The sequence below is a fragment of the Adiantum capillus-veneris genome, chromosome 25 (assembly GCF_014529385.1).
Source record: "Adiantum capillus-veneris isolate H3 chromosome 25, ASM1452938v2, whole genome shotgun sequence".
Classification (NCBI taxonomy): domain Eukaryota; kingdom Viridiplantae; phylum Streptophyta; class Polypodiopsida; order Polypodiales; family Pteridaceae; genus Adiantum; species Adiantum capillus-veneris.
This window is the reverse complement of record NC_140955.1, coordinates 50,793,351-50,937,529: the sequence shown is the minus strand read 5'-3', so window position 1 is coordinate 50,937,529 and position 144,179 is coordinate 50,793,351. Positions and strand designations below refer to the sequence as shown.

The window sequence follows — 144,179 nt, the reverse complement described above, 5'->3', positions numbered from 1 at the left end:
GCAGCCACTCAATGGCTTTAGTACTTCAAAACAAGAAGTAGTTTACAAAGGGATTATACCCTTAATGGAGCTCCCGCCTTGCTTCACTCTCACCACCTCACACTTACCTTGTTGCATCAACTTCACACTATGAAATGTGTGTAGAAATGGCCTCCTTTTATAGGCCAAAAGGGATGCCCTCTCTTATGAGAGACAGCCATGTGTAGCCGCCCTTGTGCGAATAAGTCCAAATCGGACTCTCCAATCCGCCCATGTGTGGCCGCCCTTGAAAAGACAAGTCCGCTTTTGAATTCGGCCACCGGCCATTGACTTCCGACCACCGGCCACCGGCCACCGGCCATTGACTTCCGACCACCGGCCATCGGCCATTGACTACCGGCCACCGGCCAACCAGCCAGTTGTTTTCCGACCACTTTCCGGCCGCCGTCCGGCCATAATATTCCAGTGAAAAGGAATATTCCGGTGAAAAAAATTCTCGGGGGCCTCCGTCCCCGAGGCCTCTAAAGTTGCCCCTGATTCTTGTCCGTGAAAATTTTGGTTTCCGGTGAGTGATTTTCCTTCACGCGCGATGGCTTCTCCTCATAATGGGGGCCTTACAAATGTGCGCTTTTACCATAGAAAATTACAAGGGTAAATCAGGCTCCATACTTAACATTTTCCATGACCTGACCCAAAATAGTTGTGCATTATCTCAATCCTAGTAAGCTGAGAGAACCTTGCAACAAAGAATAAAGGCTGTCGTGCTTTGAATTGTGATGTTGCATCATCAGACCATACCTAGTGTCGCTTTAAACAAAAACCTTGGTCCTTCAACCACTGGTCATGCAAAAGAAAGCAGTGTTGAACAAACAATGTGTGATGCACATTGTCATCGGATTTTAAAAAATGGAGAATTTTTATGATGACACCCATTGTCGAGCGCACATAGCATATGTAGACCAAAATGCTCACCTGACTAAAATACCAATGCATGGATTGGATCTCATTCTGAATTTTAAAACTGTTATTTTTTGCAAAGTCCACAATAGAGACAACGACATCACTTAGAAAACTCTGTAGACACTCTTTGAATTGGTTGGCCTGCCATCTGTAGATGTAGTTATGTTTGATAAACTTGGTCAGCTTGTCTTTCATGAATGAAATGAAAGTGGAGCACCCAATCTACTAAATAACAAGATCTTTCCTTTTGTGGTCCTAGCCATCGTCATCTATAGATTGTGTCTCCACACCAACAAAAACCTTTCCAGTCACTTGAAAGTTGTCGTTATGTGCTTCAAGCTGAGAACAACATCTGATTTGTTTGGCACCGCACTGATTGCATTTTCCCATCAAGCAGATGTGTAAACAAAACATGGAATTTTTTTGGTTTAGGACATGAAAAGGACTCCCATAGTGTTGTGAGGATCTCAAATATTGACTTTGGAGCCACACATATACTGCCACTTACTGCAAGGTCACAAACATCACAAGCACAACGACAAGAGCCTCCTTGTACTCCAAACTTACTTTGACACATTTGGTTGAAAGCATCTTTCAGGTAGAGAACTTGCACATGATATTCGCAGCAGTAGGTATTATGGTCCCGCAATTTTTTGAACGAAAGAGGGCTTCAAATTCTCAAAGCATCTCAGCAAAATGCGCACCATCGAATGCATTTCCTGAAACCACCTGTAAAATTCCACATGCACAGAAAAGCAGGCAATAAAGAGATAATGTGAGAACAAACAACCAAAATGGTTGGTACCATCACCCACGAGTAATAACACCCACTCGTGTTTGTGAAATCACATAAGAAGAACATTTACCACTTAGAATTTGTTTTGCATGTTTGAAAGGGGATTTAAACTTCTTGAAACCACCTAAAGCACTTTAAACTACCTATGGGTGATTGAAAAAGGGCATCAAATTGTGGTTTGTTTACCACTTTCAATCACCTCTAGGTGGTTTGAAATCTTCCAAGTGCTTACATAGGTTCTCACCTAAGCACTTTAAACCACCTATAGGTGATTGAAAGAGGTCATTTAAGCACTTTCAAGTGGTTTGTTTACACTTTCAATTACCTTCAGGTGGATAACACCCACATCTCAGGTTTGTAAAAGCACTCAAGAGGAACATTTACCACTTAGAAGTGGTTTTGCATGTTTGAAAGTGGCTTTGAACTCTTAAAATCACTTGAAGCACTTTAAACCACCTTAGGGTGATTGAAAAAGTTCATCAAACCACTTTCAAATCATTTATTTACCACTTTTAATCACCTTCGGGTGGTTTAAAATCTTCTAACTGCTTACATAGGTTCTCACCTAAGAACTTGGCAGATTTCAAACCACTTGAAGCACTTAAAAACACCTAAAGGTGATTGAAAAGGGTCATCAAAAATCATCTTCAGGTGGTTTGAAATCTTCAAGGTTCTCACCCAAGCACTTGGCAGATTTCAAACCACCTGAAGCACTTAAAACCACCTAAAAAATATTGAAAGTGGTCATTAAACCACTTTCAAGTGGTTTGTTTTTCACTTTCAATCACCTTCATGTGGTTTGAAAACTTCCAAGTGCTTACATAGGTGCTCACCTAGGCAGTTGGCAAATTGCAAGTGGTTATTAGAATAATTTAAAGTGGTGACAAACTATTTTAACACTTTGCAAAGTACAATTAGCTTCCACGTGAAGGGGGTTGAAAGCAGTATTTTAGGTACTTTAAATCACTATGAGTACTTTAACTGCTTTGGAAAGTACTTGAAGGGGGGTTGAACCACTTTTTGATTTTTTTTCTCAGTTCTCAAGATATTTTACAGTTTGACAGTGGTTCTGACAGGTTGAAAGTGATGAACAGTGGTCATTATACTACTTGACATTGGTTTTTTACAGTTTGATTGTGGTTGTGACAGCTTGATAGTGGTGAATATTGGTCAATATACTACTTGGAAGTGGTTTTTTAGAGTTTGATAGTGGTAAACAAGGATCAATATACTACTTCAAAGTAGTTTTTTGTAGTTTGATAGTTGTTATAGTTTGACAAGTGTTAGTGCATAGTTCATAATACATGAGGTTGATCCAGCAAATGCAATGGATGCTTAAGAACAACCTTTCTGCCGATACGCCTTTGGCATATGTCCTTCTTGTTCGAAGACACTCGGGTCTCTGCTATCCAGAAACCAAACACAAGCTCCTTAATGTCCTCTGTGATGTTTCTAGAAAGATGAGCTTGTTGTTGACATGCTAAGACTAGAAAAGGTTCCAATCCTCTAAATAGAGTCAAGCATCTACTTCATCCCTCAAATTAATGCACGCCATTACCCTCTTGAAAAGTATTTTTTTGGCTGAGTGCGGGATATTGACTTCTGACAAGGTGTTGCGAATGTTGGAAAGCACTGCTCTCTGTATAGAATGTGTTGAGTTCTGCAGGTTGCAAAATATTGGTTGCTGGAGTAACTCTTCAAAAATATCTCCTTGGAGTTTGGTTGTCAGTCCTTGCATCTGCTCTTGCCAGCACCTTGACATGGCACGAAGAATCTTCTTTTTCTGCTTCTCATTGAGCTGGACATCCTTCCGCTTTTCAACACAAAGAGTTTGTTGCCTTTGCCTCTCTCTTTGTTCCCTTTTCTTTGCCGCCCAGTAATCGCGTAAGCAGCCTGTGAACTGCTCGAGAAACTCTGCTCGACTGTGTACTGGTGGGCATGGAGCCGGATCAAGAAAACCTGAAGAAAAAGAGCTCAACGCATGAACATACATCATGAAGAGCCCAGGCATCAACAAGACCAAACATGTCAGAGACACTCACACACACCTAACTCGCGAGAAGCCCCCATCCTATTTGTAGAAAGAGAGAGAGAGAGAGAGAGAGAGAGAGAGAGAGAGAGAGAGAGATGGAGAACTAAGCACGCACAGCAGAGAACTGCGCGCAGAGGAAAGAAAGGGAATGCGTAGCAGAAACACCGCACAGAGAAGGAGAGAAAGGCGCTCTGCTCTATGCAGAAACTGCGCACAAAAAATACCCTAAACCTGTAGCTTTGTGCAGAATCGCACATAGAGAAGGAGACAAAGGGGGTGCTCGTACGTCCAACACATCCAAGAACTACGGGGGGTGGTAAAAAATACATACCCCTTGTTTTTAAAAAAATTCCTCCCATCTTCAGTACTCGTCATTGAGTTTCTTTCCCAAAAATCAAATGGAGACTCCAAAGTTCCCAAAAACTGCTTTGAAAAGGAGTGTCCAAAACAGCCCTTTTTGGACCACCTATACATGCTTTCACCCATGTATCTTCTTCTCAGTTTAGAGGCCCCTTAAAGAATTGAGGCGAATTGACATTATTCATGTCCAACACGAACTAGAGAGTGATCCCAGTGTTGTAGCTAGTTTAAAATTTGAGAGCCCCGCCACAAATAAGTAGCATAGAGAGTAGAGAGAAAGCATAGAGAGTGGATTAGTCTACTGTTCACAAAAACCTCTAGTGTGTTTTTATCAAGCTAGCAACTCACCTTGAAGAACACCGGTGCAATAAAACAAATGTTAGTGTAAATACAGGCAAATGCTTCAAAAGTGGGAAAGTTAAAGTGTGCCCTTTTTTCTTGTGGTTAGGAAAAATATTTTTGGGTTAGACTAAAGTTAGAAGAAGAAAAGAATGGATGCGGGTGCAGGTCTTCAAAAGAAAACATGCAGTGCGCTGGTGGCCAGTCGTTGCCCAACAAGCTTCTTCTTCTCCCTCCTTCTCTCTCTCTCTCTCTCTCTTCTCTCTCTCTCTCTCTCTCTCTCTCTCTCTCCGTGTGGGTGTAAAAGGGGAGTAAGAAGCACAGCTCGATAGCAGAAGAGAAGGATCAGAGGAAGAAGGACAGCTCGCGCACGCATCAAAAGAGAGGAGCTCAGAGTTGCAATCATGCCAAACTTCCGAGAAACCGTCTCTCTCTCTCTCTCTCTCTCTCTCTCTCTCTCTCTCTCATACATAACATTCCTGCTCTTGATGTTTTTCTTTGATACTGCACTGTCTCTCACGCTCACATGACATGCACACATATCATCCTTGCTCTTGGTGTTTCTTTTTGGTATACTCTTAGCATGCACTCCTTGCTCTTTTGATGATCTTTTTTTGTGCGTGCAGAGCGACTTCAGAGAGTATATCATTCTTCATGGTTGGCTTATGTATGTTAGCTTCGGGCTTCTCTTTCCTGTGGGAGCCCTATGTGCTCGCTTCATGCAAATCGCGAGACAGAAAAAAGCTAGCGGCAAGACTATCGGCAATTGGTATCAAATACACTTATGGTCTGAGGTATGACATCCATTGTGTGTGTGTGTGTGTGTGTGTGTGTGTGTGTGTGTGTGTGTGTGTGTGTGAGAGAGAGAGAGAGAGGGAGAGAGAGATTTGAGATGGTATGTGTGTTGATGAACAGTCTCTCGGGATGGCAGTCATGGTAGCAGGAGTGGTGAGTGGGTTTGCTCAACTTGGAATTAGCTCTACACATACACACCAACGCCTGGGATATGCTCTATGGATTATGATTTGGTTTCATGTCCTTGCTGCCTTCTTTCTTCGACCACCCATGTAAGCCACATGCACAGAGAGAGAGAGAGAGAGAGAGAGAGAGAGAGAGAGAGAGAGAGATGATTCCCCAACAGGAACTTACTATGAAGTTCCTACATATGATGTAAACTTGTAAGATAATGTAATATAGAATCAAGGAGAATTCCGAGAGAGAGAGAGAGAGAGAGAGAGAGAGTTTTGACACATTTTTGCAGGGGCTCCATGGAGAGAGGAGTGTGGTATGTTGCACATTGGCTAATGGGAACATCGGCAATCATTCTCGGAATCTACAACATGTACTCAGGAATATCCATATGGGAGGGCGTATTCCCTCACGAGAAATTGAGAAGCTTGAACATAGCCTTCTCTGTCCAAATTGGCATAATGGCCTTCGTCTACTTCGCTACCGATCGATTCAACAACTTTCTCCTCCAAATCAAGAATAGTGGCAGCAAACTATTCTTTCCAAAGAGTGATGACATTTTTGAAGTGGATGAAAAAGCTTTCCACCATACCGAGTCATAAAACACTCATTTCATTTGTCTCAACATTTTTGGGTAGCTAATCCTCAGTATGTAGAGCAATTAAAGTTTCCATTTAGTACATTAGCTATGCAAGCCCTTACAAGTTTAAATTTTTTTATTAAAAAAATCAACATAGCATTCACACTATGTGGCCGGTCTTTCCATGAAGGTCTTTCTGAACAAATAGATACTATGTTCTTCTCTTTGTAAAAAAAACAAAGATAAAACCTCTTTATTGCACTGGCATATATTAAATTCTTGTGAGAGAAGTTCGAATTATTCTTCCTTGTTTGCAAATGGTAATGCTACATGATCATCAAACCACGTGTGAGAGTGGATAGCTCTCACAGGTTGCAAAGGGTTTACAACAATGCAGTCAATGAGCTCGCAAGCGGTAGTCATCAAATAATCCATGAGTTAATCAATTGTTAGAACTCCATATTTGTGACAGAGTTGAGCACGGATTGAAAGAGTCAAGAGGCGGAGTAGCTTGCTTGAGTCTCTTCTTGCTCACGTTCTCCCTTGGGTTGCAAGAATGTTGAGTAAACAAGCATTGAACTATAACGACCAAATCCTCTATCCTTCATGTGTTATGCCTACAAGTTAATTTGTGATTCATACTAACTAGCTCATCCCAGCTTCTTTCTTCACAACACTCGCTCTACTAGATGTATATTATTGTGGCATCTGGTACTTTGTTTCGTGGGGTGTATAAGCTCAATTCTTACAGGAAATGTGTAACTGTTTTACATCTTCATAAAAAGAGCATCCCATTTTGGACTTTGGACATATTGACATAACTCTTCTTTTGTATCTCTATTTTGCTAGTTCCAATCATAGTTACCCGAAATATTAGTTTTGCACATGGATTTTGCCAATCCAAAATTATTATCATAGTTACCCGAAACTCCCCAGAACACCAATTTTTTTTCATATTCCCATTTCCAATTCTACTTCCTTGACACCCTATTGTTACAAGAAATTCGTTGAAACTCCAAATTTTTGCTGTTTTTATTTTTGTTTCCCTTAACTATGATTCCAATGCAAGCATCTTGAATTTCTACCTCTACTAGCTCCCTTCAAGGGCATTCACGTCTTGTTCATCTAGCTCCTTCAAGAGCATTCATGTGTTATTCATCGGCATCATTCTCGAAACCAAGTGCATACATCACATAATAATCTACTTGCTCATGTACTTCAATGTGTTCTTTCCTTGTTTGCATCTATACATGGACTCAAGTGTGGTAGATTGGTAATCTTAACTAACAGATCTTGAGTTCAAAACTCATTGGATAGATGTAATTGTTGGGGGGGGGGGGGGGGGTCACTTAATAGTAATATGACTATCACGTGAGTGCAACAAAAGAGGTTATAAATTTTATCTTTTTTCATAGTTTCACATACATAAGGGTGCTGTAAAAAGAAATTTAAAAAAAAAATACATATTGAATAAGAAAAGGGTGTATTTTACTTGTCAAAATTTACACATAAATTTTTTTATAAATAGTTCTTGAACGCACGTGATATGTATAATTTATACAACCCCCTCGAGGATTGTACCATGATCTCTTCTTCTTCTCCTCCTCCCTCCTTCCCCCCGCCCCCCCTCTATTTTATTTTATTCCTATGACGTTAAAAGTACCAGCTTACTAATAATTGCAATGTAAGGTTCTCTTCTTCTTCTTTATAAGAGAAAGCTAGCTATAAATTCAAATGGACTGTCATTTACATTACTAAAAAATAATATATATAGAGAGACAGTTACTATATTAAATAACAAGTTAAAGTTTATATCAAAGAACATATTCTCTCTCTCTCTCTCTCTCTCTCTCTCTCTCTCTCAATTTGTGTGTGTCGCACAAAAAAGGAGCTTAACTCATGTAAAATGAGAGAATGAGCTTCGTTTAAAATTTAATCCTGAACGAAACTAATAAGATATCAAAAGTAAATGCATGTATCTATGCATCTTTAAAAAGTAATCAACTCATGTACACCCATTTCAACTTAATTAAGCCAAAAAAAAACCTAACATGAAATCGTAGCATGCTTCACCAGAGAAACCAGAGAAAGCATTCACCTCATATCATAGTAATCATTATTATGAGTTGAGAAAACAATTCACATTAAAAACTCATTTTGGAGATGCGTAAAACTTTTTACCCTCCACACAGTATATCCTTCCTTCGGAGTGCCTAAAATATCTTCTATTGAGTACACATCATGGCACATACCCCAAGAAAAAGCATACAAAATGTCAATTACATCAAAGGTGATAATTTATGAGCAATTTGATGATAAGTCTAATTCTTGTTTTTCAACCTCTTCCCAACCTACACAATTTGATCTGCTGCAAGAGGAAATCCTTGCAATGATATACCATGTTGGGATAAGGCATGCCTCCCTACCACTACCATCTCCATCTTCTTTTCCTTGCCTCTTTTCTTCAAGCACCTTACTGCATAGAGGTCGTTGGAATTATGGTTGCAGGGATGCACACACAACTTAAGAAGGTGAAGAAGCTCAAAGCACAAAACAGAGAGTATACTTCTTAGTGCACAAATAGAAAGATAAGATAGACCTAGAGTGATGGCCATATATACATTGCATGGGGGGGGGGGGGGGGGGGGGGGGGGGGGGGGGGGACTTCTAGTGAGTGAAAAAGTACCCCAATAGACCTCAATATGTTCACACACATCACTACCACAAATATGGTAACAAATTTCCCCTTGGGAATGATGTCGTTAATGAGAGCTGGCACATAGTGTATATGGAAGTGGCATGCCCTAAGGACATAATCAATTCACAAAGGGAAGTTAGCCCAAAGCTTTGTGAAAAGCTTCAAGCTTCCCACAAGGAAATCCCTGCTTTGTGAATATGTGAGGTCCCCACCCCGTCGTCTCAAACGACGGATCTGATGGTAAACCTGGTGGCCACTAGATCTACAGCGGAAGCAAACAAAGTGGTTTATGGTTCATCTAGGCAGACGATCTCTCATCACAAAGTGAGTCGAGTTCGAGCCTACTAGCATCGAGATCTAGTTCCACCCCGCAGAGGAAGCGTGATTAACTTATCTAGCGATCCTAAGACCCACCTTCCAAGAGGAGAGAAATCCCGAGTGCCGTTTTCCCCATAGCTTTCAAAGGCACGTACACTTGAGACCTCCCCGTTCGTAGGGCAATGAGTAATACTAGTGTTGATTTATAACACTATGGGGACAGAGAGTTCCCGACCAATTGGGACCACCCTTCTCATAGGCATTGGCAACCTGAGCCAAGCCCCCACATTCACACTTCCTTGTGTGTCCTAATTACTACCACGAGGTTGTTCAACATATAAGTTCCTTGATTAGATTCCGATTCACAAGGTTTGTTAAAACAGCCCTTCAATCAGTATTGCAAAGCGGCACCAAGACAGTAACTCTAGTAAAAATTCTACTCAAACTTATTCATTAAAATTCCAATGTTCTGGAGGTACAACATCCCCCCTCCAGCGAGAGTTTACACCTCCCGTTGCCACCTAGCTGCCCATACAACTAGATATATCCACCGCATAGAAAGCACGTCATGGATATTCCCACCGCATAGAAAGCAAGACGTGGGTTCCCACCGCTTAACCAGCAGACGTGGGTATCCACCGCTTAACCAGCAGTCGTGGATTTAAGAGCCCTTAACCAAGAACTTTGCCCCCTGTGATCAGGAGGGGGTTCGGACTAGTATCAACATTGGAAATAGAAATCAACATGTTGAGCTAAATTTTCCCTAGCAGACATTCTTTCCTATTTCAAACAGTATATCCATCAACTTTCCCACTTAGAATTTAATATACACTTCAATTCAAATGCCGAGGTTTCCGTCGAATTTCTCCCACATGTTTAGGGATATGTTCTTTCCCAACTTATCGTATGCAATGTTAAATTAAACAACTTGAATAAAAAATATGACCTACCTCCCCCATTTCCTCGTCATTGGCCCGTGAGATGGCCGGTACTTGGTCGTCCATGGGAGCTTTTCCTTTCCCATTCACGTTGCTTGTTCCCGCCTCGCGGTCGTGGGCACCACCGAAGCGAGTTCTCTTTATTGGGGCCATTTTATACTCACTACTTAATTGACAAACTTGTAGAAAAATAACTAATGCCGAGAGTACCATAACAACCAAGATGACAAATTAGAATCACTGAACAATTCATTCTATACAGGGGTTAGATTTCCTTCAAACATAGTAATTTATGGATAGTAACTTATTTGCTCTATGGGAACTGGCTCTAAAGTTAAGTACTTGGCTTAGGTAATTAGAGTTTTCATATTTTACTTAATCAATTTACTAGAGGGGTGAATTAGACGTACTCAATCACCTTCCTAGTGTAAGTAGATGCAGAATTATCGTATGCATAGGTGAGAGGAATTTCCCTTCCTAGTGGATTAATGACGGATTAATTTTCCTTAATTACTTCCTAATTTATGAACAGATTGAATCTAATTTATCTACTCACACATTGTGTGGTAATAGGATGAAAATGACCAATCCCACATCATTACCGGATTGACAATTATTTACTATGATGACTAGCGGGAGATTTCTTCTTGCTAATCATGCATTAATCTATGATTAGGAGAGGTTAATTGCTTGTATGATTAACAATTGGATGATGATTATGTAATAGACTAATGATATGGAGAATTAGAGAGCAACTATTGAGTAATTTAGCTATGATTAAGCATAATAGATGAGGAATCAAGAGAATGATGAAGAGAATTGCAGAAAAGCATAAATTAAATCAATATTACCGTGATTAGGAGCTAAAATGCACTTGAATTTCTGATGCAATGGAGTTCTCAAGACGAGAATCGGCAGCACTTCCCTCCTTTGCTTCTTCTCCAAAAATTGTGTGTCGGCAGCACCTCCCCAAGGTGTGTCTAAGTGTGTGTGTGTGTGTGTGTGTGTGTGTGTGTGTGTGTGTGTGTGTGTGTGTGTGTATTGAGTGGGTGTGTGAGCATAGGTGTGTGTGTGTGTATGTGTGAGCACACTCTTAAATAGGCCCCTCCATGCTGAAAATCGACCTAAGCCTCTATAAGCATCTGAATGAGCACTCACTTCATGCATGGCACGTCCAGTTACATGCCTACCAAGTGTCCAGTTAGCTAGTATAACTGACTCTCACACTCTCTCTCAAGCAAGGTAAGTCTTTCACCACTCCCAAGAGAAGAGAGGGCGCCCCCTAGCTACTAAAACAAGCTCTGAGTGGCGTGGAACCCGTTCCCACACAGCCTCAAGCCCCGGTGCCTCCCCGCGAGTCAGTGAAAGAAAATAGATGCTAGTCGCCAACCTCGCAATCTTTGAGGCCGGTTTGGATGGAGAGTAATCCGCATCCGAACAACCTCTAGACAAGCACAAAAGAAGTGATTGTCCCACCCAGGCCCAAGCCGAGCGTGCAGCCCGAAGGGCTACATCTCTATCCAAGAATCCTCATACACATATAGATACCAAAGGAGGGCATTGAGTGTCAGCAAACAAGTGCACCACAATGTGCTTGCAACCTGCTGCATCCAAAGGCATCATGCTGAACTTGGCCAAAGGCCAAAGTGTCTGCACCAGATCTATCACCCCTAAGTTCCCTGTGCGGTGTGAGAACTCAATAGCCTGAGTCCAATCAAGGACTATGTGTTGTGTCCACTCTGTGATATCCCTACCACACAGCGAAAAGGAGAAACCCATTGTTGTGTCCAGAGCCTCAATGCCTCTAGCTACAAGAAAGAGGACGTGGACTTGAAAGCTAGCCTCCTCCAGGTCAGGAGAAGAGTCACCCAGAAACCAAGTGAAGCTGTAGTCGAAGAAGTCCAAGCGTCTGCGTATGTCAAAGCTAGTCAAACCTCGAGGGACTGCTGCAAAGGGAGAGGCCTGCACCAAAAACATTCCTGCTCTTGATGTTTTTCTTTGATACTGCACTGTCTCTCACGCTCACATGACATGCACACATATCATCCTTGCTCTTGGTGTTTCTTTTTGGTATACTCTTAGCATGCACTCCTTGCTCTTTTGATGATCTTTTTTTGTGCGCAGAGCGACTTCAAAGAGTATATCATTCTTCATGGTTGGCTTATGTATGTTAGCTTCGGGCTTCTCTTTCCTGTGGGAGCCCTATGTGCTCGCTTCATGCAAATCGCGAGACAGAAAAAAGCTAGCAGCAAGACTATCAGCAATTGGTATCAAATACACTTATGGTCTGAGGTATGACATCCATGTGTGTGTGTGTGTATGTGAGAGAGAGAGAGAGAGAGAGAGAGAGAGAGAGAGAGAGAGATTTGAGATGGTATGTGTGTTGTTGAACAGTCTCTCGGGATGGCAGTCATGGTAGCAGGAGTGGTGAGTGGGTTTTCTCAACTTGGAATTAGGTCTACACATACACACCAACGCCTGGGATATGCTCTATGGATTATGATTTGGTTTCATGTCCTTGCTGCCTTCTTTCTTCGACCACCCATGTAAGCCACATGCACAGAGAGAGAGAGAGAGAGAGAGAGAGAGAGAGAGAGAGAGAGAGAGAGAGAGAGAGAGAGAGAGAGAGAGAGAGAGAGAGAGAGAGAGAGAGAGAGAGAGATGATTCCCCAACAGGAACTTACTATGAAGTTCCTACATATGATGTAAACTTGTAAAATTATGTAATATAGAATCAAGGAGAATTCCGAGACAGAGAGAGAGAGAGAGAGAGAGAGAGAGAGAGAGAGAGAGAGCTTTGACACATTTTTGCAGGGGCTCCATGGAGAGAGGAGTGTGGTATATTGCACATTGGCTAATGGGAACATCGGCAATCATTCTCGGAATCTACAACATGTACTCACGAATATCCATATGGGAGGGCGTATTCCCTCACGAGAAATTGAGAAGCTTGAACATAGCCTTCTCTGTCCAAATTGGCATTATGGCCTTCGTCTACTTTGCTACCGATCGATTCGACAACTTTCTCCTCCAAATCAAGAATAGTGGCAGCAAACTATTCTTTCCAAAGAGTGATGACATTTTTGAAGTGGATGAAAAAGCTTTCCACCATACCAAGTCATAAAACACTCATTTCATTTGTCTCAACATTTTTGGGTAGCTAATCCTCAGTATATAGAGCAATTAAAGTTTCCATTTAGTACATTAGCTATGCAAGCCCTTACAAGTTTAAAATTTTTTATTAAAAAAATCAACATAGTATTCACACTATGTGGCCGGTCTTTCCATGTAGGTCTTTCTGAACAAATAGATACTATGTTCTTCTCTTTGTAAAAAAAAATAAAGATAAAACTTCTTTATTGCACTGGCATATATTGAATTCTTGTGAGAGAAGTTCGAATTATTCTTCCTTGTTTGCAAATGGTAATGCTACAAGATCATCAAACCACGTGTGACAGTGGATAGCCCTCATAGGTTGCAAAGGGTTTACAACAATGCAGTCAATGAGCTCGCAAGCAGTTAATCAATTGTTAGAACTCCATATTTGTTACGGAGTTGACCATGGATTTAAAGAGTCAAGAGGCCAAGTAGCTTGCTTGAGTCTCTTCTTGCTCATGTTCTCCCTTTGGTTGCAAGAGTGTTGAGTAAACAAGCATTGAACTATAATGACCAAATCCTCTCAAGATATCCTTCATGTGTTATGCCTACAATTCGTGATTCGTACTAACTAGCTCATCCTAGCTTCTTTCTTTACAACACTCTCTACTAGATGTATACTATTGTGGCATCTGGTACTTTGTTTCATGGGGTGTATAAGCTCAATGCTTACAAGAAATGTGTAACTGTTTTACATCTTCATAAAAAGAGCACCCCATTTTGGACTTTGGACAATTTGACATAACTCTTCTTTTGTATCTCTATTTTGCTAGTTCCAATCATAGTTACCCGAAACATTACTTTGCATATGGATTTTGCCAATCCAAAATTATTACCATAGTTACCCGAAACTCCCCGCCCAAAACACCATTTTTTTTTCATATTCCCATTTCCAATTCTACTTCCTTGACACCCTATTGTTACAAGAAATTCGTTGAAATTCCAAATTTTTGTTGTTTTTATTTTTGTTTCCCTTAACTATGATTCCAATGCATGCATCTTGATGAACCCAAAGACAGTAATTCTATCATTGGACATTCACGTCTTGTTCATCTAGCTCCCTTCAAGAGCATTCATGTGTTATTCATCGACATCATTGTCGAAACCAAGTGCATACATCACATAATAATCTACTTGCTCATGTACTTCAATGTGTTCTTTCCTTGTTTGCATCTATACATGGACCCAAGTGTGGTAGATTGGTAATCTTAACTAACAGATTTTGAGTTCAAAACTCATTGGATAGATTGGATTGTACGCCGGGGGGGGGGGGGGGGGGGGGGGCACTTAATAGTAATATGACTATCACGTGAGTGCAACAAAAGAAGTTATTAAATTTTATTTTATTTCATAGTTTCGCATGCATAAAGGTGCTATAAAAAGAAATTGAAAAAAAAAACATATTGAATAAGAAAAGGGTGTATTTTATTAGTCAAAATTTACACATAAATTTTTTATAAATAGTTCTTGAACGTACGTGATATATATAATTTATACATAGTGACCCGTTCGAGAATTGTACCATGATCTCTTCTTCTTCTCCTCCTCCCTCCTTCCCTCCCCCCCCCCCCCCCCCCCCCCCCCCCCCCCCCCCCCCCCCCCCCCCCCCCCCCCCCCCCCCCCCCCCCCCCCCCCCCCCCCCCTCCCTCTCTATATATTTATTTATTTATTTATTTATCCTATGACGTTAAAAGTACCAGCCTATTGATAATTGCAATGTAAGGTTCTCTTCTTCTTCTTTATAAGAGAAAGCTAGCTATAAATTCAAATGGGTTGTCCTTTACAAAACTAAAAAATAATCTATATAGAGAGACAATTACTATATTAAATAACAAGTTAAAGTTTATATCAAAGAACATAATCTCTCTCTCTCTCTCTCTCTCAATTTGTGTGTGTCGCACACACACACACCCCTAAAAAAAAAAGAGCTTAACTCATGTAAAATGAGAGAGAATGAGCTTTGTTTAAAATTTAATCCAAAAGAAACTAATAAGATATCAAAAGTGAATGTATTTATGCATCTTTAAAAAGTAATCATATCATGTACACCCATTTAAACTTAATTAAGCCGAAAAAAAACCTAACATGAAATCGTAGCATGCTTCTTTCTAGAGAAACCAAAGAAAGCATTTACCTCATATCAAAGTAATCGTTATTATAAGTTGAGAAAACAATTCACATTAAAAACTCATTTTGGAGATGGGTAAAACTGTACACAGTACATTAAAATATCTTCTATTGAGTACACATCATGGCATACAAAATGTCAATTACATCAAAGGTGATAATTTATAATCGATTTGATGATAAGTCTAATTCTTGTTTTTCAACCTCTTCCCAACCTACACAATTTGATCTTATAAAAGAGGAAATCTTTGCAATGATATACCATGTTGGGATAAGGCATGCCTCCCTACCACTACCGTCTCCATTTTCTTTTCCTTGCCTCTTTTCTTCAAGCACCTTACTGCTTATGGTTGCACGGATGCACACACAACTTAAGAAGGTGAAGAAGCTCAAAGCACAAAACAGAGAGCATACTTCTTAGTGCACAAATAGAAAGATAAGATAAACCTAGAGTGATAGCCATGTATACACTGCATGGGGGGAACCTTCTAGTGAGTGGAAAAGTGCCCCAATAGACCTCAATGTGTTCACACACATCACTACCACAAATATGGTAACAAATCCCCCTTGGGAGTGATGTCTTTAACGAGAGCTGGCACATAGTGTATAAGGAAGTGGCATGCCTTAAGCACATAATCAATTCACCAAGGGAAGTTAGCCCAAAGCTTTGTGAAAAGCTTCAAGCTTCCCACAAGAAAATCCCTTTGTGAATAGATATGCAAGGTTGTCCTATGTCATCATATCAGGCAAGATCCCAAGCAAGATGACCTCTCTTGCTGAGAGTCTTTTCCTAATGTAGTGATAATGCACCTCAATTTTCTTTGTGCGAGGATGAAAAATTGGGTTACTCACAACTATCAATGCGCTTCGACTATTAGTGTAGGTGATGTTGGCAGTGTCTTGTCCAACACCCAAATCGGTCATAAGGTATCTGAGCCATACACATTAAATTGTAGATGTGAAGACTTTCTTGTACTCAGCTTCACAATTGAAAGTGGCCACCATAGCTTACTTCTTGCTCAACAATGATATATACAAACTCTTGAGCATGATAAAAAATCACTTGTAGGCACTCGTGTGTCATAACAACCAGCCCAATTTGAGTCTGAAAAAGCTTGGAAATTTGGTAACAATGATCTTCCTTGAGATGAAACAATCCAAGATATAAAGTGCCACTCAAGTAGTAAAAGTTATGTTTGACAAGTCTAATCATTGACGGTCTGCCGATGATTAGACCCTAGGCTATGCATAAATTCTGTGACGTGTGAGATTGAAATCTAAATATTTTCCCTAGTATTGCATACCTAAATAAGGCATCCAACACATTTTGATAAAGAGTGACATTTGCGAGATCTTCACCATCATGAAGACCCAATTTCAAACACTACAAGAGGTACATCACATTAGCGATGTTCGCAGTGCGAGGCTCAAAAGCTAAAATCCACGGCGTCGCTATGGGCGTCGCTATTTTCTTTGTTACATAACGACGCCTATACCGATGCTCATAGCGACGCCCATAGCCACGTCGACCGGTAAAAATTAAACTAAGAGCGCCAAAAACTCAGATCTCGTATCTGAGTTTCGACGCTCTAGCGAAACAGGTAAACCCGTGCTCTCTCTCTCTCTCTCTCTCTCTCTCTCTTCCCCCCCCCCCCCCCCCCCCACACACACACACACACACGAGGAGAGGAAGGAGAGCCAGGTATGCTCCTTCCCTCTCCTCTCTCTCATGTTCCCTTTCCCTCTTTCTCTCTCTCCCTCACACACACACACACACATACACACACTGTGTCTTTGAGAGAGAGAGAGAGAGAGAGAGAGAGAGAGAGAGAACACACATGCATAAACAAAAAGCACATACACACACACATGCATAAACAAAGAATGCATACACACCCACATTGAGAGAAAGAGAGAGAGAGAGAGAGAGAGAGAGAGATACATATAAAGCAAAGAGAGAGAGAGAGAGAGAGAGAGAGAGAAAAAAACCAAAGAGAGAGAGAGAGAGAGAGGGAGAGAAGACAAAAAGAGAGAGCTAAGGGGAGAAAACAAAGAGAGAGAGATTAAAAAAATAGAGAAAATATGAAATGAAATGTTATATTAAAATTAAGGATTAAATTAGATTTAAAATTAGGTTAAATTAAGATCTAAGATTAAGTTAGATTACATTTAACTTATATTTAAAATTTAGGTTAAACTTAAGATTAGGTTAAGATTTAAATTAGATTTAAGATTAGGTTAGATTACGTTCAGGTATAAGTTTACGTTGAGTTTAAAATTAGATTAGATTTAGATTTACTTTTCGATTTAAAATTAGGGCAAGATTTAAGATTAGCTAGGTTAGATTTAAGATTAGATTGAATTTCGATTTAAGTTAAGTTACATTTAGGTTTAGGATTTAAGATTAGATTAAATTTAGCTTTATGTTGAGTTTAAGATTAAATTGGATTTAGATTTATGTTAGATTTAAGATTAAGGCAAGATTTAAGATTAAGTAAGCTAGATTTAAGATTAGATTAGATTAGATTTAGATTTAAGTTAGATTACATTTAGGTTTAGGTTAGACTTAAGATTAGATTAGGGTTGTTTGGCCGGTTGGTTGGTGGCCCGTAGTCAATGGCCAGTGGTCGGAAGTCAATGGCTGGTGGCCGATTTTGAAGGCGAACTTGTCTTCTCAAGGGTGCAACACATGAGCGGATTTAGGGGTCCAATTTGGACTTGTCTACACAAGGGCGGCTACACACAGCTGTCTCTCATGAGAGAGGGTGGACCTTTTGGCCTATAAAAGGAGACCATTTTTACACACATTTCATAGTGTGAAGTTGATGCAACAAGGTGGGTGTGAGTTGGTGAGAGTGAAGCAAGGCGGGAGCTCTATTAAGGGTATAATCCCTTTGTAACCTATTTCTTGTTTGAAGTACTAAAGACATTAAGTGGCTGATTTCCCGTGGATGTAGCCCACATTGGGTAAACCACGTATATCATGTAGCCCACATTGGGTGAACCACGTTCATCGTGTGTGCTCTCTCTCTCTCTCTTTACTCTACAATCTCTCATGTGTGAAAATTTCTCTCTCACCATTAAGTAAGCTACTCAAATATCTATTTAGCTACATCATATTTCCTATCATATCCTTCGTAGAGTGCCCTCCAAAAACTCCAGTCAACTCTATCGTAGGCCTTCTCAAAATTGAGAAGAAGTATCACAAGATCGTAGGCCTTCTCAAAATTGAGAAGAAGTATCACAAGATCCTCACCACGGAGTCACGCAAGGACAGAAGCCTCCCAAAAAGTAAAGATGTTCTTAAGGATACACGCTCCTTGACAAAACCTGTCTGTGTCCATGTATGATGCTCTCTAGAAGTGGCTAAATCCTCAAACTCAGAGCCTTTGCAAGAATTTTGTAGGCTGAGTTAAGGATGATGATGGGCCGCCTAGCATTGAATCTCATCCAAGGAGCCACCCTCCTTGGGAATGAGGTAAATCAGGCCCTCACTCATGTTGTCAGGCATCTCTCCTGTGTGCAGGATGTACTGAAAGGCATCTGAGCCACGCAAGTCCCAGTACTCCAAGAAGAAGCTCGGAGTCAAACCACCATTAGGAAGAGGATGGGGTGCAAGAGGGCCTCTTTATTTGCCATGAGCTTATGGAGGTGATTAACATTTTGACAAATAGGTGTATGCCATGTGTGCAAGAATGGTGGGTATGTAAAAGATGTGTAAGAGTGGTCAAAGGATGCACTTTCCCCCCTAAAAGGAGGTTGGGGGGGGGGGGAAATCGATCTTCAACCTTCCATAAAACTCCCACATATGATCTTCGATTTGAGCGGAGATCATAGATCTGCAATCTACGCATCGAGCTCTTTCCATAAATATGCTACATGATATTGTTTTACCCACTAGATTTGAAATTCCATTTTGGGGGGAAACTTTTAAATTCAAATAAACTAGTCGTTTTGCCCATTTGAATTCAAAAGTTGTCCTTTGATTACTTTCTTAATACTAAAGGTATGACTTTCTTAAACTGGCAAATAAAGAGGCCCTCCTAGATCCCATTCTCTTCCTAATGCTCACCTGGACAGCTACCACGGGGAAGTGCTCCAAGGACTGCGTGTAGCTCCTCTAGCTAAAGAGGCAACTCAAGCCTCTGGAGCATCTCCTCAGTCACAAGATAAGGCATCTATGCCCACACCTACTCTCTGTATGCATCCTGACCCTTTGACTGAGGCTCTGGAGACAGTAGATCATGGTAAAAGTCAGTAGCAACTGCACGCATGTCCTCTGGATCTGAAGCAACTGACCCATCGAGCCTCCTCAGCTGACTGACCTTGGCATGCATATGATGGGATCCCACTGCCTCAAATAAAGCGCATGTCACTCTGTCACCCACCTAGGTCCACTGAGATGCATGTCGATGGAAAGCAAACTCATGGCACCTCTCCTTTGTGCTAGCAAGCTCTTGGCGAGCCTACTGCAGCTGCTCCTCCAACCAAGGACTGACTGGATGCTACTCCTGCATCCTCTGCAAGGAAGAAGCACCCCATCGGAGATGCTGCTCCTCCTCTCTTGCTGCAGCCAGGCGAGCCGAAGACTCTTGGAGAAAAAGCCGACCAAGCTGAGCAAGTCTAGAGGCCACTCTGTCAGCAGAAGAGTCCTGCAAGTCTAAGCCCTCTGTGCAAAGAGTCACCACTTGCTCTCTCAGCACAGAGTCCAACAAGACCCTCTCTGGGATGTGTAGCATTGTACTCCCCCTCCTCTATCTCTTTGTCACTATGACGATCACTGGTGCATGGTCCAAAAAAGAGGTCCCAGGCAGGATGCAAGCTGACCCACCCGAGTCACAGAAGTGGTCACTAGTGTAGAAGCAATCAATCTGAGATAGATTCACTCCTCCCACTCTACGGTCCGAATGATAGAAGACCAGGCTATCAAGTGGCCTCAGAAAGCTATGATGCCACACATCTGAAACCCGCAGTGTCATACATAACCTCTCCCAAGCTGCCAACTCAACTTCATGCACAATAGTATGGCTACCTCCAATCATGTCACACGGATCCTCCAACATGTTGAAGTCACCCCCAATGCACCATTACTCTGCCTGCGGCAGAGCCTCAACAATCTGAGACCAAAACTCTACACGTGCATTTGCCACATTGGATGCGTAGATGTTCAAGAAGCCCATGAGGCAACCCTGAACATGCATAGTGATCCACTCAACCCTGCCTGGCACAAGAATCCCTCTGCCCACAATGGCATGCTGCAAAGAGTCCACAATAGTCATACATACCCCACCCTGGATGCCTCTAGGTCCAAAAGCAGCTGACCAAAATGTCTCATATCGTCCACGCAAAATTTGACCACGCCGTAAAGTGCAGCTCTCACAAAGATGGTGCTCATGTAGCATAAGAATGTCAATCTCACCACCCACAAGGCATCTTTGAAGCTCCTGACGCAGTCTACCCCTCTGACGCTGAAACTGGGGCCCTCCTAATCCTTGCACATTCCATGAGATGATTCTCATGGAGTCAGTGAGAGAAAACAGATGCTGCCGCAGTAGCCAACCTCGCAATCTTTGAGGCCGGTTTGGATGGGGAGTAATCCGCATACGGATGACCTCTAGACAAGCACAAAAGAAGTGATTGTCCCGCCCAGGCCCAAGCCGAGCGTGCAGCCCAAAGGGCTACATCTCTGTCCAAGAATCTTCATGCACATATACATACCAAGGAGGGCACTGAGTGTCAGCAAACAAGTGCACCACAATGTGCTTGCAACCTACTGCATCCAGAGGTGTCACGCTGACCTTGGCCAAAGGCCAAAGTGTCTGCACCAGATCTGTCACCCCTAAGTCCCCTGTGTGTTGTGAGAACTCAATAGCCTGAGTCCAATCAAGGACTGTGTGCTATGTCCACTCTATGATATCCCTACCACACAGCGAAAAGCAAAAACCCATTGTTGTGTCCAGAGCCTCAATGTCTCTAGCTGCAAGAAAGAGGACGTGGACTCGAAAGCTAGCCTCCTCCAGGTCAAGAGAAGAGTCACCCAAAAACCAAGTGAAGCTGTAATCGAAGAAGTCCTAGCGTCTGCGTATGTCAAAGCTAGTCAAACCTCAAGGGACTGCTACAAAGGGAGAGGCTTGCACCAAAAAAGGCGGTCTCAGGTGGGGCTGTCATAAGAACGCCTGGTGGCAGAAGCATGTCCAGAACCCTGCATCTGAGGAGGAGTGAAGGAGGGCTCGGGAGATGAGGCTGTGGGCCCCATAAGGAAGAGAGGAGAGGCAGGAGGCGAGGGTGGAGGTGGGAGAGGGGAGAGGGGAAGGAAGCAAGGGAGGCGGAGTGGCAGCGTCTGAGGAATGAGGAGGTGGTGGTGGAGGAGCTGAAGTGGGCGGGGCCACGAGGCGGGTTTGGGGTTGGGGGGGTTTGCTGCAGGCAGCCCAAGGGGGCGGGGGGCGGGGAGAAGGGGGATGCTGCAGGTGTGGGCCGAGGGGCAGCACGTTGGGAAACAGGTAGGGGGTTGTGCGCAGCAGGACAAAGCTCGCAGGGGCGTCCTGAGAGGCTGCGCACAGGAGGTGAGGGGGAATGAGGCTACGTGGCGGCAGGGAGGGCAGCAATGGCAAGGGGGGATGCGAGCAGTAGCAATGAGCGTTTTCAATGAACTTGCTTGAGTTTTAAAATTGGAGCTTTTTACTTAGAGATTTTTTTTAAATATATAAAGCTTTTTTATTTTTATAGAGGGAAAACCACTTGATTCTAGCCAATTGTTTGGAGTAAAACCCACCCACACATACAAGGCACATTAAAAGATCTTAACATTCTAGAGAGAGAACACAAGAAATCATGAGAGAGAGAGAGATGTACTTAGTATGATGGTCAAGATAAATTAATGTGAGAGAAAAATTTCTATTAACAACCTCAAAATAGTCCTATAAAAAGATGATCCAAAAACACATTCTCTAAAAGGTGTGTGTATAACTCGAAAAAATCCCAAATGTCATTTGAGAGGCTTCCAAAATGCAAAGCCTGCTTTGAAAAGAAAGGTAAAGTTAAAAGAATGTTCTCTACTAATAGAGTGCACATTTTATTGTGAAATCTCCTCTGCATTGCATCCATTCATAGACTACATTAAGAGTGTCTTATTTAAAATAAAATGCAGATCTCAAACTTGTATTGTCGATTGATGCATAAAATGCAGATCTCAAACTTGTATTGTCGATTGTTGACGTTGATAAAGACCAAGCACCCAAAGGTATATGAAATAGATATGCTTGCAAGCCAAGAAAGGCCAGGCATGAGCAAGATATGAACATAATAGTGCTTCTATTAGTATATGAAAATGCATGTACTCATCTCTTTTCACACAAGTTTCCTCTATTTATATTTCATGTAATTCTACAGCCTTCGCGACCTTTTTCTCCGGCTCTTTTGATATACCACGTCTCCATCTCTTGGTTATCTTGCTAGAGGAAGTCTTAATTTCCCTTATATCACAAATGTTGACCTCTCCTACATTTTGAAGATTTGTAGGTCAACCAAAAATCCAAAACCTGTTGTGTCCAATTTTTTTGATTCAAAGATGGTTATATTTGTGCCTTCTAAAATAGGCCAACATTCGGGTAATTTAAGAATATTTTTTACCTATTTATTCACATTCTATGTATGTTGAACATCATTGTTGAACCACATCCATTGATATATTTTTTTCATTCAAATCTCGTAGTACTGACCAAAAACAAGGTGCCACATCACCTAGAGATTTGCTATCTATGGATACTTCTAATTGTTCACCAATCTCAAACATTGTTGTTTACAATGAAGTGGCATTCTTTTAAAGGACCACATGGTTTTATGAATTCTTTTCTCCAAAACATTATGTGCACCAAGCTATCCTCCAACTCCATATGTAGCATTTGGGTGTTGATGCTCCTCAAGAGCAGTGGTAGGATTTGTTTTATCTACAAATGGAAAATCTTCTTTATCAGCATCATGTTCTGACACAAAGCTGATTTTTCTTGGTCTATCTCTTTGTTTTCTCTGTCTAGACTCCATTACAAAAACCAAGCTTGTGGGATCTAGTTGCATTACTCCCTTTCTTTTTCCTTTTAACAATTTCTCTATCATCGTGAGTAGTTGGTTGCTCAAAAAAGGGGGTGCTAACCACAACAACTTGCACAACATTCCCCACAAAAGTGGGTGTTTGTGTGTTTCCCCTAGAGATTTTATAAGTATATTTTCTATATCTGGTCCATTACCATGTATTGTCCAACGTGAAAGCCAAGATACTTTGCACATTGGATGCAAGCATTGAAAACATATGTAACACTGGCATCAATGAGATAAGTTTTTTGGGCTCCACCTTCTCCTACTAACCAGCTTGCATGAACACTTTCTAATAAATTGGTATGTATAAGGTACATGATTTCTTTCCCATGGGGTATAAGAACCTTAAAAAGTTTTTTATTTGAAATACCATCTTGAACTAAGATGAAAATTATAACTTAACAAGCACAAATTAGGAGTGCATATGCATACCTTGTATAGACTTCCCTAGTGTAATATATAATCTTCCAACCATGTACAATATGTCTTTTATGCTGAACTAGGACCCCACTTTTGTCCACCGGTCCTTTATTAAGTTAGTTTGTGCTTCTACATTTTCTTTACTTTTTGAGAGGGTCCATGCCTCACATAACTATGTGTGATCTTGTCTGAGTTTTGGCAATTCCTCCCATTGAAATAGACAAGAACACTTGCGTCATTCTAAAACATTTCCACGAACTCCATTATACATTGTTCTTATGGAAATCCAATTTGCACAAGCCTCATCAGCCGTAAACACTCCAAAGTTTGCTTTTGACTATCCTTCTGCTTGTTGCATTATTGCATTGAGACTTGTCCAAAATTGGATCTATCCATCAAGATCTTCCTCTTTGCTCTTGCATATTGCAATCACCATAAGACTTCTCAATCTGCATGAATCTTTTTTCACACAACTACTTAGGAGAGTGCATGTTGCTCTTTTAGTGAGAAGAATATTTTATAAAAATCAACTTTTTTTACACATTTACTTAGGAAAGTACACATTAGTGTTTTAATATGAAAAAATATTCTATAATATGAAACTTTTTAATTATATTTTAGCGAGAAAAATATTTTGTAAACCAATCTTTTAAAGCATTTTCTTAGGAGATTTCACAGTCAAACTTTATATATCAAACATATATATAAACATGTCTTTTAAAATGAATTTTGTTTTCACATTATGATTTGCATATGTAGAAAAAAAAATGTTCTTTTGTCTTCATTTACTTTCTTTACATAGACATGGGAAGTCCTTTATCAAGCTCAAGAACGTTAAAGAGGGGCAAGCAACATAGAGGTATGTCTCTCAGAGTTGATTTTCATCTATATACTAACCTCCAAAGGCATTTTTGTAATTTTCTCTTGGACCATCGAGGGGCTAATAGTTTGTTGTGCACCTCTAACTCTTTCCACTTGCGAACTTGAGAGGAGAGCTTTGCCTTGTCAATCATATCCTTTGTCATAATGACCCATACCTGGTCTTGCTTTGTGATTGAGACCACAAATTTGGCACACTAGACCTCTGGATGAATAGCAAGGTTGAGGATCCCAATACCGTCTTCTTGGTCCACTGGTCTAGCGATAGACTCCCACTTGGGTGTGACGGCGAGGGCATTGAGTCTTTGGTGTTATTTTTCCACAAGAACCTTTCCATCATTTTCATGAATTCTTTCTAGTTGCATTTGGCTATCTTGAGGAGTAGACTCAGTAAAGGCTATGTATGGGAGCATAAACAAATAAATCAATTTCACCCTACTCTCGAATGGAAGCAACACATACTTCGACCTTCACATCTTTCACCTTACCTTATCTAAGACCCACTCGAATCTTTGCTTGTGCATTATGGCAACAGTTGGTGGGGCTCCAAGGTGCCTAAAAATCTTTCCTTTCCTTTCCACACACATAGCTCAAGGACAATGTGAAGCCGAGAGAGAGAGAGAGAGAGGTTGCATCCATCATGGCTGCAAGCATTTGTAGCCACATGGATGCAATGTCTGTCTCTTTTATATAGTATATACATTCAAAAGCATAAATTCTCTACCTAATCCTTCAAAAAAGTTCTTGCGTGTGAATTTTATTAGTGATAGCCTTTCATAGGTTGATCGTACCACTAATTTCCTTTCGATGGCATCTACTTATGTGAAACTATTCAATTGCTCAAGTAGGTGAGTATGCGTTGTTAGGAATTTTCTAGATGAGTATAAAGTCACTAAGTCATGCCAAAAAGCTTGCCCACCAGCCTCATGTATATATGTGTACATAGCCCTGCAAGTCGTGGAAGTGACCATGTAAAAATCCTTGTATAAAGGTGTGATTTTGCCAAGCTTGAATGCTGATGTTCAGGGTTGTTTGAGACTCCAAAATATGGTTTTTGATAAATATTTTCAGCCGTGCTTTATAGCTCGTGAATCGGACTTGTACATCATGAGTTATGAGCATCCGAACCGGGCGGTCTCAACTTAGAAGGTGACTACGGGTGCATGCGACAAGGGAAAATGGGTCAACTTGGGGGTCTAAGAATAGAAATGTTGAAGTTTTACATTTTTGGATATAGCCGAGGTGATGGGCTTTGAGCCGTATGTTACGATGTGTCATTCGGTGATAGAAGCAGCAAGTTATGCCTCGGGGGAAATTGTCAGAGAAGTCCTCTTATGCTTTGGAAAAAAGCTGGAATGTTTTGGGCTTGGGAGGGATGAGGAGGAGGTTGCCATGTGGCAGGGAGATTATCCCACATGAAAAGAGGAAAAGGGAAGGTGGGGGGTATATAGGGCACATTAGGTGGACACTATAGGTTATCAAGTGAGAGGAGCTCACAAGGCTTAGCAATGGAGGGGGCTCATGGGGAGGGAGGTAGGCATTTTTCAGTCCAGACCTAGGTGGACAGGCGCCTAGACATTCCTTTTGGTCCACCGACCACTTGCTCCCACCCCATTCCTTAGTCAAAGGGTCACCCACAACTCATTTTTCACCCAAAAAAAGGCCAAAATTAAACCAATTAAAAGGTGCCTTGAGAGAGAGCCTTGTCGGCTAAGAAGAGAGAGAAACATCTTGGGGATAAAAGATAAGAAATCCCCCATTTTAATAGCTGCAACACCTGCACAACTTCCAGAGGGCTCATTTTTTAGCAAGAAAGAGTGTACCCCCGACTTCAAGCGGCCATAACTCTTTCATCCTTCATCTGTTTTTTGTCTATGGATACTTTACGGATATCTCCACGAGACAAGCTTTGTCATGATATCCTTTGTTTCTCCTAATTTTGAGTGTGTTCCATGCTTGAAGGGTTTTTCATAAATCTCTATAGGTGCTAACCACAGGTGTTTTTGGTCGTGCAATAGTTCTTCCTTCCGACGGTGTGGCTCGTGCAAGGCTATACAGGCATTCATTTTCCTTCTCTTTTTTTGCATGCTAACAATGCTTCATTTTCATGCAAATGTAAAGAGATTTCTTTAAGGGAGAAAGGAGAAGGTGAAATGAAATGGGTTCAAAAGGAAAATGTAGGCCTTGCTGAATTTGAAAGGCATATAATGGTTGGGATAAAGGAAGATTACAAGTAAAAATGAAAAGGTTGCACATGGAAGGAGCACTAACCAGATGGTCATAGGGGGTCTCATATGCGGTGCATGAGGAGAAGGGTCGTGGATATGTCAGACACATGGTGCATCTAGGGCATCCATGTGTGAGGGCAAAGAGTATGGATTGGGCCAGGATACTACGTACCTTTTTTTAATATTGTCGAGGTGGATGAGGTCTCAACAAAGAAATCACAAAGAAGTGGCTTAGTGCAGTATGCACAAATCCTTAGGTGATGCACATGGGTTTGATTCTAAGCATGCATGTGAATTTTACTCCTTGAAGTGAGCAAGTAGAACCAATTCAAAGGATCTAGTGAAGATTCCACTTAATGGAAGTAGAGTGTAGCAAGTAGGTAGAAAGGTAGGCTTCTTTGAATTGAGAAGTACCTTTTATAATGTTTGACCATTAAACATCATTTCTCACTCCAAACCTAGACAAAGAAGCATGATTGCCCACGCATAAAGGAGTCTCACAATTGTATTCTCCATCACAAATTTAACGTTGTTAGCATGCAAACGACAAGGAAAATGAGTACCTCTATAGCCTTGCACAAGTTACACCGTCGAAAGGAAGAAATATTAGACCGCCAAAACCACCTATGATAAGCACCTATAAAGATTTATGTAGAACCCTTCTAGCATGAAGCACACTTGGAATTAGGAGAAACCAAGGACATAATGACATATCAGGTCTTGATTAGATGTCCGTAGAGTATCCATAGGCTAAAAACAAATGAAAGATGAGAGACATATGGCCATCCGAAGTTGGGGGTGTACTCTCTCTTGCTCAAAAATGAGCTCGCTGGAGAGTTTAGAGGTGTTGCAGCCATAAAATGGGGCCTCTTTTTATCTCTTATCCCCAAAGATTTTCTCTCTCTTCTCAGCCAACAAGACTCTTCTTGTAGGCTCCTTTCAATTGGTCCATTTTTTGCCTTATTTGGGTAGGAAATGAGGTGTCGGTGACTTTTGACCCAAAGGAGGGGGTTGTGGCTAGTGTCCAAGGGACCAAAAAATGAGCCACGCACTTGGGTACGTAGTGGGAACACAGAATGGTGCCTCCTTCTCCCCCAAGTGTCCACGAGTCCCCATAGCCAAATCTTGAGAGAGCTCCTCTCTCCTTTGATACACCCCTAATGGACACCCCATCCTCCCCTTATACCCCCCATTTTGTCCTTCCCCCTTCCCATGTGGGATAATACAAGTGCCACATGGCATCCTCCTCTTGCACTTCTCCACACGGTGCACTATGCTCCTGAGAAGTTGGTCATGAGAATGGGTTAAGCTAGAAATTTTATATGGGGGGAGGAAGGAGTTGGAGAAGTGCAAGAGGAGGATGCCATGTGGCACTTGTATTATCCCACATGGCATCCTCCTCTTGCACTTCTCCAACTCCTTCCTCCCCCCATAGAAAATTTCTAGCTTAACCCATTCTCATGACCAACTTCTCAGGAGCATAGTGCACCGCTCCGGCCACCAAATGCGATGCCGTAAAGCAGGGCTCGGAACCCATTACTTTGGCTATCTCCAAAAATTTAAAATTTTAGCATTTCTAATTTTAGATCATCAAGTTGGCCCAGTTTCCTTTGTCGCATGCATCTGCAACCACTTTCTACGTCAGGACCACCCACTTCGGACGCACATAACTCATGATGTACAAGTCCAATTCACAAGCTATAAAGCACGGCTGAAAATACTTATTAAAAACCATGTTTTGGGGACTTTAACAACCCAAAACACTAGTACACAAGCCCAGCAAGGTCAAACCTTTGTACATAAATGTTACATGGTCACTCCCAATAGTCAAAGCACTATGTACACATATATACATGAGGCTAGTTAGCAAGCTTTTTGGCATGATCTAATTACTTTGTGCTCATCCAAAAAATGCTTGACATAGCTTACCAACCCCCCCTAGCCTGCTTGATCATTCATGACAAGCAGAGGTTTCTAGAATGAACAATTGCTGTAGCTCATTCCCAGAAACCTCATTCACATTCTTAGATATCTTCACACTATCTTCCTGCATTGATAGCATCGCATCTGTCACAATTGTTATCAAACGTGCCAGATATTTCTTCAATCTGTAACCATTAACACAGTATTTATGATGTGCACCACCCAAATCTGCCAAGTGATATGTGCCATTGTCAAACTTGTTCACAATAGTAAAAGAACCTTTCCACTTGATTTAAAACTTTTTTTGGAAATTATTGTCCAACTTACTATTGTATCGCAGCACAAGATCACCCTTTTCAATTCCCTTGTCCTTCACACATTCATTAGCCTTTATCTAATCTTTCTTTGACACTTCCTCATAGTAGCTTAAAGCCAAAACTCTGTCCAATTGCAAGCATTGTAAATCCAATAACCTTTTTTTCCGAGAATCTCTTTGCTCTTCATCTCCCAATGACAACAATTTAAGTGCAGGAATCTCAATTTCAATTGGCAATAATGCTTCCTTGCCATAGACCATGTGCTTGTTTTGATAGCAATTCTATAGGCCCATAATGCACAAGGCAACTTTGTATCCACGCCGGCCTACCATGTTGCATGTGCCATCTTCACATGCAGCCCGACTTGGTCATTGAGAGAGAGAGAGAGAGAGAGAGAGAGAGAGAGAGAGAGAGAGAGAGAGTCCCTACTTGGTTATGTGTGTATGAGAGCAAGAAAGTCCATACTTGTGTACAAGATGGTACGACTGCCAACCAATATGTGTTGAAGCAGATTGGAGGAGAGAAGCCTCTTTCTCTTAACTGTAATGAATAAGGTGTGTGTGAGTGTGTGTGTGTGTGTGTGTGTGTGTGTGTGTGTGTGTGTGTGTGTGAGAGAGAGAGAGAGAGAAGTGGGGGATTGAAAAAGAGTACTAGGAACAATAACAAAGAGTCTCAAGGTATATGCTACAAGTCTTTGACGATTTAAGTGCGCATACAAAGTGGCTTTGAAGGGACAATCACAAGTGCTCTCAAATTTGTATCCATAGTCTTGAACTCAGGTGCACATTGTGTGTGTGTGTGTGTGCACGTGCGCACGCGTGTGCACGCACGTGTGTGTGCATGTGCATGTGTGCGTACGTGTGTGTGTGTGTGTGTGTGTGTGTGTGTGTGTGTGTGTGTGTGTGTGTGTGTGTGTGTGTGTGTGAGAGAGAGAGAGAGAGAGAGAGAGAGAGAGAGAGAGAGAGAGAGAAGGAGAAGGAGAGAAGGAGGAGGGGAAAAAGAAATTATATTCCAACATAGTTGGAATAATCCCAAATGATTTCAAAGATCCACTTGATAAAACTTGAACTCAAGTTTTGGACACACACACACAACAAAACACAACACAACACACAGAAGTTGTGTTCAAAAGATAGAGAGAGAGAGAGAGAGAGAGAGAGAGAGAGAGAGGACATATGGGATTGACACAAGGGATGATGTACACACATTGAACACAACTTTTGGTGTTGTGTTGTGTTGTGTGTGTGTGTGTGTGTGTGTGTGTGTGTGTGTGTGTGTGTGTGTGTGTGTGTGTGTGTGTGTGTGTGTGTGTGTGTGTGTGTGTGAGAGAGAGAGAGAGAGAGAGAGAGCTCCATTAGAAAATCCCTAATAGATGTATTATCTGATGAGTATTGAAAGTAAGAGTTGTTACTAGTGACCTCAAAGATCTAGCCAATAAGTCTTTTTTAACTCAAGATGTGTGGGGAGAGAGAGAGAGAGAGATGGATAAATAGTTCTATTATCGTCCTCGGAGGTCAAATATGACCTATGAGACCAAATGAACATGTCACGTGGTGTGAGTGGAGGTCATAAGTGACTCTCAATGCTCAAAAATGGTTGAAATGAGCGTCGCAATAGAGAGTCCACATCATGGTTGGGAGAGGAAGGTATGTAGGGAGAGCTCATGGCTGAATATATGGGGAAAAGAGGACCTAATGTGGTCAAAAGCTGAGCACTCAAGTAATGTGTCGTACTCACTCTCTTGCACTTGACGAGGGCATAGGGTGCAAAGTCGATGAGAGTCCTCGCCAGTGTCCCAACGTCTTGTCTCGCAACATAGAGAATGGGAGCTAAGACGAATGGAGGCAATGGTGCGGATCGCATTCAATGGGGATGGGCTCAAGGATGTAGGGATGGGTTCGGTGGGCCTCGTTCAAAGAAGAAGAGAGATCTGTAGTTTGGGGCAACATGAAAGGGCAAGGGGACTGGAACATGCTAATCTCCACCCGGCCATGCCCTATATAGGCCCTTGGCCTGCTAAATATATGGACCCCCTTGACTGCATGTCCATCCTGGCCCTTGGCCGTGATTGGTCCTACCCTTGTCCTGACATTACTCCCCCCTTCAAGAATCGTTTTCGTCCGCTAAAACACAAGTGATGGTATCTTCATAAGAACACTAATGTTTTCTACCGTAACATCCCTCATGGATCCAACGGTTCATTTGAGGGGAACTCGGTTCAGTAGGAGGTTCAATGAAACCAAGAGTAACATCTTAATTTTCTACATTGTTGTCCATTTGTAACCATCTGATGGTATCGGTTCCTATCCAAACATAGTGTGTAGACTCCATTTAGAATGCTCATGAGCATGGTAAACGAGTTTATCACAACACAGGTGTACCAAAAAGAGTACCTCTTGTCACTTTCCATGAAAGTAACTTGCTGACATAACTCATCAGCCAAGTTTAAGTCCTTGACTTGTTCCCAATTTTCATCATTAGTAAACAACCCCACCCTAACAAGTGTTCAAGGTTGAGAATCTGAGTTATACATGAAGGGACTACACCTAGTCGCAAACATGTTTTAACTTATAGTAAGAAAACTCTAAGTAGAGCAATAAATGCTTACTAATTGTACACTTGGTGCTAATGTACACACTTTGCATATCCTTCAGCACCAGATTACACTTTGTAATCTGCCTATCCCCTTGGATAACTGACAGTACTGAGGTGTGTTCCCTCACGGTTTATAGACAGTCGTCCCAAGTAAATGGGAATCACAATATCGTGTAATATTGTTGAGGAATCAACAATGTCTGGAATAACCATCGTGGTTTACTTGAGAAATCCACAAACACCCAAACCGAGCCATGACCTCTATTGGGGATTAGTAGACCCAAAAGTAATCTCATAGAGCTATTGCACATAGAGTGCAAAAATGCTTCATAAGCAACAACTTGAGGAATATGCATGCCGTTCCAAATCAGCCTTTGCTAAACACTAGGGCCCATAACACCTAATGTGCACGCATTTAGCAAGAAACAGATCTGAACCTATATATCCATAGTGATCATTGCCAATATTTATGGCAAATGTGATGCGCCTAGCACACATTAAAAAGGAATGTAAATAGTTCTGAAAAGAAACTAAATACTTTCAGTTGCAATCTTTTGCAAGCCTTGCTGAAACGTCTGAATCACAATAGAAGGTGAAACATTGATCACTTCTAGGTACAGACAATGAAACTTTTTCATTAAGAACTTATAGCCTTGCTTTATGTATAAACAAACATCTGTAATGTTGTTTAGCAGTACTTGTAGCTGAACAAGTCATTCTAAGTATCCGACAATTTTTTGCCACTGAAATTGCTCCCGATACGTCGTGCTGAAAATGGTCTAGAAAACAGATGTGATAAGCACCTAGGGACTTTGTCGTGACACATATTTGAAATAGGAGGCGCCAGTGTCAGTCCCAGAGACTCATATTCTCCACATGTGGAATATGTCTCAACTAAGGATGTCTAAAAAAGAACATCCTTCAAGTACAAGATGAACTTGTGTGTGGAGGTAACTCTAAACACTCTGCGACAAGAGTGAGAGGGACCCTCATTCATTGCTCCACACTGGCTAAACCGAACTCCTTGAGCTCCTAGACCATGTTGTATCCCATGTGACAACATGTGCCAAATCGAATCCTACAAGTGGATTCATAACAGCATAATGTACTTTGGACACTACGGCCCAAAATACTTGTTTCGACATGCCCTTGGCATGACCTTGGGGATTGAACGGAAAGTTCAGTTACCCGTATTCAAATGCACAGGAGTACGTCTCCCACCTGTGAAAAACCAAGCAACATTGCATGGGAAACCCTGGGTGTTGACTTCGCAATCCAAACCCGTTGGGTAGAATCTACGTAGTCAACCCCTTGGTAAGACCCTTTGTAGAAACTGCTCAACTAACAGGTAATGGTAACCAACATAGTCAACCATATATAAAAATGATGGGAATCAACTTGAAAGTTGAATTTTTCCACGATCCCATAGTAGATTGCGTACTTCTGTCCTTGAAAGTACAACTGGGATGGATCAAATTGTGATCCTCAATGCCTATGGGGTGATTTAGTAAACACCCGCTGGGTCTTACCCCGAAACTGTAGTACCATAGACACTCGTAGTGCTATAGAGAGAGCAAGAGATCCCCACAAGTGAGATGCCTAGCTCGTATGAACAGCCATGCTGGTTGTTGCCTCTAGACTCCGTGGTATAGATCAGCTGATGTGAGTTTAAGATTATCAAAAACTCACTTGAGCATCACACTAAAAACATGGAGTGCAAAAATGACACCCTAAATATCCGTAATGACAAGACGCTTGCTTGTCCATTAACGTCGAGGTGTTCATGGTGTATCCCACTAGGCAGATCTGTTGGATCAGAAGAACAATCACCCAAGGAATGTCAACCGTTGGGTCGTACCCGAGATCCGAGAATGACTCGTAGTCACGTGTGTGACTTATAGCCCTGATGGCAATTAGTGTTCAATGAATGAACCGATGAAGACTAATTTAGATGGCGGCTTGCCCTATATCTAGCTGAGAGTTAGAGCACCTTGGCCCTGGCTGACTTTCAAACAAACATGTTCAAAAGCGTCGTAGAAAGTTTTCATTATTCTATGAGAGAAATAAGAAAGAGAGAGAAAGAGAGCATGCTGGACTGAGGAACTTTCCTTAAGCACTGCCTTGTATGTACTGCACCCCTACTTGTGTGCATCTTATGCGTAGCGTGCAGCTTATCCTATAAGCATGCAATAATCTAGCTGTATAACGCTTGCATCGAGAGATGTAGCAGAAAACACAAGTTGCATCTTGTTGCAGTTATCGTGTAGGGGATCGTGACTGTACGAAAATGACTTAAATATGGCACTTTGCCTGTGAAATAAGTCCTAGTTTTAGGTTCCTTTGAGTGTTGTGGTGTGCTTACAGCAATGAAAAACCATACTAAACAATCCATCACTTATTGTGTCCTTGAGAGAGTTGCGAGTGTGATAGCAGAAGCGTAATTCATGAGGCAGTAGAGTTAAATTCACCCAACCAGCATGCCTTGCATGCAGAATTGTAAGCCCTCGTCAAGAGCGATGGCCGCAAACGTGAGAGCCAAAAAGTGCCTTGCTGACTTCACGTAAAAATGTCAAAGCACTTTGCTTTGCACAACGTACAATATTGTCCAGAATAATTGTGAAAACATGAAAAACAAGTAAAACTTAAAATTGTCTAGCGTGGTTATCCCGTTGGAACCAGTTGTCTTGAAATTCTGAAGGAAAAAACTCGTTGAAAGATGGTTGATAGCCATAGCTAGTGCGCAAGAGATAGTTGTCGTGTATATCATATACACCCTCTTGGCATGTAATAAAAGAACACGCTAACAAACTGACAAATTCCTCCATGGCTTTATGCTCATAGCGTAAGCTAGATGAGAAAATGTCAATGCAAGATGTCGAATTGGAAGCCTTGCTTCCCTTAACAACGTATGGAGTTTAGGTTTCTGGTAGTTTGTTTGATTCCAGTGCATAGCCAGATGAACTATGCACGGGAGTTAGCATATGTATCATATACACATGCATGGAATGTAAAATTATGGCAATTGTTTCCCAGTTCGTATGCTAAAAGCATATTCCATACTGTGGAAAACACGATGCAAAATTCCAAAAGGAAGCCTTGCTTCACATAAGTTCTCATGTATTTCTGATGCGGATAGCAACCAGATACGCTTGCCAGGTTACGCTTGCCAGTTGACAAGGGCATTCACAGCTTACTCGACCATGTCGAATTGTATTATGTAGTGAAAAACAAAAGAAAAAATTCATGCAAAGTATGTACCTTGTACCTGATTGGCTATATTATTGTAATTCTAAGGATTTGTAAATGGAGCTCTGCTCCCAGGATGTCGTAGAGAACTCATCTAAGCACGCTTGTTGAGAATGGGTAGATCCTGTTGTTGCCTGATTTCAACAATGACAAACAACTAGCCGAGGAGCCATGTCCAATCAAACTTGGTTTACCACTTCGTGAAAGCGTAATCAGTGGTTGGCCTTGCCAAATATTGGCACCTTAAATGCCACAGGCCTTGCCTGTACCAGTATGGCATAAGCCTTGCCTAACCCGGAGGAGCAAACATTGCCGAGGATCAAAAATTTCCAAACCAAAACTGGGAATTTGACAGCTATAACTGTGGACCTAAACATGCTCAAATTGCTCCATTATTTGCTTGTTGTGCGTATAATGCAGATAGATCTGCGAGATTCAATGAAGTTATCATTGAAAATATTAAAGTCGACTTGCTTACCAACTCTTAGAAGTCCAGGTCGAACGACAGAAACCGTAGGGGAAACATGTCCATCCGTGCTAGAATATTTCCCAAAGGTCGTGCATGCGATGCCCTTACTGTGACAACATTGTGCATGTAATGGTTGTTGATCTCTTGAAATGATATTGGATGCACCATGAGGCATCTCCCATATACCAAACGACTTTGCCGTGCTCGATGAAGATTGTGATTGACCAGCAGCAACTATGAAGCCTTGCGATGCATGTAGTCCTGGTTCATCTTGCATGATTGCGCAAGACTCAAGCTCTGCATATTTGTGAATGTGTTTTGCTTTTGTTGAGGTTGCAAAAATTCTGCAATATTGTGCCTTGACAGTCGCGGCAAAGCACGGAAGGAGAGGATGGGGGCCGACCGTGGGCACCCCTCCTTAATCTTGGTAGTCCAAGGCTCTGCCACCGTGGGCAGCCAAGGTGAGAACACCAAATTAAAAAAACTCAAAAATATACCTACTTGCCTCCTGCGCAGCGATGGCGGCTTCACGCCCATTAGCAAAACCAGGCCTGGGACGATTTGGGTTACTCAACATGGAGCCCCATAGTGATGGGAATTGCTCCTGCCAGCCCTGCGATGCCATAGACACCCGCCTCTGCGTATTTGGTGCAGGTCCGTCGGCGGCCCTCCTTCTCGCAATCTCGATTTCCCACCAACAAACCCTTGCTCCCTTCGAGTCTGCAGGGGCTACATCCCGCGAGCATCTCAATTCAGAGAGAGAGAGAGAGAGAGAGAGAGAGAGAGAGAGAGAGAGAGAGAGAGAGAGAGAGAGAGAGAGAGAGAGAGAGAGAGAGAGAGAGAGAGAGAGAGAGAAGATACTTCGATTCTGAGAGAAAACAAGAATGCCAAGCTTTCTTCCAAAGCTTGCTGCTCGTTCCCTTCCTGTCGGAGCTTCCATGAAAAGAGAGAGAGAGAGGGATTGTCTTCTTCTTCGATTGAGAGAGAGAGAGTCCTTTCCCCTCCTCCATGGCTCTCCCCTCCCCCTGAGCTCTAATACCAGTGAAAGGGCAAGGGGACTGGAACATGCTAATCTCCACCCAGCCATGCCCTATATAGGCTCTTGGCCTGCTAAATAGGGACCCCCTTGACTGCATATCCATCCTGGCCCTTGGCAGTGACTGGTCCTACCCTTGTCCGGACACAACGTGTGTGGTGTAATGGATGAAGTGAGAACCTTTGGATTTCTCCCAAGCTATGATACATTGGCGTTGTAAGAAGACCTAATTAACTTGGGAGTCAATCATCCTTGACCAAGTGACATACATCCCATCTTCCAAACCATTTCTTGATGTCAAGCATCCACCCCAAACTTAGATTTTGCTCTTGCATGTCTTTTGGACGTTTTGACTTGCTTCATATGCAATTCTAGGAAGTCAATACAAACGGCTACGTTGTGTCTTAAGCATGTATTCCACAACCCTTTGCATGCCCAAGACCTCAATGGGAAGCGATCCGGACTCAAGAAGTAAGAGCATGTGGGTGTTTGTGACTTGACTTGGAGAAAGTTGTGAGAAAACGCTTTTGGACATTCTCAAACCCTTTTCCAAGTAGACTTCCCGATGCTACCACCCCACACCTCAACTCCGTAAAGAAGCACCGGTGTCACCAATGTGTCAAAGAGGTACTTTTTGAGAGCCCAACACTTGATCTCTCCAGCATTGCACATGTTCTCAAATGCATAATAAGCCCTCTTTCCGGCTTCCAAACGACACATTGCTTAATCCTTCCATTTATCATTGGATGGAACCTCAAGGACAAGGTACTTGAAGCTATCTACCACTTCAAGTTGCTCATTGTTGTATACAATGCATGGATTTTTGTCATTGCCTTTACAAGCATAACCTTGGTTTTGGATCCATTCATGATCAGCCTGCTATGTAGGCAAAATTGTTCCAAAACACTCATAAGCTTTTGTGCATCTTCTAAGGTATGTGCCAAGAGCATTGTATCATCAGCATAAAGCAAAAGCATGATCACCACATTTCCGATCTTACCTCTTCTATGCCTTCTTGTTGCATAAAATCAAGAACCATGCATTCCAATTCATCAATGAGTAGCCCAAAGAGGGTTGGGGAAAGTGGGCATCCTTGTTTGACATCAATTGTGCTTGCAAAAAATTTTGAAATTCCATCTCCCATACGTAGTCAACATATCACTTTTTGGTAGTTGCGAAAGACTGCATGCATAAATTCTCTCGGCACTTAAAGGCTTTGCATACGTCAAGATTTCCTCTCAGTAGCATGTCAAAAGCTCTCTGGGTATGTGTGTGTGTGTGTGTGTGTGTGTGTGTGTGTGTGTGTGTGTGTGTGTGTTGGGGGGGGGGGGGGGGGGGGGGGAGAGAGAGATTCTTCAATAAATTTCATCAAAGGTGACCCTATAAACTTGAGTGCATGCAATGGTGCATAAGTCCACCTTGAATCTTTTGTCATGTTGGTGTTATTGTCATTAAGTAGATTAAAAAATATATTATTGTAGAGACTCTTCTTCTTCCATCAAGAGGAAAGGAGAGAGAGAGAAAGATTGGATGGTGAAGGTGTATATGATTGAGAGAGATGAAGTGAGGCATGACACTACGATGTGGTCCCAATCACCCTCTTACCGGGCCCCCTACTCCATTACGAGAGCAGTATTTTCTCTATTGATTTTTCATATGGTAGTACAATGTTGATGTACATAATGCTCATGCATCACACCTTCAATGGGATGTCAAAGGTGGGATATGAGAGATGGTGGATCATTTACAAGTTTTTAACATGCTCAAAACATGGATCTGATGGTTGATCCTTTAGGGCTGAAGAAGATGGATATCGGAATGTTGACCTAAGGGTGCCAGAAACACAAGCCAAAGACTGGACCAAATGGTTCTCATGTAGGTGATGGTTTGATGTGATGTGGATGGTTGCGAATGGGGATGGTAGGTTGCCTCAGGCTTGCAAAATTGGAAGCTCAAGAGGTGGATTTATGTTGGCGATCACCCAAGATATGAGAGAGAGAGAGAGAGAGAGAGAGAGAGAGAGAGAGAGAGAGAGATGTTTACCTGTTGAAACCTATTCAAGGATCTGTTGCATGCACTATTTGTGGGATATGCCCCACTTGACTAGGGCCAATAAGCTCTAGGCTATTTTTGGTGGATGCAAAGTGACTCAGGGTGTCTCTCCAGATGCAGTCACATACACTTGGATCTGCCTTGGTTGACATGTATGTCAAATGTGGTGCCCTTCATAAAGCACAAAAAGTTCTTGAGGAGCTTCTTGTCCGAGACTGTTAACTGAGTCAACATCAGTTAACAGAAGCTGCTAAAGATCGAAAACGTACGAATGCACATCGAGGATGAATGCAAAGAAGCAACAAGGTCATCATTGCCTCGTTTAGGAGGTAGTTCACAAGGAATTTTGTCAATAAAAAATCCCTTTAGAAAATTGGATAACTCTAATTCCTTGTGATTGTTTATATTTTCTTTTGCTAAAACATTAGGTTCGTTTTGAGAATCTGTAACAAAAATCATGTACATGGAAATAGAGCTCTTTATTGACTTATTGAAAGCTTGCATATGTACAATGGGTATGGTGTTACCCAACTTATATTTTTTTTTTCCTGAACCTAAAGTAGATTTTTCTTTCAAAGAATTTAACACTGGCAGCCATGCGATCAAACCATGGTGCCCCTAGGATTACATCCTCATGCTTGAGAGGAGAGATAAAGAAATCCTCCTTGTCCACATAGCTTTGGACATGGAGCCTCAATTTCCCAATTAAGGGAGTGACTGAGGCTTCTTGCCCCTTGAAAGCACCATCGACAAGTAGGAGATCTCCCATCTCATTGTAGGTCATGGGGGCAACAACTTCCCGGGAGGTCACCCATCCCAGTACTGTTCCCGCGCATATGCGCTTAACTGTGACGTTCCACAAATTGGTCTAGCCATCCAGACCCCAAAACCTTAAGGTGTTAGGGACCTCCGGTCTAACCAATTTATGCAAGCCTCATAGATAGACACCACTTTGTCACCACAAGTTGGGCTTACCCCAACAATCGCCCCCTTAAGCCAAACTTGGGACTTTCCTGTCCCCTTGAGTACCAACGTGTTCCGCTTTTTTCTAGGCTCAGAGGTTGAGAGCTTCAACGTGGCCGGGAGCTAGCTCAGAGGTTGAAGTCAACATCAACATGTCCTGTTCCACGGACTTAGAGGTTGGACTTTGAACCATGGCTCTGATACCAGTTGAAGGTCATGAGGCAACAACTTCCCGGGAGGTCACCCATCCCAGTACTGTTTCCGCGCATATGCGCTTAACTATGACGTTCCACAAATTGGTCTAGCCATCCAGAGCCCAAAACCTTAAGGTGTTAGGGACCTCCGGTCTAACCAATTTATGCAAGCCTCATAGATAGACACCACTTTGTCACCACAAGTTGGGCTTACCCCAACAATTACTGTTGAAGGTCATGAGGCAACAACTTCCCGGGAGGTCACCCATCCCAGTACTGTTTCCGCGCATATGCGCTTAACTATGACGTTCCACAAATTGGTCTAGCCATCCTGACCCCAAAACCTTAAGGTGTTAGGGACCTCCGGTCTAACCAATTTATGCAAGCCTCATAGATAGACACCACTTTGTCACCACAAGTTGGGCTTACCCCAACAATCGCCCCCTTAAGCCAAACTTGGGACTTTCCCGTCCTCTTGAGTACCAACGTGTTCCGCCTTTTTCTAGGCTCAGAGGTTGAGAGCTTCAACATGGCCGGGAGCTAGCTCAGAGGTTGAAGTCAACATCAACATGTCCTGTTCCACGGACTCAGAGGTTGGACTTTGAACCATGGCTCTGATACCAGTTGTAGGTCATGGGGGCAACAACTTCCCGGGAGGTCACCCATCCCAGTACTGTTCCCGCGCATATGCGCTTAACTGTGACGTTCCACAAATTGGTCTAGCCATCCAGACCCCAAAACCTTAAGGTGTTAGGGACCTCCGGTCTAACCAATTTATGCAAGCCTCATAGATAGACACCACTTTGTCACCACAAGTTGGGCTTACCCCAACACTCATAGGCTTGGATGCCTAGCTTGGTGGCCAACTCTGTGGATATGAAATTGTGAGTAGAACCAGGGTCAAAGAGAATAAAAGCATCATGTTCTCTTACCTTTCCCCAAGCATGGCATAGAGGAGATCCTTTGTGGTGAGCATCCTCCTCTTGGATTTCGACCAAGGTAGCTCTAGGAGGCTCATTTTGTGTATTCTTGTGGGGACAAGCATGATAAGCATGGCCTTGCTCCCCGCACTTGAAACAGCGGTTATCTTTACGATAACGCTCTAGCTCTTCAGAAGAGAGTTTATTTTTGTCTTTATAAACTCCCTTCTCCTTAGCTTTGTTGTTGTTGGGCGTTGCCTTTGGGAGACTTTTGGACATGGTCCTTCCCCTTACGCTCGTTATTACGGTCCTTGTTCTCCGTGGGCTTAAGATTTCTCTTAGCCCCTTGTTGGAAATTGATTCATGAAGCCACCATGGTATGGTGTATGATTGCAGATATGGTGCGTGGCCTTTGGGAGTTGACATACGCCGCCATTAAACCCGCACAAAATTGTTGTTTTTGCTCTCCAAAATCCATCTTTTTGAAGACAATGGCTTTGAGATGTAAGTCCCAAAACTTGTCTACATATTTTTGAATAGATTCGTAGGGAGAGAGCTTCAAGCTTCGCCATTCGGTGAGTACTTTGTCTTTGGCATTGGTAGCCAAAAACTGCTTCATGATGTAAGCTCTTAAAACTTTCCATGTTTGTGGAGCTTCACCATTTGTCCGTAGGCTAGACCATCATTGCGTGGTGGACTTTTGAAAATGCATAGCTACATGACGTAGCTTAGAGGACTCCGTGAAGCCCTCATCTCCAAATGCCGCATCGTATTGTTGAATGAAGGCCATGTCTTTGTCCGTAGCACCAAAGGTGCCATTGTAGGTAAGGAAAGAGATGTTCTTTTCTCCCTCTTTGAATTTTCTAAGCTTTGATGACCTCTTCCACACGGCATAGGATTTCCTATGGCCTCTTCTTTTTGGTGGTTCAAGAGCTGCACCATCACTTTCTTCACAAGAGGGAGAGTATGAGGAGGATGGAGAAGAGGGTGACCTCTTTCTCACCTTTTTCTTCCCTTGTTCCTCCTTGTCTACACCATCACTTTCTGCAGAAGAGGAAGAGGATGAAGAAGATGGAGAAGAGGGTGACCTCTTTCTCGCCTTTTTCTTCTCTAGTTTTCTCTCGTCCCTCTTTGAATTATGGTGTAGAGAAGTGTGCGATGGTCTTCTTCGTTTAGGGGGTGTTGGAGAGCGTTTTGCCCGTCGTCTTTGTGGAGCCATCTCCGTCGAGGTGGCAGGAGACTCACTTCTTTCTCGTTCTTTTGGTGGGGGCTCTACCATTGAAACTTGAGTTCTCCTTTGGGAAGGAGATGCGTCGTCAAGTAGTATATTTTTGAGCCCTTCGTATGGATCCTCTTCTTCTTCCCTTATCAGAGAGAGGCCTCTTTTGGAAGCCTCACAAGGAGGCTTCCTAGGTACTCTCTTCTTGGTGGGGATTTTGGAGAATCCCATGAGTACGTAGTTGCCGTCGCACTTCACCTTGGAGGGATGGATTGCCCATGGCTTGTTGAAGCCTGGTAACAAGGTAATTAACAAGCATAGGGGCATCATTATAAGCCTTTTCATTAGCAAAATCAAAGCATTAATTTCACTCTCTTTACTATTGTTAGTCATTCTAACAAATTTTAGGTGTAATATTTTTAAGAGTACTTTGGCACTTCAAGCCCTAGTTGCAACTTGTCTTTAACCATTTAGAAAAGCACTCAAGCTCTTGTACCCATGGCTCGAATATCATTAATTGCAAGGAATAGAAGAGAGGGTCTTTCACCACCAAAATAACATCGGCTCCTATCGAGATTCTAATAGCTCAATAGTGGTTAAGTCGTAGGCAAGCCCCGTAGGACCCACTATTAAGACCATAGCTCTCGAGAGTGATGCCCTTTATCTGCACGAAGCAGGCGCACTGCAAGGCTAAAAATTCCCTATTCTACTTACTCTATTGCAATTAATAATACCAACCGTTTGTAGCAAACTTGAGGACCTCTCTTTTTGAGCAAGAAAAGAGAAACCTTGTGCTCTGATTCCAATGTAACATTTAATGGTCTAGTAACTTGTGTGTAGCGGAAAATAACATACACATAGTGAGCATTTCATTAAGAATAGATTCCTAATGAGCATAGCAAGAGTGCTTGGATGGAAAAGCAACAAAAGCATAACACCTAGTTAGAAAGGCATGAACAATACCTCAAAAAGAGAGACAAATTAAGCTATTGACAACAATTGAGGACTCGATTTACATGGAGCCGGTCCCCGCTCCAAAAGGCTTTGTATTATAGGTTTCCCCCCATCAAGGGAGACATTTTACAATACAATACTTTGTGTTCCTTCAATAACTTGTTGGTGCAATGAAGATGGAAGCTTCAAGCACCAAGCTTACACTTGTAAAACACACCATCAATTCCCTCACGGTCTTAGACCCAAGAACACACACACCTTCCAAGATGGTGAGAGCTAGGGGGGTATGAGAGTAGATCTAGAGGAAGAAGAAGTATTCTTACGAGAAAGAAGTATTTCTCCTCACATAATCACTCTTAATAGCTTAGCATAGCTTAGCAATTAGCATGATAGAGGAGATGAGCATGCATTGGAGCTTGGCTCTTGGTTGGATTTGCAGATGTAAGCCTCCCTTCTCACAAGCTTGGAGTAGATGATGAGCTTTCCATTAAAGCTTGAGAAGAAGATAGTCTTCTTTACTTCACACATGAACTTGTGTGAGTGAGTGTGTGTGTGTGTGTGTGTGTGTGTGTGTGTGTGTGTGTGTGTGTGTGTGTGTGTGATAATGCCTTGCAAAAATCAGCCCCCTCTCTCTCTTGGTCGACCCCTCTTGCTATTTCCTCTTGTTGGCCCTTCATTGGCTCATGCCAAGCTTAGCCAATAGGAAATTAGAAGCATAATTGTTAGCCTTGTGACATGTGTCCCCCTTTCCCCTTTTGTGAGAGCTTTAGGTATTTAAATAATTCAATTAAACTCTCATTGGACCTCTTAGTCTTCTGGCCAATAGGAATCAGGCAAGCCATTGGCCTACTGAATGCTCATTGGACCCCTTGGTAGACTGACCAATAGTCTTCTAGAGAGCTTAATTTCTATTGGTTCTTTTATCAAGTGTTTTTAAAATGAATTAAACTAAATTTGCTCTAGATTAATTCTCATTGGTCCACCTCTATGGCCATCCAATAGGATTTGAATGCATTTTGGGGGCAACTGGGCTACGAATCGGACATGTGTCCACTATGTCCTTTGTTAAAGGGAAGCCTTGAGTGTGTGAGTGTGTGAGTGTGTGTGTATTTTCTCCCCTCCCCTCTCTCTTCCCCTACCTTTAGGGATTGCCCCTTCCCATCTAAGGATATGTGAAGACTTTTTGGTCTTCACAAAAGCATCCAATTCTATTTAGCTTGACCATTTGGACTTTACCTTTGAATTTGGAACCTTAGCATTTTGGAAGTCTTAATGGGCTAAACCCTAAGGTCTTTGAAGCACCATTCATGTACATTGCTCTTTTGCATATGGCCTCCCTTTGGATCCCTATTTTCCTTCCTTTGGATCCCTACTGTGACCAGTCTGCTAGCCTTACCAATATTCTAGCTTTTTTTCCCCTTGTGCTTCCCCATATTAAATGATCAGTTTAACATGAAAAAATCATTTAAGAGAATTAGGTATTAGTTATTAGTTATTATGACAGTGCTCATTCTCTCTCTCTCTCTCTCTCTCTCTCTCTTTATATATATATATATATATATATAGGGGAATGTGTATGGGCAAGCCTTGTGATTTTATCACTTTTTTAACTTCAAAGGTTGAAAGTTGAAGGTTGAAAAGATTTATAGGTTCCAAGCTTCACAGAAATGAAATGAGACATGTGGAGGGCTTCTTTGGCCTTGAAAGTTTTAAGCAAAATTATATATAGTATAGATGTTGAGCTTCAAAAGATAGAATTTGGGACTTCTTCAGGGTTGTGTGAAGCCTACTCGAGCTTCAATAGGAATGCTTTGGGAAGCTTTCGCAATAGGGCACATGCCCATGGGTGAGGCTTGCTATTGGGTGAGGTATGGAGCTAGATTTTGCTTGAGGTGCAAGGGTTTGCCCCAAGAGGGGGCACCCGACTACTCCGTTCCCTTGCATCTCTCTAGTTTTGTTGAAGGGAGTGGACCTACCCTCTTCTCGTTGGAGAGGGATCCTGGTGGTCCAACTTTGAAGATTCGAGCTCCAGGAGGTGGTCACCCGATGGTAGTTCAACTGGATCTTATCGCTTTAATGGGAGTCTACTGTAGGGGTTTGGCTCCTTGCTCAACCTACTTCATCCTTGTGGGTCTTGGTATTGCGCTTGGAGGTGCTCCTTCAGGTGACCATGCTCTTCTTGGGGGGTCCTCTCCTCATTTCTTATGTTTGGATATGTTTCCTTTTTTGGCCTATGTGGGCACGAGTTGCTCAATGTGAGGGGTTTCCCTATGGTGGCAACCATGCGTGATATGGGATTTTTGTTGTTTACGATCGTATTGGGTTATGGCTTCCCTATAAAAAGTCCAATCTTGTGAATCGAATTGTTGTTGGTTGTTTAGGTGGTTGCATGTGGTGTTTTGTGCAATTTTTTTATTTTAGCTTAACAAAATCTATCCCCTCCAAGATTTGCCAAAAAAGAAAAAAGATGCGTTTAAAGCCTTTTGAAGAGCATGGCTAATTGTTACCCTACTTCATTGTTAGAAATGGTTGTGAGGAAAACCCCCAAATGCTTGTAAGAAGCCAACAAATGGACATTGAAGATGAGGTTGTGCGCATGCAATGTGTAGACACACTTTTTCAAAACCTATTCTAGTTGATTTCATCACCCTCAAATGCTTGTCAAAATCCAACAAATGGACTGTAGATAGCTACTACATATACCTATAATAGACCACATACATAGTACATATACAAATAGCTAGGCCTTGGGGGCTTGAACATTGCATAAAAGCCTAGGAAACAATTGTAAAGCTTCTCCATGCTTATATGCCTTTGCTAATGAAAGCAAATGATCACTTATTTCTCTTTTTGTCCTATGAATTTATTGATGTTTATGTGTTTAGGTGGTGGTTAAGTTTGATCTCAAGCTGATTAGCAAGCTAATTACTCCAAAGTCTCTTCTAATCACTCTTTTTTCATAAGCATTTTTCTCGTAATATTGAGTTCAATGTACATTGAGTTGCAGAGCTAGTCTAATGTGTGTGACATTGGTTGTGTGACACTAATGCATGCGTGTCTCATTAAATACGCGAGTGTGTGCTTATTACTAAAATTTGTAGGATAGAGACTATATCTGGAGTTGTGCACTGTTACCGTCACGCTATGTTTGTAAGATTGAGTCGATTAGAGCAAAAAGATGTGGCTTGGAGACATGCCAATCAATGGCTTTTCTTTTCTATTGCCATGAAGCCCCTTCTATAGTCTCCTCTTCTTTTGTCTATGCCTTTTCTTCTTTATTTCCATTAAGCCCCTCGTATAGTTTCCTCTTCTTTGTCGTCTATGGATATAGTCACTGATATAAACGAGAGCTTCCATGTACTATCTGTGAATCAAACACTTATGTTGTATTGCTATGTGTGTAGTTAGCCATAAAGTATGAGGCTTTTGGTGCTATTGCTAGGATTTGATGGTGCTAAGCAAGTGAAACGTACCAAATTACAATAGTTTCACTACTTTAATCTATCAAAATTAGGAAATGGCATTTGTCGACATAAAAAAGGAAAATTTTGAATGTTGTGAAATGTGCATTGACATCAACTCCCCTAACATCACCTAATTATCCCCTAATTTTGAATGTATGTGGAATGTGCAAAAACATCAATCTCCTGTAATTTCACATGATTCTCATGGGGGTAACTATTAAGAGAGCCCAAAGGAGCGAGTAGATCTCTCCTTTGAAACATGACTCAACACATTCGCGGCGAGTAGCCATGAGATTGAAGGCTATACACTCTCGTACTATGTTACTTTGAGCAACCACAAAACTAGTTTGTTAAGCAACAATTTGGGGGGAGAAAGAGAGAGAGAGGGAGAGAGGGAAATTTCCAAAATACCCCTCTAACTTTGAAAATTCCCAAAATACCCTTGTCCTTGCTTCCATTTTCACACAATTGATAGCTTGAATACTAAGAATACATTCATAAACTTGTTTTAGAACAATAATTATAGCCATTGGACCAAAAATTAGGACCATTGGACCAAGACTTATGGCATTTTCATGTGTAAATCATGATTTATTTCATCTCTTGTGTCAAAAGGACCCTTAAAAATCCTCATTCTAACATGCCAAATCACTAGAGCACTATTGTCTCTATGAAAAGCTATAAGATGTATTGTATTGCAAGATATTTTTCAATAATTTGAGGGGTATTTTGGGAGTTTTTGTAAAATTCAAGGGCATATTGGGAAGATTTGTCCAAATTTGAGGGGCAATTAGGGATATTTTTTAATTACAAAGGATTATTTCCAAATCAATAAAGAGCGAGGCCCTTATGCCCTTAGCTTCTGATGTTGTTGGCTTTATCTCATGACCCCATTTCTTAAACAGATAGCATCCATGCTTTTGTATCTAGCCTTATAAGAGCTATAAATGAATATTGGCATAGAAACATATCAATGTTGGTAGTTATTTGAGCCATATGTATATATATAATATAACTGTGAGGGGAGTGGGAGGACATGTGGTGGACAATAATTATCTATAGGCAAAGCTCCAAGGGATGTAACTTTTGTGCTCACTTCTCAACCATATGCTCCTTTGGCTACTTCTCTCACTCATTTGAGCCAAGCCACCAATCCCCTAGGTGCTTACATTCTATGACCCCCCTCCCCCCCCCCCCCCCTCTCTCTCTCTCTCTCTCTCTCTCTCTCTCTCTCTCTCTCTCTCTCTCTCTCTCTCTCTCTCTCTCTCTCTCCCCTTCCTCGCACATGATTTGCCTTCTCTCTCTCAATTTTATAAAAGCATCATTGGTTTTGTTTTCATTGAGCATATTGTAGCCCACAATCTCTTTCAATTCTTTTGTTTCATAAAGCAACTCTAGATTCCCTCATATAGTTTTGCATTGTAGGGCAGTTCCAAATCCTCACATGAAGAACAAGATGCTTGAGTCCATCAACATCGTATCGTTTGTTGCTTTGGAAATTGGTGTTGATGTTGCAATGAGGACTCAAGAGTTCCTTTTTAATACTCCTTTTCTATAAGCAAGTGATCTTGACGGCCTAACATCACCTCAAGGTGGATGCCGACTGTGGTAAAGTGAGAAACGACAAGGGGGGTCTAGCGTTTCCAACGGCACCATAATACCTTTCGCCAATTTTTGGCCTTAACTTTATTTCAATTTTGAAACACTTCTCCTATTAATGATGCTCCATGAGTGCGGAGATAAAGAAAACGTCGCAGATGTGGCGCATGCAGCACATATTTTTGACCTCTCCCCTTCATGCCATGGTGGGTGTAGCACCTCCTCTCCCCTTTTATTCTCTATCTTTGCTATCCCTTATTAGCACCAAGCTAACAAAGTGGCCTTATTTTGAGCTCAATATTGTAACTTCATTCATTTTTTATAAAGTCTGAAAGTTGACATTCATTGTTACCATATACATGTGGTAGTGATGTGTGTGGACACACTAGGACCGCCGGGGCATATTTTCCCTCTTTAGGAGGTTTTTTCCACCGAGCATTGTATATACGCCCATCACTGTAGACCTATTTATCTTTCCATTGCACACTAAGTAATACACTCTCTATTGTGTGCCTTGAGCTTCCTTCGTCTTCTCCAAGGTGTGTGCGTTTCTCTGCAACCCTAATTCCAACAATTGGTATCAGAGCAGGTTGCATCCTCCCGGGCTTAGTCGCCAGCTACCCCAGTACATGCCTGCTGACTTTCTCCAATTTTAGTGAGCTTTGGTGAGCGTTCGCAGGTCGACAAATATTTCGGGCAAGCTCGTAGAGATCGATCTGCTCAGATTTCTGATTCGGGCTCATTTCGGCCTCCGTTTCCACTACAGGCAGGTCTGCACAGGCAATTTCGTCATTTTGTGCAGAATTTCTGTCAGTCCCGTTTTCTGCATTGCCTTATAGTCTTCCATGGTTTGTGCTATATAGCACGTGTTGTTCCCGCTCCGTTTCTCCTATTTTCGGGCAGTTTTCACATCAGGTGCAACATTTACCATGGCTGACAACAACAACACAGATGTGTTCAAGATGTTTGCTGCTGAGGACAGGTTGGATGGGGATAATTACCCTATGTGGGCTTATATGTTGCAACATGTTCTTGTGTCAAAGGGCGTCTGGAATATTGTGCAGGGCATTGATGTATGTCCTCGTTCTGAGGATGTAGGCGATGTTGAGGATGTTGCAGGTCTTGCTGCAAGGATTGCTGCTGTTAGAGTTGTTTTGTCGACGGTAGAACAAGCTCGTTGGGATGTAAAGGATGCGCATGCTCATGTGTTGATTGCATTGTCTATGAAGCACACCATTGTTCCTCACATCCGTTCAACAAAATCTGCAAAACAGGCTTGGGATATTCTAGCTGGTCTTTATGCAAGTCGCAATGAGGCTAAAATTGCTTTGCTGCATAAAGAGCTGGAGTCGAAGATTATGCATGAGGAAGATGATATGGACACTTTCCTTGCTAGTGTCAAGGATATCAATGAGCAACTTATTTCTGCAGGAGAAGTCATTTCAGACAGTTCCCTTGTGCAGACTGTTCTTGATGCCTTACCAGATTCTTACCAGACTGTTGCTAGTACTTGGAGACTTATGACCCAATGAAATCCAGAAGTTGTCAAGTTTGATGCATTATGCACATTGCTGTTACAAAAGTCACTTTCCAGAAAAACCAGGACTAGACAACGTGCAGTTGAACAGGCTTTTATTGCTTCTCAAAGAAAGGGTGGTAACAACAATGCAGCCACTTCTTATGGTTCAGCTGCGAGTGGAAAAACTTATGTTCCTAATGCTTTTGCTGGCAACACTTCGTCGGGCAATTCTGGTGACAAGGGCAAAAAGAAGATGCGTTGCCATTATTGTAAATCTAATGATCACTTGATCAAGTCGTGTCCTAAGTTGAAGGCAAAAGAGGCTAAGAAGAAAGAGGGTGGTTCCACTGCAAATGCTGGTTCCATTACAAATGCAGCCATTGTTGAGTCTTCTGTAAAAGGAGACTGTAATGCTGATGTTGATGCAGAATGGGCTTTTAGTATAGAGTGCACTTACAATCCTGTTGTCCATGATGCATGCTTGTCATTTGTTGCAGATTCACATGTGTGGTATTTCGACAGTAGTGCTACAAAGCACATTACCTCACATCGTGAATTGTTTACCTCTCTCAAGTCTGTCCCTCATGGGAATTCAGTCACTTGTGCCAACAGTGCCTCTTATCTAGTTCAGGGAGTTGGAAAGATTGTGCTTACTGCTGCTAATGGCAGTTCCTTCACACTTGTTGATGCACTTTATGTACCTGGGATCAAGAAGAATCTCTTGTCTATATCCGCACTTGCTAGACTTGGACTTGTAGTCAAATTTGTGGATGACAGATGTACAGTTCATGATCTCAGTTTTGGTGATGAAATTGTTGCATCTGGCCTCTTGTGCCGTGGGCTATATAATCTCACTTTGTATGACAAGTGTGGACAAAATTTTGCAAATGCTGTTGCAGATTCAAGGGCTATTTCAGATGCAAAACTTTGGCATGCACGTTTTGGTCATCTGAATTTTGCCAGTTTGCTGCGTTTGCAGAAATCTGATTTGGTTGCTTCTTTGCCGCCTCTTGAAACACCTGTCAAACATGTTTGTGAAGGCTGTATTTTGGGTAAGATGTAGCGTTCTAAGTTTCCAAAGGATGGTTCAGTTCGGGCCACATGCAGGTTGCAGCTTGTGCATAGTGATGTTTGTGGGCCCATGCAAACTCCGTCCTTGGGCAATTACCTATACTTCGTGACTTTCATTGATGATTACTCCAGGCATGCATGGGTATTTCCGCTTAAAGCGAAGTCCGAAGTTTTTTTGTGCTTCAAGCAATTTCTGGCTATGGTTGAAAATGTCTCGAAATGTACTATGGGCACCCTCCATTCCGATCGAGGGGGGGAGTATATGTCTCATGAATTTAATGCATTTCTGGCTAGTCGTGGGATAAAACACCAATGTACAATGCCTTATACACCTCAGCAAAATGGGGTTGCTGAGAGGAAAAACAGGTCACTGACAGAAATGGCATGATGTATGGTCAAAAGTCAAGCTTTATCGCATTCTTTTTTGGTTGAGGCCATCATGTGTGCCACTTATGTACTTAACAGGTGTCCTATGAATTAACTAACTACTGTTGGCTGCCTCATTTATGTATGCAACACGAGGCCGGATATTCAGTTTGCAGTCTCACAAGTCAACAGATTTATGCATAGCCCAAGGTCTAAGCATTGACACGCTGTCAAGAGGATTTTCCGCTACCTTAGTGGCACTTTACATCGTGTCTTGTTTTATCCAAAGGGGGGATCATTGCCGCCAAACTTACATGCTTTTTCGGACTCAGATTGGGCTAGTTGTTTTGACACGCGAGTGTCCACAAGTGGTTTTTGTTTCATGCTTGGTAGTTCATGTATATCATGGTTGAGCAAGAAGCAACCTACTGTGGCCACTTCAAGTTGTGAGGCTAAGTACATGGCAGTCTTCACAGCTACGGTTAAGTGTGTATGGCTCAGACGCCTTATCGCTGATTTGGGTGTTGGACAGGACACTACCAACACTATCTACACTGACAGTCAGAGCGCATTGGCAGTTGCGAGGAACCCAGTTTTTCATGCTCGCACAAAGCAGATTGAGGTGCATTACCACTATGTCAGGGAAAGGCTCTCAACAAGAGATATCAGCTTGGCTTATGTGCCAACACAAGACAATCTTGCAGATCTTTTCACAAAGGCATTGTCTCGTGAGAAGCTTGAAGCTTTCCGCAAAGCTTTGGGCTTACTCCCCTTTGTGGACTAATCATGTCCTCAGGGTTCCCTTTACTCATGTGCCAGCTCTCGTTCATCGCATCACTCCAGGGGGATTTGTTACCATATACATGTGGTAGTGATGTGTGTGAACACACTAGGACCACCGGGGCATTTTTTCCCTCTTTAGGAGGTTTTTCCCCCGAGCATTGTATATACGCCTATCACTCTAGGGCTATCTATCTTTCCATTGCACACTAAGTAATACACTCTCTATTGTGTGCCTTGAGCTTCCTTCATCTTCTCCAAGCTGTGTGCGTTTCTCTGCAACCCTAATTCCAACATTCATTTCATAAGAAAAACGAGAAAAAGCTGTTTGTGGACACTTTCCACTAGCTTTGTGTTGATTTGAGTAGGAGTAGACTAAGTAGATACCAAGGTGGATTTGCAACCTATCTCACCCTTTGCATTGTCATCAGTGAGTTGCTTCATGAAATTTTAGAGTTTTCAGGTGCTCAAATGGATTCTCTAGCTACAACCAACTAGCCATTGACCCAAAGAACCAACACAAAAATGCTTTTGCCATGAAATGAGGTATACTTGTACATAGAGTCATGCTAACTAATGCTCCAGAAATATTCCAAAGGCTAATGAGCCATGTTTTTAAGGAATATTTGTGAAACTTTGAGGTTTATATGGATGAGATGTGCAAGCACTCATGCCAACGAGTATACCATTTTGAGCACCTCAAGAGTGTCTTTGAAAAAAGTCATCTATTTAAGGTTTGTTTGGATCCTGAAAAATGGGTATTCATGGTTAGAGAAGGCAAAATTCTTAGGTACATTATTGCCAAAAATGGGACTGGTACTAATATGGAGAAAGTAACAGTGATTGCAAAAATTTCTAGACCGACCAATGTCAGGGAAGCTCAAGCATTCATGGAACATTGTGAATATTACCAAAGTATATAATGTATGTTGTAATTGTCAAGCTCATGTATGGACTGATCATTCAATTTCTATGGGCTGATCGTTCAATTTGTTTGGACTGAAGAGTGTGAAGAGTCATTTCAAAAGCTCAAGCAAGATTTGTCTTTAACACCTATCTTGAAGACTTCAGATTAGAATATAATTGTCCATGTGCATGTTGATGCTTCAAATTTTGCCGTTGGTAGCATATTGGCACAATTAAGAGAGGGAGCCATTGATTTTCCCATCTCATACGCTAGCAGGCAATTGAACACATAGAAAAGAATTATACTGCAACAAACAGAGGAGGACTTGGAATGGTTTATGTTGTCAAAAAGTTCAAGCATTACTTATTGTCATATAAGTTTTTCTTCTTTCTAGACCACCAAGCACTAATTTATCTTATCAACAAACCATGTAATACAAGAGAAATTGTAAGATGGTTCATCATCTTACTGGAGTTTGACTTTACGATGGTTCTCAAGAAGGGCACTACACATTGGAGAGTTGATCACTTATCGAGGATCACCTTAGGGAAACCTTCCAAGGGAGTTGATGATGAGTTGTCAAATGCATATTTGTTCTCAGTTGAGATGATACCAAGATGGCCAAAGGATCTAGTCACTTTGATAACAGTAGCACAAGTAGATTCACCAATTCCACTTCCTATAACACCACGACTGATTGAGAATCAACTATGTATCACTTGCTATTAAGAAGACTATACCGAAACAAAGATGGAATTCTACTTTTGTGCATAACATATATTATCTGACCAAGTGGGTTGAAGCAAGAGCCACTAGGAAAAGTGCCCGTAATTCTTCACCTTGTTTGTTTATAGTCTCCTTGTAATGATACTAGGTATGTCATGATCATGAATTTCAATGTCGTTGGGTGAGTGATTGTATTACTACCCCCACAATTAGGATACTTTGGATCATTTTTTACAATCTTTGTGGACCTTGTTGAAGAAGAACCACCCTTGCAAGTGCCATAAGACACTGTATGTAAAATAAGAGATGAGAGTCAACTTCCCTTGACCTGTTGACTTAAAAATTGCTGCTCCCAAAAAAGCCTTCCATAACTCTAAAAATTTTTGTTTTTACATCAATGTGTAGAGGGTGTTGTTCTCTTTGATTGAGGATACAAATCACCCAAATCGGAGTTCGGACGAAGAAGTTATGAATAAAAGAGTGAACTGCTATCTACCAGGTCAAAAAATGTTGCACTAGAGAGAGGGAGAGGTGGGGATGGGGGATTGAAAAAGAGTACTAGGAACAATAGCACAAAGTCTTATTGATGTCTATGCTACAAATCTTTGAAGATTTGAGTCCACACACAAAATGACATTGGAAGAACAACCGCAAGTGCTCTTAAATTTGTATCCATAGTCTTGAACTCAAGGGGGGGGGGGGGGGGGGGGGGGAGAGAGAGAGAGAGAGAGAAAGAGAGAGAAAGATCTTCATTGGAAAATCCCTAATAGAACTTATGTATTATTTGACAAGTGATGACCTTAAGAGTTGTTACAAGTGACCTCAAAGATCTAGCCAATAAGTCTTCTTTAATTCAAGATGTGTGTGTGTGTGTGTGTGGGGGGGGGGGGGGGGGGAGAGAGAGAGAGAGAGAGAGAGAGAGAGAGAGTTCTATGCTCTTCATTGAGCACATGCAATGGTGCATAAGTCCACCTTAAATCCTTTGTCATGTCGGTGTTATTGTTGTTAAGTAGATTAAAAATGTATTAACGTATATGATAAAAAATTATACATTAATGTAACATCCATTGTATAATCGATATTACATGAGAGGATCATAAATCCAACATTGATATTTTTGTTCTTTGATATGTTCCTATTTTATATTTAACTAGCTCGTGCGACCCGCCTACAGTGGATCTCACTCGCTCTTACCAATGGTACACCGGTAAGGCCTCCGGTGGTGCTCAAACATGCCAACACTATCTACACAAGCCCATTCCTCAATAGAAGTATCCTCTCCCTCTCTGTGTATTTGATTTGTAGCCCATTTCAATGCATTCCAAGAGACAAACTCCCAGACACGAAGCTCCTCAAGAACCTTTTGTGCTTTATGAAGTGCACCACATCTAGCATACATGTTGACCAAGGCACTAGCAAGCACAACATTTTCTTGCAACAACCCCTAACTAACAATATCATCGTGATTTTTTTTCTTCAAAATGCAAGCGTATGGTATGCCGAAAATAGCCCTGAGCTTCTTGGCCCTGCCCAAGTTGGACATATCCCACAATCAATGCATTCCAAGAGACGACATCCTAGACATGAAGCTCCTCTAGCACTTTTTGTGCTTCATGGAGTGCACCACAATTGGCATACATGTCGACCAAGGCAATGCCAAGCATATGTGCTTGCAGCTGGAGAGACACCCTTGTTGTCCAAAGATTCATGGCCCTGCCCAAGTTGGGCACATCCTGCAATCAATGCATTCAGAGAGACAACATCCCCGACAGGAAGCTCCTCAAGCACTGTTTGTTCTTTATGAAGTGCACCACATTTAGCATACATGTCAACCAAGGTAGTTCCAAGCAGGAAGTTTTCTTTCAACAACATCACCGTGATTCTTTTGGTAGCATCTTGGGCATATCCCACAATTAGTGCATTCCAACAGCTCACAGCTTCCTCACCCTAACCCTTGCCTTCAAGATGCAAGCGTATGTGATTCACATCCGAAGAAAACAACCCATAGCTTAGAACAACCCATATCTTTTTTGCCCTGCCCAAGTTAGGCATATCTCAAACAATGCATTCCAAGAGACGACATCTCGGCTAGGAAGCTCCTTGAGCACTTTTTGTGCTTGATGAAGTGCACCAAATTTGGCATACATGTCTAACAAGGCAATGCCAAGCACGACATTATCTGACAACCCCTAACTAACCATATCATCGTGAATTCTTTTGCCCATATCAGCATCTTGTGTAATGCCACATGCCTTCAAGGTGCGATTGTATGTGATTGCATTAGGAGAGATGCCCTCTTTGTGCATTTGCTGAAAACAACCTAGAGATTCTTGACCATGACCCTTGCTTCAAGATGCAAGAGTATGATATGCCAAAAATATCCCTGAGCTTCTAAAGAGCTTCTTGGCCCTACCCAAGTCGGACATATCCCACAACCAATGCATTCCAAGAGACGACATCCCAGACAGGAAGCTCCACTAGCACTTTTTGTGCTTCATGAGGTGCACCACAATTGACATACATGTCGACCAAGGCAATTCCAAGCATATGTGATTGCATCTCAAGAGACACCCTTGCTTTGCATCCATCAAAAATAGGGCCAGAGATCCATGGCCCTTGGGCACATCCCGCAATCAATGCATTCAGAGAGACGACATCCCAGACATGAAGCTCCTCAAGCACTATTTGTGCTTTATGAAGTGCACCACATTTGGCATAGATGTCGACCAAGGTAGTTCCAAGAACGAGGTTTCTTTCGACACATCACCGTGATTCTTTTGGCCATATAGCGTCTTGGGCATATCCAACAATCATTAGTGCATTCCAACAGCTCATAGCTTCCTCACCCTAACCCTTGCCTTCAAGTTGCAAGCGTATGTGATTGCATTTGGAGAGACATCCTTGATTCACATCCGAAGAAAACTGCCCATAGCTTAGAACAACCCATATCTTCTTGGCCCTACCCATGTTAGGCATATCCCACAAACAATGCATTCCAAGAGACGACATCTCCATTAGGAAGCTCCTTGAGCACTTTTTGTGCTTGATGAAGTGCACCAAATATGGCATACATGGCCAGCAAGGCAATGCCAAGCACGAAATTATCCTTTTGAAAACCCCTAACTAACCATATCATCGTGAATTAATTTTCCCATATCAACATCTTGTGTAATTCCACATGCCTTCAAGGTGCGATTGTATGTGATTGCATTAGGAGAGATGCCCTCTCTTTGCATCTACTAAAAACAACCTAGATCTTCTTGACCATGACCCTTGCCTTCAAGATGCAAGCATATGTGATTGCATCTTAAGTGAAAACCCTCACTTCAAGATCCAGAGAGATGCCCTCTCCTTGCATATGCTAAAAACAGCCCAAAGCTTCCTAACCATGATCCTTGCATTAAAGATGCAAGCGTATGTGATTGTGTCTGGAGTGAAAATCCTTGCTTGGAATCCACAGAAAACAACCTTGAGCTTCTTGGCCCTGCCCAAGTTGGGCATGTTCCGCAATCAGTGCATTCCAAGAGACGACATCCCAATTGAGAAGCTCCTCAAGCACTTTTTGTGCTTTATGAAGTGCACCATATTTGGCATACATGTCGACCAAGGTAGTGCCACACATATGTAATCTCATCTTGAGATACACCCTCCCTTTGCACCTGCCAAAAACATCTATGAGCTTCTTGGACCTACCCAAGTTGGGCATATCCCACAATCTATGTATTCCAAGAGACGACATCAGACAAGAAGCTCCTCGAGTACTTTTTGTGATTTTTGAATTGCACCACATTTGGCATACATGTTGACCTAAGTAGTGCCAAGCACGAAAGTTTCTTTCAACAACCACGAGCTTCCTAACCATGACCCTTGTCTTCAAGATGCAAGCATATGTGGTTGCATTTGGAGTGAAAACCCTACTTGGAATCTATTGAAAACATCCCAGAGCTACTTGGCCTTGCCCAAAATGGGCATATCCAAAAATTAGTGCATTCTAAGAGCTCTTCAAGCACCTTTTGTGCTTTGTGAAGTGCACCACATTTCATGCATGTTGACCAAGGTAGTGCCAAGCATATGTGATCTCATATGGAGAGACAGCCTTGCTTTGCACTTGTAGAAAACAGCCTAGAGCTTCTTGGCCTTGCCCACATTGGGCATATCCCACAATCAGTGCATTCTAGGAGACGACATCCCGAACAAGAAACTCCTTGAGCACTTTTTTTGCTTTTTAAAGTGCACCACATCTGGTATACATGTACAACTAGGAAAAGGCAAGCACTAAATTTTCTTTCAATTGTACCACTGACTAACAATATCATCATGAATTCTTTTGGCCATTTCAACATCTTGGGACCACCCACAATTAGTGCATTCCAACAGATGACATCTCAAACATGACTGCAATGTACGTGATTGCGTTTGGAGAGATGAGCTCACTCTGCATTTGTTGAAAACAGCCCGGACCTTCCTCACCCTGACCCTTGCCTTCAAGATGCAAGCATATGTGATTGCATTTGGAGAGACACCCTTGCTTTGCATCCACCAAAAATAGCCCAAATCTTCTTGGCTCGGCCCACGTTGGGCATATCCCATAATTAGTGCATTCCAAGAGGACATCTCGGACAAGAAGCTCCTCAAGAACTTTTTGTGCTTAATGAAGTGCACCACATTTGGCATACATGTCCAACAAAGGCAGAGCCAAGCACAATGTTTTCTTTCAACAACCCCTGACTAATCATATAATCGTAAATTCTTTTGTCCATATCAAGCATCTTGTGTAATGCCACATGCCTTCAAGGTGCGAGTGTATGTGATCGCATTTGGAGAGATTCCCTCTCTTTGCATCTGCTAAAAACAGCCTAGAGCTTCCTGACCATGACCCTTGCCTTCAAGATGCAAGCATGTGTGATTGCATTTGGAGTGAAAATCCTTGCTTTGCATCCATCGAAAGAAGCCCATAGCTTCCTCGCTCTGCCCAAGTTGGACATATCCCGAAATCGATGCATTCCAAGATATGACATCCTGAAGAGGAAGCTCCACAAGCACTTTTTTCTTGTTCTTTACAACTTGGAATCTCCCATTGAGCCCATAACACTTTAAAATATTACAATGGCTTGAAATAATACTGGAATTTACAATACGTGACCATTTTGGAAAAAAGGGGTTTGTACAAGGTCATGACCTTGCTGATGTTCGTTACCATGTGCATCTTGATATGCATTAGTGAGCTTGGTCACATGTAACTGTTTGAACACTATTGGATTTGTCGGCTTTTGACTCTGACTTGTGGAGATCAACTGAAACTTTTGTCCCTGATAATCTTCATACAAGCATTTGTTTGTAGATTCTGACGAAATCTTGGTCACTTGGAAACTTCCAACAACCATATGATCTTTTCATGGTTTCTACTTTGAAGGGATCTGTTGGTTAGAAGCTCTAGGGCTTCTAATTGGTGTAGCATTTCCTGGTACATAAGCTGAGCTTGATGGATTTATAGCTCCCCCCTTCCTAGGGTGATCACTATAACCTGCTTCATTGTAAGAGTTCAAAATTGTTTGGCTATGGTTTAGTCTCACCTTTTGGGACTGTGAAGGTACACTTTGGGTAGCACTGTTGATGGTTGGCATTTGTGAACCTTCTGCATAGCTTCCTATATATCTTCATGAAACATGACAAATCATTCCCCAAGTCAAGCTGTAGATAGCATTATCTTTGCCCTGATATTGTCTATCCCATGGGTCTCCTATAATTCGAGCTTCTGTGATTTCAGGACCCAAGGCATCATAGATGCTAGAATCTCGTTTTATATCTACGACTGTTTTGGTCAAAGTATATGCTCGTTTTGTCACAACATCGAAGCTTGATTTTTCGATGGAGGAGAGTTTGGCTCTGAACACATTTCTGATTTTACTCGGATAATATCCTTCAGCTCTAGAGAGGATGGGCTATAATAGATTCTTTCCTCTAAATCGTCCTTTGTGATCTATCACTGGACGCACTTCTATGAGTTGGTATGTGGGTCGTTCAAACACTGGTTGATCCTTTTTGTACAGTTTCCCTTTTTGGTCTACATAGTGTGCATATGAATTATGTGTACCGTACAAAGCTATCATCATTCTGTTTGATGTGTCCCTTAGACTCGTGAATGATTGTACACTTGTGGCAGTGGATGCAGAATCATTTGCAAACCTAACAGTCTTTTCACCCTTTGGTGATATCTCGACACCTTTACTAAATTCATGCAAGAATTTGTTGTTCAAAGAATCAATTTTAAGCTTTTTAGGTGCCTGCGCATCTTTATGCTGATTTTGAACTTGCAGTGTTTTCAATTGTGCTTATAATGGTAATGCAGAATCATCTGACTGCATTAAAAGTGACGAGTTAAATGCACTTACATCGAGATTCGTATTTCCAATTTGCTCTGTACCTTGCTTGGGGGTTGATGTGTCATTTGTATATGGGTTTCTTGGACAATCTTCAGAAAAATGTCCACCTTTTCGTTCACAATTTGAGCAATACGCCATGACTGGTGGTATTTCATTTGGTTCTATCATGTCAAGGTCTACCTGAGAAGTTTCTGCTTCTATGCTTGCCAAGTTGTCGGCATCTTCTTTCAGAACACTGAGCATCAAGCTGTAGATTGCTCCTTCTTGACCTTTGTACCGTCTTTGGCTTGGTTCTCCAATTAGATTTGCTTCTATTGGTTGATTTGTTGGACCTTCCATCTCTGGCTCTCGATTATAGATCTGACCACTATAATCCATGTACAATGACCCTGATTGCATATGCACTAACTGAATGGTTTGCTGGCTTGTGCAGATTTCTAGATAAATACTTGGGTTGAGTTTTTGAACTTCTATCTGCACTTCATATTTGAGCTTGCAATACCTGGCTCCAGTGAAGTCTGTGAACATCTGGGAGTTCTTTAAATCTGGCTTTACTCTGATCAATAGGATCTTGGCTCCTGTGTTGCTTTTGCTGCTCATCAAGTATCTATGGCCTTCTGAATCTGCATATAAGACTTTATCTCCATTGTAGCCATATAGCTGTAAAATCTGGTCGATTGCAGTTGCACTTGTGCTGCCACTGCTATTGGCTTGCTCTGTTGTACTTGAACTATCGGCTCAATTTGAGTCCATGTTGGCTCAATCTGAAAAAACCGTCCCCTAGTAGATTTTAGTGCTGATTAGCAGAATTTCTCCTGCCTGGCTTGATAAAACTACTTGTGTCGAAGAACTTTTGCAGTTGACAGCTCTTCAGATTCACAAGAGTTGATTAACTCTAGCTCGACAGTGTCAGAATTGATTTCAACCTTTTGAAATAATGAAAAATTGGGCCTTTAATAGATTAATTTGCAATCCACCGCCGTGATTTGTGCATGTTCGTGGGAGCTCAATTGTAGCGTAATTGCTTGCACTTGCCAATTTCTAACATGCAAAATTTTTGAATTTTGACTGCCGCTCAATCGGCCTTGAGTTGGTCTATTTCTCGCTTTTTTCGACTGTTTGCTCGATTTTTTCTAGCTGTTGTTCTCAATTTGTGCTTGCTTTACGGTGCACTTCTCTAGCTTTGCTTTTGCTATTCTCGGTCATTTTTCGGGCTCGTTTTGGCTTTGTCTGGCTCTTTCTGACTATTTTTGGCACTTTCTGACTATTTTTGCGCTAACGACCACTCTCTTTTTATTTTTTCTAATTATTTGAGAAATTTTGAAATTTCTAAAATTTTTAGTCTTTTTATGATTTTTTAATGCTTTTTTTAAAGAAAGTTTTGAATTTTACGGATTTTTTTGGCAATTTTCTAATTTTTTGTGATTTTTCCAAAAACATTCGTGAATTTTAGATTTTTTTGTGATTTATTTGTAGGTTTTATGAATTTTGTGATTTATATTGTTTTTTTCGAACACTTTTGAACATTTTTGTGAATTTTCTGTGACCTCTTTGAGTTTTTAATGTTTTTCTATGATTTATCCATGAGTGTTTTTTATTTTTTATGATTTTTTGTGTTTTTAATGAAATTTTTGATTTTTTTGATCAATTTTTGATTTTTAATGAATTTTTTGAGTTTTCTATTAATTTTGTGAATTATCTGTGGGATTTTTGAAATTTTAATGAATTTTTAAACTCTTTTTTGTTTTTTTATGAATTTTTTTAAACTCTTTTTTATTTTTATTTTTATTTTTAATGAGTTTTTTTCTTTCTTATTCTTTTTGTGGCTTTTTTAATGTTTTTTGGGTAAATTTTTAATGATTTTTTAATCCTTTTTTTAGTTTTTTATTGGATGTTTTTATTTTTAAATTCTTTTTATGTTCTTTTAATGTTTTTTTTGTTTGTATATGTTTTTTATTAAAGCCCTTTATAAAAAAAATCTTTTTTTGAAATTTTAAAGTAATTTTATTTATTTTTAAATATTTTTTTAAACTAACCCTAACTAACCTAGGCTAGCTAAACCTAACTAGCTAACCTACTAACCAAAGCTAACTTAAGCTAACTTAAGCTACTGCTTACCTGACCATCCGTTGACACCACGTGACAGCACACGTGCAGGACAACGAGAAGCCGGAAACGCGGAGCTGAGTTTGCGTTGATTGTGGGGCCAGCGGGTCAGGCTCGCGCATGTGTGGGCAACGGGGCAAGGCGCAATCAACGGGGGAAAAAGCTCAAGGGCGCGTGCAGGCGGAGAGAGAGAGAGAAGAGAGAGAGGGAGAGTAAGACACAAGGGAGCTAGAGAGGGGTTCCCGCGTGGGCAGGGCAGCGCGCAAGAGAAAGGGAAAGAGAGAGAGAGAGAGAGAGAGAGAGAGAGAGAGAGAGAGAGAGAGAGAGAGATAGATAGATAGATAGATAGATAGATTTTATTATCGTCCTCGGAGGTCAAATATGACCTATGGGACCAAAGTTACATGTGATGTAGTATGTGTATGGCTGATGAGTGACTCTCGATGCTCCAAAATTGTAGTGATGAGAGTCGCAATGGAGAGCCCACACTTTGGCTGGGAGAGGAAAGTGTGTAGGTCTAAGTTATGGCTGAAAATGTGAGAGAAGCAAGTTCGGATGTGATCAAAAGCTGAGCACTCTAGTAGTGTGTGGTACTCAGACTCTCGAACTTGCAATGAGCATAATGTGCACAATCGACTTGACTCTTCTCCATTGCCCCAACGCCCTATCTCGCATCGAAGGAAATGGGAGCTAAGCCGAATTGCTGCGATAGTGCGTATCGCGGACAAGGGAATAGGCTCAATCATGTAAGTGTGAGTACGGTTTCCTCTCTTAGCGAAGAACATGGTTTTGTAGTTGGGGGCAATATAGGTGGTGTAATGTATGAAGCCTATTCCCGAACACTGGTACACGCTCCCGGACAGAGGCGAGAGAGAGAGAGAGAGAGAGAGAGAGAGAGAGAGAGAGTATGTCGTGGGCGCACGCTGCAGGCGGAAGACTGCGGGAGGGAGGGCCCGGAAGGGGTACACGTTAAAGGAGTGGGAGGGGGACTTGGTAGTCGGAAGGTGTGTGTGTTGTGTGTGGAAACGACAAGAGAAGAGAGAGAGCGTGACAAGAGAGAGAGAAAGAGCGTGTTCTCACCGAGAGAGAGAGAGAGAGAGAGAGAGAGAGAGAGAGAGAGAGAGAGAGTAAGTGTGTGTGAGTGAGAGTATGGGAGTGTATGGGTTAGAGGGAGGAGAGAGAGTTAGAGTGTTTGGGAAAAATCATTTTTCCAACCATACAAAATTCCTTTCCTTGAATTTGCCAAGAGGAAATTTTAGAAAATTAAGTTATCATTTTTTTTGGGATTTTTACACTATTTTCTCTCCTTTGGGACGGAATTTCTCCTTTTCCCTTTGCCCTCAACCGGCTTTTTGAAATTGAAAACGGCACGATATTAAGTTGAGACACATTCTTCCCGAACACTGGTACACGCTCCCGGACAGAGGCGAGAGAGAGAGAGAGAGAGAGAGAGAGAGAGAGAGAGAGAGAGAGAGAGAGAGAGAGAGAGAGCGGACACACTAGAGAGAGAAGGAGAGAAGGTGGGTTCGCGCGGAACGGGAAGAAGAAGAAGAGAATTTTAAAGTCGACAAAAATTATCGCAAGCGATCGTAAAGATCTTGTCGACGAAGATTTTTTTATGCGCCCCAAGGCACAGTACAGAAGCCCGAAACCCGTTTTTTAATAATTTTCTATTTTCAAATATCCACAAATGCCAAAATTAAGCCGAAAACTCCAAAAATCGCCAGAAAATTCCAAAATTTGCCAAAAAAATCCCGAAAAATTCCAATAATCTTAGAAAATAATTGTAATTCACAATCAAGCACTTTCAACATGCAAAAGCACACCAAAAATAGTAGATTTTTACCAAAAATTTCAATTTCGACAAAATTGTCCACCCGGCCCTCGGAAATAGTAGTAAAGATCGCAAAATATCAATTTTTATGGAATTAATTAAAAAATAATGCAAAAATTAGTAAAACATTACCAAAAAATTGCAAAAATTATCCAAAAAATTTCTACAAATTCTCCACACATTGGAGAATAGTGCGGCCAAATAAAATTCCCAAAATCACATCAATTCAATTGCCAACAATTTTATCAATAAAATCAAGACTAAGCAATTAAACCGGCAAAATTACCGATAAAATATGATAAAAAATTGACGCAATTAGAGTGTGTAAATCACTGTTTTGAGCAAAATAACACATAAATAATCATCACATACATAATTTATGCAATCAAAACATTGAATTAATCATGCAAATTAAACACTTTTTTAGACACACACACACTAAAAAATTGGCAGTTTTTACCAATCTTTAGGTGCGCACACAAAAGGGTTAAATTTGTCGGATTTGCAATGTGACTTCATAAATCATTAATTGGGCATGAGCACAACACAAATCAATCATCACAATTGAAAAATCATAACGCACACATTGATTTTTAGGTGCACAAACATGGGCAAAATAGTGCACACACACCTAAAATTAGCATACACATACTCAATTAGAATACACACACACTCGATTTTAGTACACATACACTTGAAATTGACCATCCAAGCATGAAATTAACTCAATTAGGCACCCAATTAGCAATCCAAAATCATCAATTAGCAATTGAAACTTGTCAAATTCATGCGCCACCAAATCTTAAAAATTTCGGCATTACGACGGTGTGAAAATGAAAAATCACAAAATTTTCAATCCACATTGCATCAACATAGCATTGCGTCAACATTACATTGCATCAACATTACATCGCATCATCATGGTTGGATCTCTACACAATTCTATACATCTCTAGATTGCAAGACGTACACAACACTAATCCTATCATGCAACACACTAATCGCAAGCACACACACATAGATCTATAGAGCACCACACTCCAATCAAACCTACATGCATACACAAGCAAGAGAGGGAAATCACACAAGATTGGAGAGGGATTAACCACTAATTAGTTAAGATCTAGCTAATTTAAGCATCATAGGCAATCATAAGAAGCATGAGAGAGGCATAGTGAAAGAGAATGAATCATTGATTAATGTTAATCAAGTCTCATGAGCAACGAGAAGCTCAAGGACCCATAGCCACACACCTCAAAAGCTCTCACCAGAGAGTGCTCTCAACAAAGGACTTGAGAACCCTAATTTCATTTACACACTACCTTATGTACCTAGGGTAAAAATGTGCAATGGTCGGGCGCCCAAGGCCTTTAGGGCTCCACCACTTACTGTATCTGCAACCTAGGCACAATAATTGACATGTTCTTTGCAACTTGGAACTCCCATTGAGCCTGTAACACATTAAAATATTACAATGGCTTGAAATAATACGAGAATTTACAATACGTGACCATTTTGGAAAAACGTGAAAAATGTTAACTCCATGCAATTGAACTTCTTCCAAGAAGTTCACCGCCTAATAAACCTCCGTATAGAATTTCTCAAGCTCAACAAGAGAAGATTATGAGGCAATTGCGTGAGTTAGTTGAGAAGGGCATGGCTAGGCCTAGCTCATCTCCATTTTGTTCACCAGTGTTATTAGTGCAAAAGAAAGACGACACATATTGTATGTGTGTTGACTATAGAGCACTAAGTAGGATCGCTATCAAAAATAGGTTTCCCATTCCACGGGTAGAAGGCCTATTTGATAAGCTACAAGGGTCAACCTACTTCAGTAGGATTGACCTAAAAAGTGGCTACCATCAAATAAGGATAGTTGATCAAGACATTGTAAAGACCGCATTTTGCATTACATTTGGTCTTTACGAGTACATTGTCATGCCTTTTGGTTTGACCAATGCACTAGCCACATTTAACCGCTTGATGGAGAAGCTATTCAAGCCTCACCAAACCTTTACTGAGTGTTCTTTGATGATATAATCATCTACTCTAACTCACTAGACGAACACAAGCAACACCTCCAGGTAATATTTCAAGCTTTATGAGAGAATAAACTTTTTATTAGTCAAAAGAAAAGTGAGTTTTTCTTACAAGAGATTCAGTATTTAGGTCACATTATCTCTCAAGATGGCATCCAAATGGATCAATCAAAGCTAGAGGTAATAAAAGGATGGCCTAATCCAAGAAATCTGCATGAAGTAAGAAGCTTAAAAGGTATCTGTGCATACTATAGACGCTTCATAGTAGAAAAATTCTCACAAATCGCTTGACCATTACATGACCTAACAAAGAAAAATGTTAGGTATATTGTCCACCAAGGAGAACAATGCATTCAAAAAGCCTATCTCTCAACCTGTGCTTACACTACCGGATCTCTCAAAGCCATTTGAGGTCCAATGCGACGCTTGTGGTGACTGCCTTGGAGCTGTGGGGACTCCTTTCATTCTGCGGACGGATCACCAAATTCTTAAGTACTTCATAATGCAGATCAAGCTCTCCGACAAACAAATGAGGTGGGCAAATTTCCTTTCACAATTTCATTTTCATATTGCTCACATTGCTGGCGAGCATAATCAAGTAGCCGATGCACTCTCAAGATGACTGAGAGTGAATGCGGTTTCCATAGCAACTCACAATGATCTATCTTCCATGATAGATGAGTAAGCTATTGATCCCAATTTTAGAGATGTGATTTCAGCCCTTGCACTAGGGAAGAAAGAAGAACCATTTACCTTACAAGATGGTTATCTTCTCTATGGCAATAGACTATGAGTTACTAACTCACTACGTGAGAAAGTAATGTATGAATCTCATGCTCCTCCTTATGTAGGGCATAGAGGGATTCAATCTACCCTAAAAGGGATAGAAACATATTGGCCTGCCATGAAAGCAAACATACAAGAGTATGTTTCAAAATGTGTGGTATGCCAAAAGACGAAGTTTGATAGATGGAAGCCATCTGGATTACTTTAACCTTTTCCAATCCCTAATTCACCATGGGAGAGCATATCCATGGATTTTTATCTTTGAATTGCCTAAGTCTATCCATGGGAATACGGGAATATGGACGATAGTAGACAGGTTCAGCAAACAAGCTCATTTTATACCTATCAAAAAGACTATCAAAGCTTATCAAATGATGGGAACCCTCTTCATATCACAAATTTTCAAGTACCATGGCTTGCCAATCTTCCATAGTGTTGGATAGAGATCCTAGAATGACCAGTAATTTCTAGAAGGGTCTCTTTGAGAATTTAGGGACAAGGCTAAACTTCTCTTTGGCCTATCACCCGCAAACGAATGGCCAAAGTGAAATAGCTAACCTAACAATTCTTGATCTACTAAAAGCTTATGTAACGGAAGTAGATCAAAGGTCCCAATGGGAGAAGTACTTACCATTGGTGGAGTATGCCTACAATAACACTGTACATACCTCCACAAGAAAAGCCCTTTTTGAGGTAATTGAGGGAAGATCCAAAAGTCCCCTGCTACTACTTAAGGTACACGGGAAGATCTTCGCTACAGATGAGTATAGCCGAGACCTACAAGAATCTTTCCAAAAGATTAAGGATGCTATCTCTATCTCAAAGCAAAGGCAAAAGCCTGCTACTAATAAGCACAGAAGAGCTCAAGCCTTTAAACAAAATGATTGGGTCTTGCTTAAGTTTCCCAAGGCTCGATTAAGGCACACAATGGGCAAGAATCCTATGGTACACCAAAAGTACTATGCTAAGTTAGCAAAAAGGTACTATGGTCCCTTCCAGATTCTTAGACCAATCAATGAGATGGCCTATCAACTCAAGTTGCCTAGTCATTGGCTCATACACAATGCTTTCCATGTGAGCCTACTAAAGCCTTACAAAGGAGAGCCACCTCAAGAACCAACTATTGAAGACCCACCGGAGATCAAGGACCAAGAAGAGGTGTTGCAGCCCTAGTCCATTCTCCGACATGAAGACAAGGTATTGAGAGGTAGTAAGATTATCCGACGATACCTTATTAAGTTTAAGAACTATCCTTTTGATGATGTTAGATGGATGCAAGGCATACAATTAAAGGATAACCTAAACCTTGTCAATGCCTACATTGCTTCCCTAGAGTAAGCAAATGTAAAATTGTTTAAATGAACAAAGTTTTTGTCTTATAAGACTCTTTTTTTTTTCTTTATTGTGCACAAATGTTAAGAAGTATGCATGCTTAGGATCAAGTTTGCGGAGACGACGTCTCCCAAACACCAAGTAGAGATTGTCACTCTACTATGGAAGATTGATAGGACTGACGCGCAGACATGCTTGCGGCAACTTAGGCTTTGAAGCGCCAAATGGATTAGTCATCCATTCTGGAACGGTGTCGTAGGGTAAAATAGGGATTCTCTACCCGCTAGCAAAAGGACTAATGACTAGGCTTTGTTGTCTCTACCTCATAGTCGAGGACGGCTATGCTTTCAAGAGAGAGGTAATGTCATAATAACTAATATCTAATTCTCCTAAATGATTTTCTCATGTTAAACTGATCATTTAATATGGGGAAGTACCAGGGGAGAAAAAGCTAGAATATTGGTAAGGCTAGCAAATTGGTCACAGTAGGGATCCAAAGGGGGGCCATCTGCAAAAGAGCAATGTGCATGAATGGTGCTTCAAAGACCTTAGGGTTTAGCCATTAAGACTTCCAAAATGCTAAGGTTCCAAAATTCAAAGGTAAAGTCCAAATGGTCAAGCTAAACAGAATTGGATGCTTTTGTGAAGACCATAAAGTCTCCACATATCCCTAGATGGGAGGGGCGAGCCCTAAAGGTAGGGGAAGAGAGAGAGGAGGTGAGAGAGAACACACACACACACACACACACACACACACACACACACACACACACACTCAAGGCTTCCCTTTACACAAAGGACATAGTGGACACATGTCCGATTCCTAGCCCAGTTGCCCCCAAAATGCATTCAAATCCTATTGGATGGCCATAGAGGTGGACCAATGAGAATTAATCTAGAATAAATTTAGTTTAATTCATTTTAAAAACACTTGATAAAAGAACCAATAGAAATTAAGCTCTCTAGAAGACTATTGGATAGTCTACCAAGGGGTCCAATGAACATTCAGCAGCCCAATGGCTCGCCAGATGCCTATTGGCCAGAAGACTAAGAGATCCAATGAGAGTTTAATTGTAATTATTTAAATACTCAAAGCTCTCACAAAAGGGGAAAGGGGGACACATGTCACAAGGCTAGCAATTATGCTTCTAATTTCGTATTGGCTAAGCTTGGCATGAGCCAATGAGGGGCCAGCAAGAGGAAATAGCTTTAATGAAGTAAAGAAGACTATCTCCTTTTCAAGCTTTAATGGAAAACTCATCATCTACTCCAAGCTTGTGAGAAGGGAGACCTACACCAACAACTCTTGGCTTTGTGATGCAAATCCAACCAAGAGCCAAGCTCCAATGCATGCTCATCTCCTCTACCATGCTAATTACTAAGCTATGCTAAGCTATTAAGAGTGATCATGTGAGGAGAAATACTTCTTTCTCGTAAGAATACTTCTTCTTCCTCTAGATCTACTCTCATACCCCCCTAGCTCCCACCATCTTCGAAGGTGTGTGAGTTCTTGGGTCTAAGACCGTGAGGGAATTGATGGTGTGTTTTACAAGGGTAAGCTTGGTGCTTGAAGCTTCCATCTTCATTGCACCAGCAAGTTATTGAAGGAACACAAAGTATTGTATTGTAAAATGTCTCCCTTGATGGGGGAAACCTATAATACAAAGCCTTTTGGAGCAAGAACCGGCTCCATGTAAATTCGGCCCTCAACTACTGTCAATAGCTTAATTTCTATCTCTTTTTGAAGTATTGTTCATGCCTATCTAACTAGGTGTTATGCTTTTGTTGCTCTCTCCATCCAAGCACTCTTGCTATGCTCATTAGGAATCTATTCTTAATGAAATGCTCACTATGTCTATGTTATTTTCTTCTACACACAAGTTACTAGACCATTAAATGTTACAAGCATTGATTCTTGAGCACTAAGAGACAAAGAAACAGTGGTCGTTAGCCTACAAGCCATCATCCATCAAAATCTAAAGTCTGGAGAGAGAGAGAGAGAGAGAGAGAGAGAGAGAGAGAGAGAGAGAGAGAGAGAGAGAGAGAGAGAGAGAGAGAGGAGTCCCTTAGGTAGTGGCAGTTGGGGCCTGAGCTTTGAAGCATTTTTATTCTTGAATGTCTTGGAGAAGCCTACAATGCAGGTTGGCTTTTGCGCCATTCGCAGCTTGAGTTGAGACACTGGGGAGGGCTGAGAGAGAGAGAAAGAGAAATGAGCAGTAAGCAGCTTTAAATCTCTTGTTTTCATAGTAGGAAGGGCATGCGAGGCTTAGTTATCTGTAAAGCCTTGAAATTTTTTATGCAAGGTAGTACGGCAGATCAGAGAGGCACAGGGAGCAGCAAGTTGGGGGGGCGGTTAATCGGCAAGTAACCGGCATTGTTTTCAAACTATGCCTAAAAAGGCATAATCACAAAACTAAGCCAGTGAAAAGTTGTGGCTGTCAACAATGGTCGGCTTAGGTCAGGGAAAACTAAGCATCATGTGAGCACTGCTAAATTAAGAATAAAAAATCTCGTTATGTCTTCAACAGAAGCTCTTGCATGCTTTTGTATATAGAGGACAAGGTATGTGCAAAGTCTGCTCAAACAACTTCAACTGCGAGTAGCATGTTTTCCTTCTTCAGCCTCTCTGTTTCATCTAGAAGGGGAGGGTCCACACTCTTGTCAGATGATGAGCCCATTGAAGCGGCTTGCTCATCTGCTGAACTAGATGGAGAGATGGGCCGCTTGGAGGATAGCAAAGCCATTGAAACCAACTGCACCAGCTGGCCTTGCACTGGCTCTCCAAATATTCTCTCATTCTGCACTTTTCTCGGAGGTCTTGTTGATATGATGTTTCTATGGCTTATGAGAGCTTTTCTATTTATCTTCTTGGAGCTTAGAGTTGTGTAATTGCATCAGAGGTTCTAGCTCTACCCTCTAGTTCTCAATTTCTCAACTGTGCTTCTATCTCTTGTCGCATAGCCTTTATCCTAGCCCTTTTAATTATGGCTCATTGATTCATGGCCCTATATTCTGCTATATTGCACTCACCCTCAACAAGTGTTTTCTTGGCCTCTTGCAACGTAGGTTGGTCGTGCTCGTGCTCGACATCTTTTTGTCTTCTTGCTAGCTTACAGATTACTCTTGATCTTGAGGGACTCCTTGTGTAACACTTGCTTGGCTAATCGTGCTCCTCGTGGCTCTTTGCTCAGGGAGGTATTCTCCTTGATCCTCGTTGCCTCTTAGCCAGTGGTGGGGGGAGCTCATCTCGGGCAGGTGCCGTGTGTGCGATTCTTGTCAATGGTAGGACTCTTCCCAGGTAGGCTAGCATCTTCTTAGTTGCCTCGCTCTGCCCTTGCTTGATTTTGCATTTTCCACGTTCTACAACATACAATGTGCCTACCATGTCGATTTCCCATAGCCTTGGCTATAGCTTCTGCCTTGTGTACATTTCATTGGCTATATACACAGAGGCACAGATGACTCATGAGTCATGAATCTCTGATCTATGATTTGGTAGGGATGCAAAATATTTGCTTGTCTTTGTAATGAGTGTCTCTTGTTTGCACCCACCTATCCAAAAAATTAAAAAAATAACCTTTCCCTTTTTCATTAACCTTCAAGCCAAAATCCATGTGGTAAAGCTTGACTTTTGACCATACATCGTGCCATTTTTGTAAGAGACCCGTTTTTCCTCACAGCAACACCATTTTGATGAGGTGTATATGGCACTATACATTGGTGTTTTACCTCACGACTTGCTAGAAATGCATTAAATTCATGTGACATATACCCCCCCCCTCGATCGGAACAGAGGGTGCCCATAGTACATTTCGAGACATTTTCACCCATAGCCAGAAATTTTATGAAGCACAGTGGACTTCACCTTAAGTGGATACACCCATGCATGCCTAGAGTAATCATCAATGAAGTCACGAAGTAAAGGTAATTGCCCAAGGACGGAGTTTGCAAGGGTACACAAACATCACTATGCACAAGTTGCAACCTGCAAGTAACCCTAATCGAGTCATCCTTTGGAAACTTCAAATGTTGCATCTTACCCAAAATACAGCCTTCATAAACATGTTTGACAAGTGCTTTAAGAGGCAGGAAAGAAGAAACCATATCAGATTTTTGCAAACACAGTAAATTGGCAAAATTCAGATGCCCAAAATGTGCATGCCAAAGTTTTGCATATGAAATAGCCTTATAATCCACAATAGCATTTGCAAAATTCTGCCCACACTTGTCATACAAAGTGAGCTTATACAACCCATGACATAAAATGCCAGATGCAACAATTCATCACCAAAACTGAGATCATATATTGTGCATCTGTCATCCACAAATTTGACTATAAGACCAAGTCTAACAAGTGCAAATACAAACAAAAGATTCTTCTTGATCCGAGATACATACAATGCATCAACAAGTGTGAAATAATTGTCATTTGTAGTAGTAAGCACAATCTTTCCAACTCCCTGAACCGGATAAGAGGCATTGTTGGCACAAATGACTGAATTCCCAGGGTCAGACTCAAGAGAGGTAAACAAATCACGATGTGAGGTAATGTGCTTTGTAGCACCACTATCAAAATATCACACATGTGAATTTGTAGCAGCTGACATGCATGCATCATGGACATCGGGATCATAAGTACACTCTACACTAAAAGCCCACTCTGCATCTACATCAACATCACAATCTCCTTTCACAGAAGACTCTACAATAATTACACTTGTATTGGACCCTGTAGTTGATCCAGCCACTTTTGCCTTCAATTTTGGAATTGCTTGATCAAGTGATCATTAGCTTTACAATAATGGCAGTGCATCTTCTTTTTGCCCTTATCACCAGAATTCCCAAACGAATTGTTGTGAGCAGAAGCATTAGGAACATGTGATTTACCCCTCGCAAAAGAACCATGAGAAGTGGCTACATCGCTGTTACCACCTTTTCTTTGAGAAACAATAAAGGCCTGTTCAACTGCACGCTGTTTTAGCCCTATTTTTTTTTGAAAGTGACTCTTGTAGCAACAATGTGCATAATTCATCAAACTTGACAACTTCTGGATTTCCTTGGGTCATAAGTCTCCAAGTACCAGCAAAAGTATGGTAAGAATCTAACAGAGCATCAAGAAGAATCTACACAAGGGAACTGTCAGCAATGACTTCGCTCGTAGAAATAAGTTGCTCATTTATATCCTTGACACCAGCAAGGAAAGTGTCCATTTCATCTTCCTCATGCATAATCTTTGACTCCCGCAGCAATGCAAGTTTGCCTCGTTGCGACTTGCATAAAGATTAGCCAGAATATCCCAAGCTTGTTTTGCAGATTTTGCTAAACAAATATGAGGAGTAATGTGTGCACTTCACATACAATGCAATCAAAGCTGAGCGTGCACATCTTTCACATCCCAATGAGCTTGCTCAGTCGTAGGCAAAGCAGCTATAGCAGTAGAAATCCTGCCATCAAAACCGGCAATATCCTCAACATTGCCTACATCCTTAGAACCAGGATGTACATCAATACCCTGCAATATTCCAAACCCCCTTTGACACAAGGACATATTGCATCATATAAGACCACATATGGTAATTGTCCCCGTCTCAGCAGCAATACAAGCTTTCCCAAAGTATTTGTCGACCTGTTGACGCTCGTTGCCAAAGCTCACAAAAATCGAAGAAAGTGAGCAAGCGTGTGCTAGAGCTGACGGCGACTAAGCGCGGGAGGACGCAACCTGCTCTGATACCAATCGTTGGAATTAGGGTTGCAGGGAAACACACACAACTTGGAGAAGATGAAGGAAGCTCAAGGCACACAACAGAGAGTGTATTACTTAGTGTGTAATGGAAAGATAAGATAGCCCTAGAGTGATGGGCGTATATACAATGCACGGGGGAAAAAAAAACTCCTAGTGAGGGAAAAAATTCCCCAATAGTCCTAAGTGTGTTCATAAACATCACTACCACATGTATATGGTAACGTTAAATTTTCATTTGCAATTTAATTTTCACATTGTTCACATTCCTGGTAAGCACAATCAAGTAGCCGATGCACTCTCACGTAGTCCTCTATGCAATGCTATGTCAATATCCTCTCACAATGATCCAACATTTATGGTAGATGGCTATGCTTTTGAACCATATTTTCAAGATGTTATGTCTGCCATAGCACTAGGGAAGATGGAAGAATCGTATATTATGGTTTAAAATGTCTATTTTCTCTATGGCTCTCGGCTATATGTTACTAAAAGTTTAAAAGAGATAAAGTCATGTATGAATAGCATGCTCCACCATACTTTGGCCATAGAGGGATTCATGACAATGAATGTGATTGAAATGCATTCCTTTTGACCTTTACTGGAAAAGGACATACAAGAATATGTGACTCAATGCAATGCTTGCCAAAAGATCAAATATGGCTGTGGGAAGCAACTTGGTTTGCTCTAACCACTCCCCATTCTTGATTCTCCATGGGAGAGTATGCTATGGATTTTGTCTTTGGCTTACCAAAGTCTATCCGTATGGAAATACAAGGATATGGACAATAAGTAGACATGTTTAGCAAGCAAGATCATGTTATACTTGTCAAAAGGACTATTAAGGCTCCACATATGGCATAACTATTCATCTCTCAAATATTTATGTATTATGGTTTTCCAACAAGTATTGTTTTTTATAAAGATCCCAGAATGACCAGTAATTTATGGAAGGGACTCTTTGAGAATCTTGGAACAAAGTTTGAATTTTTCTTAGCCTATTATCCTCAAATGGATAGGCAAAGTGAAATTGTAAGCTCCATTGTGCTATTCACTCAAAGCCTATGTAATGGAAGTAGACCAACGCAACCGATGGGAGGAGTATCGACCTTTAGTAGAATATGCATACAACAATACGGTGCATTCTTCTACAATTAGTAAAGCACCTTTTGAGGTAATCAAAGGAAGGTCCAAAGTTCCCCCCATTTAAAAAATGCACGAGAGGATCTTCGCTGCTAATGAGTATAGTCGTGACTTACACGATGCTTTCACTAAGGTCAAATAAGCTATCTCTATCGCACAACAGCAGCACAAGGCTAGTGCTGACAAGCATTTCAGAAATATTTAGTTCAAAGAGAATGACTGGGTGCTTTTAAAGTTTCCCAAAGCCCGCTTAAGGCACACTTTGAGCAAAAGTTGGCATGGAGAACTCACAGGTCATCAAAAGTACTATGCAAAATTAGCACACAAGTATTATGGACCATTCTATATTCTACGGACAATCAATGAAACAACTTATCAAATTAAGCTACGCTCTCATTGGCCAATCCATAATGCATTCCATGTATGTCTACGAAAGGGCTACAAGGGTGATCCACCACAAGAGCCAGTAGTAGAAGATCCTCTGGGCATTTGAAGGGGATGGAGAGATATCATCTGCCACAAACACAAGGTGCTATGCAATGGTAAGGTACTACACAAATATATCATAAAATTAAAAACTACCTTTTCGAAGATTCTAAATGGATGCAAGAGCCATAATTGAAGGATAGTATGTCACTTGTAGCCACCTAAAATGAATTGCTTGCAAAACCCTAATGTTTTTACATGATGTATTCAATGAAAATGCAATGAAGAAGAACACGAACTCTCTTTTGAACTCTACAGTTCTTCATTAATGTTTAAACGTAGTGTGTATGCATACCAAATGTTGCACACTTGCAGTAGTTTCTGTCGAGTACTGAGTAGACTTGCAATCTACTGCGGAAAGGTGCTAGTGTTAATAGGGTAGATATACTTGCGACATATTTTCTCCCAAGTGCCAAGTAGATTGGTCATCTACTTTGGAACGATGTCCAATGTACTAAAAGTGGATCTTGAGAAAAAAGCCAATGGACCAAAGATACCTCTCTTGAATAGAAGCATAGTTGAGGATGACTATGATTTCCAGGGTGGTTAATGTCCCCAAATTTCATTTTTGGTCTACTTAAATGAATTTTCCCTCGTTAGGATTGGCTATTCTAGTGAGAGAAAATAAAATAGTAGAAGAGACAACTATGTACAATGGGTAGAGGAATGTGTGTGATCTACAGAGTTCCAAAATTTGAACGTATTCTTCATAAGAGCCAACATAATTCGATAAGGATTCAATTGGGATCTTATGGGGCGACGAGGAGATATTAATGAGTCCAAAACGAATCTCCAAATCTTCCAAAAGTAAGATGGATAACCAAAAGGTGGGAATTGGAGCCAAAGTGTGATTATCCACACATGCTAACCTAAAGCTATGTGGAGATAAGGGATATGGTCCACCATGCAAAAGAGGAGATGAGAGGAGTAGCTCTAAAAATGGAAAATTGTTTTTATAGGACCTAGGGTGAGTATGTTTGGAATAACTCAAAAAAGAAGGCGTTTTCGCAAGGGCCTACGGAGCTGATCGAAAACCGCGAGATGAATAACTTTGTAGTTTAGAGTTTTTTCATTTGAGGACTGCAAGAGGGAGTTTTCTTCATTTTTCTGCAGAGCTACACTGGAGAGAGTAGGAAAACTTCTGTCTTCTTGGCTCTTGAAGCCCTAGGCAATCCTTAATCGAAAGGAAGCTCTCCATGCTCTTCTCAAGGCTCATCATCTTCTCTCTCTCTCTCTCTCTCTCTCTCTCTCTCTCTCTCTCTCTCTCTCTCTCTCACACACACACACACACACACACACACACACACACATACACACACACACACAAGTCTCTATAGATATGGCTGCTCAAGCTTTTACATAATTACCTATGCACGTTACTACTTATTAATATATAATTACTACTTTTCCAACCTGATTCTTGCTTAATCCCCATAGATCCTATCACCCACGAGGTGTCTAGGGCCTTGGGGGTTTGAGTTCAACAAGGTGTTTTAAGGGAAAAGTCTAATCGCAATATCTGTCGGATATCAAAGCTTTCATCTCTTCAATTTGTGCCATTAAAAGTGCAATCAGCCAGTTGTATTGATCAAAGTTCTTCTTCTGAAGAAGAAATTAGCTAGTTGTATTGATCAAAAGTTCTTCTTCTGAATAAGAAATTATTAATACAAAGTCCTTTTGAAGGGGGGGTCGGCTCCAAAAAGTCCGGCCCTCAACTGGTATCGAATTCTTCTCTCTCTCTCTCTCTCTCTCAGTTTCAATACATGTATGTGATGTGTGATTGAATTGAAGTTAATGCATGCTTTGCAATTGTCATGCTCGATTATGCTCAATGTTACACAATGATTGATTGCTCTAGTTAATTTATAAATTCCGCTGCACTATAATCCCAATTCTCTGACAGTTGGAGATGTGCCACTAGTTACTGAGAGGAATTCTCAAAAGATGAAGTCTTGGTAGAGTTGCACCGCTTGGGACCTTCATATGTCTTGGAAAGATTTGTACAACACCGTGATCAAGCTTTTCAGCTTCTTATTCTCCTTGTCTGCACACAGTTTGATACCTATATAACCCCCCCCCTCCCCCCTCCCTTCCCCCTTTTTACGTTACATAGGGATTTACAACATTGTGATGTGACTTTAAATTGCATTTAGAATGAGCAAATTTTGCCACTTTTTGTGATATATAAAGTATAAAAGGTCTATTTTTGTGTGTGTGTGTGTGTGTGTGTGAGTGAGTGTGTGTGTTTGTGTGTGTGTGTGTGAGAGAGAGAGAGAGAGAGAGAGAGAGAGAGAGAGAGAGAGAACACATCATGGACAATAGCTTCAACAAGTTTATAAAAACTTGAAAATTTGCTTTTATATGATATTTTCTTATTGTGGAGGGGAGAGAAATGTGACAAACCCCAAATGTTGCTAAGGAGTGGTTAGAGGGATGCCCATGTTGCGTAGCGTGATCATTTAAGATATGGCCCATGGGCAAGTAGAGGTAGACAAAAGTTTTGACTGCCAACAAATAACTGAAAATCATACTCAAAACGATAACGATCTAATTTTTCTCTTTGGCATGCTCAAAAGGTCTTAGAGAACAAGAGATTACGGAGTGCATTGATAAGAGTTTGATCCCATAATGTGAATTATTGATTTGATGAAATTTTCTTTAAGAATTTATTTTGTGAAAGAGCTTTCATGTAAGGACCTCATAAAGATCCATTTCATTGAGTTGTTTTATTATTTTCTATGCCTATTAGGCTTACGTTTTCTTATGAAAGTATTAAAATTATTTTTTGTTGCGGTTTATCAATGGGTCCCTTTATTTTATTATTTTAATTTATTGCTTTCTTATATTATTTCGTTCTAAAATGTCAATCTACGTCTTTCACCTTGTTGTTTAAGTGGGGCCTTTCGTGACATATATGACATTTGTGATCACATGTGTGTATGGGCAATACAATTTCATATTAAAACACAACAAAAGTACATGTGACTGCAAGCACTCAATTAAATCTATGCATTTAGGAAGGCCTTAGGTGACTCCTCAGCGTGTTTGTAATTGGATCAAATCTTCTTTGCTCAAGGGAGGAGAACATGATGGAGTGCACAAGTCAAAGAGAGATGGGCCAAATGATGTCATTGTACAAGGTTAGGTAGGCACAAAGTGTCAAGAGTGGGTGCAACTTTTGCAAAAGGCAGCAATTTGGTGGTTGTGGAGGTTCCATTGAAAGGGGTTAAGTGTACAATAATCTAATCAACTTTTGAACTAACCAAACTCAAAAAACATGTCTTTCTGCCTCGTGGCCCTGTAGCCCCCCAGCTTTGATTTTCCTGCTGCCAAGGCGGAGGAGGAGGAGGAGCGCGCGAGCTTCACACACTATAGCCGCGCTCCTTCCTTTCCCCCGCTTCTTTGGTCGGGACCTCGCTAAACCCTTGCCTCTCTCGCTGATCCACTTCTATGCAGCCCATCTGCTCCAGCTTGCATTCCCTCACGAGAGCCTTATGACGAGAAATTTTCACCGTTGGGAGGTAGATCCTTTCTTCTCTGCAGCAGAAGAAGTGCAAGACTCTGCAGACAGGTTCATTGGGCACAATCTTGCATTTATTCCAAAATGCTTGCCCCATGCCTTTTCCCTATGATTGATTCTCTGTCCTTTTATACTCCAGGTTGGAATCGGTTTATCGAACATGGATGCATGCGAAATCTGTTGCAGATGACATTGCCCTTATTGAATTTCACAGACGGGAACTCAGCACAGCGCTTGGCACCGCAAAGTGGCAGGTAAGCTTCATGAGTATACACATTGCTTCTCTGGTTTGTTGGGTTCTCCATCTCTGATCTTGTAAGTATCTTTCTCCCTTGCTCCAAAGCTAGAGGAGTTTGAAAGAGCTGTTTCTTGCATCACGGTGGATGACTGCGATCAGGCAGGTGATGATGCTCCTTCCAGGCACAAACAATTTGTTGATGCGTTGCAAAATCAGATCAGCACAATTGAGATAGCTCTGTCAATCTCAGAGGCTTGCAAGGATTTGAAGCCACATCAAGGTTTGCGGCTGGAAGAAAAGGAAAAGGATGATCTTGAGCTATTTTTATGTGGAACAAGGTCAAGTAAGGAAGTCAGTTCCACAGCCTTTAAGCTAGGGAGAGCTGATGAAGTAGCTCGCTGTTCAGGCTTACCCTTGGAACACAAGAATGGGGTGCTCTCTCGCATTTCTACTTCAGCAGTTGATTCAGATGTGGATTCAGGAGTCCCGAATTCAGATGTATGTCCCTGGACACAAGATACAGGCAGCTCTGACAAGCCATTGCCAGATCTCCACGAAGCTGGAAGCGTTTCTGGGAGGAGAATTGATGAGATCAGTAAACCTGTTTCTGATCCTACTCCTGAATATTTTTACAATGATAGGGGTGAGCATTATGGAGAAAGAGTCAATGGGCATCATAGAAGTGTAAGTGTGGGTAGCGGTTTGAATGCGTGGAAGAGTGGTTCAATGACTGATGGCAGAGGTAATCGACGGAGACTCATATCTGTTCAGATCCCCTCCAACAGGTTAAATTTCTGGGCCATTTTTTCCAAAGTACGCCATGCAAGGAAATTCAAAAGTGGCCTGAAAAGATGGAAAGATGGAGATACCAATCCAAGGGACAGTGAGATGCTTTCATTATTGCAGGGAATACAAGACATTGAGCAGGTGGGTTCAGTGAGCTTTTGACTAGATTGTTTGTCCTCTAGCTATATTCATCTGAAGTTCAATTTCTTTGAACTTCAGGGAAATCAAACTTCTTGTTTTGGAGCAAAACCAGATTGCTTAAGCAGAAGTGCCTTTGGCGATCTTCCCAACGGAGACAAGAAGCACCACAGAACATTGGGTGAGGGGCTGCAGATTTGGCCGCGCACACAGTATTCTCTACCATCTAGTCGGCTTGTACAAATAGCCTCTGCCATTCTTGTGGCTTTAGGGCTTGTAGGTTAGTATCTTGTGTTCATTGTCGTTTCTTACAGTTATTTTGCTCAAACAAAGTAACCTTTTTGATTCCTACAAAAAGATTGTGTTTCCTTTTCTGTTTTGTTTGAACAGCTAGTTACTACTATTCATGGCTACTCTTTTGCACCATCCTTTAAGTTTTTCTTCCAATGGGGATTGTGCTAGATGAAATTAAGAATGTTTCAGAAAGGGTTGCGCAGGGTTACATAAACAACATGGCTGGTATGGTTTTTAGTGAAGTTTTCAACTATTCTATGTGCAAGAGAGAACTAGATTAGACTTGGGCTATCTATTAGCCTTTGGGTGAGGTCCCAAGAATTTTCAACTTTTCCAAAGCTGTAGTAGATTTCTCAAAACTGTGAGAATTTCTCGTGTTGCTAGGAGAGATGCCACTTTTCTGCTAAACTTTATAATTGATATTAATGAAAATACTTCACATGAGTGCTGCTTGGCTAACAATGTTATTCTACAGGTTTTGAAGACCATTATCCTTTTCACTTTGTTTCAGCAATTTTCAGAGAGGGGCATCTGAATGATCCTTGGATATTGCCTTTGTAACTCCGGATGTTCATTATCAATTCAATTGATTCTATTGGTTCACTATTGAGCTTTGTTGGACCTGTCTTGGTGTTTTGTATTTTGTGAGTCCTTGTTCTCTCAAGTGTGTGTGGAGTTGTGGAATTCGAGCATGGTAATGACTATAATGCCTCTTGTGCATGGGTCTAACAGGAGGGCACCACGTGCCAATGGAAAAGAACGAACTGAACAGACTTTTAGGCACTTCAAATAACAAGTGAACTGAGGGAGAGAGAGAGTGTACAACACACGAGAGGGGGAGTGGTGGAGTTCAGAAAGTATACTCCTAAGTAAAGTGGCTGAAATCATCCACCAAAAACATGAAATAGAGGGCCTTGCTGAGGGAAGAAGTCTGCATAGGCCCACAAAGGTCGGTGTGAACCAACTTCAAAACGGCAATGGCTTGGCGTGTAGCAAGCCTCTGAATAGATTCTCGATGTTACTTTCCACGAATGCAAGTAATGCATTTGCCATGCTTAGTCCTAACATCTGGTAAGCTTGTAAGCATCTACTCATGAAAAGCAAGCCGAAGAGCATCATTGTTCAAATGACCAAATCTGTAATGCCAAAGATCACCTGTAGGTATCCGTGTTGCTGGAGAGAGAGTGTAACCGGCCTGTTCAATCCAAAAAGGGCGGTAGACTTTACTTTAAACCTTGATTTAGCTTTCACCCATTATTAGTCGTCTATTTTACCTGTACTTTCAAGACACAACAAAGGGGAGAGGGATACAGGCTGCTAGATTGCACCTGTATGAGTAGACAGACACCAGATTGGCCCCTAACTTAGGCGCCCCTTTCGGTATTTCTTTATTGTTCAAAAGAGGGAATAAACGCTGTGGTTCCTACAAGCTGCCCCGCACAAACTCGGCTGAATTTCCACTGTTCCAGCCCGATTTCGGCAGCATAACTGTACTAGAACCTTTCACGGTCAGTATTCCCACGCATTGACTAACTTTCCCGACGCATACGAGCACTTTCCAAAACCTGGCGAGAATCTGCAGCACGCTGAATTCTCTGTTTTCAGCCCTGAAAATGCGCCAGATCGCCTGTACAGCGGTCCCCTTGCGTCCCCGAACCTCCTGGGGGTATTAGGGTCCGTTTAGGGCCAAAACCCTAAACCTGCAAAAATACACAGCAGGCTGTAATTCACTGTTTCGGGCTCCGTTTCGCGTGCCGGTCGCATCCCTAGCAAGTCCTCGAGCTCCCGCACCTGTAGGGCTACTTGCCCTTTGAAACGGACGAGATTTCTGGCGTGAAACCTCTCCGAATTCACCTGTACCTGCGGGGGGATTAGCCGCTAGCTAATCCAGTACCTGTGCAAGAGGCTCTTGCCTCGGCAATCGCGCATGAACCCACACAACTGTACATTGGTCAAATGAAGAGCCCACTAGAGGGGCATAACATACTGCCAAAGGGGAGAGAGAGGGCAGTGCGTAGCGTGCAGGGCATCACTCCTGGCACCGCACTGTGCATAAGAGGGAAAGCAAGCACTCCATAGCTCTTAACCTGTGACAGAGACTTGCAAAATGAGCCTCCCAACTATAAATCACGTTTTTGCCTTCTCTATAAGTAGTAAACTGGCCTCAAAGTGCCAAGTGTCACTCATTTGTGCATTTTCCCGCTTTAGACCCTCGGGTCTAAAAATATCTCACCTGCAGCCTCTGTTGACTTGGCCACAGAGTAACAAAATGATCCCCATGTCAAACTGCACGTAATGACGCGAAGACATTTTCAGGTCCCAAAATAGCAGTTCCCTAAATTTTAGGAGATGCTGCCATTATATCTTTCTAGGTCATCCGACCCTCTTTGTACACTGTGGCCACATCCAAAACTGAAATGTAGCCTCTGTAGCAAAGGATTCCACTTTGGCTAGTCAATGACCCCACTTGGCTAACCATAGTCCTTGTCCAACCTTAGTGCTCTCTTGCCCTCAGGCCTGGACTCCCTCTGGACAGTTCCACACTAGCTATGCAATGCAGGGCAGTTAGATTTCCCGAGGGGTGTTTCCAAAAAGTGAAAGTAAATAGATAATAAGAAAGAAATCAACAAAAAGGATAGATAGTAGTCACACGCTGGTGACATACCCCCCTCCTGAAATCTCAAACGTCCTCGTTTGCATCTATGTCGTACATGCTTACTGTCAACACTGATGTATTCAACACCTGTCGACACATATACGACACATACATGCTCATTGTCAACCCTGGTGTATTCAACACCTCGTCGACTCATGTATTGCCTGCGTGTGAACCCTGTCCCAATGACATAGTGGTAGCTTCACACTCTGCCATTGCTTTGAGTCACTAACTTTCCAATGACAAAATGGTAGCTGCACATTTTGCCACTGTCTTATAGTACACGTTGGATCCCGTAACACTTTCGAGCATACCCAAACCGACAGTTTAAGAATGCAGTTACACATGTACTCTTCAATAGAAGCAATCACTGTATCCTTGACAAACTGACAAGAAATACTCACTTCTATAGCACTAACCAAACTTTTGGACATTCCATAAGAGCAATTGCCAAACTGACAATCTGTACAGCTCTAACATTCATGTAACAGGTATTTGATTTGAGCTCACTTTAAATACCATGTACATCATTTGTTTCAAAAGCCATTGTCACACTGACAATCCATTTAGCTTTGAAACTCAAGGGGTCAAGGTAGGTTGCAAATCGAAGGCTTCCAGGTAAAGTGATAACACAGTTGGTGACTCTGCAAGTTCACCTTCTTCCATCCACTTAGCATCCATTGGTGGATAGTTTCTGAACTTTACCAAGTAACGCCTAGCAACCTTGCCTTTCACTTTCCTTTCTTTGTGTGCCAAAATCTGTTCAGGGACCAAGATCTCGTCAAGTTCCTCGACTTCCGGCTGATCTTCAGCTGGAATAGCTTCTGGCACATCACCCACATAGGGTCTGAGAAGACTCACATGAAACGCATTGTGAATCTTCCAACTGTCAGGCAATTTCAGCCTATATGCAACATCACTGATTATGTCGCACACTTGAAAAGGCCCATAGTAACGCATGCTGAGCTTTGGAAACAGTCTTTCCTTGCCCTTCATCTTCTTTAACCTTGCCTTTTCAAACCGTAGAAGCACCCAATCACCAAGTGAATATACCACTTCACGACGGTGACGATCAGCTGCTTTCTTTTGCTTTGCCTGAGTCCTTTCTAAGGCCACTTTGACCTTCTTGTACATTTCATCCATGTCCTGAACATACTTATCTGCTTCAAATATCTTGTCCTTTGTATGCAGTATGGGAGGAACTTTCTTGCCACCTTCAACTATCTCAAAGGGTGCCTTGCCAGTTGATGAATGCACTGTATTATTGTATGCATACTCCACCAATGGCAAATACTGCTCCCATTTTCCTTTATGCTCTGACACATAGCACTTCAGCAGATCTAGGACAGTAGAATTTGCCTCTTCTGACTGTCCATCTGTTTGAGGATGAAATGACGAAGAGAATTTGAGCGTGGTACCCATATTCTCAAACAAGCCTCTCCAGAACAAACTAGTCATGCGTGGATCACGGTCGCTAATAATCGACTGTGGCATGCCATGATACTTGAAAATATTGCTCATAAACAAGCGTGCCATCTGATCTGGCTTTATCTTCTTCCTGACAGGAATAAAATGAGCCTGTTTGCTGAATCTGCAAATAATGGTCCAAATACCATCATTTCCTGTCTGCGTTCTTGGAAGATCAAAGATAAAATCCATAGCAATACTTTCCCATGGTTTATCTGGAATAGGTAGTGGTTGCAATAACCCTGGTGCCTTTTGCCTGTCAAACTTGACCTTTTGGCATATTAGGCATTCTCGCACAAAGGCATCCACATCCCTTCTCAATGTAGGCCAATAGAAGAATGTCTCTACCGCTTTAACTGTAGCATCGATACCACGATGCCCTGCATACGGTGGGACATGACTCTCTTCCATAACTTTGCGTCGCAATGGCTTTGTGACACACAATCTGCCATGCGTCATCATGAACCCGTCTTTAAGAAGATAGTGTTCATGACGTTGTCCATCCATTAGTTGCTCGAAGACCCTTGCAAAATCTTCATCATTTGCATACTGTTCTCTCATATCATCAAGTTCATGATGATAAGGAATCGACACAGCTGAAATTTGTGGCTTTCTTGACAAGGCATCAGGCACAACGTTCTTCTTGCCTTCCACATGCACAATCTGAAAATGGAACATGGACAAGATATTTGCCCATCGCATATGCTTCTCAGATAACTTTGTTTGTGTCAAGAAGTATCGCAAGGTCTGATGGTCCGTTTGGACAACGAAATCTGCACCTAGCAGGTAGTGTTTCCAACTTAAGAGCGCATGAATCACAGCCAGTAACTCTTTCTCATAGACCTGCATGGTCATCTCTGGCCCTTGCAAAATTCTGCTCTCATAGGCTACTACCCTGCCATCTTGCATTAGCACAGCACCAATGCTACTACCACAGGCATCACACTGGACCACAAATGACTTCCTAAGATCCGGCAACACAATGACTGGATCTGAAGTCATCTTTTCCTTTAAGAGATTAAAAGCTGAAATCTCTTTCTGTGTCCATCTGAAGGTGACTGCCTTCTTTTGAAGAGCATGTAAAGGTGAAGCAATCTCAGCGAAATTTCGAATAAACCTTCTGTAATAGGAGCATAGTCCCAAAAAGCTTCGGACATCATGCACCGTCTTCAAATTTGGCCATGACTTGATCGCTTCAACTTTTGCAGGATCCATTCTGACACCGTCCTTTGAGACAATGTGTCCCAGAAAGTGAATCTCTTCCAGAAAAAACTCACTTTTCTTTGCATTGATGAGCAACCTATGACTGCGTAGCTCTTTGAACACAATGGCCAAGTGATGCCTATGCTCCTCTTCATTCTTTGAGTAGACTATCATGTCATCAAAGAATGTACCAACAAACTGCTGGTGTGGACGGAAAATTCTGTCCATCATCCTATTGAACGTAGCAGGAGCATTTGTGAGACCAAAGGGCATCACTAAAAATTCGTAAAGGCCAAACGTTGTTCTAAAAGCAGTCTTGTGCACATCCTCTGATCTAATGCGGATCTGATGATACCCACTCTTTAGATCTATCCTGCTAAACATAGCTGCTCCTTCTAATTTGTCCATAATATCATCAATTCTAGGTATAGGGAACCTATTCTTGATGGTATTCTTGTTCAGTGCACGGTAGTCGATGCACATACGCCATGAGCCATCCTTTTTCTGCACCAACAACACTGGAGAACAGAATGGAGATGAACTGGGCTGAATCAGCCCTTTTTCTAACAGCTCCTGTACTTGGCCCATTATCTCTTTCTGCTGAGCCGCACTAACCCTGTACGGAGGCTTATTTGGTGGGCTACTGCCTGGCACCAAATCTATCGCATGGTCCTCGGGTCTCTCTGGCGGTAATTGAGACGGTAATGAATCGGAAAAACAGTCACTATACTGTTGTAAAAACATTGACCTTTCTTTATCTAGCACAGATAAATTTGATTCATCACAATCTGACACTTCACGTGCAAAAACCAAGTACGCAGAAAGATGCTTTTTCATTACAGAAGTAATAGCAGAAGCTGATACAGTAGGAATAGACTCCCCTTTAAGCTTTACATCCAGAATGTGAGTCTTTCCCCTGCTCTGTACAGTGATCTTTTTGTTGTAGGCATCCATGATTCCCTGTACACGAAATAACCAAGGAATACCTAACAACACATCACATCCGTCCAGTGGCATGATGTAAAATTCTTCAGCATCTACATAGGACTGGATATGTAGACGCAACTTTCCAATGATGGGTGTCACAGCCTCTGTATGGCCAGGACATGCCAAACCTGCCTCTGCTGTATACCCCATCTCTTCAGGTCTGATTCCCAACTTTGAAGCCAATTCTGGGGAAATAAAGTTGGCTTTGGCACCTGGATCAAAGAAGATAAGCACTGTTTGATCCCTAACCTTTCCCCATGCTCTGCAAAGCTCACTTGCATCTGAATTTGGCTTGTCGCCCACCATATCTGGCACTAGACCAGCCATGGGCTTCTTTCCCTTCCTGTCCTCCTTGTCTTCAGAATCAGCTGGCCTTTTCTTTGTAGGACAGTTGTAAGCAATGTGGCCAGGCTGCTCACATATAAAGCATTTGTTCTCTGTCCTCAGGATCTTCTTTTGCTCTTCTGACTTGCGAGGAAAACGTCTTTTCCATTTCTTTGCTGGTCCTTTTTCTGATTCAGCCGTAGCTTTGTCTTTCCCTGCGTTGGCTGACTCCTGAGTCCCTTTAGGAGCCTCATTGGGAACGTGCTTCTTGGCTGAATTTTTCTTGCCTGATCCTGCCTTGACGCCAGTGTTAAATTCACAATCTTCTCCCTTGAGCAAACCATTGCCAGTGTTTGCTACCTCGATGAGCTGCGTCAAAGTAGTGACTTTGGTCTTTGTGCAGTATTTTCTCAATCCTTTGGGTAGGCCACAACAGTATTTTTCTATCTGTTCTGTCAATGGCACAAACCTATAGGAAGTTACTGGAAGTAGAGCTTTCCAAAACTTCCGATTGTAATCATCCAGATTTCTGCAAGTGGCAGCATTTAGCTGGTGCCATTCTGTCATGACATCTGCTTCGAAATCATCAGATAACCATGCTGCTGCAAAAATCTGCTTGAAGTAAATCCATGTGGACGGAGCTTGCCCTTGAAGCAATAAAGTTGTCCACCATTGTCCCGCATTCCCTGTCAAGAAAGTGGCTGCCTTGCGGACCTTTGAAGCCTCTGTAAAGTTTCCCCCTGCATAGGCCTTGTCAAACTGCTGGAGGAATGAAAGAGCCTTCTTCCTGTCATCAAACCCTGTAAAGGTCGTGAATGACACACCTTTGCCACCTTCTTTGTACGGAGTTGGCCTCTCCAGCGGCGTTAAATTGTCATATGGAAGTGACTGAAACATGGGAACACTAATAGGGTTCATCTGTGTTCCTTGGCCGCTATTAACTTGACCTGGAAATGCCATATTTGGCTGCTGATTTGTAATTCCAGCCATACCAAAATTTGCTTGTGGCATCCCAAATTGTCCCTGAGTGCTTTGAAACCCTGGTTGCATACCCATGACACTGTACATGGGGTTAGGCATCATCGTTTGAGCACCCGCAAACACTGTTCCTGGCGTATAAAACTGATTTCCAGGTGCATGACCAGCCATGCTCTGAAATACCGATCCACCTCCAAAATAGCCAGGGTGTACTGAAGGTGGTGGGAAGACCTGTTGCATAGCCTGTAAGTTGCTTCCCTGCCCATTAGAACCAGCTATAGGCTGCTGAAAGGTGGCGGGCTGAATTGGTACAGCTTGAAAAACTGGCATCTCAGCCACCTGTTCTTGCACCTTAGACATACGTTGTGGAGACTGCATGTTCTCCGTCAAGTGTACAGGTGTTTCCATTGACTGTGCGGTATGAATCACCTGTGTTCGAGCCTTAACAGGCTTTTGAATATGATCCAGTGACCCAACTTGCTGAGACGGAACAGGAGGTTGCAGAAAGGCTAAAAACCTCGGATTCTGCATTACTTGTGTGAACATAGCCACAGCAGTAACCAACTGGGTCCTGAATATATCGTCATCTGTCTGTGGTGGTCTTGACGACTCACCCACTTCATGTGTCTGTTGACCCTGTGAAGAGGAAACCTCTTCAGTCACATCATCTGGTCTGTCAGCCATAATTGCAATTCCCTGTGTCTGGTCTATGATCCCCTGTGTGTTCAAGTCCAAAACTGACCAAGGCTCACTTCTATAGGAAAAAGTGATTTAATCCCGTCGATGGAACCATGAAACCGGCCTGTTCAATCCAAAAAGGGCGGTAGACTTTACTTTAAACCTTGATTTAGCTTTCACCCATTATTAGTCGTCTATTTTACCTGTACTTTCAAGACACAACAAAGGGGAGAGGGATACAGGCTGCTAGATTGCACCTGTATGAGTAGACAGACACCAGATTGGCCCCTAACTTAGGCGCCCCTTTCGGTATTTCTTTATTGTTCAAAAGAGGGAATAAACGCTGTGGTTCCTACAAGCTGCCCCGCACAAACTCGGCTGAATTTCCACTGTTCCAGCCCGATTTCGGCAGCATAACTGTACTAGAACCTTTCACGGTCAGTATTCCCACGCATTGACTAACTTTCCCGACGCATACGAGCACTTTCCAAAACCTGGCGAGAATCTGCAGCACGCTGAATTCTCTGTTTTCAGCCCTGAAAATGCGCCAGATCGCCTGTACAGCGGTCCCCTTGCGTCCCCGAACCTCCTGGGGGTATTAGGGTCCGTTTAGGGCCAAAACCCTAAACCTGCAAAAATACACAGCAGGCTGTAATTCACTGTTTCGGGCTCCGTTTCGCGTGCCGGTCGCATCCCTAGCAAGTCCTCGAGCTCCCGCACCTGTAGGGCTACTTGCCCTTTGAAACGGACGAGATTTCTGGCGTGAAACCTCTCCGAATTCACCTGTACCTGCGGGGGGATTAGCCGCTAGCTAATCCAGTACCTGTGCAAGAGGCTCTTGCCTCGGCAATCGCGCATGAACCCACACAACTGTACATTGGTCAAATGAAGAGCCCACTAGAGGGGCATAACATACTGCCAAAGGGGAGAGAGAGGGCAGTGCGTAGCGTGCAGGGCATCACTCCTGGCACCGCACTGTGCATAAGAGGGAAAGCAAGCACTCCATAGCTCTTAACCTGTGACAGAGACTTGCAAAATGAGCCTCCCAACTATAAATCACGTTTTTGCCTTCTCTATAAGTAGTAAACTGGCCTCAAAGTGCCAAGTGTCACTCATTTGTGCATTTTCCCGCTTTAGACCCTCGGGTCTAAAAATATCTCACCTGCAGCCTCTGTTGACTTGGCCACAGAGTAACAAAATGATCCCCATGTCAAACTGCACGTAATGACGCGAAGACATTTTCAGGTCCCAAAATAGCAGTTCCCTAAATTTTAGGAGATGCTGCCATTATATCTTTCTAGGTCATCCGACCCTCTTTGTACACTGTGGCCACATCCAAAACTGAAATGTAGCCTCTGTAGCAAAGGATTCCACTTTGGCTAGTCAATGACCCCACTTGGCTAACCATAGTCCTTGTCCAACCTTAGTGCTCTCTTGCCCTCAGGCCTGGACTCCCTCTGGACAGTTCCACACTAGCTATGCAATGCAGGGCAGTTAGATTTCCCGAGGGGTGTTTCCAAAAAGTGAAAGTAAATAGATAATAAGAAAGAAATCAACAAAAAGGATAGATAGTAGTCACACGCTGGTGACAGAGAGCACGGAGCCTGTAGAGTTTGTTCTCTAGTGAGCCCCCTCTGACCTCGTTACTGGATTCATGATCCCGAATATATATTGCATCCTCTGTAAAAATCACCTGCCAAGCTTGCACACCTCGTGCACATACATAAGATGAAATGCCAGCTTCGGAGCATAAAGTACCTTGGAGGTATGCATACCTCCTCTACTGTTGGGAATCAACTCCATAGATCCGTTGCTGTGAATAGGACCCATGTTGGATAATAGGTCCTTTGAAGGTGTCATGTGCCGTGAGGCATCACTATCCAAAATCCAATCACGATCATCTCGAACCGCAAGAGTCGATGCAACCTCCGATGTCCCTGGAGAGTCCTCTGAGGGTAGACTCTCTAAATGAACAAAGGCTGGTGATTGCACCACTACCGCGGAAGAAGTCGAAGCATCTTTGGACACTTCCTTCAATAATGGCCCTTCTCACCACAATTGTTGCAATGCCGTTCTGTCCACAAGGCTTCCCTCCGCAAGGCTTCCCTTTGAGCATCACTCTTCTTGTCTTTGGTGGTGTTGCTTTTCTTTTTACCCTTCTGCTTCTTGTTGTTGTTGAAAGAATTTCTCAAGGCTCGAAGCCTAACTTCTTCCTCGTATTGAACCACTCATACTAGTCCAACACCATTGGAACAATCTCGTCCCAAGAAATAGTATTCAATCGGCCACTCGTAATCAACGAAGAACAGAAGTTGGTATACTAAGGAGGTAATTGGGCCAAAAGCTGTTTGGCCATATCCTAATAAGCTTTCCCATATGAAGCTCCTGCATCTTGTTGATATGATCCCGCATGGAAGAGTTCTTCGTGTCCAGGATCCTCAATTGCACCTCAAGGGCTATCCGCTCTATTGGAGAAACTTGACCATAAAGTGAAGAAGCCGATCCCAAATCAACTTCGCGTCTTTCATCAATCGACTAATGGTGTACTGTTGAGGATAATGAAAAACTGGATTCGAGCACTGACATGCTCCCATAGCTTCCCTCTGGTTCTTTGGCTTTTGAAAGTTGCTTGAAACAAAAGCCTCCAAGCTTGTAAGAGTCGAAGACCGCCATCATGGTTGCCATCCATATGGCATAGTTCTCTCCATTCAATTGCCGATCTGAGGAAAAGGTATAGAGGGTAGGTATCTTGTAACAGACTTGGGACACTCCAAGTCAAGAATCAATCGCGACAGCACCAAATAACCACTTCAACACAAGTCACAGATCACAATAGATTTACACTGGCCCGGCGGAGTTCCGTGCCTGATATTGGCCCCAAAGACTGGCGCCCCTTTCGGTATTTCTTTATGTATTAAAATCAATGTCTGAGTACAAAGAGCGGTTAGGGTTCACTCTCAGACTCTGCGTCCAAATGCGCATATTTAAATGTTACAAGGGATGCCCAAAAGCAGAGCCCCAAAAGCTTGAAAGCAAAAGCAGATTCTCTCTCTCTCTCAATGAGAGTAAAAATAAAGGATATTCTCTCTTTATCTCTCTTCCAATTTCCTTGCAAAGCCAAAAAGCAGGGATTTGCGTCGCAATTTTTTTTTTCCACTTCCGCGATTTTCGGAAATTAGGGTTTCTGGCAGAAATCAGGGTTTGCAAGAATTTTAGGGTTTCTGGCAGAAATTAGGGTTTCTGTTGTCGGTAGCCACGTCATCACTTTGTAACATACCCCCCTCTTGAAAGCATTGTAATCGACCGCGATTACGCCTGCAAAACCAACAAAAGCCATAAACCGTCTTAGCAGACACTAACTGTTAGTACCTACGTACTAGGGACACACATCTAGCACATGTACCAAATCGACAGTCACATCACACGACATCACTAGACATCACAGGACATCACATGACATTCAACATTCATTTGGATCTGAGACTATGATTTGTCGGCAATGTAGCTAGCAATCACATCTAGGTCCAATCGGGACCTCATCGATGTCCGATTGACTAACCTCTATTGCAACCATGTCTATTCGAGATCAATCAGACCAAAATGCTGCAGTCATTTCGTCTATCAGTTCTTGCACTCAAAAGAAGTGAAGAAACAAATCAGTATCATTATCAGGAATTCCATTTCATAAAGTCATACAACAGAATACTGTCAGCTCTCACTATCCCTGAAGCTCAAAGAGACATCAGTGACTCTAGTATCTACATCAAGGCATCTGTTGACAAAGGAGCGGAGTGACTTCCCTCTTGTGCATCCCACTGCACAAGATCTGCGGCCAAGCTGAATTCTGGGTTCCATTTGGAGTAGACTATGCTAAACCAAAAGCATCGAGGTAAAGTTTCACAATCTGAGGAGTATCTGCTAGGTCCTCCTCCTCCATCCACTTTGCATCTAGTACAGGATAATTCTTGAACTTAACCAAGAACCGCCTTCGGACTTTACCTTTAGTCTTCGTATCTTTATGTGCCAAAATCTGTTCAGGAAGAAGAATCTCCTCGTTTTCTTCCACTTCGGGTTGCTCATCAGGCTCCCAATCATCAGGCACATCACCTTTAAAAGGTTTCAAGAGACTCACATGGAATGCATTGTGAATCCTCCAAGTATCTGGCAGTTTCAACATCATTTATCTTTTCAGTGATTTGGAAGATCCGTAGTATCGCATACTAAGCTTTGGAAAAAGCCTCTCCTTTCCCTTTTTCTTTCGTAGGCGTGTCTTCTCAAAAGGTAAGAGCACCCAATCATCCGCCTTCAATTTCATGTCGCGATGATGGCGATCCGCTGCCTTTTTCTGTCGTTCGAGACTTCTGCAAAGTCTCGCGAACCTTGGCGAAAGCCGTATCCAAATCTCGCGAATATTCATCCGCTTCAAATATCTAATCTTTTGTGCTCAGGAAGGATGGAACCTTCGCAACACTTTCAACAATCTCAAATGGCGTCTTCCCCGTCGAAGAGTGTATCTTGTTATTGTAGGCAAATTCCACCAAAGGTAAGTTCTTTTCCCATTGAGTCTTCTGATCCGACATACAAGACTTCAATAAATCTAAAACCATTGAATTAGCAATCTCAGATTGCCTGTCAGTCTGCAAGTGGAACGATGACGAGAACTGCAACCCCGTGCCAATGTTCTCCCAAATTGCCTTCCAAAACAAACTCGTAAATCTGGGGTCTCTGTCGGAGACAATCGTCTCAGGCATGCCATGTAATCTGAAGATCTAGGCCACAAACAGTCTTGCTAAGTGATCCGGCTTGACTGTTTTCTTTACTGGAATTAAATGAGCTTGTTTGCTAAATCTGTCAATAACAGTCTAGATACCATCGTGACCACTCTGTGTTCTCGGGAGATCAAAAATGAAATCCGTTGCAATACTTTCCCAGGGGTGGGTGGGTATGGGTAAAGGCTATAACAATCCCTGTGCCTTATGCCTGTCAAACTTGACCTTCTGGCATATTGTGCACAAACTCTTCCACATCCTTTTTGAGTCTCGGCCAAAAGAAGTCTCTCTACCCCTTTCATGGTGGTAGCAATGCCGCGGTGACCCGTAAAAAGGTGGACAGTGGCATTCAGTCATAACCTTTTCCCTCAACGGCTGTGTAACGCACAACATGGTTTTTCTCATCAAGTAGCCTTTCCGAAGGGAGTATCCTTGTAACAAACTGCTGACGTGTCAAAGCCTAAAGAATGGAGCTAACTTATAGATGGTGTGGCTACCCGAGAGCCGAAACCCTAACTGTTGAAACCCTAATTTTGGAAACCCTAACCCTAAAACCTGCAAACCCTAATTTTGGAAACCCTAACCCTAAAACTTGCAAACCCTAATTCTAGAAACCCTAAGAAGAACAAGCAACAGAAGAAGAAGTCCTACCAACTTATGGGGACCCCATCTGATGGGGCCCCAAGTGACATAAAGGCATTAAAAATAAAGCAGAACACACTCAAAAGACTTTGCACATCAAAATATGATGATGTGGCACCTGTACGGACGTCCCAGAATTCGCGGCAGATTTTTAGGGAAATCCCGAAATTTTTGGAAAGTGATTTTTTGGGGTCAGCTTTTTATATTTGATGCTTTTAGGCTTTGGGCCTTTAAATATGAGCCTTGGGGGCACTCTCTGACACTTTTTAGCGCGCAGATTGCAGAGCAGGTGCTCCTCGGCTATTGTACTTTGTGAATCGGCAGTAATATAAAGAAATACCGAAAGGGGCGCCAAGGTTTGGGGCCAATACTCTCTGGGGTGGAATTCCGCCACTCCGTGTCGCGTGTCGTCTCTCTCTCTTTCAGTTCAGTTGTTATTGAAGTGCTAAAAGTTTGTTCAATCTGTTCTTTTTTATTGGCACATGGTGCCCCTCTTGTGACAGTGGTATCAGAGCATCAGGCGTGTGCTTTTCTGAAAGCATACTCGTCCTACAAAAGAGCAGACAGAGCTATTGGAATGCAATCATGTGTAAAAACCCAGGCTGCCCCTTCGGGTGCCCAGGAGAGGGCGCCCCTGGGTGGGCTAATTTGCACTGCAAGGAAGTAAAAACCCCCTGGCTGCCTATATAGGTCTGACAACAGCGTGCCCGACCCACTCCTCCAGCCCCACGACCATGGAAAATAGGGGATAGGTGGAAGAATAAATAGGAGAGACAGAGGGAAAAATAGGGTGCCTGGGATAAAATATCCTAATCTGCTCCTGAGAGATATCGGAGCTTCCACCGGACAGGAGTATGAACTCTAACACCCCCTCTCAGATCCTGGATGAGAAACGGGTCCAAGGAGCTGGAGTGAGCAATCTACAACTGTAAAAAGAGGGTTTTGTGGATGAGGATATCTGCTACAGAACTCTGGGGTCAAATCAATACACAGCCGTTGTATCATCCAATCACTACCCCCGAAAGACTTCCGGGAAGTATAATGCTGTCCGCTGAAAGTAAATCAAGCTCTATCAAGAATCTCCTCAAGCCAACCGACTCACTAGCCGCACAACCAGCATCTGCAGAAGGTATTGCTGATGACTACTCCAAGAGTATGTATCCGAACTGTGGGTAAAAAGCATAAAAGACTGGTATCCGGATCATTTCCCAACTCTAAAGTACTCCACCCTCGAGGAAAGAGTCGGAAATTTGCACCTCCGATCATATACCACCCATGCCAGAAACTCCAAGCTGCTATAGAATTCCAAGGAAGGGAACAACCGAGGCTATCATGGAACTATATGTCTGATGATGAGGAACTAAAGAACTGCACCAACCACCATATAGAATGATGATCTGCAAACTATATATAGAGGAACTTCATTGGAAGTGAGGGTGAAACTGTAACTGATTTGTCTGGAACACCATCCGAGAGAATATCACCCCACTTTCAGAGTGAATCGGGAACAAACATCCAGCAGAATGGAAACACACATCAATACTGAGACTGTAGCTAACACGGCAAGATCAAAGGAAGATCCAGCTCCCAAGCTTTGTAAGAGAAGAACAAGGTGCTGTAGAAAGCAACCAAATAGACTGTCAATCCTGTCTGTTGCACATGGAACCACAAGAATTAAAAAGGTAGTCCGCAGAAACCGACTTCCAAGCTGCCCTCTGAAGGGAGAACTCCCAAATCATGGATTGGAACCAAATCTTGGAGAAGCAAGAAGATTGTCTCCCCTCTTTGAAGAATGCCATGGCAAATGGTAACTGGTTCCTAGTCCGAGAAGGACCACTATCCACAGATACAAAAGAGAACATGCCGGCCTAAGGATAAGGGAAGTAGGTGTTTCCTGTATGGTACAGTCTCCAAGGATCAATCTGGAAGACGAGGCATGGGAACTACTGCTCGGGTGCAATGTGAAGAGCAACCGTCACACCACAAATTCGAAAGACGGGGCAACCACCGAAATGGCTAAAAGAAAACATCCGCCAAGATAACAATTGCACTGTGGGTTCAAGCACACCATCCAAAACCGCAAGAAATGGGCAAGGGAAACCTAGGACTGAAAGACACCATGCGTGGTACTCCGTTGAATGGAGCACCGGTAGTTGATTGAAGATAATAACTTGGAAGCCCCCTCTGAAAGAGAAGTATCCTCAAAAGTGCGCTCTGAGGTAGCAAGTGACTCAACCCACGTCGGAATAGAGCAAATACTGACACTGAAAGCTCAAGAGCTAAAGTTGAGAACTTCCCCAAAGATAGGAAGTCCCCCTCTCGCTCAATCCTGGGAAAAGAGAATAAGTACCACCAGAAAGAAATCTGAGACAACGTGGAGTAAAACGTGAAAATGAATAGCAAAGCGTGAATCTCATGAAACTCGAGACTCAAAGAGAATCACACCACCGATAAACTCGGATCGCGAAGAATAGGAAGACCTGAAAGGTCGTCACATGAGGATCATGTTTGTCAAAGAAGCCGCGGGGTCGAAAAAGACCTAGCTACTCAAGCAAACTCCCTGAGATCAAACCAAATGTCCTCCATATCTTGGCATCTGCCAAGGTCAAACCGGTCGGTACAATCCAATACAATATGCCAAACTGCATACAGACTTGGAATAGCACATATACTCCCACTTGTTGTAACTTGCTTCCTTCAATTCTTCATTAGAAAACTGTCCTTTGTACTTGTGTTGAAAAGAACATACCCACAACTAAACTTGTGCAATCAATGTCCAATACACAACATAACTCCAATACTCAAACGGAGAGTAAAGGAACCGGCTTGGGGAACTAGCCCGTGAAGAACGCTTGGGTTGATTTGTAACATGCCAAAGAAGCTGGACAAAAAATTGCAAGGGAAGAACCTGCTATACTAGCCAGCCGTGGCCAAATCTGCTCACCTGAAGAAGTGCTGCCCCCAAGATTGGAGCTCTCCAAAGAGATGTATTGGAAGAGGCATCCAAATGTTGCTGATTGGGGGAGTAGGAACTAGATGTCCCCACTAACTGCCGAGACTATGTGCAAACATGTCATCCAAAGGATCTCAACAAATCTGCTGTCGATCATCTAGAAAAACTGCCCACAAAGGGTTGTAAACGTGTCCCAAAACTGGTGTAGACTAACTGACAAGGATCTAAAACTGTCCCACAACTGTCACTGACAAGCTCACAAGAGGGCAAGGAAGTGACCAAATCTGTAGGGCCACACTACCACTGGGGAAAGGAGAAAACATGAAGAAAGGAAGGGTCCATACTCCAACATAACTCCTCGTACTGTTGTCATTGTTGGCTAACGGTTTGGCACCACATGCTCCACCTCTAAACCTCATCCAAAGAAGTTAGATGATCAAACAAGAAGTGGTTCTAGAGGTAGAAGTATCCCCCTCTACCTGTCAAAGCCAACTCCAACACATGCACTGGAACATGCATCTAAATTGCTGCATACCGAATAAACAGGAGTCTACTAAAGCCGGAACTGGAACTTCCATTCCTAGATGGAAAATGAAAAATCATGGACATCCCCTGCTTCAAGTCGGGAAGAAATTCCCCTCTGTCTGTTACAAACTGCTGACGTGTCAAAGTCCCGAAGAATGGAGCCAACTTGCAGATGTCGGCCGAGGGGCCTAAACCCTAAGAAGAATAAGTTCAGAAGAAGTCCTACCAACTTATGGGGACCCCGTTTGATGGGGCCCCAAGTGACAAAGGAAAAAAAGCAGGACCCACACACACACACACACAAGAAATTGCGTAGCTGCTGATAACGTGGCAGATTTACGATACATTGGTTGATGACGTGGCAGGCTGTACGGATTTTCGTAAATAACGCTGGCAGCTTTTTGGCATTGCTTTTGGACAAGAAGCTTTTGAGTTTGAAGGCTTTTCATAGGCCAAGGGCCTTCAAATATGTGCTGAGGGCTCATTCTTTGGCATGCTTCCTAGAGAAGGTGCAGAGTTTGGAGTACCGGCTTGTACTGTGTTGATGCAATATAAAGAAATACCAAAAGGGCCGCCAAGGTTTGGGGCCAATACTCTTTGGGGTGGAATTCCGCCACTCCGTGTCGCGTGTCGTCTCTCTCTTTCAGTTCAATTGTTATTGAAGTGTTAAAAGTCTGTTCAGTTTGTTCTTTTCTATTGGCACGTGGTGCTCGTCTCGTGAAAATGGTATCAGAGCATCAAGCGTGTGCTTTTCTGATAGCATACCGGTCCTACAAAAGAGCAGACAGAGCTATTGGAATTTTATTTGAGGTATCTTCGGCCTCCGACCCTTACTTCATCGCGCATCGTGCGCGTTCCCGTCTTCATCACTGTGTCTTACAGGGCATAAGCCATAAAGAACCCAAGACTTGGAATTCATGGATTCAACATAATATTTGCAGTTTCTGCTCAACGAGCTTCACGACATTCTTTCGTGGCATCCTCAACAGAATCTTCCGATGCTGCAAAGTTTTCAACAATTTTTGAGCTACATGTTACCCCCTCCGATGCTTTAGGTGGTACCTCCTCCTCTGGGACCAGAAAGTATGAGAGCTTCCAACCGGCAACCTTCTCAGCCGTCTGTTCCGATCGGGGGAGTCTTCAGGAATATGGTGCAGCCATCTGACCCTGATCCAGTGCAACGCCTTTGCCATCGCCATTGCCCCCACCTCCACCACCACCACCGCCACCAGGCTACAATGGTTGGAGCCCATATGGATACCCTTTGAAACCGGCCTGTTCAATCCAAAAAGGGCGGTAGACTTTACTTTAAACCTTGATTTAGCTTTCACCCATTATTAGTCGTCTATTTTACCTGTACTTTCAAGACACAACAAAGGGGAGAGGGATACAGGCTGCTAGATTGCACCTGTATGAGTAGACAGACACCAGATTGGCCCCTAACTTAGGCGCCCCTTTCGGTATTTCTTTATTGTTCAAAAGAGGGAATAAACGCTGTGGTTCCTACAAGCTGCCCCGCACAAACTCGGCTGAATTTCCACTGTTCCAGCCCGATTTCGGCAGCATAACTGTACTAGAACCCTTCACGGTCAGTATTCCCACGCATTGACCGACTTTCCCGACGCATACGGGCACTTTGCAAAACCTGGCGAGAATCTGCAGCACGCTGAATTCTCTGTTTTCAGCCCTGAAAATGCTCCAGATCGCCTGTACAGCGGTCCCCTTGCGTCCCCGAACCTCCTGGGGGTATTAGGGTCCGTTTAGGGCCAAAACCCTAAACCTGCAAAAATACACAGCAGGCTGTAATTCACTGTTTCGGGCTCCGTTTCGCGTGCCGGTCGCATCCCTAGCAAGTCCTCGAGCTCCCGCACCTGTAGGGCTACTTGCCCTTTGAATCGGACGAGATTTCTGGCGTGAAACCTCTCCGAATTCACCTGTACCTGCGGGGGGATTAGCCGCTAGCTAATCCAGTACCTGTGCAAGAGGCTCTTGCCTCGGCAATCGCGCATGAACCCACACAACTGTACATTGGTCAAATGAAGAGCCCACTAGAGGGGCATAACATACTGCCAAAGGGGAGAGAGAGGGCAGTGCGTAGCGTGCAGGGCATCACTCCTGGCACCGCACTGTGCATAAGAGGGAAAGCAAGCACTCCATAGCTCTTAACCTGTGACAGAGACTTGCAAAATGAGCCTCCCAACTATAAATCACGTTTTTGCCTTCTCTATAAGTAGTAAACTGGCCTCAGAGTGCCAAGTGTCACTCATTTGTGCATTTTCCCGCTTTAGACCCTCGGGTCTAAAAATATCTCACCTGCAGCCTCTGTTGACTTGGCCACAGAGTAACAAAATGATCCCCATGTCAAACTGCACGTAATGACGCGAAGACATTTTCAGGTCCCAAAATAGCAGTTCCCTAAATTTTAGGAGATGCTGCCATTGTATCTTTCTAGGTCATCCGACCCTCTTTGTACACTGCGGCCACATCCAGAACTGAAATGTAGCCTCTGTAGCAAAGGATTCCACTTTGGCTAGTCAATGACCCCACTTGGCTAACCATAGTCCTTGTCCAACCTTAGTGCTCTCTTGCCCTCAGGCCTGGACTCCCTCTGGACAGTTCCACACTAGCTATGCAATGCAGGGCAGTTAGATTTCCCGAGGGGTGTTTCCAAAAAGTGAAAGTAAATAGATAATAAGAAAGAAATCAACAAAAAGGATAGATAGTAGTCACACGCTGGTGACATACCCCCCTCCTGAAATCTCAAACGTCCTCGTTTGCATCTATGTCGTACATGCTTACTGTCAACACTGATGTATTCAACACCTGTCGACACATATACGACACATACATGCTCATTGTCAACCCTGGTGTATTCAACACCTCGTCGACTCATGTATTGCCTGCGTGTGAACCCTGTCCCAATGACATAGTGGTAGCTTCGCACTCTGCCATTGCTTTGAGTCACTAACTTTCCAATGACAAAATGGTAGCTGCACATTTTGCCACTGTCTTATAGTACACGTTGGATCCCGTAACACTTGCGAGCATACCCAAACCGACAGTTTAAGAATGCAGTTACACATGTACTCTTTAATAGAAGCAATCACTGTATCCTTGACAGACTGACAAGAAATACTCACTTCTATAGCACTAACCAAACTTTTGGACATTCCATAAGAGCAATTGCCAAACTGACAATCTGTACAGCTCTAACATTCATGTAACAGGTATTTGATTTGAGCTCACTTTAAATACCATGTACATCATTTGTTTCAGAAGCCATTGTCACACTGACAATCCATGTAGCTTTGAAACTCAAGGGGTCAAGGTAGGTTGCAAATCGAAGGCTTCCAGGTAGAGTGATAACACAGTTGGTGACTCTGCAAGTTCACCTTCTTCCATCCACTTAGCATCCATTGGTGGATAGTTTCTGAACTTTACCAAGTAACGCCTAGCAACCTTGCCTTTCACTTTCCTTTCTTTGTGTGCCAAAATCTGTTCAGGGACCAAGATTTCGTCAAGTTCCTCGACTTCCGGCTGATCTTCAGCTGGTATATCTTCTGGCACATCACGCACATAGGGTCTGAGAAGACTCACATGAAACGCATTGTGAATCTTCCAACTGTAAGGCAATTTCAGCCTATATGCAACATCACTGATTATGTCGCATACTTGAAAAGGCCCATAGTAACGCATGCTGAGCTTTGGAAAGAGTCTTTCCTTGCCCTTCATCTTCTTTAACCTTGCCTTTTCAAACCGTAGAAGCACCCAATCACCAAGTGAATATACCACTTCACGACGGTGACGATCAGCTGCTTTCTTTTGCTTTGCCTGAGTCCTTTCTAAGGCCACTTTGACCTTCTTGTACATTTCATCCATGTCTTGAACATACTTATCTGCTTCAAATATCTTATCCTTTGTATGCAGTATGGGAGGAATTTTCTTGCCACCTTCAACTATCTCAAAAGGTGCCTTGCCAGTTGATGAATGCACTGTATTATTGTATGCATACTCCACCAATGGCAAATACTGCTCCCACTTTCCTTTATGCTCTGACACATAGCACTTCAGCAGATCTAGGACAGTAGAATTTGCCTCTTCTGACTGCCCATCTGTTTGAGGATGAAATGACGAAGAGAATTTGAGCGTGGTACCCATATTCTCAAACAAGCCTTTCCAGAACAAACTAGTCATGCGTGGATCACGGTCGCTAATAATCGACTGTGGCATGCCATGATACTTGAAAATATTGCTCATAAACAAGCGTGCCATCTGATCTGGCTTTATCTTCTTCCTGACAGGAATAAAATGAGCCTGTTTGCTGAATCTGCAAATAATGGTCCAAATACCATCGTTTCCTGTCTGCGTTCTCGGAAGATCAAAGATAAAATCCATAGCAATACTTTCCCATGGTTTATCTGGAATAGGTAGGGGTTGCAATAACCCTGGTGCCTTTTGCCTGTCAAACTTGACCTTTTGGCATATTAGGCATTCTCGCACAAAGGCATCCACATCCCTTCTCAATGTAGGCCAATAGAAGAATGTCTCTACCGCTTTAACTGTAGCATCGATACCACGATGCCCTGCATACGGTGGGACATGACTCTCTTCCATAACTTTGCGTCGCAATGGCTTTGTGACACACAATCTGCCATGCATCATCATGAACCCGTCTTTAAGAAGATAGTGTTCATGACGTTGTCCATCCATTAGTTGCTCGAAGACCCTTGCAAAATCTTCATCATTTGCATACTGTTCTCTCATATCATCAAGTTCATGATGATAAGGAATCGACACAGCTGAAATTTGTGGCTTTCTTGACAAGGCATCAGCCACAACGTTCTTCTTGCCTTCCACATGCACAATCTGAAAATGGAACATGGACAAGATATTTGCCCATCGCATATGCTTCTCAGATAACTTTGTCTGTGTCAAGAAGTATCGCAAGGTCTGATGGTCCGTTTGGACAACAAAGTCTGCACCTAGCAGGTAGTGTTTCCAACTTAAGAGCGCATGAATCACAGCCAGTAACTCTTTCTCATAGACCTGCATGGTCATCTCTGGCCCTTGCAAAATTCTGCTCTCATAGGCTACTACCCTGCCATCTTGCATTAGCACTGCACCAATGCTACTACCGCAGGCATCACACTGGACCACAAATGACTTCCTAAGATCTGGCAACACAATGACTGGATCCGAAGTCATCTTTTCCTTTAAGAGATTAAAAGCTGAAATCTCTTTTTGTGTCCATCTAAAGGTGACTGCCTTCTTTTGAAGAGCATGTAAAGGTGAAGCAATCTCAGCGAAATTTCGGATAAACCTTCTGTAATAGGAGCATAGTCCCAAGAAGCTTCGGACATCATGCACCGTCTTCAAATTTGGCCATGACTTGATCGCTTCAACTTTTGCAGGATCCATTCTGACACCATCCTTTGAGACAATGTGTCCCAGAAAGTGAATCTCTTCCAGAAAAAACTCACTTTTCTTTGCATTGATGAGCAACCTATGACTGCGTAGCTCTTTGAACACAATGGCCAAGTGATGCCTATGCTCCTCTTCATTCTTTGAATAGACTATCATGTCATCAAAGAACGTACCAACAAACTGCTGGTGTGGACGGAAAATTCTGTCCATCATCCTATTAAACGTAGCAGGAGCATTTGTGAGACCAAAGGGCATCACTAAAAATTCGTAAAGGCCAAACGTTGTTCTAAAAGCAGTCTTGTGCACATCCTCTGATCTAATGCGGATCTGATGATACCCACTCTTTAGATCTATCCTGCTAAACATAGCTGCTCCTTCTAATTTGTCCATAATATCATCAATTCTAGGTATAGGGAACCTATTCTTGATGGTATTCTTGTTCAGTGCACGGTAGTCGATGCACATACGCCATGAGCCATCCTTTTTCTGCACCAACAACACTGGAGAACAGAATGGAGATGAACTGGGCTGAATCAGCCCCTTTTCTAACAACTCCTGTACTTGGCCCATTATCTCTTTCTGCTGAGCCGCACTAACCCTGTACGGAGGCTTATTTGGTGGGCTACTGCCTGGCACCAAATCTATCGCATGGTCCTCGGGTCTCTCTGGCGGTAATTGAGACGGTAATGAATCGGAAAAACAGTCACTATACTGTTGTAAAAACATTGACCTTTCTTTATCTAGCACAGATAAATTTGATTCATCACAATCTGACACTTCACGTGCAAAAACCAAGTACGCAGAAAGATGCTTTTTCATTACAGAAGTAATAGCAGAAGCTGATACAGTAGGAATAGACTCCCCTTTAAGCTTTACATCCAGAATGTGAGTCTTTCCCCTGCTCTGTACAGTGATCTTTTTGTTGTAGGCATCCATGATTCCCTGTGTCTTCAAGCCCAAAACTGACCAAGGCTCACTTCTATGGGAAAAAGTGATTTAATCCCGTCGATGGAACCATGAAACCGGCCTGTTCAATCCAAAAAGGGCGGTAGACTTTACTTTAAACCTTGATTTAGCTTTCACCCATTATTAGTCGTCTATTTTACCTGTACTTTCAAGACACAACAAAGGGGAGAGGGATACAGGCTGCTAGATTGCACCTGTATGAGTAGACAGACACCAGATTGGCCCCTAACTTAGGCGCCCCTTTCGGTATTTCTTTATTGTTCAAAAGAGGGAATAAACGCTGTGGTTCCTACAAGCTGCCCCGCACAAACTCGGCTGAATTTCCACTGTTCCAGCCCGATTTCGGCAGCATAACTGTACTAGAACCCTTCACGGTCAGTATTCCCACGCATTGACCGACTTTCCCGACGCATACGGGCACTTTGCAAAACCTGGCGAGAATCTGCAGCACGCTGAATTCTCTGTTTTCAGCCCTGAAAATGCTCCAGATCGCCTGTACAGCGGTCCCCTTGCGTCCCCGAACCTCCTGGGGGTATTAGGGTCCGTTTAGGGCCAAAACCCTAAACCTGCAAAAATACACAGCAGGCTGTAATTCACTGTTTCGGGCTCCGTTTCGCGTGCCGGTCGCATCCCTAGCAAGTCCTCGAGCTCCCGCACCTGTAGGGCTACTTGCCCTTTGAATCGGACGAGATTTCTGGCGTGAAACCTCTCCGAATTCACCTGTACCTGCGGGGGGATTAGCCGCTAGCTAATCCAGTACCTGTGCAAGAGGCTCTTGCCTCGGCAATCGCGCATGAACCCACACAACTGTACATTGGTCAAATGAAGAGCCCACTAGAGGGGCATAACATACTGCCAAAGGGGAGAGAGAGGGCAGTGCGTAGCGTGCAGGGCATCACTCCTGGCACCGCACTGTGCATAAGAGGGAAAGCAAGCACTCCATAGCTCTTAACCTGTGACAGAGACTTGCAAAATGAGCCTCCCAACTATAAATCACGTTTTTGCCTTCTCTATAAGTAGTAAACTGGCCTCAGAGTGCCAAGTGTCACTCATTTGTGCATTTTCCCGCTTTAGACCCTCGGGTCTAAAAATATCTCACCTGCAGCCTCTGTTGACTTGGCCACAGAGTAACAAAATGATCCCCATGTCAAACTGCACGTAATGACGCGAAGACATTTTCAGGTCCCAAAATAGCAGTTCCCTAAATTTTAGGAGATGCTGCCATTGTATCTTTCTAGGTCATCCGACCCTCTTTGTACACTGCGGCCACATCCAGAACTGAAATGTAGCCTCTGTAGCAAAGGATTCCACTTTGGCTAGTCAATGACCCCACTTGGCTAACCATAGTCCTTGTCCAACCTTAGTGCTCTCTTGCCCTCAGGCCTGGACTCCCTCTGGACAGTTCCACACTAGCTATGCAATGCAGGGCAGTTAGATTTCCCGAGGGGTGTTTCCAAAAAGTGAAAGTAAATAGATAATAAGAAAGAAATCAACAAAAAGGATAGATAGTAGTCACACGCTGGTGACACCCTTATTATCCATACCTGGGATATGCGCCTAACCAACCCAAAGATTTCAAAGATAGTGACATGACAGTCAAATTTTTCACTTTTTCTGGGGTGAGATCACAAGAAAGCATTGCAGATCCTACAACAATTCGACAACATCTATGCTTTGGAGAATTGCCACAAATTTCGGGATCAGTCGTACGGTGCCACGTCATCATGTCTGCGCATTTTTCGGGATCTTCCCTTGCTGCCTTTAGGGTTAGGGTTAGGGTTTTTGGCAAAAATTAGGGTTTCTGCAATCGGGCAGCCACGTCATCACTTTGTGACATACTCCCCTCTTGAAAGCATTGTAATCGCCCTCGATTATGCCTGCAAAATAGACAGAGGCCATAAACCGTCTTAGCAGACACTGACTGTTAGTACCTACGCACTAGGAACACACATCTAGCACATGTACATTCGACAGTCACATCACCAGGACATCACTCGACATCACAGGACATCACATGACATTCAACATTCATTCGGATCTTAGATCATGATTTATCGGCAATGTAGCTAGCAATCGCATCTAGATCTAGTCAGGACCTAATCGTTGCCCGATTGACTAACCCCTATTGCAACCATGTCTATTAGAGATCAATTAGACCAAAATGCTGCAGTCATTTTGTCTATCAGTTCATGCACTTACAAACAAACAACCGAATTGAAAAAGATGCACGACACGAGATGGGTAGTGGCGAAGTTCCACCCCAAGAGAGCACTGGTCCTTAATACTGGTGCCCCTTTCGGTATTTCTTTATTATTGCTGATTTGCAAAGCACTAAAGCTGGGGAGCACCTCCTCTGCAATGTGCGTGCTGAAGAGTGCCAGAGAGGGCCCCCAAGGCTCATATTTAAAGGCCCAAAGCCTAAAAGCATCAAATATGAAAAGCTGACCCAAAAAACACTTTCCTAAAATTTTGGGATTTTTCTAAAAATCCCCCGTGAATTGTGGAACGTCCGTATAGGTGTCACGTCATCATATTTTGTTGTGCAAAGTCTTTTGAGTGTGTTTTGCTTCAATTTTAATGCCTTTATGTCACTTGGGCCCCATCGGACGGGGTCACGTAAGTTCGTGGGAACTCTTCTTTAAAAATAGACCACTTGTCAAGACTTTGTAAGTCTGTAAAACTTCTTCTTCTCCTTCTATTGCTTCTTCTTAGGGTTTTGGCCCCTTGGCCGGGATCTGAAGGTTGGCTCCGTTTTTCAGTGGCTTGACACGTCAGCAGTTTGTGACATAATCAAGGGAAAAGGCGGGGAAGTCGTAGACGAAGATCCAAGGCCTCCACACACCCAAAGCTGCCCCAAACTTGGAGAAAACCAGAAAAAAACCCAGCAAGCTTTTGATGAGCACGGAGCGGTGTGTGCAAGTGATAGAGCACGCGAAGAAGTGCAGGGTGTGTACCTTGGAGAGGGGCGAGTGCAAGCAGAGAGGTGGGCGCTAGCAGAACGAAGAGGGAGAGAGAGAGGTAGAATTAAGTGAGTAAAATGACTCACTTTCCCTTTATTAAAAGTATAGGACCAATTTTAAAGTTAGTGGCCAAGTTCAATGTGAACTTGGCCAAAGGTTAATAACCTTTAAACTATACACAAAAGGGGGCCATTTGGGCCTTTAACCCAACAACCTCCCACTTAAAGGCATAAATGGTGCCTTTAAGCTACGTGACTCCCACCATCTCTATGCATAGATTATGTTGTGCTTTGGATAAGCACTTAGTGAGAGCATCTGCTGGATTTTGTGATGTATGGACCTTAACCAATGTAATAAGGCCATCCTCAAGCACTTCTCGTATTAAGTGATACCGCACATCAATATGCTTTGTGCGTGCATGAAACATGACATTCTTTGCCAGGCATATGGCACTGTGGCTATCACAACCAAGCATAGGTGCCTTGTCAGGCAAACCAAACTCGCTGCATAGACGTGCTAACCAAATGGCTTCTTTGGAAGCCTCAGTGGCTGAAATATATTCAGCCTCTGTCGTAGACAATGCAACAATCTTTTGCAATCTAGAACACCATGAAACAGCACCTCCCGCAAGAGTAAACACATAGCCACATGTGGATTTCCGTGTATCCACATCACCAGCCATGTCAGAGTCACAAAATCCCTTCAACTCCAATGGTCCTTTACCATAGCAGAGGCATCTGTTTTTAGTCCCTTTCAAGTACCTCATAATGGACTTCACTGCATCTCAATGCAACCTGCCTGGATTAGCCATAAACCGGCTCACAACTCCCACTGCATGGGCTATATCAGGCCTAGTAGCAACCATAGCATACATAAGTGAACCACAAGCTGAAGCGTAAGGCACACTTTGCATGTCCTTGGCTTCTTCCTTTGACTTGGGACAATCATCCTTGGAGATTTTGACATATGGCTGTAATGGCACACCAAGAGGCTTTGCTTCAGCCATGTTAAATCTGTCCAGCACCTTTTCAATGTACTTTTCTTGCAACAAATACAATAGGCGCTTGTCTCTTTGCCTTGTAACACGCACTCCAAGTATATGTTCAGCTGCCCCAAGGTCTTTCATTGAAAATGTAGATTTCAGCTGCCCTTTAAGAGCATCAACAGTGCTTCTTTTCTTTGTAGCTATCAACATATCATCCACGTAGAGCACAAGAATGATAGGGTTGCCATCCTCATCACGTTTGGTATACAAACATTGGTCTACATGGCTTCTTTTGTAACCATGTTTAAGCATGAAGCGATCAAACTTCTTGTACCATTGTCTACATGATTGTTTCAGCCCATACAAGCTTCTATTGAGCATACATACCAAATGTTCCTTGCCAGGAATAACAAAACCCTCGGGTTGCTTCATGTAAAGCTCTTCTTCCACATCACCATGCAAGAAAGCGGTATGTACATCCATTTGGTCCATTTCCAAATCAAGAGCAATCACTATGGAAAACAATACATGCAAAGTGGTCATCTTCACAACAAGAGAGAACACTTCTTGAAAGTCTATGCCCTTGGTTTGAACATATCCCTTTGCAACTAGCCTTGCCTTATACTTGGGTTTTGCATCAACTGTCTTGATTTTATACACCCATTTGTTAGGAATAGCCTTCCTTCCTTTGGGCAATTCGAGCAAATCCCAAGTATGATTAGCATGCAAAGCTTTAATCTCTTCCTGCATAGCAAGCTCCCACTTGTCGCTGTGCTCACATGTCTTTGCCTCTTTATACGTAAGAGGCTCTCCCTCATCTGTCAACATAATGTAATGCAAAGAGGGATCATATCTGCTCACAGGCCGTCTTTGACGAGTAGACCGCCTCACCCAATGATCCACATTATCCGGCAATGGGTTTACATCAGGTGGCATGATAAAAATCATCAACAATGGGCTGTTGTACATCATTTTCAGCACCATTTTCAGCATTGTTTCGTGGCTGCAAATGCCCTTCAGGAGCCTCGATTTGCTACCCAATATCATCTGGCTCAAACACCACTGGATCATCTACATTTTCAGCCATATGTGGTGCATCCTGAGGGTCAAAAATAGGCCTAACAGGTGGCTGGTGATTCTGAAATTTGACCCTTTTATGGTCATGCTTTGAGGCACAATTGTTTTGAAGCAGCCTTGCCTCATTAAAAAAAACATCCCGGTTGCGTACAACCCTTTTGAGCTGAGGTAACCAAATCCGCCTTCTTCACCATATCCCATGAAAAGGCCTTTGATGGACTTGGCATCTAGTTTACTCCTCAACTCAGGTCTAACATGCACAAAAGCCTCGCAACCAAAAATGGGTAAATGATCATATGAAGCAGGCTTGTCAGACCAAACCTCTTCAGGGATGTCACCTTTCAAAGACATGTGAGGGGATCGATTGCATATATGCACTGCAGTTTTCAAAGCTTCTCCCCAAAATCCATGAGAGAGATTAGCTGTGGACAACATGCATCTCACCCTCTCACAAAGTGTCCTATTGAATCTTTCAGCCACACCATTAGAAGAGGGGCTATATGGCACAATAAGCTCTCTCTTAATGCCCAAATTTTCACAAAATTTGTTAAATTCAGCACTTGTGAACTCCCCCCCATTGTTCGTACGCAAGCATTTTAGCTTTCTACCTGTTTGGGTGGTCACAAATGCATGAAATCTCTTAAATGCAGCAAAGGCTTCATCCTTAGATTTAAGCAAATAAACCCAAATTTTCCTAGAATGATCGTCAACAAAGGAGACAAAATAGCATGCGCCTCCCATAGACTTAGTAGGCATGCTACATACATCAGAATGTACAAGATCAAGCACACAAGATTTACGAGAGAAACCAGAGTAATAAGAACGCTTTACTTGCTTGCCATATTGACATTCATTACAAAAGTCAAGCTTTGTGCCTTTAGCATCAAGCTTGTTCAAAGTACAAAGCTTAGAAAGGCCCTTTTGGCTCATATGGCCAAGCCTCTTGTGCCACAACTCCATGTGAGAGTTAATTTCAGCCAATGCAATAAACTTGCCCAACACGGCCTTAATGAAGTAAAGTGTTCCTTTCTTTGTGTCCTTTACAATCAGCCTTGAGCCTTTAGTCATTTTCCATGATCCTCTCTCAAACAAGATGCTGTAACCATGCATATCCATATGACCAATAGAAAGCAGACTCTTCTTGATTCCCGGCACATATCTAACATCGTGCAAGACAAGCTCGTTTGTGCCATCTATGGAGAGATGCACAATGCCAATATCCTCAATGGAACATGCATGATTGTTTCCAAGGTATACATGGCCACGCTTGCTTGCATCAAAAGTAGAGAAACACTCCTTAATAGGAGTCACATGAAACGAAGCACCGGAATCAACAATCCAAGTCTGGGATAATGCATCATTGACAGTCAACAAAGCATCAATAAGATCACTCTTGGTGATCTGCATGTCCTGTGAATGAACATTAAGAGAGGCATCAATGTCATAAGCATCATCATCTAACAAAGTGGCACACAAAATGTCCTCTACATCTGACAGCTCCTCAGTCACAACACTAGAAGCCACATTGGCCTTCTCTTTGTCCTTTGAGCTATCCTGTGCATCTGTCTTGACTTCCTTCTTCTCTTTCTTTTTGTCTCCGCCATTCTTTTTCCGTTCTAACTCGGCTTTGTAGTACCTGCAATCGGGTTTCTTGTGACCTTTCCTGCCTGTTATGTCCCGTTCATAGGAGAGGGGATCTAGCCCAGATGCCGTCGGGATGGGCGTCCAGTGTCCGGGCGGACGTAGTGTGAACCCGGCTAGTGTGGCCGGCCATTATTACAAAAGGGAGGCCAAGGCCTCATTTACAGTTCTCGACTCCCACTTGCAGAGTGCCAGTGGTTAGCCTGCGAGGCTAGGAGTGCGCGAGGTTACCTCGAGGGGGTGAGGCCGGGTGGTATGCTCGGCCTTATAGGTGCACGCCTACGTCCTCAGACGCTGGCCCCAGCACGGGGGAGCTGTCGGATGGTGGCTATGGTCGGGTGGTTCGTCCGATGCGTATCTGTAGGCGGTCTCTGTAGCCGGGAGATCCATCTCCGTATTCGTTTCATGGTATCAGAGCCGGCTTGGCTACACGAAGGACTGTGTGCACACCTACAGACTGATTTAAGTTGGATAATTACCATTTCATGCAATTTTTGATGAATTAACTGTTTACTCGATTGTTTTCTTCTCGAGCATGTTTGCAGGTGAAATTTAATAGACTGCTCACTGATTTTAGAAAAAATTCAGCGATTTAAAAGGGGGAAAGTGCTGAAAATCAGAAGATTTTTTATTGAATTTATTGGTTTTCGATGAAAATCAGTGTATTTATCCTTAATTTACTGGTTTTATATTAAAATTCAGCATATTGTAACTTTTTCAATCTCTCTGTAACCTCATTCTCTGTGTGAAGCGCAGAGAGAGAGAGAGAGAGAGAGAGAGAGAGAGAGAGAGAGAGAGAGAGCTCTCTTGTAGGGCCTGCAGGGAAGCGTGAGGAAAAGGCTGGGAGAGGGAGTAGCGCAAAATTGTATGCTGGGCTTTTTTTCCAACGTGGAGAGTCCCTTGCGTTGGCTCCTACCTGGCATCTTCTTCGCCTGCTGGGCACACGGAGGCACGTGTAGGCCTGCTGCCCCTTTCTTTCCACGCGTCACCCCAAGGTTACGGCTGAATTTCTCAACGCTAGATTTTTTTTACGCACCCCTTTTCTCTCTTCGTTACATTTTATTAAGTGACTTTTATTTTAAGTGGGCCTTTTAATTTAAAAAGGGCCAAGGACATTTGGGGTTTTTTTAAGCATGGTCTGAAACCTGCAAATTATAAAAAACCACTTACAGAGAATGAGTTTTTGCAGAAGAACTCAGTTTTCAGCTCTCTGACTCTCTTCCACGGCTCCTCTCGTTCACCTGCTCACGCTCCCGCGCCCCCGCCATCACCTGCTCGCCTTCAGACGCTCACGCCGACGCGTGGAGCTCCTCAAACTTCACCTTTTTGCGATCGAAAAGTGCAGAAAAGGACCGGTTTCGCGTGAAAATTCCAGTTTTTCACGCACTTCGCCATGGACTCCTCTAGCTCAGATGTGCAGCGTGACGACGCGCCAGGTAACATCCAAATTCCATTCATGCATGCTCTCTGCACATGGATTATAAGTACTTTCCAGAGTTTCGACCAGCGTGTTACTGCTCTGGAAAACGCGAACATTCAGACGAACATTCGCTTGGCCCCTCTCGAAGGGGTCGTGCAGGGGCTCAGTTCCTGACTCTCTACTCTCGAAAATATGGCTCAGTCGACGATTGTGCGTATTTTCGAGGGCGAAACCCATCTCCAGCAATTGCGGATGCAGATTGCTGCTTTTGGGCGTTCACAAGGTGGTCCGGCTGCCACGATTCCGTACAAAACTACAAATTTCTCAGGGGAAGAAGAGGAGTGTACGGAACTAGCCGTAAATAACTGGCTGCACCAGTGGACCACATACTTTGATCTCCATGGGGAGCATGATGAACGGAGGATTCAGACGATTCCTCTCTATCTGCGCAGTAAGGCGCTTACCTGGTGGCGTGACATGACAGAGAAGCCTACGACGTCGGCTGACTTTTGTGTGAAATTCAAGAGGGATTTCGCCAAAATGGACCCTTTGAAAGCTTATGCCAAACTGCAGAGTCTTTCGATGAAAACTCTGTCTTTTGATAAATATACGACAGCTTTCAAAGAGGCGCTCACTGTAGACGGCTGAGACAGCTTCACTAAGTGGGAACGTTCTCTTATGAGATGGGCAGCGAATTAGTTAGTAATTACTACGGTAATTACTACGGTAAACCCAAGGTGTATAAATAGGGCTCATTACATTGTAAGCGGGTTGGCATTTGGGTTAGCATTTCGGCGGCATTTGTACTTGAGTTGTCAATCATTGGCAGTTGTTGTCAGCTGTATTCTCTCTGTAAATCATATCATACTTACTGTAATCTTTTATTTGTAATTCCAATCATGGCAGATATTCCAGTCACACTTACTCTATGTCCAGTACTCTGAATCTGAATCTGAATATTATTCTCAGTACATAGTCTGATTCTCATTCCAGTAGATAAATTCCAGTTCAGTTTCTGATTCTCTGTCCAGTCGACTGTCTAAATTAACACATCATCAGTAGCCGAAATCTTATAACACTGGAATTAGCTATCTCAGGAGATCAGCTCCAATTCCATTTTGGCGATCACGGTGGCACGAGCTGAAGCTCGTTGACTGACAGACTCTTCTCCCAGTTGGAAGTTTTCAGCAATGGCACCTAAATCCAGTCGTGGCCGGGAATCCACCATCCGTGTTGATTCTATTCCTGAGGAGTCGGGAAGAGAGTCTGACCCTAAGCAAGAGAAGGTGACTGACACTGAGGCTTAGGAGGAGCATAGTCAGGCTGATGAGACGCAGGACTCACAGCAGTCCAGTCATTCTCGATGTAGACGGGCAGAAAGGGAAGCACGGAAAGCCAAGAGTTCTCGATCCTGGCAGGGGGATGAGGGTACCAAGGGAAGTAAAGGCAGTCACTGGACTTCTAGCCGACAGGCCAAAGGGAACATTGACACAGAGACAGAGACCGAGATTGAGTGGGATGTTGACACTGACAATTGCAAGAAGACTTCCAAGCGCCGTTCTGAATCCAAGAAGAGAAGCGGCAGAATCAGTGGTAATCGGAATGATTACACAGCTTCCCTGAAAATTTCTTTTCCAATATTCAAGGGAGGTAAGAAGGATGAACCAGACGTTCACACACAGGCTTTTGAGCAGTATGCTGAACTGAAAAATATTGATGAAGATGATTGGGGGGAATACTTTCCGCAAACCTTGAAAGAGGCAGCGAGAAAGTGGTATTACCATTACCCCGCCTGTCAGCTCATATCTTACAACAAATTGCTTAAAGCCTTCAGACTGGAGTATTCCGACAACAGAGGTGATGAAGATATCCTCTGTGAACTGGATAAGATTAAGCAACGGAATCTATCAGTCCGAAGTTATGTGGAAAAGATCAAGGAGCTAACCAGACAGTTACAGGAACCGCCATCCGAGAAGAGGTTGCGTGCATGGTTTCTGGTTTCTAAATGGTTTCAGAAGCAAAAAGCTTAGGGAGCAAGAGGTACCAGCTCCAACCAAGAAATTCAATGATCTGGTACAATGGGCACTGAAGCTGGAACAGTAGGTCAAGAAGGAAAAGAGCCACAAAAAGAGAAGGTCCAGTAGCAGTAGCTCTGCTACTGAGAGTTCTGATTCCAGTGAGGTGTCCAGCAGCTCTGAAAGCAGCTCTAATGAACGGTCCAAGGAGAAGTCAAAGAAGGGATCTTGGACCAAGAAGATTGAAGAAATGGCTAGACAGATTGCCGAGATTAGCCACACCAGACAGCCAGTTCGGAAGATGGAGACTTGGTGTTTGAAATGCAAATCCAAGGACCATATCTCTAACGAGTGCCCACAATGTACTTACTGTAAGGCTTTTGGTCATTTATGGAACAATTGTGGTATCAGGATACATCACTTTAAGAAGGGCAAAGACCTGTTAGTGGTAGCCTATACTGAACCAGTGAAGGTAGAACCTGCCAAAGTATCTCAAGAGGAAAGACCAGGTATCAGTGGCACTGGTCAAGGACGTGGCCGATTCCAAACGGGTATGGGCCGAGACAGAGGGCGTGGCAACTTCCAGAGTCGGAGTATGAATTGCTACACTTGTGGGAAGTATGGCCATTTTGCAGTCCAATGCCCAGACGCACGTGCAACAACTGCTACTGAGGCTAAGGTACCAGAGCCAGTCCCAGTACGGGTAGTCACAAGAAGCAAGGGCGTCGTAATTAAAGAGATTCCAGATACTTCAGAAACACCAGTCATTACTAACAGCAGCAAGTGCGCTCAACAAAGGGAAATTTGGAAGGCCAAGGGTAAAGAGAAGGTGATAGATGAATGGCAAGAGCAGAGAGAACGAGCGGCTAAAATCACGGAGGATTTAGCCAAGAAGCTGCCAGAGCAGCCAGAAAGTTCTGAAGCCCGAGTCATTCAGAAGATACCAGCCCAATCAACTGAGAAAAATCAGTCAATACTAGGCATACCTGAGACCTTACTGGCTGTGGTATAAGGAATGGTTGATGAACTGAGAGTTGATGGAAGGATTGGAAGCACTGCAAGAGAGGAATGGCAGTGTGAAGATACAACCAGTTCTTCGAGCTCTGACAATCAGTCTGACCAAGAGAAAGAAGAAATCCAGGTTAAAATTTGTGATAGAATTCAGAAGTTGACTGTGGAGCTGAAAGATATCAGAAAAACCTTGCCTGAAGTGGCAAACTTCATCAGACAGCGCAGAAAAGCTGAAGCGGAGGCCAGAACAGTGGACCTGACGGTAGTCCGAGATGATGAAGTTCCGCTCATTTCAGTGGACTACAAGGTTAGGAAGCAATGGGAACCTCTTTCAAGTGTTATCTTGGATGGAGGAGAAGGAGTCAATATAATGGGAGTTCATCTCCAGCAGAGAATGGGTATCACAAATCTAAAACCAACACCATTTAAAGTGCGAATGGCAGATCACAGTGTGGTACAAGCTACGGGCATGATTGAGAATATGCATTTAAAACCAGTTTCTTAGTTTTGGATGTGCAAGGGGCATATGGGATGTTGCTAGGGCGCCCATGGTTGAGAACAGCACATGCTGTTCATGACTATGCAAATCAAACATTAACCATAGAAGGGGCCAGCGGCAGAATTCAGATCCAGACGAACAATACTAGGAGCTGGAGAAAAGAGTCGAGGCCGAAGGAGTTATGCAAGAAGTACAGAGCCAAGAAGATCAAACGAACATTAGCAGCCTTGAATATATTCCCTTTAGCAGAGATTGACTTGAATGCAGCTTTACTGAATAAAGAGCAGGCCGAAAGCAGAAAAAGCAATTCCCATATCAGTTTACTGAAATCAACACAGGGGAAAGATCAGTTCAGTTAACTGGGAGGTTGGTGGAATCAGTTGATACTGGTATGGTAGAGGAGCCAGTACGTTCTGAAGAACACACAGTGGATCAGAATGCTGATTCAGAACTGAATGGGCCATCTTGGGATTATGCTGAGGAATCAACCAAACGAAAAGGAGGCGGACCTAATTGGTTGCTTCCAGACGACCAAGAAGTGGAAGAATGGAACCTACGCTCGGAAGATAGTCCTAGGATGATCAAGGTCAACAAGCATCTCAACTCGGTAATGAAGGAAAAGGCACGCGGGATGTTTCAGAACTACAAAGACGTATTTGCCTGGGAACACACAGACCTGAAGGGAGTGGATCTTGAAGTATGTCAGCACCGGATACCATTGAAGCCAGATGCTAGGCCAGTACGACTGCAAAGATACCGAATGAACCCCAACTATGCTAAGAAGGTCAAAGAGGAGATTGATAATCTTCTCAAGGCTGGGTTCATCACAAAGGTGGCCAGTAGCGATTGGCTATTTCCCATAGTCGTCGTTCCCAAGAAAAACGGGAAATTGAGAGTTTGTGTCGACTATAGGAAACTCAACGCCCAAACTATCAAAGATCCATTTCCATTGCTTTTTACTGACATGTTGCTTGATGAGATCGCAGGATATGAAATGTATAGCTTTATGGATGGTTACAGTGGCTATAACCAGTTACAGATCGCTCTTGAAGATAGAGCGAAGACCACTTTCATGTATCTGGTGATGCCTTTCGGCCTGTGTAATGCACCAGCTACCTTTCAGCGGTGTATGATGGAAATGTTTAATGAATTCCTTCATCGGTTCCTCGCTATCTTTATGGATTACTATCTTTATATGAGCTTACAAAAAAGACCAGTAAGTTCAATTGGACTGCTGAATGTGAGGAGAGCTTCCAAAATCTGAAAAAAGCCATTATCAGTAAACGAGTCCTTAGGCAACCAAACTAGGATGTTATTTTCCATATACATGTAGATGCTTCGGGATTGGCAATGGGGGCGATATTGGCTCAGCCAGACGGAAGGACTGATTATCCGGTTTATTTTGCCAGTCGCAGATTCAGTCAGGTTGAACAAGGATATACAACTACTGAGCGAGAAGCCCTTGGAATGGTTTTCAGTGCTACAAAGTTCAGGCATTACCTGTTGGGGAAGTTGTTCCATTTTTATGTGGACCATCAGGCTCTTCTGTTTTTGATCAATAAAGTCATTATTCAAGGCAGGCTGATATGGTGGATGATGTTCCTAATGGAGTTTGAATTCAGAATTTTCATAAACCTGGCAAGAATCATTGTGGAGCTGATTTTCTGTCAAGAAGTACGGAAGGTTATTCAGAATCACCCTTGAGGGATGAACCAGTGGACGCTGACTTATTCCAGCTAGAGGCAGGAGAATCAGTTGATCCTGAATGGTATGATGTTTATCAATTTCTTTCTCAAGGTGCTGTTCTAGAGGACTGGAAGCAGAACCAGAAGAAAGCTTTGGTCATCAAAAGCTTGAAGTTTACTATCATCGGAGGGTCACTCTATCGATTGGGTGTCGATGGTATACTTCGGCGTTGTGTGCCTATGGAAGGAAGAATGCAAGTGATTTTAGAAGTACATAATGGTGAATCTGGTGGACATTTTTCCAATGAAGTAACCTACAAAAAGATTCTGCAAGCTGGTCTGTGGTGGCAAACACTGATTGCTGATGTTAGAAGTTTTTGTAAAACTTGTGACATATGCCAAAGAATGGGTCGACCAACAGCTGCAGATATGACTCCTTTGACGCCAGTACAACCACTGGGTGTGTTCATGAAATGGGGATTAGATTTTATGTGACCTTTTAAGAAGGTTACCCCCAGGAAGAACAAGTACATAGTAATGGCTACTTGTTATGTCACTAAGTAGGTGGAAGCTAAAGCTCTTCCTGACAACACAGCCAAGTCAACTGCAAGGTTTCTATTTGAAAATATTGTTTGTCGATATGGATGTCCAATAGAGATTGTGTCAGACCAAGGAATGCATTTTATCAATGACACTATGGAAATTCTATTGGATATGCTTTCAGTCAAGCATCGGAAATCTACTCCTTATTATCCCAGATGCAATGGACAGGTTGAAAGTAGCAACAAGACAATCAAGACTATTCTCACTAAGGTGGTGCAAAAGAAACCAGACCAGTGGGATTTGAAACTCCAGACTGCTCTATGGGCGTATAGGACAACTTACAAGGTCACTACTGGGTTGATACCATTCAGAATGGTGTATGGCATTGAAGCTGTGGTTCCTATGGAGTTTGTTATTCCAAGTCTGAGAATGGCTGTGAAGTATGGCTTAGACTTCAACCACAATCTGAAAAAGCGCCTAGATGAACTTATGCAGTTAGATGAACTCAGGCAACGGGCTATGCTGGAACAAGAAATTGTTCAACAATGAAGGAAGCACCGGCATGATCGCCGAATTAAGGTTCGGGAATTTCAAAAAGGAGATTTGGTGCTTCTCTATCAGTCTAAACTGGGTCCGAAGAAGCCAAACCTGAAGATTGCCCGGGTAGGACTATTTGAGGTAGACTGGGTCTTCTCCAATGGTACAGTAAGACTGAAAGATCTATCTGGATTATTGTTGCCAAGAGTATATAATGGTGCAAAGATCAAACTTTACTATACAGAAGCTAGAGAGACTGGGCAAGAACAAGGTACTAAGGAATTGGGAACTGCAGAACAAGAGATACCAGAATCAAATATTGTTGGGCTTTTTCATGTGCAACCCGTTCCAATTTCAGAACCAGTACCAGTAGAATCAAATCTGACTGATCTTAAAATCAGTACCGGTGTGATCAAACCAGACTCGAAACCAGTCCAGTGTCAGTGGGAACACAGTTTTCAATTTTTAAGCGCCCAACGGTCAGATGGTACGCCAGTAGTAATCATTTCAAGGATGGGTAGAAGTCTTGTCCAATGCATGTCTGCCACGACAGTAGCGACGCACACAAGTTTATGAGCGGCGAGTGGCGGAGCTTTTATGGCGCGAACACGTATAACAGTCAGGAGAGTCAGCATTTTTCCTCACAAATCCCCTGCCCGACCATTTCCTCCCGTTATTCATTCGCCATCGCTAAGCTTTGAAGTTTCTTCGCTACAGCCGCAGATCTCGTCCTCTGAGGAGACAGTTGACTGTCGACTAGCTTTGCCCAGCGACACCTGGGTACGGCTTTGACGCATCAAGTAAGTCTTCTTCTCCTTCGCTTGTTTCGTCGTCTTCACAATGTATGGATAGAAGGAAACGCTCAGACAAGATGTAGGAGTCTCTTGAGGAAACCCAAGCCATAGTTACTGCTGCAAAGGCAAGCCTTCCCATCATTCCGTACAGTAAGATTCAGCGCTATGTATTCACCGACCAAGCAATGGCTTTGCTACAACTATGGGATCTACGAGTTGTTCTGCAAGCCACAAGAATCGCTTTCGATGCAGACATCATAAAGCAGGTTCTTGATTCTTTTGATGCTGAAGATGGCAGTGCCATAGTGAATGGTCAAAAGGTGTTGGCTACACCAGACGACATAGCTTTTGCATTCCGGATGCCCAATGAGCCCAAGCCGTCTGTGGCGACCCCACAGCAGATAAGTACAGTCCTAAAGGAGGATGAAGCGGCAAAGCGCAAGCGCAAGGCCAATGGTCAAGGGATTCCAGTAGTAGGACTGGAAGCTTCTACTGCTTACAGGTTTGTGGTTGAAGCAGTAAGCCTTAAAAATAATCCAACATATGTATCTGAGAAAGTTTTTGCTATGCTGTTGGCCAAGACATTGGATTCAAAGGTCTCTATTAACCTTTGTCAAATCTTGTCACACAATGTGCTCCAGCAAACTGCCAAGTTAAAATCCCAAAATGTTTTTAAAGCTTGGTATGTTTGGCAATTCTTGTATTGGGCCACTGCTCCAGAGGTTCATGGACAAGTAAAAAGGACTTGGAGTGAAAAGCCAATTTTAGAACCCAAGAATATTGATCTGTCCTCAGATGACGAAGCGACGGACAGTCAGACCACTTCAACTGGTTTGAAAAGGAAAGCCACTGAAGAACAGGCTGGCAGTTCGAAGAAGCCAAAGACTACACTGAGCAGTGTGTTTCTGAAGCAGATAGAAAGTCAGGTCAAGACTGTGAATACTGAAAAGGCTATAGTGAGCCAAACTGAGAAACAACCTGTTCAGAATACTGTGGATCACCAGTAAGTAGGACATAGTACAGTTGCTACTGACACTGACAAAGATCAGGCAAAAGCATCAGCTTCAGAGAAAGTAGCCGAACAGTCGGCTATGGGCAAAGGACAAGTGGACAAAGGCAAAGGGCCAGTTTCTTTAACTTTACCGGGTGGTGTCTCTATTCCAAATAATGAACAAATTTTGCACCTGGTAAAGGAAGACAGGTTGCAGCAGATGCAGGCCCATCCACTGAAAGGGCGTCTTCTTCTACAGAAAGCTGATTATGCAGCCCTATCGTATATGGCTCCAGTGACAGTATATGAGCCTAGTGATTCTGACCCAGCTACAGTACAGGACGGATGTTCAGTCCTCATCCAGTCTTCTTGGAATACTATTGTCAACTGTATGGGACAAATGATGGATGCTGCAGGGTCAGAAGATGAACTGAAAAAGGCTAAAGCTGACTTGAAGGAAGCTGAAGACCAGATTAAGAAGCTCAAGATAGCACGAGATGAGCAGAATATGCAACATAGGCTCATTTAGATAGGGTTATTGAGCTATTAAACAAAAAGCTAGCTAAGGCGGAGTCTGAGATACGGATCATCAAGGAACAAAGGAATGAAGCGCTGAGAGCTGCAGAACGGATTGAAACGATGCTGGAAATGAAGAGAGTTGACTTCAACTCCTTGTTTATTCGCCATACAGCTCTGAAGGCGTCCCTCACTGACAGATACATTTATAATAGCCTTTCTGAAATTTTAAATCCAACAGGCAATGTTGTCTTTGATCTTGAAAATTTGAAGTCTCTCATGGAAACTATGCAGAGCGATTTGCAGGACAAAGTGACTGAGTATAATAATGCTCTGATGAATCAAGCAATACTGGATTATATTGAGCAGCAGAATTCCCTGAATGAAGCAGAAGAAGGCAAGGAAGAAGAAGATAAGGACGAAGGAGCTGATAAGGAGGAGGATGACCAAGAAGAAGGGCATACAAATAATAATGATGATACCCCACCTCCATCTCTACCTCCAGGACCTGGTACTGATGGAACAAAGCCAACTGAAGGAGGTCAGTCACAGCGAGACCAGCCAGGCCAGAATGAGGGCCAGCAGGAAGGCCAGAATGAAGGGCACCAGTCGGGTAATCAGCAGTCAGGAGAACAACATCCCAGTCACACTGGGAATCAGCCAACAAATCAATCCAAGCTCAGTAGGGAGGCTGAAGGGAAAAGCAAAGTTCGAGATGAGGGACCGGTGGCTGATCAACAGCCTTCCTTGCAGCTTATTACCCTGAACAGGCAATTGAGACATCAGCAGGCTTCCATAACCAGACAATATCTGGAGGATGATGATCTCCCGTATGATCTGGAACGGTTTTAGAGGCTGTATGTTGGGACCGGGGAAATGGTGGAGCATTGGAAATCAGCGGCTTTTCATGATCAAGAAACTTGCCGTTTACCTGCGCATCCCAGCACAGTCCAGCTGCTGGAAAGGGTTCCTGAATGGATAATCACTTCTGAAGAGAGAGTGACCAACCCACACTTGCAAAGACAGTCTACTGCAGATTGTCGCTCTCTCGCTCTTGAATTAGAACTTTTGCTGGGAAATAAACCGACCTATAAATGTATGAAGGATGTTAGGGAACAATTGAAAGAAGTTTTGGTACAGATGCAAAGTGCCAGAGGAGTCTTGGATCAAAGAGTAAGGGCTATTCTTGAGGATCAAACAACCACTAGTAAAGGACCTCAGACTAGAATGTCGGTCGGAGAACAGGCAATTGCTCTCCGCAAATTGTTTCAGCTAGTGAGAATCACCAGAAAGATGATGCAGCAAGAGAACCAGGCTGTCCTCAATTTTTTAGAATTCGTGCCTGATTCTCCAGTTCTCTTGTATGCCTTTCCAGCAAGAGAGATGGAGCTGCCAAGATTTTTTCCAGCACTTTATCCTTAACATCCAGAACCAGTTGATCGCCTTACATACTTTAAGATTATTGATGAGCTCCAAGATTGGTATGAGCGATCGACTGTGGAATAAAAAACTTGGCAAACACTGTTCAATGATGCTCTCCAACTCAATGATATTCATGCACTGAAAGAGGAGATGCACAGGATCCGGATGTGTATGGGTCAGTGGAAGATTCAGATCAGGGGCCTAACCAAGATCACTAATTAGTTGCTGCAACTTATTGTTGAATCCTCTAAATTGCCGGAAAAGGATATTGCAGCTAAGGCGGGCCTGGCACCACAGTATAGGGAGATGGCCGAGATTCTTTTCGAAGCTCGGGTCAAAACTAATCAGCCTCTTCCAGAAGGATGGATCCATACTGCTTCACATTGTCATAAGCTGGCTAGAACCAGGATCACCAAAGGCAGACGCACACTCTATGATCCTGACACCAAAACCTATCATTCCCTCACGCCTTATGAAGTAGAGATGACCACATAGAGACGGGGTCAGCTTGAGCAGGAGGCTATTTACCAACTGATTCAGAAGGAGAATGCTGGTACTGGGACTTCTTAGGCGCCATCCAGGTCAAAGGGCAAACGGAAGATGGTTCAATGGAAGGATACTGGGTAGTTCCATCTCATAATTCAGTGGCGACTTTTCTTCCTCAGCTGGAAGGTTGATATTAGTTTGTTAGACGACGAGAGCTCTACCTTGGCCTTTTCAGCTGCCTCTCGCAATCTTTGTATGGCCACTCTATCATTGGTCAAGTCCAATCCCCAACATCAGAACTAGACGATGGATTTTTCAGTCTCAAATCAGAATCAGACAGGGGAATTTTTCAGAAATTTTGGAATCTTGCCAAAATTCAAGAAAGGAGGGAAGGATGTAGACGGCTGAGACTGCTTCACTAAGTGGGAACGTTCTCTTATGAGACGGGCAGCGAATTAGTTAGTAATTACTACAGTAATTAGTATGGTAAACCCAAGGTGTATAAATAAGGCCCATTACATTGTAACCGGGTTGGCATTTGGGTTAGCATTTCGGCGGCATTTGTACTTGAGTTGTCAATCATTGGCAGTTGTTGTCGGCTGTATTCTCTCTGTAAATCATATCATACTCATTGTAATCTTTTATCTGTAATTCCAATCACGACAGATATTCCAGTCACACTTACTCTGTGTCCAGTACTCTGAATCTGAATCTGAATATTATTCTCAGTACATAGTCTGATTCTCATTCCAGTAGATAAATTCCAGTTCAGTTTCTGATTCTCTGTCCAGTCGACTGTCTAAATCAACACATCATCAATAGCCGAAATCTTTTAACACTGGAATTAGCTATCTCAGGAGATCAGCTCCAATTTCACTCACCTTCTGCAAGGTGGATTCTACGCACGCTGTGCATATGTATCTGCTGGGATTGCATGAGGACTACCGTTGGGCCTTAATTAAAGACAAAGCCCCGACTGATGTCGAGGATGCAGTGGCAAAGGCCAGGACGTTCTATTTGATAAATGGAGCAAACTATGAGAAGAAAAGATTTGCAGACCATCAATCCGGTGAGGGTGCTTCGAGGAAGCGACCCCGATTCCAGCATAAGTCCAAATCACCGCCAAGATCTTCTCAGGAGAAGAAGAAAGCCAGAAATGCTTCAGTTGCTGATTCAGTGAAGAAGGGGGCTTGCTTCGGATGTGACCAGACGGATCACCAAATCAAGGATTGCCCCAAGAAGAAGAAGACGCAGAAACCGCAAGGCCGTCCTTCGGTTCAGATTCACGAGATCTCAGGTAACTCTGATGTTGTTCAAATTGAAATCCATCATTTAGCGCACAGTTCATGCACTAACTGTACTTTTAGCACCAAAGTGTTTGGTAAGCACGATCTTCTTCGTTTCCCCGAGAAGATCAATGGTCACGATGTGACCGTACTCCTTGATAATGGAAGCTCACACAATTTTGTGAATGCAAAATTGGTTCAGAAACTGAGCCTGCGGACGCGGGACAGTGACCATGAGTATCGCGTGAAGATGGCTCGTGGCGTGGATACGGATGTATGGAATCGGATGGTTCCAAACTTGTCGCTCGAGCTGGCTGATTACAAAGAGAACCTGGATTTCCACATCATGCGCCTGGACAGAGCAGATGTTATTTTAGGAATTCCATGGTTTTATGATAAACAAGACTCATTGTATATAGACTATGTACATCACTCTCTTGTTTTTGTTAAGCAGAACATGCCTCATGTATCTGTGTTGCTTTGTAATCAGAAGTCTGTAAATAATGTTTTGCAATACCAGTTACTGCTTTGGAAATGTATAAAGAAATAAAGTCTTCTGATGTTGACTTTTATCAATGTGTACCATCTGCTTGGTTTGATTCATTAGTGCTTGGTACTTCTGTCACTGAATTTCGTAAAAATGTTTCATGTTCTTCTGTTGAACTTGGGGATTCCGACGAATCCAACCTTATCTGAGGAATCATGACTGATTTCTCATGATGATCTCTCATGATGATCTACCTCCTGGCTTGCCGCCTTCGAGAGTAGATCATGGCATTGAATTGGTGGCTGGTAGCCAACCCTTCTCAAAGCAACCCTATTGGTTTAGTAAAACCGAAGAGGACGAGATTCAGTGGCGGCTGAAAGATTATCTCGACAGGGGTTTTGTTCAACCAAGTAAGTCCCTGTGGGGGGCGCCAAGTGTTACTTTCTCGAAAGAAGGATAACACTATGCGCTTTTGCATGGATTACAAGGGGTTGAATAAGCTCACTGTCAAGAACAAGTATTCGCTCCCACGCATGGACGATCTGATAGATCGGTTCCATGGAGCGTTGTATTTTACGAAGATAGACTTGCGATCAGGCTATCATCATATACGGATCAAACTGGAAGATATTCCTAAGACAGGCTTCCATACGCGTTATGGTCACTACGAGTTTTTGGTCTTGCCTTTTGGTTTGACCAATGCTCCGGCTACGTTTCAGCAGATGATGAATGATTTGCTGAGACCATTTTTAGGCAACTTCGTTGCTGTATTTCTCAATGATATCTTGATCTACAGTCGAAGTTTGCCTGAGCACCTAGCGCAGATACGCGCTGTTCTCGAAGTACTGAGAACTGAGAAGCTTTACGCTAAGGCTTCTAAGTGTGAATTCTTTAAGAAAGAGCTTCTGTACTTGGTCACATCATTACTGGCGATGGAATTCGCGTTGACCCTGAAAAATTGGATAAAGTGCGAAATTGGCCCATTCTGAAGAATGTACGCTAAGTAAAGTCCTTTTTAGGCTTTACTGGATTCTTTCGCAAGTTTATCAAGAATTACTCTAAAGTTGTTGCTCTGCTTACGCAACTTTTAAAAGGAGGGGTGAAAGGGCCGAAGACTTCGGGTCCTCATCGTAAAGGTAATCCCCCTATTGTCTGGAATGAGCGTCTCGACGAGAGCTTTCGGACAGTAAAGCACTTGGTGACTACTACGCCAATATTACACATTGTGGATCCTAGCAAACCGTTTGTGGTTGAAACGGATGCTAGTGATTATGCTATTGGTGCGGCATTATACCAGGATGGACGTCCTGTTGCGTTTGAAAGTAAGAAACTTTCTGACGCTGAGATGCGTTATCCAACGTATAAGAAGGAGCTTTACGCCGTAGTCCACGCCTTGAGGAAATGGCGGCACTACCTGTATGGCTCTACGTTTGTTGCATGAACAAATCATCATTCCTTGCGCTATATCTGTGATCAGGGTGATCTCAGAGGCCGGAAGGCTAGATGGGTTGAGCTTATGCAAGAGTTTGACTTTGAGATCCGTTATAGAAAAGGATCCAACAATCGAGTTGCCGATGCGCTCAACAAGATTCTTGAGGTTAATGCCTTGTCTATGGCTGAAATCTCGATGGATTTCTATCTCTCTCTCGGAGGGCTATGTCGTTCTGATGGCCATTTTGGCAAGATATGGAACGAGGATGAAGAGGGACATGACTCGCATACAGGCTTGGGTGGTCCGGAGACCCAAGTGAGTCGTGCTGGAGAGACGAGACATCGACAATATTCCATTAGAGGTGGACTATTGTTCAGAAATGGTAAAGTCTGCGTGTCGGAAATCGATGAGATTCAACAAAGGATTTTGTGCGAATGCCACGATGTTCCTAGCGCTGGGCACCCAGGCATCCAGAGAACTTTGGCTTTGGTCAAGCGATATTTCTATTGGCCAAGAATGCGCTCTTACATAGAGAGCTATGTGAAGAGATGCGCTTAGTGTCAGGTCAATCAGGCAGAGCGCCTTAGGAAAGCTGGCCTGCTACATCCATTGGAAATCCCGGATGCCAAGTGACAGAGTATTTCCATGGACTTCATCGTTGGTTTGCTAAATACTAGTCGGGGCAATGACGCTATTTGGGTTGTAGTCGATAGACTCGCAAAAATGGCGAAGTTTATACCAACGAAGTCGACAGTAAAAAGCCATGAGTTGGCGGTTTTATTTGTCAATCAGCTTTATAAGCTGTATGGTCTAGCAGAGGATATAGTCAGTGATCGAGATACTAAGTTCATTGGCCGATTTTGGCGAGATGTGTTTGCTCATCTTCAGACGAAGTTGAGTATGTCGTCTTTTGACCATCCTGAGTCCGACGGACAAACTGGGAGGATGAATTAGACGTTAGAGGACATGTTGAGAGCCTATGTCTCTCACAGGCAATCTGATTGGAAAAGGTATCTTCCACAGCTAGAGTTTGTCTATAATAGTAGCAAGCATTCTCTACTGGATTTAGCCCATTCATGCTGATGTATAGATTCGAGCCTAAATCCCCGATTGCTATTGGCTTAGAGAAAGTCAAGGAACACCAAGCTCGTGATTTCCTGTATGACATGCAGGAAATGCTTGAATTGGCTAAGGATAGTATAAGAACGGCTCGTGACCGAGTCACTACTTATGCTAACCAAAAGAGGTCTCCAAGGACTCTAGATGTGGGACAATGGGTCTATCTGAAGATACCCAAGGATTCCAAGACTATGCGAACAGGAAAGCATTATAAGCTTTCAACTAGATATTGTGGTCCGTTCCTGATCACAAAGAAAATTGGCCAAGTTGCCTACAAACTGGCTCTTCCTTCGGATGTTAGTGTACATCAAGTGTTTCATGTCAGCCGCCTTACAGTGAAATTGGGCGAAGCCGACGTTGTTGTGCCTATCGAGGAAAATGTATGGCAAGATATGTAAACTGAGTATATTTTTTCGAGAACCAGAAGCAGTTTTAGATCATCGTACCCGTCATTCACGTCAAAAGGCTTATGACGAGTACTTAATTAAATGGAAGGGTCAATCTGAAAGGTTTGCTACTTGGGAACCTGTTAGAGCTTTGAAGGCTCAGTATCCCCACTTCATTGATGAGGACATCAATGGTTCTTAAGAGGGGAAGTATGCTATGTCCCGTTCAAAGGAGAGGGGATCTAGCCCAGACGCCGTGGGGATGGGCGTCCAGTGTCCGGGTGCATAGTGTGAACTCGGCCAGTGTGGCCGACCATTATTATAAAAGGGAGGCCAAGGCCTCATTTACAGTTATCGACCCGCGAGGCTAGGAGTGCACGAGGTCACCTCGAGGGGGTGAGGCCGGGTGGTATGGGACGCTCGGTCTTACAGGTGCACGGCTACGTCCTCGGACGCTGGCCCCAGCACGGGGGAGCTGTCGGATGGTGGCTATGGTCGGGTGGTTTGTCTGATGCGTATCTGTAGGCGGCCTCTGTAGCCGGGAGATCCATCTCCGTATTCGTTTCATTGCCACACTGATAGCAAGTCACATCACTCTTGCCTTTGCTGGCATTTCCCCTTTCCTTACTCTTACTCGTACTCCTTTGTGTATAGGCATTCTTCTTTTCTGTCTTGCCTCTAACCATGTTGGCAGAGCTGCCTCCCTCTCCACTTGCTTTCCTCCTGATTTCCTCATTCAAGATAGAACCCCTAACACCATCAAAGGTCAAATTGGGGTTATTGGACAATGAAACCACCAATGTTTCTCGTGACTCAGGTAAGGCAAAGTTACCCGGAACGGGAACGAGGGCCTCCGGAACGTTTCCGGAACGGGGGGCCCCCGAAAAAGCGGAACGGGAACGGGGGCCGGAACGGTAAACTCGAATTATGCTTAAATTAGGGTGGATTCAACCTATATGTTAGTAGAGAGCCACACACACTCAATACTCCAAGTAGAATCCTATTTAGGCATGCTTTGCAATGATGCTTAAGTCTTAAGGTGCGGTCATGACTCATGACACGAATCCACCATTCACATGACACAGAAGCATCTCGATTCTTCATAGAAAGGACATTAACTTAACTTAAAATTAAAAGAGTCCAGACTCCACACAAAAGCTTGGAGCAAAACAATGATACTAGATAGATCATGACGATGGCTTACAAGGCCAGCCAAGGCGCTACAAAAAGATATAAGGAGCAATCAGTCATGACTCATGAGTCATGCTTGAGAAGAGCCTCCTGCCTCCCAATCTGTAGTGGTGTCCTGGATCTCATGAATATCATCCCAATCCTCCTGCATAGGCTCATCCTCATGTGTAGATGCTGCCGCCTCTCCAAGCACCTCTGCCTCTGCCTCCATCTCCCACTGTAGAAAAGGGTCTGTCACTTTAGATGCTGACTTGCAAAGCATTCGTAAGTTTGCACTGACAAAAACAAGGTCATTTGCTTTCTCCACTCCAAGTCGGTTCCTCTTTCTAGATGCAATGTGGCTGTAAACACTCCACAATTGCTCCAAGCAAGAGGAGCTAACCGCTTGGCTGAGAATGCGGATAGCAAGTCGCTGAAGATCAGGACCATCTGAACCATTTTCTTGCCACCACAAGACCGAGGAAATCTTGGTGCGATCAATTTGGGCATCGGCAGTCCCAAATGATCCTCGCATATCCCTGTAAAATGCAAGCTGATCCTTGATTTTGCGCTGCATGTCTCTATCAGGGTGAAGCCTCTTCAAAATAGTGTTCCAATGTGTATTTACCTTTGAATCATGCTCCTGTCCTGCACCTTGGAACTTTGGATCCAACACAAAAGCTGCACCATGAAGAGGTGAACTATAGGAGTTCCACCTGCTGCTGCATAGGTCTTTGATTTCTTCAAGCCTATCTGGGTCCTTCTCAAGATCTCCAAGCGCCTCCACCATGCGATCCATTGCTTCATAAACCTTGCCAACACAAGGTTGCATACCATCTATCACTCTAAGCAAGTGAATCACTGGTTTTACCATTTTGTCAAGAGTCTTGAGAGACTCCCAGAACTCTGGATCCTCTACCTTCTCTGTACAAATGATCCCTGCTGCTGTACGTGCATGGGAAGTCTCAGCAAACTCTGTACTAATGAAGAGCTGCCGCACTGCACTCTGACACTCCACAAATCGGCCTACCATAAGAAAGTTGTAGGCGAAGCGGGTCTCACAATACTTGAGAAGAACTTTCCCCCCCCCGACCGCTTCAAGAACTCTGCTCGAAGGACGTTGTGGTTGTTGACAAAAGAAACCACTTTGGTTGTAGATGCAAAGAGAGGCTCTATCCAAGGTAGTTTGCCGAAATCCTTCAGGAGGTTGTTAAGGCAATGCGCCATACAAAAGGACACCATGATGTGGGGGTATGTGCCTTCTAAAATAGCCCCGGCTGCCCTGTTCGATGCCTCCCCATCAATGACTAGCCCTATCACAAGTTCGGACCCAATGGTCTCTATGGCGGAGGCCCACTCTCCTGCAAGGACATCGGCTGATTTTCCTGTTTCTGTAGCATCATGGGAGTGGGCAAAATACATTTCCCCTTTGGAATAGGCAACAATGCCATGAATGGATCTCCTCCTGGTGTCGCTCCATCCATCCGCAATGAGGGTCACTCCATACTTGGTCCATTGCCTCTTCATGTTAAGGGTTGCCATCTCCACAACGGCCTTCTCTCTATCGAGTAGAGTAGTGCGGAGGGCCTCGGAAGAGGGTGGCACATATCGTGCCCCATACTCTCCTATCCTTGTGCACATAGTCTTGAAGTACTCTGACCTACACATAAGAGGTAACACATAGGTATTAGGATTCAAAATTAAATTAATAAATTGGTCAATATATCTAAATCCAAAAATGGAGGAATATCTTACCGAGCCTTTATGAAGGGAATGTGGTCATGATAGAAGAAGCGTGCAACACTTGCATCCACATCCTCCTTCCTTTTCGGATCCCAAGTGGCATGTAGAGTGCGTTGGTGCGGCTTGGGAGCGGAGACCGGCGTAGTATTAGGGGTTGAGAATGGCGATCGAAATGATGTTGCCCCCGTCTCCGCCGTCGCCGCATTACTATTACCACCGATGGACGAAGAAGGTGTAGAAGAGGGAAAGAGAAAATCGTTGGGGTCGATTGCAGGGCACTTCGGCTTGGCTGCATCCTTCTCTTCCTTGTTGGCTTTGATGGCGGCATCCTTGGCTTGAAAGACCTTCAACAAATGCTCGTTGACCTCCTTGCATATTGCCACTTGTTGTCCCTCTAGCTTAAGGAGGTGAGCGCGGACTTTGGTTGTGCCGGATTGCCTCTCGAAGCCGCATAGTTTGCACTTCCATGCACGGGCACCACCGGACTTTCCCAACACTCGGGATGCACTTCGTCCCACCATGATACTTCCTCCTTCTTCTTCTTCGCACCCAAGGGCACACGTTCACTTGATGCGGAAGCTTGCACCATGTGAGACTCGAGAGAGGGAGGGAGCTTGAGAGAGAAAGGGAGAGGGACTCGGGAGAGATAGGGAGAGGGAGAGGGAGAGATGGAGTGATAGGGAGAGGGAGATATGTATTATGGAGAGATGGCGAGCCGTGAGAGAGAGAGGAAAAGGGAGAGATGGAGAGAGGGAGAGTGAGCTTTCACTTGAGCCTTGAGGCTTAAAGCCTTGAGGCCCAAGGGAGAAGGAGAGAGAGCTTGAAGCCTTGAAGGTTGAGCCTTGAGGCTTGAGGAACTTGGAAGAGGCTAGAGCCGACGTAGAGAGCTTGAGCCTTGAGGGAAGGATGAGGCTATGAGCTCTCAACCTTGCCCTTGAGGCATTATATAGGAGTTAGAGTCTACTCCTCCCCCAAACGTTCAAAAACGGTCCCTAAACGCCCCCTGTTTTTTTTAAAAAACGGTCATTTTTTTCAAAATTTGAAATTTGCCATTCCCGTTCCGTTCCGCTCCCGCGTTTCCGTTCCGGTTCGGCCGTTCCCTGTCCGTTCCGCCCAGCCGTTCCGGTTACACCCAGGAACGGAACGCCGTTCCGTTGCCGTTTCCGTTTCGGGGACCCAACTTGGCCGGGAACGTGTTGCGGGAACGGGATGGGTCCGTTCCGTCCGTTCCCTGTTACTCTGAGGTAAGGTCATAAGTAAGAAGATAGCTTTCAGCTTATCATCAAAAGGGGGCAAGCCTGAATCCTGTAACTGCGACAAAGTACCTGTGAACAACGACAAGTGCTCTGCAGCGCTCTTGGACTCATCTAGTTGCATGCCTACAAGTTTTCGCATCAAATGCACTTGGTTGACAGGCGTTGTATTCTCATACATTCCCTTTAACTTCTCCCACACAGCAAAAGCACTTATGAGACCTTTCACATCAATGACCGTCTCATCGGTCATGGCCATTTTAATGTATGTAACAGCCTTCCTGTTCAGGCTAACTCATGCTTCATCCGTCATATTCTGTGGCTTTACTTGTTCAAGTGCTCCTTCACAATCCTTAAGAAATAGAATTCCCTGGATCCTGTCTTTCCAAAGATCAAAACCTGCTCCATTGAACCTCCTAATCTCGAAGAGATTCTTCACATCCGAAGAAGATGAGGCCATAGTTGCACGAATAAGAGAGCTAATACGCTGAATTTTTGGGCAAAATGCACAAAAACCAGAGGATAGCCTCACAGAGGTGTGCACTACAGCTCCAAATGGTCACAGGAGCAATTTGGGGCAAAATAGGTCGATTTAAGCACAAAAAACAATTTCTGAAATTTATGCGCAGGAAATTTCAGCGAGCGAATTTGTGCTAAAAAACAACAATTTTAGTTGTTTTTAACCTCACAAAACATACATAAGGCTAATACATAGCCTTTAAAAGCATGCCCCAATTTGTAGCATCAAATTGCATGAAATTGAGCCACAAATGGTCATACAGAGCCAAAACTTGTCAAATGTGCGTAGATTGCATCAATTTGCACTTTCCCCAATGTAGTCGCATCATAAAAACACTTGCAAAAAACCTGCGTAAATCTGAAATTTGCTGAAAACACCTATTTTAGGACCTGTTTTTCGGCAATTTCAGTGTTTTTGGGTGGCGGGGACTTAGCAAAGATGTTCCCACACCTTAATACATCATTTGCAAAACCTGTATTTTACTGTTATAGCCTGTACTTTGCTGATTTTGACCTAATTTCAGCTTGTTTTAGGTCAATTTGACTTGCCGGGAGCTCTCTAGTGTCCGGGACGAGTCCTTTGGCGATGAAATTGCAAAATCTCGCGTGAAAGTTGACCTCCTTGGTTGAAAATCAGCGTTTGTAGGTTTGGGAGCAAACCCTAATTGGGCTCTGATTCCAGATGATGAGCGCGGAGGGGTGTGTGCAAGTGATAGAGCACGCGAAGAAGTGTAGGGTGTACCTTGGAGAGGGGCGAGTGCAAGCAGAGAGGTGGGCGCTAGCGGAATGAAGAGGGGGAGAGAGAGGTAGCGTTAGATTTTGGAAGGGGAAGAATTAGTGAGTAAAATGACTCACCTTTCCTTTATTAAAAGTATAGGACCAATTTTAAAGTTAGTGGCCAAGTTCAATGTGAACTTGGCCAAAGGTTAATAACCTTTAAACTATACACAAAAGGGGTCCATTTGGGCCTTTAACCCAACTTCTTCTCTCTCAATCATGTCCAAGACCGCACCGGATCAGCCATATCAGAGCTTTGATACCATGTCAATGGTGGCACCGGAAGATGCGATGAAGACAAGTCTTGGCTCGTGATCCGGTGGTACCTCGACTTTGATCTAGAACACCTGGAATGCCAAACACATGAACAAGGCAGACTTGTGTAGAGGAGAGATCACATAGGTAGAATGAGAGAGAGAGAGAGAGAGAGAGAGAGAGAGATCTGGGAAAGGCTCACCATGTTGATAACAATTTGCTCATACAAGTGACCAAGGGTGGTTTGGCATAGAATTGACATGACAAGGGATATACCCAAGTACACACACAACTGCGATTGCTACTGGCACTGCCAATTGCTCCTGCACCTGAGACCACTATTATGGTCTCGTCATGGGCTGCCCTAGCTTCCTGTGGAATTGAGGCTCTGGTGGGATCTCCTTCAAGCAAGAGAACTGATCTGGAGAGAAGAGGTGAACATGTCTCGTGTAGGGTGCATGGAACCTCCTCTCATGTGCATGCACCTCTTGTAAGGTGCAGCAAAAGTGAAAGTTGATCTTTGCTCAAGATGAGTGCTCCGAACTGTGCTCAAGGGTTCCTTTTACTTACGGAAGGGAGAGCCCTCCGTTCCTTTAGTGAGAGAGTGCAATGTACACAAACAAAGTGGTGAACACTGTGAATGAAGGTGCTGAGACTGAGAGATAGAGAGAGAAGAATACGACACCAGAATGTTGTCAAACCCTCCTCCGAAGGCCCCACTCTCTATGGCGAGAGCTATCTACTATTGATTGCACAAAACTCTACAATGCTTGGACTTGCCGACGACGTCGACAACGATGAGACGGGCTGAAATCTGAAAACGCTGATGGTTGAAATCTGCAAATCTTTATCTGCTGAATTCTGACTCTATGTCGGTGACGATGTCGATGACGACGATGCAACGACGACGTGCTGAAAACGCAGATGCTGAAATCTGCGTTTCCCGGGCTGAAACTGCAAACTTCGATGGATTTGATCGTGTGGCGAGGATTTGTTGCGGGAAGGTGAGATCTGGGAGGTTCGGAGGTTCTACTGCGGAGTCTATCTGCTGAAATTGCAAAACGCTGATGCAAAGGCTGACTTTGTCGCGAAGATCTGCAAAAACGCTAGGTCTCTTGCAGATGCAAAAACGCTAGGCTGATTTGGGATCCTGCATGTTGTCTGCTGGGGAATTTGCTAATGCTAGGGCTGATCTGTCTTCTTGTTGTCGCCGGGGTTGATCTACACTAAAAAAACGCCAAGTCCTGCTGTGTCCTGCTGTCGCCTGGTGGATCTGCAATGCAAAAACGCTAGAGGCTCTGCAAGGCTGAAAACGTTGGTTGTTCTTGTGGCTGAAAACGCTAGGAGTTCCGCCCGGGGGGGGGGGGGGGGGGGTTCTTGCTGAGAAGGTGCCTGATGAACACAAGGTTCCTGCTGCCTCTTCTGCCCAAAAGTGCTAGCGCTAGGTTTACTTATATACTTGCTTGGTCAGTTTGCCCTACCCAGTTTCCCAACAAAAGTCACTTAAAAATAATAAGTGAAAAATAGGAGAAATAGGTCTATGCACCGTAAAAATGCCCTTGATGGGTTCTGATGGAAATCTGATGATCATGCTGTGTGCAACCTGAGGATATGCATCTACTCTAAGTGTTTGGACATGCACGGTTTGCGAACAGACTCACAAAAGTGCCAGAATACTTTTAATCTAGGCTGACTAAACTGAACTGAACCCTTGCCATGAAGGTGCTTGTCCATGTACACATAGGGTTAGATGTGCACGTGATATCCCCTCCTTTTCAAAGTGAGGTACTGGTACCGAACTGTATGGCGTCGAGTGAGATCGCCAACAGGGTCTAGAATCTGGAAAGAACTCTGCGCCGTCCCACTCTGATGCGTGGGTCATGCGATACTTGAACTTCATAAAGGTTTGCAACGCTTGCTTCTTTGGGCCGCGCCGAAAGCGACACAAAGTCATCTGTGGCTCCTTCAATGCTTCAACTTCGTCTATAGTCATGTGTCTACCTTCTTCAAGAATTTCCGAGGCTGAAAATTTCTGAAACCACTTTCAACACAAAAACATGAACATACCCATTTCATATAAAATGACTGGAAAAATTCTAGTCTTTCGAAAAAATTGTGCATGCAATGGAGATGAACATAGAGACGGAGTGCCAAACCGTTCATCAAACACACACAAACAATGGGGTCGAATCTTGACTTTCTGATCTAAATCAACCAACTGTGGCAAAACACAATGGAAATGCCGATGCTTGATGCTCAATCTTTCTTGTGTTCTTTCTAATACTGTGTCATGCCAAGGAAGAGACATGGAATGTGAATTCCTTGGGTGCAAACATTTCATCTTTTCATGAGTAATCTGCATACATCCGTGCTCATTCATGTGTGAATCATGTTCATCGTACAATATGTCATGCCTACTAGAAGGGATCACATAAGGACGATGACTAAAATACAGGAAAGCATCACGAATGCAACACTCGAACAATGCGTACTGACTAATCATTTGAACACATAATACTTCCTGTGGGGGTTCTTTGGACTTTGACTCGAGAGCCAGGATCGGTTCTTCGTGATTGATCGAATCTGCAATGAGGTTAGCTTCACTAGACAAAGTATCAACTAAACCATCATCCTTGGGAACAATCACAACATCTTCCTGCAAATCATCATGCTTGTGAGAAATCACATCTTGATCATGCAAATCATCATGCTTGTCATTGTCATCCAAATCATCATGCTCATCATTATCATTCAAATTATCATGCTTATCATTATCATTCAAATTTTGTGTGTCATGATTTGGAGAAGAAGAGACTGAGAGAGTCTTCTTTTCCCGAATCTCTTGCATCTGTGCCTGCACTTGAGAAAAGAGTTGTAACATCTCTTTCATGTGTCGAGCGCTCTGTTCGGCTGCCAAGCGCGCTTGTTTACGCTCACGCCCTAAGTCGGCCTTTCTTTCTGCTTTTCTTACTTTGGTTTCCAAGCGGGCTTGCTCGCTTGCACGTGCTATTGCTGCCATTCTTTCTTGGTACTTACGCTCCATGGCTACGATTCTTTCTTCGCTTTCTAACTTACTGTCCATCATCATCTTGGCAAAAGCCTCCATAGGAGTTAGTGTTAATCGAAGGGAGAGGGTCATAAAAACCTCTGGTGGGGAAAATTCTTCTTTGCTACTTTCATGCTCATCACTCTCATGCGAAGTATCCATTCCGCTTTGGGTGATGACCATCCACTGAAGTCGTGGGTTCTTAAGTTCACGAGGAACTTGGGTCTTGTGGTTCTTGGGTTCTTGGGGGTCGTGAGTCTTGAGGTTCTTGAGCTTCTTGAGGTCCTTGAGGGTCTTGAGGTTCTTCTTTAGCTTGCAATCTGTGTTAGACAAGGATCTTCTCTTACCCAAGCTCTTCTCTTTCCCGCGGGCGCACCCTTGGCGGCCTTGCGCTCACACCAAGGTTGCTTTTTCCCACCTCACGTTGATTTTCCGGCCGTGAAGTGCACGGTCCGCTCGCAATGAGTGAAAAGAGAAACAAGGGGAGGCTGGAGAAGCCCTTCTTTCTTGGGTTTCCTGTCACTCTTCAAAAACACAATTAGGAATCGATACGCCCAAGAGGACTTGGGTTACGTGCGACCTCAACAAGCAAAAAAAATTATGTGGTTCTTTCCTTGAGTGATACAGAACACTGCCAAAGCTCTGATACCAATGTAAGGTGCAGTGGAAGTGAAAGTTGAACTTTGCTCAAGATGAGTGCTCCGAAGTGTGCACAAGGGTTCCTTTTACTTACGGAAGGGAGAGCCTTCCGTTCCTTTAGTGAGAGAGTGCAATAGACACAACAAAGTGGTGAACACTGTGAATGAAGGTGCTGAGACTGAGAGATAGAGAGAGAAGAATACGACACCAAAACTCCGAAGGCCCCACTCTCTATGGTGAGAGCGGTCTACTATTGATTGCACAAAACTCTACAATGCTTGGACTTGCCAACGACGTCGACGACGATGAGAACGACGACGAGACGGGCTGAAATCTGAAAACGCCAATGGCTGAAATTTGCAAATCTTTATCTGCTGAATTCCGACTCTATGTCGGTGACGATGTCGACGACGACGATGCAACGACAACGCGCTGAAAACGCAGATGCTGAAATCTGCGTTTTCTGGGCGGAAACTGTAGACTTCGATGGATCTGACCGTGTGGCGAGGATCTGCTGCGGGAAGGTGAGATCTGCGAGGTTCGGGGGTTCTACTGCGGAGTCTATCTGCTGAAATTGCAAAACGCTGATGCAAAGGCTGACTTTGTCGCGAAGATCTGCAAAAACGCTAGGTCTCTTGCAGATGCAAAAACGCTAGGCTGATTTGGGATCCTTCCTGCTGTCTGTTGGGGAATTTGCTAACGCTAGGGCTGATCTGTCTTCCTGCTGCCTCTTCTGCCCAAAAGTGCTAGCGCTAGGTTTACTTATATACTTGCTTGGTTAGTTTGCCCTACCCAGTTTCCCAACAAAAGTCACTTAAAAATAATAAGAAAAATGTCAAAAATAGGGAAAATAGGTCTATGCCCTGTAAAAATGCTCTTGATGGGTTTTGATGGAAATCTGATGATCATGCTGTGTGCAACCAGAGGATATGCATCTAATCTAAGTGTCTGGACATCTGCGAACAGACTCACAAAAGTGCCAGAACACTTCCTAATCTAGGCTGACTGAACTGAACTGAACCCTTGCCATGAAGTAGCTTGTCCACGTACACATAGGGTTAGATGTGCACGTGACACCTCTACTGTGGTGCTCTACAACATGGCGATCAACTCATCTCCGTGTAGATGCTTCGAGGGGGAAAACGCCAGGGAACCAGCCTGCTGCCCATAATGTGCTGCCTAAGAGAAAAAGCTGGGGCTGAACTGCCCTGCATGACAAAGCTGGCTGATCCATGCATAAACGCTGGCTGATCTGTAGGGAAAACGCCAGCCTGCCAGCATGTGTAAAAACGCCAAGCTGCCCCTGGGGTGCCCAGGCGAGGGCGCCCATGACTGGGGCTAATCTGCACTGCAAGGAAGTAAAACCCCCCTGGCTGCCTATATAGGGCTGACAGCAGCCTGCCCGACCCACTCCTCCAGCACCATGACCATGGAAAATAGGGGATAGGTGGAAGAATAAATAGGAGAGACAGAGGGAAAAATAGGGTGAGACTTGAGCCTGGGATAAAATATCCCAAGCCTCCAGGAGCCTATGTGACCATGGAACAGAGCCAAAACCCGAGCTAATCCTGGCTAGACATGACCCGACATGAGTGAACAACCTCACACTTGCTGGGCACAGCCATAAAACAGCACAGCCTGTGCTTCCATGGCAGCCCCCTTGCTTCCTTCAAAAGACTTACCACAGGCCGAATATGGTGGACGGGGTCTGTTAGCTGTAGCAGAACCCTACGAATTAGTAAAATGCTGGAAATTGTGAACTTTTCGGGCTGACGAGCACTGACAAACTGTAATAACATGCGCAGCTTAAGCCTAAGCAAGTGTGTCAGCTTGTTCACAGAGAGAGAGAGAGAGAGAGAGAGAGAGAGAGAGAGAGAGAGAGCTCATTCAATCAGCTTTGCTCTAAGTTGGACTTCTCACCTGGGCTTGTGTTTGGACCTTCTTTGTGAAGGGCCGTATTATAGATCATGCAGGGAAGGTCCTTCAAGCAGGAAAGGCTATCTTTGCCACTCACACATCTAGGAGTTCACCCTTTTTTTATTTATTTGGGTTGGCTCATTGGGTGGAGGATGTGCCGGTCGGAGTGGATCAGGAGTACAATTTTTTTTCGAGGTGAATTGAAGAGTCTAAATCAGAGGCAATCTTGGTCCTCTTTCTATTACACTACCTTCGTAGTATTTCATATACACACAAGGGTTGTGGACCAGGGGTTGCTCTTTGGTTGCAAACAAAATTTTATGGCTTAGCAGATTTGGCTGCTACTCTGTCAGCATTTGTTGTTTTTCCTATTTTGGACTAGTTTTATTCTGTGTGACTTACAAACAACACATTTTACTGACCCCTTCATATCTATTTTTATTGTAGGACTTCTATCCTTCCATGTGACATCATCATCCTTGTAAAAGGCACTCAAAGAGCTTGCCAGGTGGAAAGCGGCATTTTAATGGTTCTCACTGGATGCGTCTTGGTCACTGTAGAAGGAGGATGCTTTCTACCCCATTGATAATTGCAAGTCTCATATGCTGATACTTTTTGTCTGGATGCCATTGTAATGTTTTCGACGCCTTGCGCCTACACTTTCATGTAGGCAGGTTCTTACAAAAGCTATAACCATTTTCTCATGATGAATAATGTGTAACTGTGAATGTGGCTTTCTTGGTGTATATGATGTACTTGGGTGGGTGTTAATGCTATCAGTCTTCATGGGAAGTTGTTGAAGAGGAGCAACGTTTTTTTGGCTGGTCGATAAACGTGGCTTTCACATTTATGCTATTTTTGGTTTCTTTGGTGTGGTGGCTTGCGTTTTTAATGGTCTGAGGGTTTCAATGACATAATGCCATGACACTTGAAAGGGTTGGCGGTTTTACCATCCTCTTTATGAGGGAGTTTTAGGAGTGTGTTTGTAGATTTTCTTTTGCCTACATAAAGCCTTAGTAAAGCATGGAACCCTTGGGAGCAGTTGGGGACCGTTGGATAAAGCTTGTCGATTAGTGCTACATGGTAAGCTAATGATGGTAAACTGTTTTTTCTTCCTTTTTCTAGTAAGGGGGCATTCACTAAGCATTGTCTTATGTACATGTGGGTCGCTGTTGACTCGAGTGATAGTTGACATTTGTTTTCCTATTTCTGTAAAGAGGAAAATTGAGAAGTGGGTCTCATACTGTTTCACATCCTCTTAAGCGGGCCATTGTGACTTTTCACCTTGTTGCTTCTGATGCTTAGCGAAGCAAGAGAGTGTGATGGTCTTTGTCACATAATGCAAAGCAATGTTGGTCTTCCTTAAGGGAAGTTCGTGAAGGGTTAAGGGTGTATATTGGTTTTCAGGTGTTTGCAAGTGCAGGCAAAGTTTGCTGAGGATATTTCCTCTTTTTTAAACTCTATATGGATACAATCGCAGTGTGTTCCATTTCATCCACAAGATTATCTGTTTTCTTTTTTATTTGTGTACTGAAGTGTCAGATATGCTAATGCCAGTCGAAAAACAAGAGTAGTGATTTTTCTTTGCTTTATCAAGCTTATGTGTTTGGACACTATATGTGGAGCATTGGCACTCCCTTTTATGAGAGGGTTGGCAACTTGGTGTAGGTGCTTCCCAATTATCTTGGGGCTCTTTTGCGGTGTTTTGGAGCTGTCCTATTAAGGGCAGCAACAAAGACTTTTCTGGTCCTTTTTTGGGGATGGTTTCCAAATCTAATCTTAGGCAGTGGTCATGCGATGCGTAGGTATCAGTGACTTCAAAAAGTAAATGTGCGTCATGCGAAGTCACACATGCACCAGTTATTGGTCTTATATAAAACTATGCAAGACTCTTTGTAACTATGCCAATTTTGGGATAGTCGCGTCAGTAACATGTTACTAATAGCTGTGCATTCGTGACATAGTCACAAGGGACGCGTCCCGAGGAGTGGGGACGGTGGACGGGGGTCGGGGCTCAAATGGATTTTTAGTGTAAAAAAGAGACGGGAAGCCCAAAAATGGGTGTTCCTTGTGACTATGATCCGTGACAACATCCTTAACTCTTATACAAGAGTTAAAGGGATAAGTTCAGATTGACATAATGTTTTTTTTTGGGTACAAGTGGTAATCTCTTTGTTCTAGGGTGGTGCTGGTGAATCGATCCTTTGATAAGGCAATAGCCCTAGTCGATATCGATTTTGCTGGCACTCTGCCAACATTTGCTTTTTGTTTGATATATTTTGGAGTTGATTCTATTGCATGGAATTCAAACAACGCATTTTATTGACCCCTTTATATTTATTGGCATGTCAACATGTGTTAGACAACAAGGAGACAGGCACACAAATTTTTGAATTCAAATTTGAAGTCGCTTCATTGAAGAGCCCCATGACTTCAAGATTTATTTTAGGTGTAAATATGATCCCTTTATTTAGGCCTTGGGACTTCCTTTTCAACTTTTTGTTTAAAATGCCAATGTTAATCTTCACCTTTTTTTTTTTTTGAGAATTACCTACGATTTTGAAATTACAACACACACACCCAATCCTCGTAGGTGAAGGCATCTCGAGTCTTTCCGGCCGGATAAGGTCGGCCAACCCATCATATGGACTAGGGGAATAGCCCCTAAGGGCTACATGTCACACGAGTTGTCAAGGGGGTTTGAATCCAAGATCGTAGACACAAGGGACTGTTGCTCTACCAACTGAGCTAGCACTCGTTGACAAAGACACCTTGTTTTTATTGCAGGTTTTCTATCATTTTTTCATATGACATCATCATCCTTGTAAAAGGCACGCAATAAGCTTGCCAGGTGGAAAGTCGCATTTTCATGGTTCTCACTGGATACACTTTGGTCACTATAAGAAGAGAACTAGCTCGCATGACCCGCCTACCGGTGGATCTCGCTCGCTCTTACCACCTCACTCTGTATGTGTTTGTGTGTGTGTATATCTTTATACATCTCTCCATGACACGCATACATACACACACACACACGCGATCGACACTATCACCAATAACCTACGGATACTTATTTACCCATTGTTCAAATGCAAGTTTTTGTCTCACTTTGTCTTTGACCCCTTTAGACTACTCCTGCTACATTTAACCTTTTCGCATCTTTCTCTTCTCCTTCTCCCTTTTGCAAAGAGAGAGAGAGAGAGAGAGAGAGAGAGAGAGAGAGAGATGATCAACGTGGCCACTTGTTAAAAGTGCACTTAAAACACTTTAAAAAAGTATTAAGTGTAATACGAACACTTCAATTACTAATCGTCATGTCAAAATAGAGCTTCATTGCCAAAAAATGTCAAGAGATCCATTACGTCAAAGTCATTACAACAACTTCAATGTTTTTGTTTACAACACTCATGTTCTACTCTATAATTGGACGGCTGAGGATCACTCCAATATATCCCATTGATAAACTTCACAATTAATTTCAAAACTCTTCATCTGAAATATAAGATTTATGATTGTGATATATCTTACGCAACTGAATATCACAACCACAAACATTGACATAACAAATATCAACCATATGTAGTTCTTGTAGGACTCTCATCAATTTTATGTCGCTCAATATTTGTGACACGTTGCTCATTGAAATGTTTAAGCGTCCACAATTTTCATAGAACACATCTGCATATAAATACACCCAATGATGCCATTAACAGCATGTATCATTTCCTTGACAAATGTACTCTTTCTTAACTTTCAAATAGATTGGCATCTTTATATGTATTGGGTGAATATCCAATACATCATGACCCATGTTAACTTACATTAGCAATTGGCAAAGTTCTCTCTCTCTCTCTCTCTCTCTCTCTCTCTCTCTCTCTCTCATTAACCTATGTAGTAGATAAAAACCCACTTCAACAAACTAATAATAAGTAGCAAAATATGGTTCTTAGAATGCATAGACAATGGATCAAAGTGTTCGATCATCTAGAGAAGTTGAGCCTACGACACACTCTACTTGGAACTCTCAAGATCCAAGGTCCAACATGTCGAACACTGCGACCGAGGTGTCAAGGTGAGTCACCCAAAGAATAGATTCTAAACATCCATTCATTCACTCCACAGGGCCCGTATAAAAAGTTGCAATTGAGAGGCCGTTGCATACCTAACTCTTGTACAGTGATTCATATATCATCTATATCAAACTCTATGTGATAATAACCTATAACACTTCTAAGATATCGTGCTTCATATAATGCCAAGATAGAATGTCTGCAATAATATTGAAGCCTGCAATGAAGATAACAACCAACCATTCAAGCATAAAAAGTAAAAACACATTTAGCGTCACATGGTTTCAAGTTCAAGCTGTAAGCACCGAAGGATCTCAAAATCCTCGACAAAACGAACAATATCCTCGGCATGTGCAAGACCCCTCCACAATGGAGGATCTAGAAAAAAATGTCACACGTGTAAACATACAAAATAAAGACCATAAAGTTCTCATTCATGGTAAAAGTAAGTATCAAAGATAAGATTTTACATACCTCTAATATAAGAAGGTACATCCTTGAGGGTGTACGAAACCATGATGTATCGTGCCATTCTTTATCTGCTCTAATAGCGGAGATTTAGAAGTTTAAGAGCAGAGATGAAATAGAATAAAAAAGACTTTGATGATCATACTGTAGAGAATGGTGTCCTTCTTTCTTTTGTTTAAGTGAAGGATTTAAGAGAGAGAGAGAGAGAGAGAGAGAGGAATTAAAACAATTCAAAAGACTTTGAAATTTCACAACTTCACAAAGATGCTTTGAATATTTTGAATGTAGCAGAGACAATACAAAAGAGTTATTCAAAGTGTAGCCTTCGAGAGACCACGTTAGGGATTCTATAAGTGCAAGGACCTATGTTGTATACATTTTGCAAGATATGGGGGGGGTGTTTCAACTTGAGTAAATATCCTATGGTGTAGTGCGGTCTTTAGCAACCCCCACCTGTTGTGCATTGACTGGCTTCTCTTCACTCACAAACCAAATATTAACTTGAATTTGACGATACTCGTGGCGCAAAGAAAAGGCAACATGGTAGTATCCAAGAACTTCCATGGACATATCTCTACCTAAGTATAGAATTTCGTAAACACCTACGATGATAAATCCTCGATGACAATGATCTCTGCAAAGGCATCCATGAATTATGTAGAATAAAAGCTTAAAACTACCAATAGATCAAATAAAAACTCTTACAATATAATATGAGTTGTATAATCCACATCTTGGATCCTAATTTCGCAGCAACATGATATGAGCATTTTCTTTCAAAATTAAAGCATGAGGTGGAAAACCACCACTAAGAGTAAGGCTATTTAAATATTCAATTGTGTACAAATATGTGTTTTTCTCTGACATACAAATTGAATCTGTACTCAGATACTCTTTGCAAACTCCATGCATCTTTGTAATCCATAGTAATTGATTAAATCCACCTCTTTATTCCGCGGAGCAAGTACTACTCGATCTCTGAAAAAACTTGCATGATCTTGCACATGACACAAATCTCCATATATAAAGCTTAGAAGATCTGCTAAACTATTTCCTGGAAGCATCATGTGTGAAGGTATTTTGAATCTGTCTAAGTCTCCTCCATCATCCATATCCCCATTGCCAATATCAGGCACCCAACGTGAAAAACTTTGTTGAAGTGAATTTGAACCGCAATCAAGTATACACATATTTTTGGTAAGCCTCAATATCTTCATATATTTCTATATGTGAGAATGACACAACGAAGCATATACAATATCTGTACGACTACCTCTTGGTACAACAGGTAGTATTTGTCGAAAGTTTCTTGCAAACAAAATGACTTTTCCACCAAACGAAGTGTCTTGCTGCGTAATATCTCTTAAAGTTCTATCCACTGCTTCAAATGCATAACGACGTGTCATGAGAGCTTCATCCCATATAAGTAAAGCTGCATTCCTT

At 42.9% G+C, this 144,179-nt stretch overlaps 5 protein-coding genes across 6 annotated transcripts in view; 3 read left to right on the top strand and 2 right to left on the bottom strand.

The window, feature by feature from the left end:
- The first annotated feature begins 4,683 nt into the window (after positions 1 to 4,683).
- Positions 4,684 to 6,282, top strand: LOC147424871 (cytochrome b561 domain-containing protein At2g30890-like). Its single transcript, XM_086500278.1, has 4 exons — positions 4,684 to 4,891; positions 5,093 to 5,260; positions 5,382 to 5,533; positions 5,728 to 6,282. Exons 1-4 carry the CDS (start codon positions 4,871 to 4,873, stop codon positions 6,035 to 6,037), a joined length of 651 nt encoding a protein of 216 aa, XP_086356404.1. The 5' UTR covers positions 4,684 to 4,870; the 3' UTR covers positions 6,038 to 6,282.
- A 5,602-nt stretch (positions 6,283 to 11,884) lies between these two features.
- LOC147424870 (cytochrome b561 domain-containing protein At2g30890-like) lies at positions 11,885 to 13,093 on the top strand. The gene is made up of 4 exons (XM_086500001.1): positions 11,885 to 11,959; positions 12,094 to 12,261; positions 12,364 to 12,515; positions 12,784 to 13,093. Exons 1-4 carry the CDS (start codon positions 11,885 to 11,887, stop codon positions 13,091 to 13,093), a joined length of 705 nt encoding a protein of 234 aa, XP_086356127.1.
- Positions 13,094 to 78,311: 65,218 nt separating this feature from the next.
- On the top strand, positions 78,312 to 138,999 carry LOC147424868 (uncharacterized). 2 transcript variants are annotated; one of them, XM_086499663.1, is made up of 5 exons: positions 78,312 to 78,610; positions 78,699 to 78,813; positions 78,903 to 79,724; positions 79,803 to 80,001; positions 138,646 to 138,999. In XM_086499663.1, the coding sequence occupies exons 1-5, from the start codon at positions 78,534 to 78,536 to the stop codon at positions 138,681 to 138,683; spliced, it is 1,251 nt and encodes a 416-aa protein (XP_086355789.1). In that variant the 5' UTR covers positions 78,312 to 78,533; the 3' UTR covers positions 138,684 to 138,999. The 2 variants fall into 2 exon arrangements, with proteins under 2 accessions (XP_086355789.1, XP_086355788.1); XM_086499662.1 differs by lacking the exon at positions 138,646 to 138,999 and having other exon boundaries at positions 78,313 to 78,610; positions 79,803 to 80,006.
- LOC147424869 (uncharacterized) lies at positions 128,012 to 133,941 on the bottom strand. Its single transcript, XM_086499832.1, has one exon. It carries the CDS (start codon positions 129,080 to 129,082, stop codon positions 128,141 to 128,143), a length of 942 nt encoding a protein of 313 aa, XP_086355958.1. The 5' UTR covers positions 129,083 to 133,941; the 3' UTR covers positions 128,012 to 128,140.
- Positions 139,000 to 141,676: 2,677 nt separating the features above from the next.
- Positions 141,677 to 144,179, bottom strand: part of LOC147424867 (uncharacterized) — a 4,296-nt gene continuing 1,793 nt past the window's right edge. The window contains exons 2-5 of the mRNA XM_086500000.1: positions 144,010 to 144,179; positions 142,574 to 142,646; positions 142,418 to 142,485; positions 141,677 to 141,876 (exon numbers count right to left, since the gene is read on the bottom strand). The exon at positions 144,010 to 144,179 is cut by the window's right edge and continues 121 nt beyond it. Of these exons, the coding sequence (XP_086356126.1) occupies positions 141,677 to 141,876; positions 142,418 to 142,485; positions 142,574 to 142,646; positions 144,010 to 144,179 (511 nt within the window). The remainder of the gene's footprint in view (positions 141,877 to 142,417; positions 142,486 to 142,573; positions 142,647 to 144,009) is intronic.

What these genes read in the sequence shown, in the direction of transcription:
- LOC147424870 (XM_086500001.1), top strand. Translation starts at nt 11,885, where the DNA reads ATGTCAAAGCTAGTCAAACCTCGAGGGACTGCTGCAAAGGGAGAGGCC. An exon ending in AAAACATTCCTGCTCTTGAT is followed by an intron (nt 11,960 to 12,093) that starts GTTTTTCTTTGA and finishes TTTTGTGCGCAG; the next exon opens with AGCGACTTCAAAGAGTATAT. An exon ending in TTCTTTCTTCGACCACCCAT is followed by an intron (nt 12,516 to 12,783) that starts GTAAGCCACATG and finishes ACATTTTTGCAG; the next exon opens with GGGCTCCATGGAGAGAGGAG.
- LOC147424869 (XM_086499832.1), bottom strand. Translation starts at nt 129,082, where the DNA reads ATGGTAGGCCGATTTGTGGAGTGTCAGAGTGCAGTGCGGCAGCTCTTC.
- LOC147424868 (XM_086499663.1), top strand. Translation starts at nt 78,534, where the DNA reads ATGACGAGAAATTTTCACCGTTGGGAGGTAGATCCTTTCTTCTCTGCA. An exon ending in GAATACAAGACATTGAGCAG is followed by an intron (nt 79,725 to 79,802) that starts GTGGGTTCAGTG and finishes TTTGAACTTCAG; the next exon opens with GGAAATCAAACTTCTTGTTT. An exon ending in TGTGGCTTTAGGGCTTGTAG is followed by an intron (nt 80,002 to 138,645) that starts GTTAGTATCTTG and finishes TTTTTATTGTAG; the next exon opens with GACTTCTATCCTTCCATGTG.
- LOC147424871 (XM_086500278.1), top strand. Translation starts at nt 4,871, where the DNA reads ATGCCAAACTTCCGAGAAACC. An exon ending in TGCCAAACTTCCGAGAAACC is followed by an intron (nt 4,892 to 5,092) that starts GTCTCTCTCTCT and finishes TTGTGCGTGCAG; the next exon opens with AGCGACTTCAGAGAGTATAT. An exon ending in AAATACACTTATGGTCTGAG is followed by an intron (nt 5,261 to 5,381) that starts GTATGACATCCA and finishes GTTGATGAACAG; the next exon opens with TCTCTCGGGATGGCAGTCAT.